Genomic DNA, 139,032 nt, shown 5'->3' on the forward strand with positions numbered 1-139,032 from the left:
CCCAATAATTAAAAGGAATGAACTATTGACACATGGAACAAATTGGATTAATGTCAAAGGCACCAGCCTGAGTGAACAAAGCCTGTTTCACAAGGTTACCTAATGTATAATTTCATTTATATGACATTCTCAAAAGATAAAACTATAATGATAAAGAACAGATCAGTAGTTGCCCAAGATTAGGGCTAGGAGGAGGAGTGGCTACAAAAGGAGTCCTTTGTACTAGGAAGTCCTTCAGAGTGATGTAACTCTTCTGTACTCCAACTATGGTGGTGATTCGTGTGAATCTATACATGCATTAAAACCCAGAACTGTACACCAGCCAAAAGAGTCAATATTTTTGTATGTTAATTTTTAAAATTGTTTTTTAAAAGTTATTATCTCTAAAATACAAAAACCGTACCTGGAAAATAGCAAGCTTTCAAAAAGTGTTTGCTACTTAAAAATAAAATAAGTCCCTGGATTGTCCAAGAGTCGAGGCACCACCCCCCTTCCCCATATAAGAAACATGAGAAACATCCACTACTTGAAGACCAGGAAAATCTCCAGCTTTGTTGGGGTCTGTGCCTTCTGTGGGGTCACATCCTAGTTGGTGTCCCCAAATTGTTCTGTGCAAGTGTAAGGGAGGCAACATGAAGAGTTGTGATCATCTTGCACACATGGCCCCCCAGGACGGGGGCAGGGGAGGTGGGAAGGGGTGGATTGTGAGAGTTCAGGCACACTTATGGAGCACAGGGTCCTGTAGGAGCTCGGGGTTCAGCTCCGCAGTCAGACTAATCCTGGTTCAAACCCTGCTTCTGCTGCTTACCCAGTCTCTGTAGCCAGAGCCAGTGTTTCATCTCTGAGCCTCGCCTTTGTCATCTGTAAAAAGTGGATCATAAAAGTGCCTTAAAGGGTCATGAAGATTTAATGATATGATGCCTGTAAGATGCTCGGCACCGTTGCCAGCTCATTGTAAATGCCCAATAAAATGTTACATTTTATTGCTACTGTTTGCAATAAAGAGATTGGCAGGATGCACCCTAAATGTGAACAGTGGGTTGTTACCTTTGGTTGTGGGATTTTTATCCCCAACATTATGAAAATTTTCAAAATGACAGCAAGTTGAAATGTTCAGTGAGAATTACTGTTAGTGAGATTTAGGATGATTTTCTTTCCTTTTGCTTATCTATGGTTCCTATTTTTCTACAGCAGACATATATTACTTGGGTAATAAAAAAAATAAACAGAGGAAGGGAAAAGGAAAACATATTAACCTGAACAGGACCAAGGACAGAGCCCCACTGTCCAAAGTCACTGCCTCCCACTGATAACCTCAGCTCAGCCGTCAACGTTAGAATCAGCCCCACCTGCTTAGGAATTCTGTCAGGCATTTTGCCATTTCCCCCACACATCACCCTTGTGCTCACAGGATGTCAGGAGAGATTTTGCAAAGCACCTTGCTGAAGTCCAGACATAAGGAGGCTGCAGGACCTCCACCCCTAATTAAGTAATTCCATTAATGGGGCAAATCAGATCAACCCAGAGTAATCTATTCTCTTTCCACTTACTTGTGAACAGGGTTAATGAAAAGGGCATGGATTCTGGAGTCAGACTGCTTTGGGTTTGAATTTCACTTGCAGTTCTCAGCTGTGTGACTTTGGGAAAGTTGTCTGACCTCTCTGAGCCTCATGGAAAAAGGGAATAATAAAACTGTGTCACAGGCTTCTTTTGACGACTAAAATAATGGATACATCTGTTTCCCTCTTCATCCAAACTGTCGTCTCCTCAAGGTCAAGGGCTGGGACTTCTATCTTTGCACTCCAGTGCCTGGTACTGAGGGGGACCCCTACTGCTGAATATCCCTTCTCTTCCTCTCTCCCAATCTCTGTCACCTGCATCTCCCCACCTCTCTCCACCATTCTCACCAACACCCTTTCTACATATTGTCCTCTCCTCCTTCACCCTGTACCTCCCCCTTCTCTCTCTCTGGCCCCCACCTCCCTTGCCCAGCTCAAGTGACAAGCTCCATCCCCCACCCCATTCCATGTCCCCAGTGTCCACGAGCCACAGTGCAGCCCGTGGCCTGCTCAGTGGCCCTCAGCAGAGAGGGCTGTGGGGTGGGGGGAGTGATAAAGTGCTGTCGACTCATTTACTCAATCACTTGTTAGCAGCTTCATTAGTTCTAAGGGCTCCATGGAAAGCCATTAGTTGTGACTCAGTCTGTGCCATCCATCAGACAGGGGTGTGTAGGTGACAGCAGAGAGAGGAGAAAACAAGAAACAGCTCACTTCCTGCCCTCCTGGCACCTCCCAGGGAGACTGCGACCAGGGGCCAGCTGCATGGAAACTAACGTTCCGGGGGGGCCTCGCCTTGACACCCCCTTGCACCAGGACTCTTCACCTCTTACAGGACGCAGGGGGTGCTGGCCCCAGCTGGAGGGCGCTGGCCTGAAGCCCATTCTGATGCCGACCCACCCCCAGCACAGGCACTTGGCACGAAGCATTCACAGCCCGCCTGGCCTCTATTGCCCCTCTACTTTCTTCTGCCTCCGCTCCGCCTGCTCTGCTCTGTCTCCTCTGCCAGCTCTGGGCTCCCTTGAGACTGTAGCTCAGCCTCAGAGCCCCTGCTACCTGGGCTTTGCTGCATCAAGTCCCAGCTCCAGAATTGGGACCACTCAGGAAAAGCTCTTGAAACTGCTATCCCAGAGCCTTCAAGCCACCCCTGGCCAAGATGGAGATTTTCTCTATGATGAGAGTTCTTAAGCAGTGTCCTCAAAGGGCTTCACGGGGCTGTGACCCTCTTGAAGTTGCATAGCAAAATTTGTGTTGAAGTACATCTTTCCAGAAAAGAGCTTCCATGGCTTCCATTGATACGTAAAGCCCCCGTCACCCTCTCCCCCAGATCACCTCTCCTGCTGCCAAGGCTCAGTGTCATTGGGAATTATACTCTGGATGCCCAGTTTGGGTCTGTGCCTCAGAGAGAAAAGACACAAACTTCTCTAGTATTTTGCTCCTTGTAAGCCACCTGCACATCGGGTATTTTATTTGCTCCTACAACAATCCTAAAAGGAGGAGGAAATGCTATTTGTAGAGGCCACCCCCACCCCCACTCCCTGGTTGGGTCAGAGCTCCTCCCTGTGCCCCCCCCCAGCATAGCCCTCTACACCCTGCACCAGAAGGTCACAGGTGTTTGTCCATCTGCCCCCTGGACTGTGGGCACCTCACATCCAATGCCCTTGACGCATTCCTCTTCATCCTGGGCCCCAGCCCATTGCCAGGCCAGGGAAGAGCCTCAATAAATGTATGTTGGATGAAGACATGAATGAGTCCCCATTTCACAAAGACATGAGACACGAAGAGCTAAGGTGGCTTGCCTTCTCTGAATATACTAGGTTGGTGCAAAAGTAATTGCAGCGGGCCGGCCCGGTGGCTCAGGCAGTTGGAGCTCCGTGCTCCTAGCTCTGAAAGCTGCTGGTTCAATTCCCACATGGGCCAGTGGGCTCTCAACCACAAGGTTGCCAGTTCAATTCCTCGAGTCCTGCAAGGGATGGTGGGCTCTGACCCCTGCAACTAAGATTGAACACGGCACCTTGAGCTGAGCTGCCACTTACCTCCCGGATGGCTCAGTTGGTTGGAGCGCGTCCTCTCAACCACAATGTTGCTGGTTCGACTCCCACAACGGATGGTGGGCTGCGCCCCCTGCAACTAGCAACGGCAACTGGACCTGGAGCTGAGCTGCGCCCTCCACAGCTAAGACTGAAAGGACAATAACTTGACTTGGAAAAAAAAAGTCCTGAAAGTACACACTGTTCCCCAATAAAGTCCTGTTCCCCTTCCCCAATATATAAATATACATATATATATAAAAATATATATATATCTTTAAAAAAAGTAATTGTGGCTTTTGCAATTATTTTTAACCTTTTAAAACCACAATTACTTTTGCACTAACCTAATAATTGCACAGCCTGAGCCGCCAGAAGCAGGCCAGCTTGGGGGAAATGAGAATCCAGATGACCACCAGGAATAGAAGAGCGGGAAGACGAGGAGAGGCAATAACGGGGAGTTTCATCAGTGACAAGAGCTTAAATTCATCCAAAGATAGCTCCATAAATATGTTTAAAACACGTTCAACTTTTTATTGGAGAATAGCACCCATACATTAATGGGCACAAATTTTAAGTGTTCAGCTTGATAGATTTTCAAAAACTAACCACACCAGTGTAACCAGCACCCAGCATAAGAAACAGCACGTGACCAGCCCCCGAAAAGTCCTCCTAGGGTCCCTCTTCCCCTCACTTCCCTGCCGAGGGTCATCACTCATCCTTACTTCTCACATCAGTGGAATCATATGGTAAGTGCTCTTGTATGTCCAGCTTCTATCACTCAACACGATGTTTGTGAGATTCATCCTTGTTGTGTGTAGTTATAGTTTGTTCATTCTCATCTCTATACAATATTCCATTTTGTGAATATGTCACAATATATTTATCTGTTCTACTGTTGGTGGGCATTTGGAGGTTTCAGCTTTGGGAATATTATGAATACGGAGGCTATGAACATTTTTGGAAGTGTCTTTGGGGGAATATATGTACACATTTCTATTGAGTATATATGCCTGGGAGTGGAATTGCTGGGTTATAAGGTGGGTATATGTTAAGCTTTAGTAGATATGGTCAAACAGCCTCTCAAAGTGGTTGGACCAATTTATACTCCCACCAGCACTGTCTGAGAGTTCTGGGTGTTTCGTTTCACATCCTTGGACACTGGTATTCTCTCTCTTTGCATTTTAGCCATTAGGTGGATGTATGGTGGTATCTCCTTGTGGTTTGAATTTTCATTTGCCTACTGACTAATAAAGCTGAGCATCTTTTCATGTACTCATGATCATTTGGATATCTTCTTTTGTGGATTTCCCATTCAAACCTTTTTCCCATTTTCCTATTGAACTGTATACCTTTTTCTTATTGATTTGTAAAAATTCTTTTTCTTTTTTGGATATAAGTCCTTTACAAATATCTTCTTCCCCTCTGTAGCTTGCCTTTCCACTCTTATTGGTATGATGAATACAGTCCAATGTATCAATTTCCAAAAATATTTTAAATGAGCAGCCAAAGAACATATATATTATTTTAGGACTTGGATGAAATTGTCACTGAATATACACACACCCAGTTCTGTCCATCTCTGCCTGGAAGAGCTCTCCAAAGCCCCAGAAGATGGCAGCCCTAGCCACACACAAACTTGGACCCACATTCTCACCCACACACATCACCTCGGAATCTGAATGCCAGTCAACATGAATTGGCAAGCACCCAAACTTCAGAGTGGATATGCTGGGTAGCACACCACAGAGGGGCAGGCTGGCAGGAAAAGCCAGCAGACTCAGCACTGCTTGGATGGGGTGAAACCACTTGCATGTGTGTAAGCCAGGGCATGTGTTTTCCCAAGCATTTGCATGGCCCTGGGTTCCTGTGTTGGATTTTGTAGGAAGATATCCCCTACTGATCCAGGACTTGATGGGGAGACCACCTCATTATATAAATTATATATATACACTACTTTATATACATAAATTATACATAAACATATAAACATAAATACATATATACATAATTGTATACATTATATATACATGCATATATTAATATATACACATACATATATACATAACTATATACATTATATATACATGTATATATTAACACATACATAAATTATATATATACTTTATTCTGCAATGTGAACAGTGCCCCTGAGATTCGTGCCTCTCGTGCAGTACACAACCTGAATACTATTAGGTTGGTGCAAAAGTAATTGTGGTTTTTGCAATTTTTTTAACCTTTAAACCACAATTACTGTTGCACCAACCTAGTAGTACTTGGCAGCCTCACTTTCAGGCAGGAATAAGGCAAAACCAGAGAAAGTTTAGCCAAGGTTGTGGCAGAAGCAGGAGTACTAAGGAGAAAAGCAGATTTGGCATGTGGCCGGAACAGGCATAACTGGACAGGACTGGATAGCTAGTCAAGCTAATGAGGTGTCACTAACGCTTCTGCTTGAAGCTGGGCAAAGTGGGTTCTGTGCTCAACTGGGAGTCCGGGCCTGATGCCTATGGCCAGTCTATGTTCGGCAGGCTTCCCTAATCTGAGGGCAGCTGCTCATTTTGTCCTAGGTGAGACGGTTTCTCCCTTGGACAACCTTGGGCAGAGGGTGTCCTAAGGAGAAGGAGGGTGGTAACCCCAAGTTTATAGCCTCCAGCAGCCTGCTGAGTTCCTGAAGGCAGCTGGCAGGGGAAGAGAGGGGGCCAATAAAGGATTTGGCAGCAGAGCTGACAGCCCTGGGATGAAGGAATGAGGGGGTGTGGGGGTTGCTTTCTGGGGGCTCTCCTGCCAGGAACCGTGCCTGATATAGCCCCCAACTCTGGGGCTTGCTCAGTGTCCCACAGATCTGGCCCTGCCAGGACACAGGCAGCCTGAGCCTCCCACTTCTGGGAACCCAGGGGTCTGGCTGCCTGTCCCCAAGGGGAAGAGGGTGAGGTCTACTAGGGAGCAGTGGACAGAGGTCCACTGTTAGGAACAGAGGGAGCAGGGCTGGCTGGTGGAAACACTGCAGGGCATGAGGTCTGTGTCCAGGGGGCGCACACACCACAGGCACAGTCCCTCAGACCCCACTAGTGCACCAGACTCCCACAAGCTCAGGCATCCAACTCTCACCCTCAGGGACTTAGAGGTCGCACAGTGACCCACGCTTCCACTCAGATCCACACGCGTGCATGTCCGTACACTCAGGGCGCTGACAACACCCACCAGCTCACTCAGCCCCATGCCCCCCACGCGCCCACTCCACACTCTCCCACCCTTCACCCCACACTGCGCGGCTCTGGCCGGTGACGGCCACTGTCACCCGCCCCACCCTCCCAGGGGTCCTCCCTCGCCAGGGGCTGGCTGGGCCCGAACGTCCCGAGGCGAGCGACAGGTGTTTGCGCAGCTAAGTGCAGTCTGTGTACAGAGCAGCGGAGCCGCTGCAGCGCTTATCTCCGCAAACACCGCGCCCGCGCGCCCAGCCGCAGCCTCCATTAGCCGCAGCCACCGGAACCCACGCCCCGACACGCTTATCCGGCCATTGCTGATAAGGAGCGGAGGGAGCGCAGAGGACCGCCACTCCCCGGTCCCTTACTCCGCCTCCGATTGCCACGCGGATCCGGAGAAATGATGGGGTCGCTGTTAGTGCCCCCCACCCCCAGAGGAGGCCGAGAGCCTTCCCAGCGCCTCACAGCTGCTGCCTGTCCTGCTCAGTCAGCCCCTATCCCGGGGAGAGACTGTGGCCACCAGCCCTGGATGCCCCTCATAGGCCTGTCTGTCCCACCTCCGCCCCTGTGGTCGTCTACACAGCCAGGGACCCACGTCTTGACCTGGATTGACAGCAGGTGGGAGCAGGAGGCTCCACAGGAATTCCTAAATATCACTACCACCACCCCTGATGCTGCTGCTACTACCACCACCACCACCTAATTTGACCCCGGCTTCATTGGGGTGCAGAGCTGCCTGAGAAGCGTTACTGTCATCTCATTTCATTTCCCAACAACTCAGTGACATGCGGCACTGTTATCATCCCATCTTACATAGGTGGACACTGCTTACTTGAAGGGGTTGAAAATCTTAGCACATGGATTTGAACCTGGTGCACTCTGAACCCAGGGCCTGCTCTGGCCTCCTCCGGAGACCAGCTGATTGGTTCAGCCTCCTCCGTTTGGAAACTGAGGCACAGCTGGGTGGCAGCTCCTAGGCGCTCCTCTGCGTTGCCACTTCTGTGCCCTGCCCACTGCATCTGGGTGTCCAGGCACAAGTGTGCTCTGAGGTTACTGCAATTGATTGTCTTAAGTCTAGACCAGCGCCTGGCAGGATCATGAAATTCTGATTGTGCTCCTACGTAATTAAATCCAGTCTGGTTGCATGAGATGGTGGTACAGGGAATGACATTGTTTCTCTTCCAGATTTGTAGAAAAAGGTTACACAACTTCTATAATGAAAAATAAAAGACCCTTCTAAATACAAAAACAAATGAAAGAAATATAAAGAAAATGTTTATAAATTGGACATTAAAATGTAATGCTTCTCTATATAATAAAAAAACTAAACTAAAAGGAAGAAAACATATTCACAACATATACAAGCAAAGAAGCATTAAGATCTGGAAGAGATGAAGAGTACCTACAGACCAATAAGAAAACTACAGAGACACCCCTTTTTAAAAAGTGAGCAAAGGGCCGGCCCGGTGGCTCAGGCGGTTAGAGCGCCATGCTCCTAACTCCGAAGGCTGCCGGTTCGATTCCCACATGGGCCAGTGGGTTCTCAACCACAAGGTTGGTGGGAGCTGCCGCTGAGCTCCCGGATGGCTCAGTTGGTTGGAGTATGGGCTCTCAACCACAAGGTTGCCAGTTCAATTCCTCGAGTCCCGCAAGGGATGGTGGGCAGCACCCCCTGCAACTAACAACGGCAACTGGACATGGAGCTGAGCTGCGCCCTCCACAACTAAGATTGAAAGGACAACAACTTGACTTGGAAAAAAAAGTGAGCAAAGACAATACACAAATGACTAATAAATGTGAAAAATATGTATACAGTCTCATTGTTAGTAAAAAATACAAATTAAAACAGATACTTTTTTCAAAAAACAAAATTGGCAATTATGTCCCCAGTGCTGCCCAGGCCATGGCAAGCCCCTTCGCAAACACTAAAGATAATACTGTGAGAGGCCTATCCAGAAGCTAGTTTAGAGTAACATGTATATACCCTCTAACCTGGGGTTTCCATTTCTGTGAGTATAAACAGTGGATATATTCAGAGATAAGCACAAAAATACCCATCTCAGTACCAATCAACAATAACACACACACAATAGAGGACACAACACAAATATTCAAAATGTCCAACAGGCAAATTATAGAATATCTGAAAGATGTACTATTTTAGTGGAGCCATTAAAAATCATGTTTTAGGGTAAAAACAGTGAAGGGATTAAGAAGTACAAATTGCCAGTTACAAAAACAGTCACGGGGATGTAAAGTACAGCACAGGGAATATAGTCAATAATATTATGATAACTAGTATGGTGTGTAAAGTACAGCGCAGAGAATATAGTCAATAACATTGTAAATAACTATATATGGTGTCAGATGGGTAATAGACTTTTCAAGGTGATCACTATAAGTTATATAAATGTCTAATCACTATGTTGTACACCTGAAATTAATATAATATTTTATGTCAACTGTAATTGAAAAGTTAGGAAACAATTTTAATAATTTAACCAAAGAAAAATCATGTTTTAGAAAAATGTTAAACAACATGAAAGATTTATGACATGCATGCTTACATGGGGAAAAAGTATAGTACAAAACAATAGTACATACAGAATGGTTCCATATATATATATATATATATACATACACACACACACACACACACACACACACACATATACATACATATATTTAGATATATAAATTCTGTAGGGATATTCTATACATAAAAATGTTAAGAGTGGTTATCTCTTGGGATAGGATTACAGGTGACTTTTTTCCCTTGTATTTTTCTGTAATTTTTATAGTTTACAAATAAGAAATGAGAATAGAAAATGTATAATCCATAAAGCATTGTTTCCTCCATCTTTTTAGCTCAGAACAGGGAACCATGTTTTTGAGGTTTGCTCAGGAATGGGAGACCCCACTTGCTTCTCCATGGGGTCCCCAGAGTCCTGAAAGGTGCCCTCAGGCTGACTCGGCCGCAGGGACCTCCACTCTGTGGGTGTCTTGTCTAAACTCCACCTGCTGTCATCCCCTTCTTTCCTGCCTTTCTTCTGTGAGGCAGGGATTTATTCTGTCCACCAGTTCCCTGTCCCCTCTTGCCACAGCTTGTCATAAGGCCCCAGGACTACAACTTAATGTCTTCCATCTCCCTGCCCCCGAGGCAAAGACCGGCTCTCTCTCCCCACACCGTCCAGCCTCTGGCCAGGAATGAGGGTCTGAGGAAGAACCAGAGCCAAGAGGGTCTGTGGTTTCAGCAAAGAAAGATCAGAAGCCAGGCCCAGGCCTGGGAGGAACAGATATAAGCTTCTCCAGCAATTCAAGATGGCGAAGTAGATAAACAACGTGCCTGCTTCCTTCCATGAACACATTAAAATTACAACTAAATTAGAGAACAATCAACCTGGAGTCTGGCTGAACAGAAGTTTTATAACTAAGGATATAAAGAAGCCATATTGAGAGTGGGAGGAAGGGCAGAGACGAGACCAAACCTAGACCCAAACCTACGTGTGGCGGTTGAAAATAGAGAGGGATACTTCAGCTGTGGAGGTTCCCTCCTGAAGAGGCGAAGGACCCCAGCCCCTCTTCAGGCTCCCCAGCCAGAGTATTGGTGCTGGGAAGAGGAACCCCCACAACATCTGGCTATGAAAAACAGTGGGGATTCCAACCATCCAGGTGGGACAGAAGGCTGCGGGAAACCCAAATGTTCTCTTAAACGGCCACGCACAGACTCACTTGCTCGCAGGCACTCACCTTGGGTTCTGGCAGAGGGACGGTGACTTAGGGGGCATCAGAAGCACATGGGGAGCAGACTGAGGTGTAGGTGTGTGGATTCAAGGCCAGGGCTGGAAGACAGGTTCTCCTCCTGTGCTCCCAGCCAGGCGGCCGCCATCTTTAACATGTTGAGCCCGCCCCCTGTGCTTATGGACAAATCTGAATCTGATTGGTCTGATTAGCTCTGAGGCTCTGCCCTGCTGACTCACTGAGACCCTGCTCCATCCCACTCCCCCAACGCTGGAGGCACTTTCTCTGTGAGCAGCCAGCCCCACCCACATTGCACTCTTTCTTGGAAAACTATCAGAGTCCATGGGCTCCAGGCAGGTGACGACTGGCCTCGCTGAGCTCTGAGACTTTTGCTGAGTAGCTTCAGGCTCAGCACTGGCACCAAACCAGAATCTGTATTAACCTGGTGAACATACCTCTTCCCATTCCAGTGACTCTCTGAGACCTGCCTCACCCAACTCCCATACTGCATGAGGCTTTATCAGTAGCTGAACTTTAAGGGATCTGGCAGGTGGCAGCAAGTCTCCTGGCTTTTTGTGAAGCTCCCCCAGGCCTGGTACTGGTGGCAGCATGGTCTCGGTTCACAGCATAGCCTCTCCCAGGTGCCTTCAGGTTTAGCACAGGCAGCGAACAACCACAGATCACTTTGTAGCTCCTACAAAGTCACAGCCACTCACTGGCTGGTCACAGGCAGTGGGTGACCTAGGCCTGTACTGGAGCCCCTCCTAAGAGGCCCCAGAACCAACATACCTGGAGGTTGGCTTCAGACCAGAGCAGAGCACCATCCAATTAGTCCCACAAGTGGTATATACAAAGGGTGGTCTCAACAGGCACCAGAGCCTGCTGGGGTGAACCCCACTTAGTAGGGTAAGTCCCCCACCTTCCACCCCCTGCACAGCAGCCCGTAAGCTGTGGACACAGCTAAACCCCATAGCCAATCAGCCTGAGGGTCAGTTTCACCCACCGATGTGCCAATAGCAATCAATGCTCAACTATAACAACCCACACAAGGGACACTCCTGGAGAACCTGGAACAGATGACCCGGGAGACTATGCCAGGGCCCCATAGTCCACCTGGCCAAGACTGGGAGACATAGCAGGTCTACCTCATACATAGAAACAAACACAGGAAGGCAGCCAAAATGAAGAAATAAAAAAATATGTCCCAAATTAAAGAAGAGGAGAAAACTCCAGAAAAAGAATGAACGGAAATGGAGGCAAGCAATCTATCAGAGACAGAGTTCAAAACAGTGGTTATAAGGATGCTCAAGGAACTCTGTGAGAACTTCAACAAAGAGACGGCAAGCATAAAAATGGACACAGAAACCACAAAAAAGAACCAGTCAGAAGTGAAGAATACAATAACTGAAATGAAGAATGCACTAAAAGGAATCACCAGCAGACTAGATGAAGCAGAGGACTGAATCAGTGATTTGGAAGATAAGGTAGCAGAAAACACCCAATCAGAACAGCAAGAATAAAAAAGAATAATTAAAAAAAAAAACAATGAGGATAGTTTAAGAGACCTGTGGGACAACCTAAAGCATAATAATATTCGCATCATAGGGGTACCAGAAGGAGAAGACAGAAAGCAAGGGATTGAGAACCTATTTGAAGAAATAATGAGTGAAAATTTTCCTAACCTGATGAAGGAGATAGACATATAAGCCCAGGAAGTGCAAAGAGTCCCAAACAAGATGAACCCAAACAGGCCCACACCAAGACACATTATAATTAAAATGGTAAAAGTCAAAGACAAAGAGAGGATCCTAAAAGCAGCAAGAGAAAGGCAACTAGTTATTTACAAGCGAGTCCCCATAAAATTGCCAGATGATTTCTCAACAGAAACTTTGCAGGCCAGAAGGGATTAGCACAAAATATTCAACATGATGAAAAGCAAAGACCTATAGCCAAGATTATTCTACCCAGCAAAGTTATTATTTAGCATCAAAGGATGGATAAAGAGCTTCTTAGACAAGAAAAAGCTAAAGGAAGTTCCTCACCACCAAACCAGTATTACAAGGAATGTTTGAGGGAATTCTTTAAAATGGAAAAAAAATTATCAAAATTATGAATAATAAAATAGCAATAGCTATATATCTATGAACAATTACTTTCAATGTAAATGGATTAAATGCTCCAATCAAAAGATATAGGAGGGCTGAATGGATAAGAAAACAAAACCCTTACATATGCTGCCTACAAGAGAATCACTTCAGATTGAAAGACACACATAGACTAAAAGTAAAGAGATGGAAAAAGATATTTCATGAAAATGGAAACAAACAAACAAATAGCTGAGGTAGCCATACTTATACCAGACAAAATAGACTTTAAACCAAAGGCTATAACAAAAGACAAAGAAAGACCCAGTAATTTCACTTCTGGGTATTTATCCTAAGAAACGCAAATGCTACTTCAAGGGGATGTGTGCATCCATATTTTCAGTGCAGCATTTTTTATAATGGCCATATAAGATGTGGAGGCAGTCTGGGCGTCCGTCGAAGAAAGAATGGATAAAGAAGAGTGATATATATATATATATATATATATATATATATATATATATATATACACACACACACACACACACACACACACACACACACACACACAATGGAATGTTGCTTAGCCCTGGAAGGGAATGGGTTCTTGTCATCTGTGGCGGCATGGATGGACCTGGAGAGTATTGTGCTGAGTGGAGTGCCAGACAGAGAAAGACAGATGCAATGTGATTTTGCTTATATGTGGACTCTAAAGAACAAAATAAACAAATCAGAAATGAACTCATAGATGCAGAGAACATTTTGATGGTTGCCAGATGGGAAGGGGTTGGGGGTGTGGGTGAAAAAAGGGGAAGGAATTAACAAGTACAAATTGCTTGTTACAAAGTAGTCATGGACATGTAGGATGTAAAGAATATAGTCAATAACACTGTAATAACTATGTATGGTGTCAGATGGGTACTAGATGGGAGGGTGTTGGGGGTTGGGGGCAGGGTGAAAAAGGTAAAGGGATTCCGCGAAGTACAAATTGGTAATTACAAAATAGTCATGGAAATGTAAATTATAGCATAGGGAATATAGTCAATGATATGGTAACTACTATGTATAGTGCCAGGTGAGTACTAGACTAGTCAGCGGGATCACTTTTAAATTATATAAACGTCTAACCACTATGCTGTACCTCTGAAATTAATTTAAAATAATATTGAATGTCAACTGTAATTGAAAATTAGAAAGGGTGAAGGGCAATAAGTGGTCCAAATTCCCAGGTATAAAATAAATAAGTCATGGGGATATAGTGTACAGCATGGAAAATATAGTCAATAATACTGCAATCGTGTGGTACAGTGTCAGATAGTTTTGGAGTTATTGTGGCGATCACTTCTTTAGATGTATAAATGTTGAACAACTATGGTGTATCCCTGAAACTCATGTAATATTGTATGTTAGCTATATTTTTAATAAAATTCTTCAAAAAAAAAAAGATTCTCCAGTATTCAGCAACAGGGTGGGGACACCCCGTTGGCCTATAAAGAGAGAGGTGAGTGTCCAGATCTTTCTCTCCCGAAGACCTGTACCCAGCTCTGAGTTCAGCAGGGATGGCATTTGAGGTGTCTGAGAAGGAGGCTAGGTGCCCATCACTCCCCATGGTTCACCCCAGGACTAGGTCACGTGATTTCTGTGGCTGGTACACCCAGACTTTCTGTAGCTTTGCAACCTGAAGGGAAAGGATCACTTGAGGACTGTGGCCCCAAATAGGCCTCAACTGGAACCCCAGCTCTACAGCCTGCTGATCTTCAGCAGGCCACTTTGCCCTCTGAGCCGCAGTTTCCTCATTTGTACGTGGGAATCAGAATAGTACCCTTGCACAGTCACTGTAAGGACTATAGGTAATGGAGAAAAAAAACCCAGAGTTGGTGTCCATTAAACCATACCCGAGGCTGTTATGCCTGCCCCAGGCCTCAGCGCCGCAGGCCACTGTCAGGGAAGCCCAAGTGTTCCTGCCCCTCCACTCAGTTGCCTGCTCTCCTGTGAATTCTCATGTCCAGCCACACAAACTGCTTTTTGAATCCCAGCTCTTTGTGTGTTTGCTGCACGCCAGGCACACCGCTAAGCATTTCACATTTAATCCCCATAGCAATCCTACAAGGTCTGTGCTATTAGCTCCATTCTACTAACAAGAAAACTGAGGCTCAGAGAGGTTAAGCAATCTGCCCCAGGTTCCACAGCAGGTAAATACCAGGGCTCAACGGCAGGCCAGTCTGGCTCTGGCCTGAGCTCTTTCCTCTGTCTCAGGCTGCCTCATGGAGCCAGAAACCAGCATATTCCTCCAGCCAGTGTGCACCCCTCCTTTGGTGGTCAGCATAGATGTGGGTGACTGGCCCTGAAGCCATGTCTCTATTATTGATAATCTCAGGCTGGGTAGCGCTCTCCCCTTCTCTGCCCTTATTAATTGCACCAGGATTCTCCTGAGAAAATCAGATCTCCCTCTTCCCCCACTCCTGCCGTTCTCTGGCTTAATTACTTCTCCTGGCTGTAATGAATGTCTCTGAGCCCCTGAGACAGGAAAATTAGGCACCAGCAGTGCCTCCATGACTCAGCCCCACCTCCCCCAACCCTGTCCCTTTGGGCCCAGACATAGGCCCAGGCCCTGCCGCTGTCTCCAGCCCAGCCCCAGCTGCAGCTATAGAGGACATCTGTGGGTGGGGGACTGCCAGTCTCTAAGTCCCCGATGGAATGCAGACCCAAAAGCCAGACTATGAGGGACCTGCTCCAGATTGGGGGTCCGGATCCTCAGCGCCTCATCCAGCAATCTGCCCACAGGCATTAGAGCAGACAGTTTAGAACGGAGTTCCCCCTGGCTCCCTACGTGCCCACACCCCTGCAGGGCAAGCATGAAGAGACCACTCTTTCTTTTCATTCATTCACCCAATATTCCTTGAGCACCTACTGTGTTCTAGTACCTTCTCCAAGTACTGGGAATCTGACAGGGAGCAGAGACAGACAGGCATGTGCCCTCTAGAGGCTCATGGTCTAGCAAGAACACAGCCCAAACAAGTGAACGGACAAATAAGTAAAATGATTTACAAGTTGGGGGAAGTGGTTAGCAGAGATAGAGAGCGATAGCTTGGGTAGCAGGGGATGAGCAGGGAGAGATGGCACATATACCTCCATCCCAGCCTGTTTAATTGCTGTGTTGGAAGTCCTTACAGCAGTCTGGTCTGCATCCCTCATGCTTCAAGACCAGCTTGGTCTTACGGGATCATGACCTCCCATCACCCAGGCTTCAGTCACACACACACCCCACCCATCACCTAAAACAGCCACAGGGAGGAGAGAGAATGAACATGGGAGCCCCATATAAGGAAGGAAGTTTTCCTGCAGCTGCCCAGTTCCCCTTCCTACCTCTCCACCCTTCCACCAGGGTCCCTTATTTCCCTCACCAATCACCAAAATAATTTCCTAGTAGAGTAAAGAGTTAAATATAAAAATAGATTGAACCATAGAAAACCAGGAAGAAATAGAATGATCAGACTTCCCGAGGGAAGAGATCTTATGAACATAAAAGCCCTGGGAGAAATCACAAAGAGAAAGGTCAACAGCCTGCCCACATAAGCATTAAACGTGTGTGCGCATCATAAACGCATAACTGAAATTACGAACTGGCCCACCTCTTTCTGCTAGGTTAACTCCTAATTTGTCCTACATTCAGCTCCATGAGGAACTCTCCCTGACCACCCTCACCCCTCGCTTCACCAGCTGTCGGTTGTCTGTTGCCCCTGAGTGCTTCCCGCACCCCCAATGTTTGACACTCTATCAAAGCATAGGTGAAATGGTGTCATGAATGTTGGTTTCTATTTCAATCCTTATGGTCCACGAGCACCTTGACATATTGTTTTTATATTCTCCATGCCCAGCACAGAGAGACTTTACACAGACTAGAACTCAATAACTTTTTTTCAGTAAATATGTTATATTTTCCAGTTATCCACCTTTTTAAAAATTGTAGTAAAATACACATAACATAAAATTTACCATCTTAATTTCTTGAGGAACTGCCATACTATTTCCATAGCTGTACCATTTTACATCCCCAACAACAGGGCATAAGAGTTCCAATTTCTCTTAATCTTTGCTAACCCTTGTTATTTTCTGGGGTTTTTGATAGCCATCCTGATGGGTGGAAGGTGACATCTCACTGTTGTTTAGATTTGCATTTCCCAATGACTACTTTTTTAAAATGAAAGAGTCAGCAAACTTTTGAAAACATCCATCTGGCATCTATGACAAAGGGTTAATATCTTTTACATGTAAAATGAACATACAAATCTCTAAGTAAAATATTAGGACCCAAAAGATAAACGGACATGAACAGATAACTCCAAAAGAGGAAAAACAGCGTAAGAACAAATAGTCAGCATCACTGGTAACCAAAAAAGACTAAACAGGATACCATGTATTACCTGGTAAGATTTCAAAACTTAAAACAAAAACCAAAAAAAAAAGATAAAACTCACTGCTAACAAGAATGATGGCAAATAAACACACTCGCTCATTCATGGCTGATGAGAATGTTCAACGCTTTTACAAACCAACTTTCAAAGACTCAAAAGCATTAAAATTATTCATCCACTTTAAACTTTTATTTATTTAAGTGTGTTTTTCCTGGACCCATCAGTTCCAAATCAAGTAGTTGGTTGTTTCAATCTAGTTGTGGAGGGCGCAGCTCACACTGGCCCATGTGGGGATCGAACTGGCAACCTTGTCGTTAAGAGCACCGCACTCTAACCAACTGAGCTAACCGGCCACCACGATTCATGCACTTTAACCCAGAAATTCAGTTTCTGGGCACTTAGTGAAATAAACTCAACTCAGAAACAAGCACAAAAATGTATACCACAGTTTATAGTAGTAAAAACTTGGAAGCATAATAAATATCTAATAGCATATATTCGATATTAAATTTTGAAATATTCCTACAGTACTTGTATAACATTATACAATCACCAAAAGATGATTATGAACTTTATGAGATGAGAAACTGTTTAGAATTTAATGTTAAGTGGGAAAAGCATGATACAAAATGTTACCTGCAATAAGATCTCAACCGGGAAATAAATAAGAGTAAGTAAATAAGTATATATAAAAATATAATACATGGCAGACTGGCGGAAGCAAACTCTGGCTAATGAGCTTGTAGGTAATTTTCTTTTCTTCATTTTGCCTCTCTGTGCTTCCTCTCTCCACACCACACCTCTCCCCAAACCCATAATATAATTACAACTTTTCATAAACTTTGATCAGATATTCTCTCTTCTGAATATTTATCCTAAAAAAAATCATTCAACAATATGAAGCAAATTTGTATGCATAAAGTGCTAACTACACTGTTATTTATAATCATATGTGAATTGGATGCAAATCAAGTGTTTGATAATTAAAAATTGATTAAGTAAGTGAAACTTTACCTTGTTGAAATCTTAGGCACAGTTAGGAAGTGTTATGGGTTGAATTATGTCCCTCAAAAAGATTTGTTGAATTCCTAACCTCCCAGGACCTCAGACTGTGACCTTATTTAGAAATAGAATCATTGCAGATGTAATTAGTTCAGATGAAGTCATACTAGAGTAGGATAGCCCTTAATCCAATATGACTGATGTCCTTAAAAGATGAGGGGATACACAGAGGGAGAAGATAACCATGGAACCAGAGATTGGAGTGGTACATCTACAGGCCAAGTAATGGCAAGGATTGCCAGCAAACACCAAAAGCAAGAAGAGACAAGTATTCTCTCTACAGGTTTCAGAGGGAGTGTGGCCCTGCTGACTTCTTGATCTTGGACTTCTAGCCTCCAAAACTGTAAGACAATAAAGTTCTGCTGTTTTAAGCCATCCAATGTGTAGTGCTTTATTAGGGCAACCCTAGGAAACTAATACAGGAAGTAATATGAAAAATGTTTATGATATTATTTTTCGTAAGTGAAAAATCAGGAAAATTAATTGTACGTACACAATAGCACAGCCATGTTTTAAAAATGTGTAATCTCCTAAAGTAGCATTCAGTAGTATCTATAAATAAAGCCATTTTATGGAGTATTTGAACATACTTGTTCTGTCACCCTGGGTTCATCTTGTGATTGTGAAACACATTGTGTCCAGGTCCTTCCCTCACTGGAGTCTCATAGTCTCCCTTCCCTCTCCGAAATCTCTCTCATAGTCAGAGTCTGACTATGAAACTCTTTAATATAACAACTGAATCAGCCCCTGTAGATAAGACATGCTTCCCAGAGTGAGATTTTTGAAATCCCCTTTTCACCCAGAACTATATTTATCCAGATATTTACTACTTGAATAGAGCAAAATTAGGAAGCTTGATAAGCACTAAGAATTTAATACTACAGAAAGGATTTACTTTCCCTATAGACCACAAATTAGTGATAAAACTCCTATTTTAATTGTTAACTGTGACATAACTTTGATGTCATACATTGTCAGTCTGATGTGACTCTTTCCTTTCTAAGTAACCTGTCACTGTCCTGATTATATACTGACTTAGCAATGTGGCCTTGGAATGCTACGCAAAACATGGGTGTACTGGTTGTAAATGTTTATAGATTGTACAGTACCTTGAGGTTCTGATTAGAGAAAGAGACCTGAAAATCACTTGTTATGTTTTATATAGATATTTAAAAAACTAAAACAAATTCATGGCCTGCATTTCTTCTAGTGTTAGGCTTATCTAATGCTGCTTTCTATTTGTGGAGCTAATTCTTATCATGGTCCGAGTCCTCAAATAGATTTTGTCCCTCCAAGTAACAAACACTGAGTCTTACAAGCAGGAAGACTCTTATAATGATGACTTTACCTGTAAAGCTATACTTTTATCTAAAATAAATAAATGGTATAAAAAGAGCTTGGAAGGAAATAGACCAAATGCAACAAACAGCAACTGTATTAGTAGGCTATGTAGGTATCGTTTATCCAATTTTCAGTAACTTTTCTGAATTACTTTTATAATGGAAAAAAAAGCTTTATTTATTTATTTTTTTTAAAGTATATCCTAACTGTAACCACAGCTCCTCTTTCCATTGCCACTGTCAGGACCCTGGCCTCTCGCCTGGGATCCATCACCCCCACCACTCCCACCCCATGACTGAATCCATTCCTTATCTTCCAAGAGCCCAGCTGGAATCAGGCCTCTCCCCTCCTCAAAATCCTGCAGTGGTTCCCCAGGTCGCCTTAACCCGCACCACACCACTGGTCTCAACCTCCTTTCTGCTCGGCCCTTCCCCTGCCCCCCCCCCCCCCACACCTACCAACAGGCAAGTCAGCGAAAGCTAGTACTTCCCCTGGGGTTTCTCAGTCTGAGCCGCAGCAACCGGTAAGGTAGCGAGGGAAGTTGAGCTTTCTCCCAGAAAAGAAGGACACGCAGGATCCCTACAGTGGGAGTAAAGTCTGCTCAGCCAGCCCGAGGCCAGTCTATGAGGCTTGGACTTGAACCCGCGTGTTCTGACCCTAAATCAAGGCAAGGGCCGCGCCCTATCCCCGGGCCCACTGGCACAACACCCTCCTCGGTACAGTGGACGCTCCATTAATGTGTCCCTACTGAGGATGCCTGAGCTCACTCTTCCCACCTTAGCCCCCCAAAAACCTCATACTCCTCCTAACGCCTTTGCCCCCGACTCTCCCCTTAGGCTTCACCCTCACTCCCCCACCTCCAGGCTAGGTTTTCACAGTAGGCTGAGGTATCGAGATCCGAGAGAGATGCGCGAAAGTGGGATGGCCCTGGGAGGGCGTTGGTTGAGAGTTAGGGACAGGCAGGGTTCAGGAATCGAGCCCCACCCTGCCTCCCAGGGCCGGTTCCCACTCTCCCCTTGGACCGATTGCTTTACTTCGCGGATCTTGGCACTGTAGCCGGATTCGGCGCGGCCAGTCGGGGACTCACCCGGGCATTGTACGAAGTGGCCGAGCCGGCATTGCCCCCTCCTGGAAATAATGTGTAATTACAACCTGCCGGCGCACAATGGAATCCGCATCCTTACTTGGGGGGGACGGGGAGCTGCGCTCTGAAATTTCCATTCGTTGACCTTTTTAATATGGAAAAACACACAAAAACATACAAAAGATACACAGGAACTCTGTCCCGCACCTCATCCTCACACACACAGAGACACGCAACACCTCCACACACTCCTCTTTCTTCTGGGGGGCACATAGATGGATACCTCTCAGGGAGCTTTCTGCCATGGGGCAGGAAGTACCACTTAGCACTACACTACCTTAAACGAAAGTCCCACACAGCACACATACACACACTCACCACAGCCCGAAACATTCACACACAACACCCCTCACTCCAGCTCCACGGCAGCGTCTTCACTTCTCCCACTCCACCTCCTCCCTGGCCTCAGACTCCCTAGGGACATTCCCATATTGAGCCACCTCTCTTGATCTCTAGGGCACAGCCCACATCTCTGCCACACAACGTTTTGGACTCTAATGCGCATAGAATCCCCTGGGGATCTCATTAAAACTCAGGTGCTCCTTCAGTAGGCTAAGGGTGGGCCACCGATTCTACATTTCTAACCAGCTCCCAGGTGGTACCACGGACCACACTTTAAGTAACCAGACTCTGCTTCTTTCGCAGCCACAATTTCCCCAGGAGTTTCATGCTATGGTTTCATCCCAGGCCCCTTCTCAACCCTCTGCCACCTGGCTTTCCCACTCTCCTCCCCACCACCCCAATGAAACAGAAGAGCTACTGATGAATAAAGCCGATGGCCTTTTCTCAGACCTTGAGGGGTCTATGCTATGGGTCTTCCTTCCTAAAACCTCTCATTCTGGGTGAGTCCTGGTGGGCCTCCTACTCGGCCCCTCCAACCTCTCCATTTCAGGTTCCTCTTTCTACAACTCCTCCCTGGTAGCTCATGTGCACACACTCAGGGACTTTGTCTAGCACCTCTCCAGCACCTCTCCAACCCTGACCTCTGGGCCCCTTTTCCAATTGTCTGCTAGGAAGCTCCACCTGTGCCCTAAAAGCAGCTTATCTCCACTTGTCTAAAACCAGCCTCTTAGGATCTCTGTAATAGTGATAACACCTACTTCATGGTATTATTGTGAGAGTTAAATAGATTAATACACGTCACATGCTTGGAACAGTACCTGAGGAAGAGTTTACTACTATTATCTTCAAGACCCCCGTCTTTCCTAAGTACCCCCAATCCTCAGAGATTGTAACGATTGTAACCTGAAGAAAGACGCTTCCTATCATAGGGTTGTGGACAAATTCTTTTTTCTCGCTCTCCATCTTCTAATCATCTCAGAGAGAAGACCTCTACCTACCCACCACATCTCTCTTACATTGCTGGTATTCTCTCTCTCTTTTTTAACTTGTTGTTAAGAGCAAGGCGCTCTAACCAACTGAGCTAACCGGTAATCTCTTCCTTTAACCCTCAGGGCAGCAGCCAGAAAGAGGCAGAGAGTAGGGAGCCCCCTGCTGGACAAGAGGCTCATGGCACACTTGGAACTGAACATCTTAAATCCAAGAATAAAGGGCTCCCTCCGCAACTTGGTGCTACATACTTGTGCAGTATTTAGTGTTTCACAGATTTATGTCTTGGAGGAAAACTATGACTGCAAGAAGCAAACTAACTTTTATTGAGTATTCACATTATGTCAGACGGGAATTTGCATATATGGGAATCCTTTGAATCTATTTTATTTTGAAGACGTCCAAGCATACATAAAACCGGAGAGGTAGCATAATGAATCCCCTGTACCCATCGTCTACCTTCAACAAGTGTCAACTGCTAACGCATGGCCAGCCTGTTGCATCTGTTCCCCCAGCCACTTTCTCCTCTCCAGGATTATTTTGAAGCAAATTCAAGGCATCGTACCGTTTCATCTATAAATATTCAGTACGCAGACTAAAAGATATGGAACATTTATAAAAACATAAAATCACACACTCATTATTACACCTAAAACATAATATCTCAATTATCCTTTGTGTTCAAATGTCTCTGATTGTCTAATTTTTTTATGGTTTGTTTACATCAAAGTTCAAATAAGAATTTAAAAAGACTTTAAAAATATATCTTTTAATCTATACATTCATCCTTCCCTCTCCTCTTTTTCTTGCAAATTATTTGTTGAAGAAACCAGGTCGTTTGTCCTAAAAAGTTCCCTACAGTCTAGATTTGTTGACTTTGCCCACAGCCAGCTTTTCATCTTCACCACAACGCAATGAGATTAACTTTTTCTCCCCAATTTTACAGGTGAGAAAACTAAGGTTCAGGGAAGTTAAATGCCTTGCCCAAACCTTTGCAGCCCTGGAAGTGGTAGAGCCCAGGCCTCCTGACTTCCAGCCAGGAAAAATGGGATTCCATCCTCAGAGCCCGTATGTAGTTCAGCACCTGGAACATAGTATGTGCTCAGAAAAACTGTGGCTGACCCAGAAGGCCTTTGTCACTCCCCCTTGTCACACCCTCCAGGTGCAGCTCTGAGACAGCACACACTGGGCTCCACCTCCTCACAAAAGAAAAGAGCCATCTTGGGGCTGCCTGGGCAGTCCTCAGGCCAACCCCACAAACACAGATTCCATTGATTCCACAAACCACAGAGCTAGACTTCCTTTTCCACAAGCTCGACTTCTTTCTCTCTATCCTTTCCTCATTCATTCATTCAAAAAATATTTACTAAACACCTATCACATGCCAGACACCACTCTGGTATGTGAATGAGTGTGGTCCTGTGCCTCTGTATGTGGGTAGATGGATATGGTCTCATCTGGATGGTACAGCTGGTTCTAACTCTGTGAGAAGCCAGGAGCCTGATTCTGGGCACAATGACAATAAGATCTGCTCCAGAGAACAAAACAAAACAACAGCCAGCTTCAGAACGGGAAAAAAGAAAATTGGAGTGGAACCACAGACCAACTATGACCCTGTAGGCCCTCAGTTCAGAGGAGTGGAGTCAGGTAGGGATGTTGACCCCATACACCCACATTCATCTCCTCCAGAAAGCAGGACCAGTTTCCCAACCGAAAGCTGGCCTTCTCCAGGGAGAGGCAGTGGGGACACAGTGGCCCCAGGGTCACTGGTTGGGCCTGGAGTTAATCATCTACTGGAGTATCCCTCCGCCCCATTGGCTGCCTGGGGCCACGGCCCTCTGGGCGAAAGCCCAAAGAAGCGGGAAACGGCTCCCCAGCCAGGATCTGCCCCACAGCCCAGGGGAAATGGGCTTATGCTGTTGGCTACTGAAACAGATGGGCCCTCAGAAAATCCCCAATCTGAAGGGAGAGGCACTCCTTGCCCTCACAGAGGCCCCAGGTTGGCAGGAGGCAGGATTCAGCCACAGCTAGGGGAAAGGACCTGGAAGGGGCATACATTTGGGTGGGAAAGAGTAAAGAGAAGCTGGGGCAGGTAGAGAGCAGGGGAGGGACCCAGGAGGAATCCTGAGTGCAGAGGGGTGGGGGCAGGTGGTGGGGGGGTTAGGTGCTCTGATGAGGGACTCACATAGAGAACCCTGGACGGGGTGGGGGGGCACATCTGAGGTTGGGGACTCTGAGGGCAGAGGGAAGGAAAACAATTGTGCCCCAGGGGTAAGACCACTTCCTGTGGTGGATTCTGGGAAATATGTGTTGGGGGGGAGGGCAACATTAAAGAGAAAGAAGGCCCTGAAGGTGGCCCCACAGGAAAGAGGATATAGACCCTCCATGCCGTTGCCTTACTCCCTGTTGGAACCCAAGATTTCTAAGTAGAAAAATAAAAAGGTTAATGGAGTAGGTCACAAAGGTCAGCTCCCCCTCCCCCTGCCAGGAGTCTCTTGCCTGGGACAGTGCATGCATGTCTGTGTATGTACATGTATATATGTGTTGGTGGGGAATCCCCAGAAGGGGTTGGTGCACTTACCCAGCATCCTCTGGGATACTGAGGAGAGAAGAAGCCTAGGCCACTGATCCCCATTCAGGCAGAGCCCCAGGAGTCCTGTCTCCCAGCATGGGGAGCACAGAGCTGCACATAAGGAATGAGCAGGGGGTGGAAACTTAGGATGCCTAGGGTCTGGCCATGACACTAAAGTTGTGTGACCTTGGCCAAGACACGGCCCCTCTACAGGTGCTGTTTCCTCCTCTACAACAACAGAGGGTGGGACTCCATCGATCAGCGTGTACCCAGTGTAGCACATGTACAACTGATAGTCATGGGGTGCTTTTAGGCAACACAGGGATACAGCAATGAGTAACAGTGAATCACATCCTGTGAAAGTTTGCAAATCCTTTATATTGTTTTTAATTTTTTTAGTTTAATTCCCTTTATTTAGGATAGTTAGGAAACAAATCCTTTTAAAATCTTGATTCAGAGTCTGGGTCGAACTGCTTTGCTTCAAAGACCAGTTCCACTGCTTATGAGCTGAGTGACTTTGGCCCTCTCAATACTTCTGTGCCTCAGTTTCCTCATTTGTAAAACAGGGATAATAATAATACCCATCCTGGAGTCATTGTTAGGATTAAATGAGTTACAATTTGTGAAGTGCTTTGGACAGTGGCTGGCATTCTACATACAAGGTATGATCACAAAATACGGTGAATGTTTAAATTTTAAAAAATGTTTTACAGTAAAAGATGCATTGCTATTAATCCCCCTCAAAATGCACCCCCTTGCTTCAAACACAGTTATCCCATGGTTCTTGCCACTTTCTGAAGCAGTTCTGGAAGTCCTCTTTCATGAGAGTCCTTAGTCGCATTGTGGTGGCTTCCTCAATGTACTGAATCATTTTGACTTTGGAAAAGAGCCAGAAGTCGCATGGTGCCAGATCCAGTGAATAAGGTGGATGAGGACACACTGTAATGTTTTTATTTGACAGAAATTGCTGTAATCAGAAGTGACGTGTGACACGGAGCCTTTCTGTTGAGATCAAAGAATATGGTGAATGCTGCTGTCCAGTGCCATCCAACGGAAAGGCAGGGACCTTCAATACAGAAAGCGGCATGTTGAACCTTAGTAACAGTGTGTGACAAGTTTCAACTTGTTCGGTGCAGTCAGTCAAGTGTGAGCTACGGGTGAGAGAAGGTGTGTTTTAGTGTGCAGTAAATCATCCTTCATCATGACAATGCTCTGTGTCACATTGCTTCTGATATGGCAATTTCTGTCAAATAAAAACATTACGGTGTGGCCTCACCCACGTTATTCACCAGATCTGGCACCGTGCAACTTCTGGCTCTTCTCCAAAGTCAGAATGATTCAGGACATCGAGGCAGCCACAACAACGCAACTAAAGACACTCACAGAAGAGGACTTCCAAAACTGCTTCAGAAAGTGGCAAGAATGATGGGATAAGTGTGTTCAAAGAAAGAGGGAATACTTTGAGAGGGATTAATGGCAATGTGTCTCTTACTGAAATATTTTTTAAATTTAAACATTTGCCATATTATTTGATCACACCTCCTAAGTCAGCTATTATCAGCTATTATTCTACTGGGAGAAAGCCTCCCAGGGTGCTAGAGTATCTTTAACATCTGGCACTTGCTAAACTGTGTTACCAAGAGAGCAGGTATCATTGTCCAGCTGGAATTTAATAACATTGTTTTGTTCTCACTTTATTCTTAAGGCCTCCTTCTATTTATGGTCAAATGATACTGGACTTCTAGTTACAGTACTGATATGGATAAATTTTAAGTTTAAAAAGTTTAAAGAAAAAATTTAATAAGAGGTGATTTTACTAATAAGCAGTGATTTGAGGATATGACCAAATTCTTCAAGGTGGTACCCAGCAGCTGACAAACCCTGGTAACCTCATGATTCCAATCTTCTTTGAGCTCAGACAACAGGACAGAGGCATGCACGCTCTGGTAGGGCTGGCACTCCTCCACCCTCCTTTCACCCTGCCCCCACCTCTCCTTCCTGTCCCATCCCTCAGTCCAGCGGTAACTGCCACCTGCTCTCTACTCTTGCCCTAGTCAGACTTCTCTTTAATCATCCAAGATCCCGCAAACCCCTGGGTCCGCTGAGATGAGGCCTTGGCAGCAGATTAAAGACATCCCGCCACCCTTTATTTCAGTCACATGATCCTTGCTAGTGGGTTCCGTCCCCCCAAGGGCGGGAAATCCTGTGGGCCCCGCCCTCTGACCCATGATCTGACCCTCTTCAAAAGCGCTCCCAGGCGATTCCGTGCCCCCTGCCGCGCTCCGCCCCAGCAGGTCCAGCCCCGCCCCGCGGCAGATTAAAAGACCCCCAGTGCCTGGAGCTCCCGACAGGCAGTCACTCCTGGGGGGTGGGGGGGCGACGAGCCGGTTTGGTTGTCATGGCGACGGCGCGTTTGGCCTGGGCCCTTCGGGCCACAGCTGCAGGCGGGATGCTGCGCTGCCCTCGGGGGAATGGGGGCGCCCGGAGGCTGAGCGACAGCACACGACGGCGGGCAGCGAGTGGGGCCAGCCCCGGCCGCCGGCTCAGCACTGCCTGGGCGCCCGCCCCACCTGCACTAGAAGAGGCCGTGGGCTCGGAGAATAACGTCAACTCGCCTGCAGCGGAGGAGCCGTCGTGGACGCCGCCCCCCGCACCCCAGCAAACCCCCGGATCCCCGGGCGGCCGCTCGCTGGTACAACGGGATATCCAGGCCTTCCTGAACCAGTGCGGGGCCAGCCCCGGGGAGGCGCGCCACTGGCTCACGCAGTTCCAGACCTGCCACCACTCCGCGGACAAGCCCTTCGCTGTCATCGAGGTGAACGGGGCCAGCTGTCGGTCGTGTCACAGCTAGGGGATGGGGGTTGTGTGGCATGTCGCGAGGGTTGTGTGGCAAGCCCGGACGAGTGCTCGGGACTGGAGGAGGTTACGAACTCCTCAAAAAGTCTCGCGCCCAGCCCGAGTGAGAAGCCTGGGGGCCCTAAACCACCAATAGTGATGCGCTGGAGAAGAGCTCCCACCATGGGCTGTTAGGGGTTCAGATGGCAATTGGGGAACCTGGACTGGGGCCGTCTGCGTCACCCCTCCCCCCAAGGTGTCCTAGAGTCCAAGGTCGCAGGGAGGAGCGGAGGGAGGAACACTAGTGTGAGATAAGGGGATGGCAAGACTCAATGGGGCAAAGGGCGGAACAGTTCTGTGCCGGTGGCCAGAAATGGGGCCTGACATGACAGCTCCTGGGCAGGGTGAGGACACTGAGAGGGCCCTGAAGCCAGGCAGTAGGAGCAAGCGGGTGCAGCAGGAGTCAGGGCCAGTGTCGCCCCTCCTGAACGCCCACTCCTCCACAGGTGGACGAGGACGTGCTCAAATGCAAGCGAGGTGTATCCAGCCTGGCCTTCGCCTTGGCCTTCCTGCAGCGCATGGATATGAAGCCTCTGGTGGTCCTGGGGCTGCCAGCTCCCACAACGCCCTCGGGCTGTCTTTCCTTCTGGGAGGCCAAGGCACAGCTGGCTCAGAGCTGCAAGGTGCTGGTGGACGCGCTGCGGCACAACGCCGCCACAGCTGTGCCATTTTTTGGTGGCGGATCGGTGCTGAGCGCGGCTGAGCCAGCCCCCCATGCCAGGTTAGTGCTGACCCAGACTGCCTGGGGGTGCTCAGATTGCGCGACTCTGCCCACCCTGCCCCGGCCCGGAGGGCCTGGAGGCGGCCCTCTTGAACACCACGTCTGACCCACAGCTATGGCGGCATCGTCTCTGTGGAGACTGACCTGCTCCAGTGGTGTCTGGAATCGGACAGCATTCCGATCCTGTGCCCCATCGGGGAGACGGCCGCGCGCCGCTCTGTGCTCCTTGATTCGCTGGAGGTGACCGCGGCGCTGGCGAAGGAGCTGCAGCCCACCAAAATCATCTTCCTCAATGCCACCGGGGGCCTGCGGGACGGCAGTCACAAGGTGTGTTCCCTTCGGTCAGACCCCACTACCGCGATCCCGGGCCTGGCTGAGGCCCTCTCTTGCGCTCCTTTCACGCCTCCCACACGGCCCCAGAGTCATTCTCAAGCTGGGTGGGCTGGGAATGGAATGTAAGGGAAGGGTTCCGCCCGTGGTGTTCAGATCTGAGCCCTCCCTGACCGAGGACTCCGGGAGGATCCAAGGGTAAAGGGGTCCGTGGGGCAGGGTGGTCCATGGCCGGCTGCAGGTCGGAAGCTCACCCCCTGGCCCCGCACGCAGGTCCTCAGCAACGTGAACCTGCCCGCTGATCTGGACCTGGTGACCAGCGCCGAGTGGGTGAGCACCAAAGAACGGCAGCAGATTCGGCTCATCGTGGACGTGCTCAGCCGCCTGCCCCACCATTCCTCGGCCGCCATCACCGCCGCCAGCACACTGCTCACTGAGCTCTTCAGCAGCAAGGGTGAGGGCCGCGGGCTGGGTCCCGGGAGTGAGCACCGGCCGCGCCGGGGTGGGGTGAGGAGAAGCGTCCTCCCCTCCAGTAAGGAGGCAGTAGAGGGGCGCCACGGCAAAGGCTTCCTGCTCTTGCGGAACTTGGCGGAGGTGAGCAAAGAGGTGGACAAGCTGGGCTGGAACTTGGGTGGAACTAGGCAGAAGGGCGTAGCTTGGGAAGGGATGAAGGAGCCATAGATGGGCTTGGGGCCAGAATGATGTGGAATGGAGGGGGCAAAAGAAGTAGGCGGGACCAAGGGCGGGAGGACAAGGTGTTTCGGGAGACTGGCGGGACTAGAAGTGCGTGGGACTACAGGAGATGGGCTGATGAACTTGAGGGACGAACTGCCTGGGAAATGCGTCTCCCTGAGTGAAAATCACATTCAATATTGACGCAGACCACAGAAAGCATTTCATTGGGGACATCTCCTAAAGAGGTAATTGTCCCACCAGCCCCCATCCTATCTGGAACCCCCACCAGGCCCAAACAGAGGAATGGATAGGACCTGGCTCCCAGGGACTCAACTAACCCCTCCTCCTCCGTCCCAACCCCAGGGGCCGGCACCCTGTTCAAGAATGCGGAGCGGATGCTGCGAGTGAGCAGCCTGGACGGCCTGGACCAGGGCCGCCTGGTGAACCTGGTTAACACCAGCTTCGGCAAGAAGCTCCGCGACGACTACTTGGCCTCGCTGCGCCCGCGGCTGCACTCTGTCTACGTCTCTGAGGGGTGAGCCTGCGGGCGCGAGGGCAGGGACCAAGGGACAGAGCCAGGCAGCTTCGGGCCAAGGAGAGGACCCAACCTGACTCACTCCTTCCCCCCCCCCCAAGGTACAACGCTGCCGCCATTCTGACCACGGAGCCCGTGCTGGGGGGCACCCCGTATCTGGACAAGTTTGTGGTGAGCTCCAGCCGTCAGGGCCAAGGCTCCGGCCAGATGCTGTGGGAGTGCCTGCGGCAGGACCTGCAGATGCTTTTCTGGCGCTCCAGAGTCACTAACCCCATCAATCCCTGGTAGGTCCAGTTCCTCCCAGCTCTTGGCTGGGCCCCGCCCTCCCTCTTTTCTCCATCCCTCACCAGCCACACCGCAAAGGTCCACCAGCCAGGAAGGCGGGGCGGGGTGTCTCTTTCTTTCACCAGCCTTCCTTCCCCAGGCAAAGGCCCTGCCCAGTGTGGCCCCACATTCTCCAGGGAACAGACCTTACATGAAGCCTGAGATTTTTCTCAGAGACAGACATTTAACCCAGCTCTGCCCAGTGACAGTGGATTCTTTGAAGCGAGTGACACCCCCCAACTCTTAGGGTCAGGAGAAATCTTGACCTTTCAGGGTCTATTCCAGGTCCAAGTGCCAACTCTGACCCCAGGCCCACTGCATCTCCCGTGGAAACCTTCCCCCTCCACCTTTGTTTCAGCAACTATCTCCTTACTCCCCACTACCCTGTGGGTACCAAGGGGTGAACAAGAACCCCTTCTCTAGCTGCACAGCCAAGGCAGTGTGCAGAGAGCAAGGGATGTCCTCATTCTAACCATAGCTGTGTGACTAGCAGTTACCTGACTTCTCTGAGCCTTTGTTGCTTCTTCCTGAAAGCGTAACACCACCAGGCTCTTGGATGCTGCTCTGAGGATAAAATCAGATAACAGACAACAGGTCCTAGCAGGGTGTCTAACATGTAGTAAGTCCTCAATAAATGAACCAGTGAGTAGTGAGCATTGGCCTTGCCCTAAAAGTTCCCCTCCCCCACACACACCAGGTACTTCAAGCACAGCGATGGCAGCTTCTCCAACAAGCAGTGGATCTTCTTCTGGTTTGGCTTGGCTGATATCCGAGACTCCTACGAGCTGGTCAACCATGCAAAGGGACTGCCAGACTCCTTCTGCAAGCCAGCTTCTGACCCAGGCAGCTGACCCTCACCACCAACCCTGCAGGCCCTGGGATAGCCAGGGTGGACCAAAACCCATGTCTGCTGGAGGTGACCCCAGGCAGCCACAGGTTTGTTGGCTGAGTGATCTGCAGAGGAGGAAGCAGCCCCTACTTCACTCTGCCCAGAGTGGGGGCTGAAGTGGGACAAGCACAGGAAGGAGAAGGGCCCGCCCAAGATCCCCACTGTTCCAAAGCCACAACCACATGGTGTTCCATTTTCAGTTCTAGGGATTTGGGGGAAGGGGAGTTGCCTTCGAGGGATCTACTCAAAACTAATCTTAAGAGTGGGTGTTTCTGTGGCCTCTGTGCTGATTTGAGGGCCCCTTGCCCAAAATATTACCCCCATCTGCCTGATATTCCACCACTCATTTTAATTCCTTTGGGTCTTGCAACTTTTCAGGAGGCCTTGATTAAAATGCAAATACTTGTCTGAGAGTCAGCTCACACTTCAAAGAAAATGAGCAGTGGCCCTCTAGGAGCAAGATCTTGAGGTTTGGGGAACCAAGGGATTCCTAAAGGGGAGAGGAGCTAAATGAGATGGAGGGCTCCCGGACTGAATGCTGCCACCATCTCCCTCAATGCAGCCCCCAGAGGGACTCCCCTACTCCTAAGAGAGGAAACATCCTCCATTCCACAGACCAGACCAACAGCGGCACCAGCTCCCCTCTCAGACAGGGCTCAGAACCAAGCCCAGACTTGGATCTTTTCCCCGAGGTCCCCTAGAGGTTGTGTCTCCATCTGTAGGAGCAGAACATCTCAGACAGGCAGGAATCCAAAGCTGGAGGTTTCATTCAACATTTTTGACCCCCACAACGTGCCAGACAACATACTAGCTGCTGGGACTACTTTCTGTCAGGAGGTGCATGGACTAGTAGGGAGAGGACAACTAAGTGGCCACCATGGCACACCTGGGGCTGTGAGAGAACCAAACCCCAAGAGCTGCCTCTGTCTTCCCTCAGGAGAGGGGTGGTGTCGAGTGCACATCTGGTCATGGGCATCAGACAGCCCTGACCTGGAATCCAGCTCTGGTTGATGGGCTCTGTGGCTTGAGCCAAGCCGCTTACCCTCTTTGAGCCTTCATTTCCTCATCTGTAAAATGGAAAATCCTCGGCCTCATGGTGGACACTTAATATTAGTTCTCTCCCCCTAGTTGCCCTCACCAAAGATTTCTTCAAAAACAGCTGGCACCACATGGGGAGGGGAAAAAAACGCTATAAGAAGGATTGAGGTGAGTGGTCAAAAGCATATACTAAAGGCAGGATTAGCAGTTTCTTAAGAAGAGCGCTAAAGGACTGTGGGAACGCTCAGAACAGCGGAAGGATCACGGGAGGACTAAGGTGGAGCTTAACTAGACATGGTGTTTCAAGAAACCCAGCATCAATCCCAGCCAATGGCAAAGTGCCCCGTGGGGAGGACAGAGAAGTAAAGCCAAATGTCTATATAAAATGTTTATTTTTGGAGGACTGTGTGGTCTGGTGTTTGGGAGAGACTCACCCCCACCAGACCAGCCATGGAGCTGAAAACAGAAGGCAGAAGGCAGGAAGTTGGCCGCTGCCTGCCCCACCCCTGCACACCTGAGTAGACTGGGGCCTGCTCTGCTCTCAAGGTGGGTGACAGCTAATGCTATTTCTGCCCCTGGCATACCCTGAGGACCCACGTGACTTCTGTGGAGCCCATTCCCTCTGCTCCTCCTGGGCTTGAGCCATATGTCAACATGCATACTCACTCTGTCTCTGAAAAGCACTAGAGAACTTAGCTGCATCTGCCAGGTTCAAAACTTTTTTCACTTTTGCTCACTTCCAGTTCTTGGTCTTCCTTCCTTCCTGTCTCCCACTCTCAGTACCCCTACCCTCGACCTGCCTTACTCCCTTCTCTGGGACAGGACACGCAGGGGAGCAGCTGGCCTCAGCACTCCTAACAAACAGGAAAGAAAACTTGTAAGGCATTGACATCAGGGCTCCCACCACCCTCAAGGGCTAAGCCCAGGAACTGAGGAACAGACCAGCCTCTTACCAACTCTCTCTCTCTCTCTCTCTCTCTCTCTCTCACACACACACACACACACACACACACACACACACACACACAGCAAAGGATCCATCAAACAGACCAAAAAGTATAAATAAACATAACTGGGCCAGGAAGGAGGAAGGTAAGGTGGCCCTCAGTGGCTCCCTGTACCCATCTCAGCCTCTCGTGCAATTCAGCCATCAGTGGCCAGTATAACAGCAGCCCCAAAGATGCCCACACTCTCTCCAAGGAGCTTCATCTGGTTCCAGAACTCAACGCGCCGCGTGTTGTGCCAGTAGGCAACATTGCCATCAATGAGCAGCATGACCGGGGGCAGCAGTACAGCCAGGATCTGGGCAGCCAGGGTCACGTAGTAGCCTGACAGGAAGGCCAGGGCCAGGACGCCATACAGCACGAAGAACAGCTGGATCATGAGCTCCCCTCCTGGGAGATGGTTCAGATATGCCAGCCGGTCCTCCTTGCTGTGCTGCAGTGAATAGGCCTAGAGACACACCATCCTGTCAGACTCTCCAACAGGCTGAGGAGCCTGTCAGGGGAAGGCCACCCCTGATATGGCACCTGCAAGTTAGCCTCTGCAAGGTGGGCTTCTGGCTTCTCTCTCAGACTTGGGACTCTCTAAAAGTACAGCCTGCATTTCCCCCGCAGACTAGAGAGCTCCACGAAGTTAGGGCCTAGGTCTCTCTTCACCCTGGGGGCTCAGAAGGGAGAAGGTGTGTCTCCACAGTCAAGACTGGGGCTCTCACGTCTCAATCTGGAGCTCTGCACAGGGGGTATGGTGCCCAATAACGAAGATGAGGCCAAGTAGCCTGGGGCTTGTCCACGTCCCTGTCCACACTGGCCTCCCCTAACGGCACTAGGGAGGACCGTAATTGGCTATCCTAGGCAGCCCCCATCAGCTCTAAGTGGCAGAGTCCCAGCTGGGGTCTGAACCCCACACCAAACCTCTCCCAGTCTTCTGAGAGCTGGAGCCAAGAGAGGACCAGTCCATCTTGTTCTCCTGGCTCTTAGGCTTGGGATTCAATGGCCAATCTAAACTTTTCTCTCTCTGGTGGCAATAATATTGGAAGAAGGGACTCTTGGCCAGATCTCAGGCACTTGGAGGGCCTCTGAGGCCCAGAAGCTGGCAGGGGCAATTCCCAGGGCCAGGCCATCAGGGACTACATACATGCAAGGCCTTATTCTGCCCACCTCCCTGGATTCTGCCAAGCATAGGCTCACATTTCACTCCCGCTCAAGCTCCTCCAGCCAACAGTCCCCAAACCTACCACGCAGATGAGGTAGATGCCCAGGAAGACCTGGCCAGTGGACTGGAGGGAACGGCTGCGGGGTTTCCGACGGTAGAGCTCTCCAGCGCCGCTGGCCAGCACAAGAAAGCCGCCAATGATGGCAACTGTGCGCGAGTACATACGAACCTAAGCCGAGGTGAGGGGACCCCAGTCAGCAACTGCAGCTGCCACATTTCTCCTAGCTGCCCAAAGCACAGAACTGCCCATGTCTACATATTTCTTTCCATCTGATGAACCCTCTTACCATTTCCAAGTGTGGTGGGCAGGTGCAGCAGAAATAGATAATTCTTTTTATCAGAAGTGGCCCCGAGGGGTTAATAAAATTGTCCAAGATCCTATAGAAAGTTAAGTGGCAGAACCCAGATAGCAAGTGTTGCCCCCTTCTCACCCTCAGGTCCACAGACTCAAATCCCATTGTTCTTTCTGCTATATAGTCTGTTCCATAAAAAACCCATTGATCTCACGGTCCTGTAGTTGCTCACACATCTGCCACCCCTACTGACAGACAGCCCATTCCTTGAGGGTTGTGCCTTTGTCTAGACTTATCTCCAAGCCTCCAATGCCTGGCACAAGTTCTGGCATTTACAAGCTTAAATGCTGCACTAGGATTAATCAAATTTCATAAAATCAGATCGTTGGACCAGGCGCTCAAAAGGTTCCTTTTGCCCTATGAGTCTGAGTATTAAACTAGTGGTTTAAAGGGTTCTGAGAACCAGGTGACCTGGGTTCTGGTCCCACCTGTAATGCTAACTGTGGTGTGACCTGGGGTAAGTCTGTTTCCATCTCTGGACTTCAGTTTCCACATTCTGAAAGGAAGGCTTGTGTGGTCTCTAAGGTCCTTGCATTGTTGCAATCTGCAACCGCCACTCTCCTGGAAATTGGGCCTTCTAGGCTCTGCACTGTGCATCTGGCTAGCACCACGCATTGCCCAACTTCCCTGAGCTGGCTTTGGGCTCCCCATCACCCTAGTGAAGTCCCGCCCAGGGCCAAGGCACTCACCTTCAGCCAGTCCCCGTAGTGGACGTAGCCCCCGATGTAGGCGGCGTAGGTGCTAATGGCCAGCTGGAGTGCAGCCCCCAGCGCGAACCAGCGCCGCTTCACTCCGAAGGACATGAAGCTAGCACACAGCACGGCCGCGCCCATGTCGAAGTACAGGTAGGGCACTGGGATGTCGGGCTTCCTGCAAGCAGGGACCGGGTAAGCGAGGACAGAATGAAGAGGGGAGAAGAGTCTTGAGACCCCTTGAGCTCCTGCCAGCTCCACTGCTCGCCTCTCACGGCCATGTCCCCCGCACTATGCTCGATGCCCACCTTGCTCCGGACCAGATCCCCTAACATGTCCGAGGTCCCAATTCCTCGTAGTCCAAGGGTCCCAACTTCTGAGCTTCAACTTCTTCCCCACCTCACCGCACCCCCGTTCCTGGGACGCGCCGTACTGCCCACCCCCCCGCCCCGCGATGGGCGACCGCGTGGGCCCGCTCACCGGCGCGCCTCGGCCCTCTCGGCGTACAGCATGAGCTGGCTGAAGCAGCCCCAGAAGGGGCAGCGTGTGAGCAACACTGAGCCCAACTGCATGAGCAGCTGCAGCATCCACCGTCGCGAACCCACCTTCGACGCCATCTTGGGGAAGGGCAGTCCGCTGCGGCCTCACCCCCGTCAGGGAAGCCGGCGCCGGGCTGCGCTGCGTAACTTCCGGCCTCGCAGGGGTTTTTCTGGTTGTTTTTTCCCCCCCTTCCGTCGGGAAACAAGGCTCTCGCTCTCTAGTTCTGGATCGAAGGTGTTCTAGCTGTGGACTTCAGCCTTTCCATCTGTCCATGGAGGTTTAAGAGCCCCTCCTTGTAGCTGCAAAATTGAAAACTAGACTAGAGGAAGGAACAGTGGGTTCAGGACATCGGGAGGCATGAGCCATAGATGTAATGAAACGAACTAGTTTTTGAATGCAGCTAGACCCGGGTGTCAATCCTAACTCCAACCCTGTGACTCTGGGCATATCGCCTACACTGTCCAAGATTCAACTGTGCAATGGAGATGACATCTACCTCACAGGGTTGTTATGAGGTTTAAATGTGACAATGTTGGTTCTCGCACATAGCAGGGCTTCAATAAATGGTGTATACACCCACCCCAGACGAAATCCCTCTGCTTCTGTTTAAGTTCAAAATAAGGTGTTCTCCTGGCTAACAGTCAGTCACCTTAGAGAAGTTTGATCTTGGTTTGTCTTTCTTCTGTCCCCTGAGAGAAGAGAGGAGTCTGATATGGTCATATGGGACATCTCACACCGGTCCATTTTCTCCAGCTCCAATATTCCCACTCTATCCCAAAGTACCATCTTTTGAGGGTTTAATTGCAGCAGGCTTCCAAACAGTCTCCCTCACTCCTCCTTTTGTTTCTTCATTTGTTCTGTTCCCCTACTTTGTTTTCATAACCATCAAGTACCCTTTCTTTGAATCACTTAGCACATTGGCAATTATATATTTGTGATCCTTTTGTTAATGACTAGATTAACACTAGATTGAGCTCCATGAGGTCAAGGACAGTGGCTGGTTTGTTTACTATTATATCCTCAGGGCATACTATACAGAATGTATTCAGGAAATATGTGCTTAATAGATAAATGAACAAAAGTTGTTGCCACGATGTCTTGTTTATAGTAGTTCCTTAGTAATTATTTGTTGAATAAATAAATGGGGAAAAGTTCTGGGCACTCTGAGATTGCCACCCCAAACTGCCCCCACCTATCTTCCTGCACCTCCCCTCTCCTACAACACAAAGTTATCTTTCAATATTGAAGTTAAAATTCTACAAGTACACCCACTAGGCCATTTAGTTCAGGTGTTTCTAGTTCCCTTGGGGAGAAAAGGGGGTTCACGTCCAAACACAATTTTTGACAATGTGAATTAAAAATTCCTAATCAACCAGTGAAAGCTGGACAACAAAACACTTTTTCACATCCAATTTTTACAGTCACTAGGATCAAGTCTAGGTATATCAGAAACGTGAGAGCGGGATATATCCATGCAAAAAACTAGAGAATGGAATTGTGTAGGTATATGCTGTGTGTGTGTGTGGTGGGGGAATCTCCAAGCAAGGGAAGATTTTGCCTACCTTCTCCACCCACCAGTGACAATCACAAAAGGTAAGTTTCCACCATAATACAGGCACATAGTATAAACTTTCCAATTGGTTTTATTTTTCCAATGTCCCCACCCGTCCCTGATTCAAATAGGACAAGATACACAGCCCTTGGGAAAGAGCTAAGGTTTTGAGGAGGATCGGAAATGGGGCCCTGTTTTGTCCATAACATAGTTCTAGGAGTCAGCCCAGGTTATGCCAGCAGTAACAGTACCCCTATCCCCAGCCTACCCCCATCATAACTTTAAAACCAGCTTCTGATCAAGTCCCCAACAACAGATTCCAGGGACATGTATGAGGAGAGGGAAGGAGAACAGGATTAACGAAGTTTTCCTTGGTACCCATCCCACCCCAATTCCCTCTGGTGTTGTCTCTACCTTTCACTGCCCTCTTCCCCAGAGGGATGTTGAGGACTAGGGGCCAAATCCCTCTGTCTAGGTCTGGGAAAGATGCTGGCATTGGGTTAGATCAGAGAGGATTAGGTGAGTGGTGGGGGTGGGGGGGAGTTCTAGGACCTGAGAGAGAAACACAGCCATTTGTCCTTCCACCCACCACCATTCCTCCCGCCCACCTGGACAGACAACTGAGCCCCAAAGACTTGAGGAACATCCCTTCTCCTCTCCTACAGCTCCATCTGTTCTCTCCACTCCAGCTGCTCCGACTTCCCTCTGCAGCACCTCAGACCTCTCCAGAGCTCCCCTGCTCCTCTGGGGCCCTGCCTGCACTTGTGCTTGGCCATGACCACAGCCACAGCCAAGGTGATTAGCATGGTACCCGTGATACTCAGCATAGTAGCCATCTTGGCCAGGCAGAGTTGGGTCTTCACATGGCTCAGCACTGGCCCCACCAGCCGCCCAGGTCAAGCACAAGTCAGGTTGCCAAGGGCAGCCACACGCAAGTACCATAGTCTAGCTTCCTGAAAGCCCGATGCAGGTGTCGCGTACCCAGAGGTTATTGTCCAGCAGCAGCCGCGTGCCCACTGTCCGAATGCCTGCCATTATTTTGAACTCGAGGTGCTGCAGCCAGTTGCCTAAAGAGAGGAAGCCCAATACCCGCAGGGCTGCAAAAGCCTTGGCCTCCAGCTTGCTGCTGCTGGTTCCCAGCCAGTGAGAGCCAGTGGAGGTGGAAGAGTCCCCTTAGCCTGGCTCTGCCCAGCTCAGCCAGCTGGTTGTGGCTCAGGTCGAGCTGGTCCAGGTTCCTCAGGCCCCACAGGCTACAGGGGCCCAGGGTGGCAAGCAGGTTGTGAGCGAGATCCAGGCAGAGCAGAGCGCCCAGGGTGGCTGATAAGTCTGGGGGCAGGTGAGCCAGCCGGCTGTGGCTGAGGTCCAGCTGCTCCAGGAAACCCAGGTCCCCCCAAGCCAGATCCTACAGGACATCATGAGAAAGCAGCAGCCCCCGCAGCCCCCACAGCACTGGAAGGAGCCACCTGGCAGGTGGAAGCCCGCACAGTTCACTGTGCTACCTGTGGCTGGGCAGGTACATGGTGCTGGACACACTGACACCAGATTCCCGTATAAGGCAGATGCTGCCATTGTGGCCATGGCCACCGTGAGGAAGGAGCGGCCACACCTACCCCGATCTTGCCCTAGGAGGGGCTGGTGTGAGGATGGCATCAGGCCAGCATCAGGCTAAGGGGTGCTGAGACCTTCATGCCTCACTCCGCCACCCAGGACCTGAGCATGATGATGTTAGGGAAGAAAAATAAAAGCAGACACCATTCAAGGGTCTTATCATTTGCTAGGTCCCCCATCCTGGTCTCGAGAAACTTTCCCTCCATGCCCCATGATTTTACCTGCTACCTAGGTTTCTGGAAAGAACTATCTAAGCCAGAGATACCAGCACCCTGATTCCCGACCCCAGCCACCTCTCCTTCCCTTATTCGTACTAGGATGAAAAGTGATCAGGGAAGATGGTCTTTTTAATCCTCTGGACCCCTCATTTACTCCCACTCTACACTGCACCTTACTTATTTCCCACACGGAGAAATTTGCCTTCTCCTGACTGCAGCATAGAGCCCCGAGATCCTGGCCTAATTTGGCCACTAAGGCCAAGGCCTCTGGCCACGGAAGCCAAGTGCACTCACCTATATTCCTGGGACCACGGGTTGCGTGCACCCCAGCCCAGGAATGGCAGTGGAAAGAATTCTCAACTCTAATATTTAGTTGCCCTCCTGGCCTCAGGCCACAGCCTCACCCCCAAAAGCAGTAGAGATCAGCTCTCAGGGAAGCCATGGCCATGAGGGTGGGGATGAGACAGGTTGAGGAAATCTCCAAGGCCTTGTGGAGATTATACCCAGGGAGCAGGACCCTGCCCTGCCTTTCTAAGAACAGGTTCCTCACCTTTCTCCCTTCCGGAACCCACCTGCTCGTATCAGATGGCAGCTTGAGACCCCTTAGAATCCACCCTCTAGTCAGGAAGGAGCCACGTCTCTCCTCTTTCTTTCTATATATGAGGTGTGATCAAACAATATGGTGAATGTTTAAATTTAAAAAAATGTATTACAGTAAGGCACATTGCCATTAATCCCCCTCAAAATACTCCCCCTCGCTTCAAACACTTATCCCATGGTTCTTGCCACTTTCTGAAGCAGCTCTGAAAGTCTTCTTTCGTGTCTTTAGTTGTGCGGTCGTGGCTGCCTTGATGTCCTGAATTGATTCAAAATATAAATATTTACCTTTCATGGTCATTTTGACTTTGGGGAAGAGCCAGAAGTCACACGGTGCCAGATCCAGTGAATAAGGTGGATGAGGACACACCATAATTTTTTTGACAGAAATTGCTGGACCAAAAGCGATGTGTGACACGGAAACTTTCCGTTGTGATCAAAGGATACGGTGAATGCTGCTGCCGAGTACCATCCAACAGAAAGGCAGGGATCTTCAATACAGAAGCAGTGTGTCGAACCTCAGTAACAGTGTGTGACAAGTTTCAACTTGTTCAGTGCAGTCAGGTGTGAGCTATGGTTGAGAGAAGGTGTTTTAGTGTGCCATAAATCATCCTCCGTCATGACAATGCTCCATGTCACACATGGCTTCTGGTATGGCAATTTCTGTCAAATAAAAACATCACAGTGTGTCCTCATCCATCTTATTCACTGGATCTGGCACCGTGCGACTTCTGGCTCTTCCCCAAAGACAAAATGATTCAGGACATAGAGGCAGCCATGACAGCGACTAAAGACACTCACAAAAGAGGACTTCCAGAATTGCTTCCAGAAGTGGCAAAACGATGGGATAAGTGTATCTGAAGTAAGGGGGAGTATTTTGAGGGGGATTAATGGCAATGTGTCTTTTACTGTAATAATTTATTTTTTTTAGATTTTTTTTATTATTATTGGGGAAGAACAGGACTTTATTGGGGAACAGTGTGTACTTCCAGGACTTTTTTTTCCCCAAGTCAAGTTGTTGTCCTTTCAATCTTAGTTCAGCTTCAAGTTGTTGTCCTTTCAGTCTTAGTTGTGGAGGGCGCAGCTCAGCTCCAGGTCCATTGCCGTTGCTAGTTGCAGAGGGCGTAGCCCACCATCCCTTGTGGGAGTCGAACCTGCAACCTTGTGGTTGAGAGGACATGCTCCAACCAACTGAGCCATCCGGGAGCTCAGTGGCAGCTCAGCGGCAGCTCAGCTCAAGGTGCCGTGTTCAATCTTAGTTGCAGGGGGCCGAGCCCACCATCCCTTGTGGGATTCAAGGAGTTGAACTGGCAACCTTGTGGTTGAGAGCCCACTGGCCCATGTGGGAATCGAACCGGCAGCCTTCAGAGTTAGGAGCACGGAGCTCCAACCTCCTGAGCCACCGGGCCGGCCCCTCATAATTCTTAAGAGAATAATAACGGCCATCTAGAAGAGATGGTTACTAAGGGCCAGGCATCTCATTAAAGGCTTCATTTCATCTTCAACTGAGACACTCATTTTACAGGAGAGGAAACTGTTGTTTGGCAAAGCTAGGTAAGTTGCCAAGTCATACTGCTAATTAGTGACAGAGGTGAAATCTGACACAACTCAGGCCTATCTGAATCCAGCCATGCTCCTAACCACTAAGCTACAGTGCCCCAAAGACTGGGCCTCTGTCCCCATGACAGCCAAACACCTCTCTAAGAAGTCAAGATCTACAGGTGAATAACAGATTATCCCCAAAATGGGAAGGGCAGCTGAGCCACCACCAACCCAGGATACGAATCTGAGCTTTCCGTTGATCAGACTGAGCCCCTTTGAATTACTTCAAGCGATCTGGTTAAAGAAAATTATACTGCAAAAACTTGGGGAATCACTGCCAATAATTTTTGACAAAACATTACAAATAGGTTGCCAGAGACTTGAGCTCAGCCAAAGTTCCAATTTTCAAGTCAGACAAGTAAGTGTGACAACAATTAACAAAATTCAAAAGGGGCTCATTGAACATGTTGTCTGACCAGTTACCTAAAACATAATGACCACTAGGGACCCACAGGAGTTCATTAAAAGTAAATTATACCCGGGCCGGCCCGGTGGCTCAGGCGGTTAGAGCTCCATGCTCCTAACTCCGAAGGTTGCTGGTTCGATTCCCACATGGGCCAGGGGGCTCTCAACCACAAGGTTGCCGGTTCAATTCCTCGAGTCCCACAAGGGATGGTGGGCTGTGTCCCCTGCAACTAAGATTGAACACGGCACCTTGAGCTGAGCTGCCGCTGAGCTCCCGGATGGCTCAGTTGGTTGGAGCGCGTCCTCTCAACCACAAGGTTGCTGGTTCGACTCCCGCAAGGGATGGTGGGCAGCACCCCCTGCAACGGCAACTGGACCTGGAGCTGTGCTGCGCCCTCCACAACTAAGACTGAAAGGACAACTTGAAGCTGAACGGCACCCTCCACAACTTAGATAGAAAGGACAAAAACTTGACTTGGAAAAAAGTCTTGGAAGTACACACTGTTCCCCAATAGCGTCCTGTTCCCCTTCCCCAATAAAATCTTAAAAATAAATAAATGAATAAATAATACTCAAACTTGATTTCCTTTTTTGACAGGGTTACTAGATATCTCTCGGAGACACACATCTGGATCTTATTGAAGTTTCTCATGATATCCCTTTGCATAAGATGAAAAGTTTATAAAAATTGGAACACAACATTGGGAAGATAACTAGCATATTCCAGAATCAAGATTTTTAAACAGCTCTTAGTAAGTTGGAATAGTTGGCTAAAAATAAGCCATTTCACTGAAGACAAGACAGCCACCAGTTACATCTGCCAGTTTAGCAACTCCTGTACTGCGTGCCGCTCACCCAGGGCTGCCAGGAAAAGGAAACATCCTAAAGAGCAAGTACTGGCAAGTAGGAGACCTGAGCTGAGCCGAGCCTCAGTTCTAGAAATGAGCAGCTGCTTGGAGGACAAAGCAGTAAGTTCCCCATCAACCAAAGTGCTCCAGGAACAGACTGTGGAGGATGCTATAGAGATGATAAACTGGGTGCTGGGCTATTCCACAGGAGCTCCAAGACCCCTGGCATTTCTAAGTGCTGGGATATTTCTGCTGAGTTTCTGAAACCACCCCTGGGCCAGCCCTGGCACTGGAAGCATCCGTATGTTTTGCACTGTTCACACTGACTTTCTGGATTTACACAGCTGCATGTCCTTCCTAGAGCCGGTACACGGGGGATGACAGCAAGGCACCTTCAGATTTTGTTCAGATTTTGCTAATCTGAACAAAAACCGTGTATCTGATGACAGCATCCATCTGCAGGGGTGAAGGTTCCATCACTATCATCACTGCCTTGCAAATATCCCCAGCTGAACCCCCTTTTCCCTCCATACAGACCTGAGGAACACCCTGGTTGTACCCACTCTCCACCTTCTGTGTCTGCACCCAAGTCACTCAACACACACAATCACACAATGAGCACCTGGCTACATACACCCTAAATGCCTGAGCACACACCTCTGAAGGGCAGTCAGCAATCTTCCAGTATCTCCCCCGCGTGTTTACTGAGCCCTCCCTCACTCTCCCCTCCCTACCATATCTATAAACTCCCCTGCCTCTGTACTATCTTCTCCTTCCGTCCCCTTTACAATGAAGGAAGGGCCCCTTCTATCAGAGGCCAAAACATCTACTGTGGCCATGGATCCCACCCCCCGAACCCCCCGCCCCATCTTCTTGGAGTTCACGACAAGGTAACAACTCCTAAATGTCTAGCTCCAGCCCAAACCTCTCCTCTAAACTCCAGGCTCGCTCTCCAGCTGCGCATTGGCTCTTCAGTATTCCAGGGACAAGACAAAATGAAAATGGCAAAACAGAACTCCTGATTTTCCACAAACCTCTTCCTCCCCCATTGTTCATCATCCACCCAAGTCATCCTTAGTTCCTCTTTCCCTCCCCTCCTTGCCCTCACATCCAATCCATCAGCCAGTCCTAAAATCACTCATCACCACCACCTCTTGCCTAGACTTCTGCAACAGCCACTTAACGCCAGCAGTCTTTCTGCTTCCACTGTTGCCTCCTAACATCGGACTAAGTCCCTTGACAGCTTAAAACCCTCTGATAGCTCCCCAGCTCCCCACTGTGCCAACAACAGATTCCAGTGCATACAATGGCTACTGCATGATCTGGCTGCTGCCTACTTCTCCATCCTGCTGACTAGGCTTCAGCCACCCACCTGCTAGCACTTCCTAAACATCCCAAGCTCTTGTCAACTTCAACTTGAGCATTTACTGTTCCCTCTATCCAAGTACTCTTTGCTGGCACCTTGTTCTTCAAATTTCAGGTTAAATCACATCTCAGAGGCCAGCCCAGAATATTCTTCCGAGCACTACATGTACCTACCTACAGTGAGCATAAGCCAGGAGAAGACCAGAATAGAGGGAGCCAGATTAGAAAAAGACACCACCGCTTGTTAGTCCCTCCACGGAAGACTACCTGCTGGAATCAGCATCAGAAGGTTGGGGGAAAGAGAGGCTAGCTGAGAAGTCACTAGAAACATGCCTTATCCTCACCTCATCTTGCCAGTTCAGGAAGAAACTTAGTTCCACTTTACTTTTAAACAAAACGGATAATTTAAAAAAAGGGACAGGGAGGCCACAATCTGATCAGCGTTGGCCCCAGCTGCCAGTCTGCTCTGGAGAAAGCGGGGGCAAGCTCTGCTGCTTCTCAAGCTGGAACCTGGTACACCTTTCTCCCCATTTCCTCCCATGTCCTTTACTGCTTGGTCCCTTGTCCTCTTTCCAAACTTGACTTCAAGCCTTCCTCAGAACCCAATCGGTCCTCATCATTTTCCACCTTGGCTCAGGCAATTCAATCAGTTACTGAACTGCTCACTTTCAAAATGCTACCTTCCGTCTCATCTCAATGGCTGAGTATTTGGAATAGTGCAAAAACATGTAAATCATAATCCTTGCCTTGGAGTCTCAAAATTCCCTATTAGGCCACTAAAGATTCATCTAAACAAATAACTAATGCGAGTCATACATGCCATATGACATGATATAAACAAATTATAGGAATCACTTTCCATTTTAATTGTCAAGGATGGCTTGCTTCACTGGTGGCTTTCAAGGAAGGCCTTTTAGGATAAAACAAAGACAGAACTGATGACTGAGGTTGAAAGCAATCTTAGCGATTACCTAGTCTTATACCTTTTATATATAACAAGTCTAAGATGCTAACAGGTTAGAGTGCAATTTGTGAACCAGGGATGAGGAAATGAGTTGGCAAGTTTCTTCTGACATTGTGAAGTGCACTGCATTTTCAGAAATCACTGCATTTTCAGAAATGCAAAGGGCAGGGAGAAACATCTGAGAATCTAGAGAATATAAAAGAGGTTAACATTGTCTTGGGAGGTGGTAGATGGAAAACGTTTGCCTTATTTTCTAGCAATAAGCCATGTTTAAGGCTTTTCTAACATAAAAAATTCATTTTGAAACTTTGGAAGCCCAATAGCATCCCTTTTTCATCTGTAATGAACTTCGTGGTGTTATGTTAAAACCCTGAAGTTTAGGCAGTACATGCTGATTATTTCAAGTTTCTTAAAAGAGAATTTTCTGGCACCCACAGCCTCCAGCAGTGATAGGAAAGCAAATCTACCATGTAAACAATGACCATCTTCCAACTGAGATGACCAGTCCAGGTTCTGAAACTATTACCTCGACCACTTCCCTACTACATGGCAGCTTCTAGCATTATACATTATACATTACACAGCATCCTCCCTGCCAGTACGACAGCAGATGATATTTCTGTGTATGCCTGAAAACCCTCTACTTCTTCCTTAACCAGCACGTCTTATGACACATATTCTTGGCTTCAAAAAGCTCAAGGAACATTTTACCCTGCACCAGTGGTTCCCAGACTGGAGCCCCTGAATAGTGAAGTGCTTGAGCAATTTTCAAATTTTCAGAACACTAAACAGAAATCAGTAATGAGCTGCTCAGACTTAACCAGCAGATTCAGTATCAACTCAGTGTGCAAGGCTGTTTATACCATACAGATGGGACACTCTAAATACTGTGTTTCCCCAAAAACAGGACCAGGTCTTATATTAATTTTTGCTCCAAAAGACACATTAGGGTTTATGTTCAGGGGATGTCATTCTGAAAAATCATGCTAGGGCTTATTTTCTGGTGAGGTCTTATTTTTGGGGAAACACAGTAACAATAAACCCAAAAGCATGTGCGGCAGTGGAGAGGTAACAGGTGCTGGGGTACAGATGTGTGTATTTGGAGAGGAAGGAGAATGTCTCAAAGCTAAGGAGACACTGCAGAACTATTGTACGTGTTTCATCATACACACAAGACTTTTGCACCACACTCTTCAGCAGTTCAACGTTTTTTCAATCTAGGAGGCAATTTCTGCCATTCATCTGTCTCTTCTGTGTTCCATCCTGAACCTGGCAAACAAACATGAGCAGTACACATGCCAACAGTCTGGAAAGTCACAGAGCAGTATTAAGAGCCCATGAGCGGATAAAGCCTGGGGCTTTGTTCCAGCTCTGCCACCATGGGCAGCAGTAGTATTCTCAACAGGTCACTCAGCCCCAGTAGAACTCTCTCCTTCTTTCTGTAAAATGAGTGGTTTTCAAATTATAATCAAACTCCTCAGGGACTACAGAGAAGGGGTGGGGTGAGATTTGTTAGCAGCTGAGAGGGCAGGGACCTCAGACCCTTAACCCTGCCCGAATGTTTTACATATCAGCCTCACATAAAATGCCATCTAAATAAAGATTTCTAAAACAAAGTTGGAGCCTCTGGAAATCTTCTAATCCAATCCCATCTCCAGATTTAACCATACCAGGACCAAGCTAACCTCATAACATTTACAGAGAACCTTCTAAGTATTGGGCATTTTAAATATCTTATTTCTAGGAGATGGGTATTAATTCCATGTTTATAGTTCAGAAAACTAAGGCTCAGACAGGTGAAATGACTTATCCGGTCACAAAGTAAGGAAACGAAGTATAATTTGAACCCAACTATTTGTCTCCAAAGCCCCTCTTCTTCTACACCTCACTGGCTGTCTTTCCCACAATAGTAACTCCACCTCCATCTGTTTAAAGATCCCCCACATCACTTCCTCATAAACTAAACCTGAAGAGTCAAAAGTGCTTCCTCCAGAAACGGTTGGTACCCACTGTCTCCCACTCACAAACCTAGAAACGAATGGGGAGGAAATGACGAGGGACACAGAGCTTCCTCCTGGGCTTGCTATTTCCCACTAATCATCTTCACTCCTTTAATTGCACCTCTTAGGTTTTCTAGATCTTGCCCGGTCTCCTTTCCCTCCTACTTTCTCCAGAAGACAACATTTCCATGTAGACTAAATCAAAGGCTTGGTACTTTAAATCAAGTTCTGGCTGACGGCAGTTTACTTCTCAGTGTTCTCTCAGTTTCCTCTAAACAGTTCTGAAACTACTGTAACTATGGTCTTATACCTGTACCCAGCCCCTTTATTCTTCTACTCCACTTACACACAACTCCCAACCCTGGATGCCCTTAAGTTACACACTTTGTACCATATTTCTGGGGGAGTTCTGAGGGTAGAAAGGAAGAGGATAAAGATTGGGAAATAAAGAATCTAACGGGAAAGGTCAAACCAAAGATACATACTCTTGAGACCTCCTCCTCCAAGGCCTCTAAAGCACGCACAAACCCGAGACATGAGTGATGGTTAAAAAAATTTGGGTTTTTATTGTTTTTGCTAAACAATACTAAAAAAAAAAAAAAATTTCATTTTGAAGGCAGGGCTTGAATTATTTAATTTTGATCCATTTATTTAATTAAAAAAAAAAAAAGGAAGAGGAAAGAGATCATGGCCAAAAAAATAGTAGTTAGCCCCCCACCCCACCCCCAAAGCTCGAGCCAGTCACATGAGCATCACCCACATCCCACTCGGGGCCCGGTATTCAGATGGCACCACACTCTGCCCCACTGGGCCACCCTGAAGGCACAAGGCAATGGGTGCCAGTTTTAGCTTTCAGCAGGTTATTCAAATCAGACAAACCGGTGGGCTAAAGTCCAGAAATTCTTTCCAGGTTTTCTGCCCATCGGCTGAGCACATACAAACTGTCATAAGTTTGTAAAACTTAAGGGGGGTGGGGAAGGGCGTAAGAGAAGGAAGTTGACAGAAGAGAAACTGTAGGTCACCCAAGCTTTCTCCTGGGCTGGTAATTCTGGACACAGACTTAAAGAGAGGTCAGGATTGGTGGACTCCAGGTTTCTGATGAAAGAAAATCACCCCTTGAGGAGGAGCTGAGATGTGCCATGCAAAACAGTTCTTCCTGCAGAGGGCACAGGGGAAAGGGCAGCTGACTCCCCCATCTAGGAGACAGCACAGTGCTGCGGAGCTTCTTCTAGTACCGTGAAGTGAGACAAAAGGCAGAGGGAGAATCCTGAGGTTTCGGCCCCATGTGAGACTGATCACACATACAAAGATTAAAGAGCCATCAGGACCCCTCAAAGCCAACTCCCATCTGCATACACTGGCTCTACAAAGCGCTGCAGGAGACTCTTGCTGTGAACTAAGTCAGGTTAGTTGCCTGGCTACGGTGGTGGGGAGGGCAATACATTTTTATTTTTGGAGGGATGAGGTGGGAAGAGTGGCCATGATCTAGTAAAAAGAGACCTGCAAGAAGCAGAAAATATTTAGAGAAACATTTTAATATATATTTTCATATATATATTTAAAGTTAAGAAAAATAAAACTAATTCAAGCCATGCCCTGTGCAAAAAAAAGAAAAAAAAAAGAAAAAAAAGAAAAAAAAAAGAAAAATTTAAAGTGAGACCTCTGTCTGCTGCTCTAGTCTCAACTTAAGTATCACAGTCAGCTTGTTACTTTTATTTTGGAAGAGAAGGTGTAAAAGTTTCTTTCAATCACTCAGAAGGCAAGTGTAGCCACTTATAAAAACAGAATGGCAGGGGACAGACTAGGAAAGGAAAGTCAGAGGTGAAAGGGTAGAGCCGGAAAGAAATTTTCAAAAATAAAATTAACAAGGTGACTGTTCCAGAAGTGGGCTGTGAAAAGGACATGGTGGACTGAAGTCTGTTAGTCAAGTAATGATTCAACTTTTAAATTATGCTCTTGTTCTTTTTTGTTGGGTGTTTTGTTCAAGTCTAAGATTTGGAAATGCTGACCCTTTGTTATCAAGAGCCAACAGGAAATACAGGATCCCTTCCCTCCCCCGGCCTGCCTCTGCTGAAGCCACCACCACTGCCTCCTCGGCTGGATGCTGGAAGAGTCCGCCGTGTGTGTGGACTCAGGACGACAGGGCGGCCTCCTTCTGTGGTTGCTGGGCTTGTGAACGTTGCAGTATCTTTTGGCTTTCCACGTCTCTAAAATGTTTTTCAACCTGAAAGAGACCAGTCAGCCTCGGTCAGAAAATGAGATGGGCACCCAAGGCCTCTCAAACAGTCCACTCCAGGCTTTGACAGCCCCATCCTGGCCCATCAGCCCACAGACTATTTAGGCCCTTGCTATCTGTTGGCATTTCCAATGAGGAAGATGGGCACTTCTTTTTTGCAGTTTCAGCTAAGACTGGTTAAAACTAAAACAGAAATTCAAGCTAGATTATCATGACCCAAATTCCCTCCCCCTCTTCACACAAGCGCGGAATGGAAAGCTGGTGGGGAATCCCAGTCTTCAACTTTTTATATCCACAATGCTGGTCTTGCAGTGCTCAGTTGGTTTGTAAATGCTGCAAATCTAAAAAGTCAGAAGACATATGCAGGGTCAGAGGTGCCAATGGCAACTGATTCATACCAGTCAGCCCTTCCTGAGAATTACCCAGCCTGGGACGAGAGGAGCTGCTCCAGCCCAATGCCATGGAACGGTCTGGCTGTGGAGCACCACACCGCGGCTGCCCACTCGCTTTATTCCACACCACCCAGCAGTCCCACCCCGCAGGTCCAGGCCACAGCTGCACAGTGCCACACTGCAGGGAGACACTGTGTCAGAGGAGGGAGAGATTGCAGCACACTGTCCTGCCTGACGCTGGGCGGTGAAGGCCGAGGAAGCATTCTCTCCCTAAAGTTTCATGGCTCCTGTACTTACTATTTTGCGTACATGGCTCAGTGCACTCCCCTCTTTGCCTTTACAGTTTTCCACTTGATATGGGGGTGTAATAACAACTTCTTCCATGACTACGATGTTTTTTTCTTGCCATTTACAGTCTTTAATGCTGGAAGGAGAAGAGAGCAGGTAAAAGTTACCACTTGCGGGCATCCCACACCTCCTGCTAACCCCAAGTTCCCAGCTCACCGCTCAGCCAACAACTAGTTGCCAGCAGACCACAGAGAGGAAGAGCCAAGAAACATTTCCTGGGCACCACTGGCTAGGAAAAGCAATGAAACTGATGCACATTTACTCTGAGGAGAGCCCAGAAGAGTTACTCTTAAGTATTAGGGCCCTGGAAACCATAGAAAACTTGGTGCCCAGAAGTCCCAACCAAATTGAGTTATAAATAAACGGCTAGGCTCAGGCCACTAGATTCAACTTAAGTAGCAGCCAAGGGCAGAAGTTGGCAAACTTTATGTAAAATGGGTCAGATAGCAAATCTTTTAAGCTATGCAGGCCATACAATGTCTGTCACCACTACTGAACTCTGCTGCTGTACCACCAAAGAAGCCACAGACAATATAAAAAACAAACAAGCAGCTCTGGCCCACTGGCTATAGTTTGCCAATCTTTGGCTTAGGGGGGAATGTCACCTTTAGAAAGACAGGAGAATAAATTGCCCATCTTATTGTGATCTGTACTCTGCCCACCACCTGAAATAGAAACTGCTCCTCAAACTGGCCCCTCTCAATTATCAGACAGCTGGGCACTTGCCAGACTGGGAATACCCATTCCGGTTCACACTGGGGGAAACTCAGGGCCACTGATACTAGCAAGAGAGTTCCTATCACATACCTGTAAATGTTCAGATACTCACACCATGGCCTCAAACAGCCCTGATGCCGGTTGCCATCTGTGCACCAGACCCAGGTGGTTAAATAGGGTAACAGAAGGCAGTGAGGGGAGTAGCGGAGGTGGGGACGACTGTCAAATGCTTCAGTTTTTTCAGCAACTAGGGAGAGTCAAATGACTTCTTCTGCGACAAAATGTCTTCTAGGAGGTGGTAATAAGGTGGCCTTCTGCTCTCCCTAACTCCCTATGTTCATTCCAATGTACAATTGGGAAGAGTGAAATAGATTTATCGTTCTTTAATAAAACTGCATAAGTTTTTAGTGAAAGGTACAAGATCAAACTAATAAAAGACAAAGAAATCACTGGTTCTAAATTATGGCATACGAGGTCTGGAAGGAGCCCTTAGAGGTAAATCTAGTCCAAAACTACGTCTTACAGATGCAGAAACTGAGAAACTGAAGCCCCAAGAAGACAGCTTGCCCACAATTACACTCTTCTGTACAGAAAGGCTCAGGTACCCACACCCCTAGATGCCGAGGTATTATCCACACACTACCCAGCTTCCCTGGTGACTTTCAGGAACAAACTACCCGAGAGTTGGCCACTAGACAGCACAGCCAGGCAGCATCACCCCCAGGACAAGGAACCCTATGCTCCCCCAACTCACGTCTTGTGAATGGTCTGGAAGAGCTGCTGGCCCTCTAGGGAGACACCAGCGCTGATTGCATAGGCCTGGCTCAGCTTCTCCTCCTTCTCTGTCCGTGCTTTGCTGGCAAGCTAGGGTGGGGGAGAGGAAAGAGACTCAGAAAAGCATTGACCTTCATTCTTCCCAACAGTCAGGACCTAAGTTGAGGAAAGGAGGCCAGAAAAGGCTGGTTTGGGTAGATTCAGTTTCTCAGAGATCAAAGTGAAACAAATACACACAATATACCTGAATAGTCACTGCTATTCCTGGCAAACATTCCTTCCTTCCAATATTTACTGAACGCCTACCATGTGCCAGACATTCACTGAGCTAAGCTAGAGATACAGCACTGAAGGAGGGAGGGGAGATAGACTACAAACAAAAACATAAACAAGGTAACTTTACACAGTGGTAAGTGCTAGGAAGAAAACAGAGCAGGGCAATGTGATAGAGTGTGACTGGGGAGCTACTTGATGGGAGAGTGATGGTCAGAGATAAAAGGTAATACAAACATTTCTATGACAGGAGAGAAATAAGAATCTTTATCAGCTACTATACTATAGCCTCAGGTTTAGAAATTAACGTTTACACCCCTTCAAAAACCGTAATTTGAGGCTCTGAAAACTACCTTTCTATTATCTGTGCTCACACAGGGAGCCAAGATGCAAGTAAACCTAACCATGGATATTGTCCACCTTCAACGCGAGCTGAAGAGCTATCCTGCTCTCAGAGAAAAGGGATGGTCTGCATTCTACCTCGTGTCTGGTCCTTAACTGCCCTCTAGTGGAACAGTCACAAATTGATCAAAAGAAATTCTGTTAATACTAACATTTAGGAAATCCCTCCCAACAGGGTAGGACCCTGTTAATAATCCCTATTGTCCTAATACATTTTTGATTCCAACTCCATACAATTTGCTAGAAACTTCAGAAGTACAAATCTGTTTGAGTATAAGACAAAACAAATAGGTTAAAACAAACAAAAGGCAGATAATGCGTCTGAAAGTCAAGGAGACCCATGAACAGGAACAGCTTAGTACACTGATGCTGCAGCACACTAAAGACATGTGCACAAACACACACAGAATGTGTCCCCAATCACCAGCTCCTCACATACAAAGAGAGATCATATCTCCAGCACATTCCCAAAGCACCTAGATGCTGGGAATTCTTAAACATTTCTATTCTGCTTTAACAGTGACCTTTCAAACCATAACCAAATTCTACAGGGGGAAAATCAACAAAGTATCTAAATTGTTTGCTGGTAAAAATAAAGCACTTTAGTAAGGTATGGGTTTGACTATGAAGATGAGAAAAGTACATATCCGTTGGGTTAAGGGGAACTGGGGAGTCTCATCCCTACTTCTGGGTTTCAACAGACTGAGGGAGGAGAAGATCTGAGCATAGGCGAACTAGCTCACACACGCTTTCATTTCAGTCTCCCTAGGTCAAAGGCCAAGACTGTAGGGATCTGAAGTCAGAGTTCCTTTTTTCACATGTCCCCAGGACACGGAGAGAGACACTGAGACAGTTAGCCGCAGTAAATAAATGATCTTTCAAGCCTGGTCCTGCCATTTAGCCTCACCAGGCCACAACTTCAGAGAAATAAATGCCGGGCTGACAGCATTCCCCCAGCACCTGCAACCCCAACTACAGCAAGAAAGAAAGCCTTGTGGCTTGAAAGCATTCAGTATCTATGGAAAGAGACCTTCTGGTGGTCGATTTTAAGTGGCAACAAGCAAAGCTTGCTCAGTCACCAAGAAAACTCTGATAACAAGGTGTTTTCTTGAGTCTCACTTTCCAAACAACCCTGTAGAAAATCCGAAATCTCCAAGGAAAGAAGGAAAAACTGGAGGGTAGCAGAGCCCCCCTGGATTAACCGAGCTCCTGCAGAGCGCCTGGAAGTGGCTGTTGGTCAGGCAGAAGTTTACCCCATGAGATTCCAGGAGGGTCTCACTTTGAGGTCTTTTTAAAAATGTTTATCCCTGGGGCCTGCCCGGTGGCTCAGGCGGTTGGAGCTCCATGCTCCTAATTCCAAAGGCTGCCGGTTCGATTCCCACATGGACCAGTGGGCTCTCAACCACAAGGTTGCCAGTTCGACTCTTCGATTCCCACAAGGGATGGTGGGCAGTGACCCCAGCAACTAAGATTGAACACGGCACCTTGAGCTGAGCTGCCGCTGAGCCCCTGGATGGCTCAATTGGTTGGAGCGCGTCCTCTCAACCACAAGGTTGCTGGTTCGATTCCTGCAAGGGATGGTGGGCTGCGCCCCCTGCAACTACGATTGAAAGGATAACAACTTGACTTGAAGTACACCCTGTTCCCCAATGAAGTCCTGTTCCCCTTCCCCAATAAAATCTTTAAAAAATATATTTATCCCTGAAAACAAAAAACATCTCCCAATGTTGGGTCAGACAAAGCTGTGTTGACTAGACAGTCTGGATACTCAAAGTATCTGCATCACCTACATAGTAGGTTAAAAATATAGCATCACCCATTCAGTAAGAGACAAGAGTTGGTACAGGGAAACCAGGCATCTATGCAGAACGTTTAAGAATGAAACTCACAAATTAAGCTGGGTGGCGGGGAAGGCTGGGAGAGGAGCAACTTGGGAGTTTTTGCCAGAGATAAAATAAAATGGATCTAAATCTCAGCCAAAAGTGACTAGTTAGGATTTGGGCAGCCTGAATAACAGCAGCACAACAGTTATAGAACAATGATTTCAAAATATACCCTGAGCCCCCCTAAAAATACCAGTTGTACAATCTCTTCTAAAGGCTCTGAAAGCAAAGGAGAATAGACGATTCTCCATTTCAACTCATAGTGCAAACAGATCCCAAATGCTAAACGATATAAGGGAGAGCCTTGGAAAAGTCAGCAGGTATCAGTGTAAGTTGACTATATTTCAATTTACCCCAATATCCTGAACTATACTCTACCTGTGCCTGCAGTTGGGTTTGGGGGTCTGGACTCATTACAAACCCTAAAACCTCCAGTTGTCAGTTTACAGATTGTATTTTCATAGCAATCTGAAAAACGTTTAAATCTAATATTCAGCAACAGATCTGCTTTCACCAGAAGTTATACAAATGGAGTAAACGTCTCCCACAGAGGACCCCATCAATTAGGAATGAGGAAGATTACCCTCACAAAAAGAATTTAAAACTGTTTCTTCTCCTCAAAATTGGAGGTGAGGGGAGGCCTGTTAGCTCAGTTGGTTAGAGCGCAGTGCTCATAACACCACGGTCGCCAGTTCAAGTCCTACATGGGCCAGTGAGCTGCGCCCTCCACAACTAGATTGAAAACAATGACCTGACTTGGAGCCGATGGGTCCTGGAAAAACACATTGTTCCCCAGTTATTCCCCAACAACAACAAAAATAAAAAAATAAAAACTGGGGGTGAGAAGGGAAGATTACCTTGTTCTTTTTAGGCATGTTCCTGGAAACGGAGGAAAAATATGGATAAGCCTCCTTTTGTAAAGCAAGTGACTAGCACTCTACCTTCAAGTTAGCTGTTATCCAGATCTAAATTTCCCTACATCATATTTTTGTAAACTAATTCATATCTGAAACTGGTCCAGTTATTCCAAGTTAATAAGTTTATGATAACTGTCAAACCAATAAAAGCTGCCTTAGTAGAGAAGGTGTAGGATGTGCCTTTTAAGTTTGGGAGGGCCATCAGGACTGCACTTTTTAAAATTCAATGACTATCACCATACTACATCCACTTTCAATGCAAACATGGGAGCTGCTGGTCTCTCCCAATCAAAACTGAGGCACTAACTCGTTAGAATATTAAAGGCACAACTTTAAGAGCACACTGGATTCAGCAAACCAAGAAGCACAAACAAATGTTTGTTACTAATGTGCATGTGGCTTAATTGAAACGACTGCACAAGACAACGTGCACTTACCTGCCTTTCCTTTTGTATGTTGCCCAGTGAAAACAGTTATTCCTAGTCTTCTAACCTGCGCTTCCTCCTGTGGCCATTTTATATATAGCACCTTGATGTGGGCAACGGAGAAACGTGCATGAACTTGATACGAAAGCACATCAATATTAAAAAGCTTCTTAGTCATGCCTGCTGCTGGCTACCCCAGTGAATAAATTAATAAACACCAATAGCACACGTCTCTTCCCACACTCAGTGACATGGAAAAGAGGAAGCAGCCATAACAAACTCCAAATAATATGCACTGCCTCTTGTTATTTAGTCACCAGCGAGGCCATCTTATTTCCAGACCAGGAAAGCACAGGTGCTATGGGGAATCCACAGGGCTTCCTACCGCAAATATTCAGCAGGCATGACAGCTGATACAACAAGGGAAGCAGAGCCCAGAGAGGAACCTGCAGGATGTGACCTACTGACTCTAATGAGCCACTCTCAGTCTGTCTTCTCTGTGTTTCAGCCTCGCCACCAGCTGCCCTCACAGAGGGGTTAGGAAGCACTGCAGCTGCTGCTCTGGAACAGCCAGTGCTGCCTGCATGGACTGCTGGAGGCTGCGGGATGGCAGACCACAGCAGCCAAGAACAGCTGTCATCCTCAGGGCCCATGAGGATGGGCTCGCTCCTGCTGTTTCAATTCTGGGGTGAACTCTTGAAAAGCCCTCATTCTTACCGTGTTTCCCTGAAAATAAGACCTAGCCTGGAAAATAAGACCTGGACAATCAGCTCTAATGCATCTTTTGGAGCAAAAATTAATAAAAGACCCATTATAACATTATATTATATTAGTTATATTATATATCATATCATATATTATACCCGGTCTTATAAAATAAGACCGGGTCTTATATTAATTTTTGCTCCAGAAGACACATTAGAGTTGATTGTCCAGCTAGGTCTTATTTTCGGGGAAATGCAGTAGCACTAGGAATCTCTCAAAAATATTTCTTCCAACTGTCAATATCCCCAACTCTTCCTGTTCCGTAGCTGAAAGCTCCTGCCTGAAAGTTTCTAATAGAATACTGTTCTTTACAACCTTAGATAATTGGGAACTGGAAACAGAGTACCCCACTTAAAGTTGTGCCCTAGAATACATAACAATGAAATCAAATCATTGAATCAAACACTGGAATGGTTGCGCCAAAGAGGCCTGAACACTAAAATTCTAAGAGCAAAACTTGTTGAACAAAAGAGTTTATCCACACTAGGCACCAAGCTACACACTTTACATGTATTAAACATTTAATCTGCACAACAGTCCTATGAAATAGGGGAAAAAATTGCTCCTACTTAATAGATAAACTACGGCACAGCTGTTAAGAAACTTGCCCAACTTTACCAAGCCACAAATGGGAGAGTCTGGATTTGAACCCAGACAGCCTGATTCCAGAGCCTGTGTTCTCAAACCTGTATTATACTCAAACAGTTCCACCTAAGAGAAATAAGCCTAAATTATTGTTGAAAATATAGTTATAAATTTGAATGCAAAAGAAAATATTTTTCAAAAGGGAAAATATTCTAAGACTCAGCTGCCATCTTCTCTCTTTATCAGTGAATTCTGGCATTTCCATCAATGTCCCCAGTATAGAACACAACAGTCTTTCAGTGAAGGGCCTCTCTTTTCTAAAAAGGGCCCCAGTCTCACCCTAAACCTCAAGGACATCCTTCATTTCTTTTGTTAAAGGTAATTCACAAGAATGCTTTCAAGAGAACAGATCCTGTGTGAGCAAGTATTTCAGGTCAATAATGATAGGTATTCTCTGGACACATCATTTTCTGATGTGCCAATACTAGAGAAGGTAAGTCAAGCAACTCCCCTACACTTGATGGTAAGGTGTGTTGAACGCTTTGAGCTATGACGAAAAACACCGTGCAAAACCAGAAGCCACAGCACCACCTCAAGCTCTTGACTTTGACACAAAACTTGTCAAACCATCATATTGTTGCCGTACAATACAGACCAGCCTCTAGACTCAGTCAGTACACGCTACAGGCCAAGTTTTATCTTTCACATGCTTTAAAACAAAAACTAGCTGTCAGTAAAGTCAATAGTTTTCATCATTTGTAATTACATCACCAAATGTATTCATAGCTGTAACAGACGACTAAACCTCGACACCAAGAGAGTAACTGCCTCGTCTTGAGATCCGGAACCCAGCACTGCTGTGTAACCTCCACATGGCTCTGTCAGGGAGAAAACTGACTGGATGGAAACCGAAATTTGACCTTAACAACCCGCCTCTGAGAGTGTATGCTCAAATCAGCCATCTCACACAGGGCTGTGAGGATTAAGGGAGGTATTGTGGGTGAAAGCACCAGGGGGGCTGTAAAGCACTGTATTATTATACCATCATTATTATTAGCACAGAGAAGGTGGCTTGTGGGTCATTTCAGAAAAATCCATATAATCCAACCTTCCTTTAGCCAATGAGCTCACTGCTCTCCCTTTTAGTTTCTGTAAGGGCTGCTAGACAGGCTATAAGTCCTACACAAAACATCATCTAAAATGTAACTGGAATAAGTTGGAAAATGCCTTTAACTTTGTGCTAAAATGGGGGCTCCACTTTCGGAATAAAGAGTTGATTTTTATTCAATGCTAGTAAAAGAGCCACGAGCTGTTGTTCCCTTGGCTCTGAAGCAAACAGAGAAAGTAAAATAGAAGAGCCATCCCCTTACCCCGCAAAAACAGATTCCAGCTCAAATCCCTGCCTGCCACTCACTAGCTGCATGAACTTCAGCAAGACGTGAAACCTCTCCTGAGCCTCAGTCCAGGCATCTGGGGCCTGTCCTGAAGGGTGATTTCTGGAGTTCAGTAAGATATAAACTTGACCCTTGAACAACACGAGTTTGAACGCTCGGTCCACTTATATGCAGATTTTTTTCAATTGACCTTTGTTGTTCAAGGGTCCACTCTGCAGCTGGGAATCCACATATGTGGAGGACCTCTGTAGGTATATGTGGATATTCAACTACATAGGAGGTCGGTGCCCCTAACCACCATATTCTTCAAGGGGCAGCTATACATATAAAGGCCCTGACACCAATACTGGCACTTACCTAGTCCTTTCCCTCCATTTTTTGAACTAAAAACCTCCAGTTTAGCGCACTGCTAGAACAGCAAAAGTTTCTATACTGCTGAGATGGACAAATCGAGCACCTTCCCAATCAGCTTGATTCCATTTAACTTCCCTCCCTTTGTCTAGTTACCACTTATTCTTCAAGACCCTATTCCACTGCTACATCTGAGAAACCTTCCCTAAAATGTCACTACTTTGTGCCAATGGTTGGCAAACTACAGCCTGTGAGTTAGTTCAGTTTCACTGGAACCAGCAGGCCCATTTATTTACATACGATATCTACTATGGCTATTTTGCTACACAGGCCCAGTTGAGTAGTTGTGACAGGATGTATAGCCCAGAAAGTGTAAAGTATTTACTATGGGGACCTTTACAGCAAGTTTGCTGCCCCGTCCCTGCTGTCACAGCACCGCTCACAGCTCTTTAACACTGATCCTGCCAGACTGTTGTTACCACTGAGATACAGGCCGCTGCCCCCCCCCACCACTCCCAACATGAGATGCTTGCTGGCAAAGGTAGTGTCTCAACCATCCTGACATTCCTAGCACCTGGAAGGGAGGGGAAGAGAGAGGGAAGGTGGATAAAAGGAAAAGAAACCTTGACTATTAGTCGTTCATACAACAGTTCCCACAGGTTAAGTGACTACCACAAGGTCATACAATTCATTAGCAGCCCAGCTGTAAAAAGTACCCAGTTCTTCAAACTCCCCACATTCTACCACACTGTTAGTTTCTGGTGTAGTACGTAGATACTTTATTTCTAGTTCAGGTAAAATTTGCTCCACTCTCCATAGTATCTGGCATTTATCTAGGCTAGTCTCACAATTCCAATGCTAGAACGTCTGCACCATTCCCCCCCACACACCTGTTCTCTGCCAGGAAAATTAAACCATTTAGAATGCTCCTTTCTTAACACTGGAAGAGATACCATCACCGACCCACCAGCAAAGTCCCTATTTTGAATCATCTCCATCGAAGAGGGAGAGGGCAGAGGAGGTGACGGCAACAACACACCGATGACACCACTAATGCTGCCAGAGGACTCGGGCTCAGCAATTTGTCTTTCAGCTGGACAGCGATTCTCCCCAGACCCCCATGATGTCAAGAAAGCCCCCTTCGGAACCAAACCCTTGACCTACGGAGGGCTCCAATGCACCAGCCGGCTGCCATGCACTGCAGCCTGAACTGAGTCATGAGCCCCAGCTCATGCAGTGAGCACGGCACCCCCACTGTGGCTGTCAGGTTGCCCCCCCTGCCAAAGTTTGAATTCCACTGAATGTGACCTCCTTCAAAAGGCTAGTGATTTTTAAAATGGCAATCACTGTACCGTTCTGACTTTATCTGACACCCCCACTGCTTAACATGACCCGTCACTCAGCAGTGATGGGCTCTTCCTCTTCACCCCACTTGTATCTCAACACTTCTGAGGAACAGCTGTCTGCTCAGAGCCAGGTGCAAAACTTACTAGTGGACTCTTAACCTGGGACTGTGGCCTTGACAAGATATTCTAATCAAGCGAGCCAATTCGTTATATATAGCTTCTAGAAGCCAGAAAAGGTCTGACAAAAAAATCTTGCTTTCCCTTGACTAGCAACTATTTCCCTTCTCACATTTACCCATAATGAACACCTCCTACCAATATATGTATACGTAAACATAGGGTGGCCAGGTCATCTGATTTTACTTGGTGGTAACTCCATACTTCAACACGCTAAGGTCAAGACATGGTCAAGGGCTCGGCTAACAGGATAATTCCATGAACATAGGCCACAATGCAGTGGCTAGTAACCACCCCAGGAATTTACTCATACTTGAGGATTAACCATCAAATCACCAAAGTCGTAACGTTATACTAAATCTTAGCTTTGAAACTGGTGGAAATCAAAACAAAAACCAAGTCAACTCTTCCCTCAGTGATATCATACCATAAAGCACTGGAAGTTTCTTTTAAAAGTGAACTTTGTGACTCTTCCACTTCTTCAGCCTTCGCAGGCCCCTACACCCCACTGATCAATCCCAAAGACCATTTTTATCCAAAGGCAGCCAACTCATTCTTCATTACCAGGAACTGATGATCAACTCTTTGACTCTCTTCCTGGTTCCATTTGATCATTCACTGCTTAGCAGTAAGATATAAATGGATAATAAATGGATAAAAGAGGCTGATAAATCTGTCAGTAGTTTGGAGGGAAGTGGACGGCTTAACGGTAGATTTCAATTTTCGATGCTTTGTCCCTTTTCCTGCCTCCTCCCACAACACACAAATATCTCTACCAAAGTCCCCACCAGCTGAGCAAAGCAGTAAGACTTACATCTCCTTCAATGCACTGGATGCATTTACCTAAACAAATGAATCACACACTTGCCGTGGCTGTGCCACTGATTTCTTTCCTAAGAGGCTCCGAGGTTGAAAGCACAGCCTCCTAGGTTCTGTGAGTGCTCACGCTAACCTCCACTACTCAGGCAAGTGTTCACTTAACTGTGCCACCTGATAACATTGTCCTGTAAATTCCAGTTAATTCTGGATATCTTCAAAATGTCTTTTAGTTGTAAGATTACACACTAATGGTGTCCAATACAACTTTGATTTTCCCTACTCTTGGGTCGGCAAGGTCCAATTATCTGAACGAATGTCAGATCCAATGCCAGGAAAGACTGACGTAGTAAGAGCATCAATGTTCTTTGGCTGCCTTTCCTTTTGCATACTGTCCCCCCCCCCCCCATCTTGCCCCTTATCCCGTAATTCAAGGAGTATCAGTTGGCTACACATAGCTGATGCAGGAGACTAAGAACTAACATCTGCCAAGTCTAGTCAACTTGACCTAATCTTCGTAACAAGTCTATGATATGGATACTAACATCCCATTTTTACAGTGAGGAAACTGATGGTCGTTGAGGTTAAGTAGCAGAGAAGTGACTATAAAGACTTATCTGCTTGGTTTCTATGTTCTCTCTACTAAACCACACTGCTCCTGACCACATAACACAGATGTTTCTCTTTACTTAGAAACATTACTTAGGATTATAGATACTTGGGTACTTGTTTCATTTCACCAAACTACTCTAGAAGCTCCTTGGGCAAAGCACAAGGAAGTAGGAAAAACATGGGTCTTTGCCATCAAAATATCAGACCCGAGTTCAAATGCCAGCTCTATCTCTTACTAGTTACATGACCTTAAGCTAGTGACTCATCCTCTTGGAGCCTCAGTTTACTCCTCTGTAAGATGGTGATGGGTACCTATTATGTAAGAACTATATATAAGAACTACTGTTAGGATTAAACGAGATGTCTACCAATTGCTAGTTCAGAGGGTGGCATGTGAAAATATTAGTTCCCACACTACTACCCACATAACCTAGAACAAGTCACTTAAACAGGTTAAGACTGTTTTCTCATCTGTTAAACTAAAAGGAAATGAATACACTCTATAAAGATTACACAGTATGGTTGTGAGAATGAAATGAGATGTGTTAGAGCTCTTCAGAAACTGTGAAGCATTAAAAAAATGTAAGGTATGGTCCCCAGCAGAGCTTATCACAATGCCTTGCACAAAATCGATTTTCAGTAAATGTTTGATAAATGCTACATAAAAGAGAACCTTGTTAATGTTGACATGTCCCAAATCATGTCCTCAGAGCACTACTACCCCATGGGCAATGTTCATCCCTAAAGAACAAGATGTGGAGTCAATTCAAAGGACCTTATTCAGAAACACCTGACTTCACCCTACCATGCAGACCCTCGGGCTCTCCCCCTCACGCAGTATTGAAGCTTTCCTCATGACAGAGCAAACTAGCAAGCCACGTGGTGAACAAACTGAACCTCACTTACGATTGGCTTCGGTGTACTTTTGGACTTTTATTTAAATATTTCTGTCTTCTAGTCAGGAAATTCAGAACACTTTAGGAGGGTACAATGTTACAGTGGAGAAGATAAAACGATATTCAAAACTTCCACCTTCTGCAACTCCTCTGTCCTCTTCCATGCTTCCTCTTACATCCCACTGCTGTGGACTGACACAGTGACACAGGACTTCTTAGCCTGCAGTGAACTGCCAATAGAAAGCAAAATGGGCTCATCTCCAATCGCTAGTTCATACCTTCTCTAGTTGGGCTGGAATTTAGTATTTCCTTTAAAAGGCCTTCTCTTCCATTTCCTGCTGGGTTGGAGTAAACAAATACACAGTTTATATCAACAGGTTTAATTAAACAGAGCACTTACTACGTCAGCAAGATGAGCCAACATGTGATATATCTTCCACTGGAAGTGGAGGTCCCCTAGACTGAGAGCCTCAACAATTTTCTTTCCGGGATCTCAGGGCACTTTAGTTCCCTTCTAACATGGTTAAACAATCCTCCATCTTAAAAACACCCAAGTCCATGCTCTTAAATGAGATGACTTTTTCATGTCATTTAAGCAACATGTAAACAGCTGCCTGGATTAGCTGTTTTCAGCAACAGCCCAACAGTCTCTTCTGATTCTAACTGAATCCAAGGAGGAATCACAGAGCATCATCAAAGGTTGGTTTCAAGGGAAAGCCAATACAGCTTACTCATAAACAGCTCTACAAATGGAAGAATTAGAAAGAAATCCAAGGAGAGACCTCCAACCTAATTTTAGTTTTTAGTTTCTGACTCTTCTTCCCAGCAAATTTTTCAACATTTGGCAAGCAGGCCACCAAGTAAGAAAAGTAAAGATTTCTGGTATTCCCCAACCTATTACTTCCACTGCTTTCTTGGACAAGTAGGTAAAACTACTAGTTTACAACAATGCTAGTAAACAACTGAAACTGACCAGCAGAAAGCAAAACCCTAAAGGCAAAGATAATCTGCAAACTAAATAACCAACGATTTCTATTTGAGGTCAAATATAAGAGAACTGCTTCTTAACAATCACACCCATACCACTCCAAGCCCTATCAGATGAATGGTGGTACTTGTTGGTCACAAGAGCAGAAATTAGTATCTTTTAAATTTGAGAAAATCATCTCTTTCAGGTAATCTTTTCTCCACTACTCACTAAAGGTCCAGTTATTTAGTGACAGATTTCTCACACCCATAAACACCAAAGAATAACTTAGAGCCTATGTCTCTCAACATACTAGGAATCAACTATTTCACTTGAATCTTTTAAAATATCTTCAGCTAATGGAAGACCACCCAAAGAGTTCCTATACTCTAGTAGGAGATACCTGACTAAAACAGGGTTTCAAACATCGTTATGTTTCTAAGAATGGGGTGTTCTGTATGCAACAGCTTTTAATATGAAACCCAACACCCCTTCCAAATCTGTATTCAGCCATCACTGAAAAACATGTGGTATTTCCCTGGAATCTGGAAAGAAGGGAGCTCCAGATCTGGGGTAACTACATTCTACTAGCCTCAGTTACCCTCTATTGTTTCAGATGCTTGAGTGTTTCCTTGTTTTGCTCAATTGTAGCAAACACACCACATTCCCAGGAGAGGTAAGAGAATATAATTACAAGACTCCTCCAGAGGGAAAAACTTCCATCACACTAATTCAAGAGATTTAAGAAGAGGCAGCTGCTGCTACTAAAATCCAAGGCCTAACATTCACTCAACAAATATTTATTAAACACCTAATCTGTGCAAGGCTCTGTATATTCAGTGATAAACAAAACAGGTATGGTTTCCATCTTCACAAAACAAAGTTTGGTGAGATAGAAAAGTAAATTATACACAATTATAATTACAAAAGGCTATGAATAGGGTAATCTTAGGCCCCAATGTACCCAGGACACACCAATCTATACTTGCCCAGTATAAAACAAAAGTAATCCCCTTTAATCTCAGAAATGTTCCAGATCAGACTATAAAACGATATGTCACCTTAGCTCGAAGGATAAGGTTCTGTAAGAGAGAATAACGGGGGTAAATTACTTTAGTCTGGGTAATCAAAGAAGACTTCTTGGAAGAGGTGCCATTTAAGTAAGTCCCGATGGATAAGGCTCCAGTCATTTTGGAAGAAAGAGTGTTAAAAGTACAGAGGACAGCAAAGTCTACAATAAGGCTTAGGGTATTCTTATTATTATTGATCAACACGAACTTTGATAGAACTGAAGAGTCAAAAAAGTGATTTGGGGGTTCCCAGAGATCAATTTGTACATCCAAAATTAAAATATCCTAAATCCCTATTTTTGCTAGACCTAAAAATTCAAACATAAAGACCAAAACGAAGCTCTAAGGCAGTAGTTTTCAAATTTGTGTACGTTATGAATCCCTGAGAATCTGAAAAACACTCTGCATCTTTACCCAGGAGAAACATATATTCATGTATGCACACATACACAATTTCAGGTTTACAGGCAACACCCCTACCCAATCCCACCAACTAGAAGTTCACGCATGGACTCCAGGTTTAAAAAAAAAAAAAAACCCTCTTTCACCAAGGACAAAAGCAAGCTCTCAACTCTATTTCTCTATTTGGGCATTAAGATGTTTCTTAAAATCTTCTGAAAATACCCAGGAATAAAACTAAACTGGTATGTTTTTAAAAAGATATCAGAACAAGCAATTGTAATTCAATGAAAAAATGGAAAACAAACAACGGACAATGTACGTATCACCAAGAGTCAATGAGACTCAATTTTCCCACCATTTTGGAGAGCCAGAACTGCCCTCAAATCCTTACCTTACTAACATTGAGTGAAGCTAGGGGAGGAGGGGTTTCTGTTCGGTCATTAATTATTTCCACTTCTGAAACATATTGTAAGTTTATGAGCAAGATGTCTGCATGGTTGGGCTTTCCACTGGAAGAGGGACATTCTGGTAAGAAAATCAAGTTAAGGAAAATAGGGGCAGGCAGAGAACTGACACATCCCAAACCAGGCATGGAAAACACAATTCACACAAAGCTTGTGTAAAAGGTACGCCAGGAACAAGAGTGGGGAGCCTCAAAAGAATCATAGCTCTCCTCAGGAAATCTCTGCCTGTCACTGTCCTCCCGCTCAACCCCATAACCAAAAGATCTCAAGCTTTTCAAAGCCATATAATGATCCAAAATTGGAAGCCTCAAAGGATTTCTGTCACCTTCTCTCTACCGGTTTTACAGAGCGACATAATGCAGTTTTAATGCTTTATGTACACTGTTTGTCTTGAACCTAACAGACCACTCAGCAGAGGCAGTGCTTTCTGCTCTTGGAGTAATACTCCCTTTATCCATACAGTGCTCTTTTCACTTTTTCAGCTCTGAGATTTCCTATTTTGCAGAGGAGAAAACTACAACACTGAAAAAGAAGCCCATTCAAGGTGACACAGCTAGTTAACCCATTTATTCATTCATTCATTCTGCCACCATTTATTAAGAGTATACTGTATGCCAATTAAAAGCAGAGTAATTCCTCATTCCCAAACCCTTCCAACTAAACTACTAATATTAAAGGTCTTATTTGGTCCAGGTATGAATTCTTGTATTAAAAAAAAAAGCAATTGTTCTTGCTGTAATTATTTCAGAAGACATCTTCCTAAGTTAGAAATCTACAACTATTGGTTAAATAGATTAAAATATTTGCCACACTCAATTGTAGCAGACTCAGTAGGAAATTTCCTTTTGAAAGATGCCATAAAGGGTTACTCAAAAAAAAAAACAACCCAAAACATCCAAATAAACCCACCTGTGGCTCAAATAAAAGGTGAAGGGGTGGCACATTTATTACAACCAGGAAGTATTTTGTTTCCAAGACTGAGTTTCCTGAAGTAATTCAGAAATCACTTCCACCCCAAAGAAGCAGGCCACCTTTTCCATTCTGTTTAATACTGACTTTCAAAAGGGGAGGCTATGTCTATGGAAAAGTCCGGGCTCCATGTGCTGGGCTGAGCAAGAGAAGATAACTTACTCTTTCACCTGTAACCCACACATCCCTACCTAAGTCCTGAAAAACGTGGTCCTCTCTCTGGACCAATGCAACATCCCCCAAACAGCAATTTTCTAATGACTAGGAAACCTAAAATTCCGCACTCGCCGCCCCCAATGGCACCAGGCATACACGCGAACAAGCAAAAGCCCCTATCCCCAGTTCAAATATAAACTCTACCCTGCAGTTACTCTTCCCCCAAACAGGCGAGGCCCATTTGGTCATGAGCCCACTGCCCTTCCTTGGACCAAATCCCATCAGTAGACACCCCCTCCTAAACTCCATACCCTTGCCCTACTAGCAGTGCCTTACTCTACACACCCCCTCCCCACATTTTATCCGCCCCTTTTCCATCCAGGCTCCGATCCCCCAACCCCCTCCCACGACCACCTCCTCTCCTGATCACTGTGCCCCCTCTCACAGCGTTAACCCCGAAAACCCATCCGCGTGTCAAGCCACCCACCGACCCTCGCTCGGGTCCCAGCTCCAACAAGGGATGGAAGACAGGGTCCCCAAAGCAGACCGAAGGACCCACGAGAGGGGGAGGGGAAGCTCAGGGCCGTGCGCATGCGCTCCAGGCGCCGCGGTAGCCGGTCGCCCCTAGGCCCGGAGAGGGCCCCAGCCGCCGCCGTCGTCCCCCACCCCCCCACCACTGCACACACACGCCAGCCCGGCCTCGGGCTCCACGCAAGGAAGGATACTTAAAGCCAGCATTTTGGACTGGTAGTCGAAGGCTACCACCTCGCCCTGCAGCCGCTGCTCCTGGCACGTCCGGCACGACACCTGGCTCCCAACGCTGAAGTACTCGCCCGGAGGAGCCGCCATCTTGGGAGAGCAGCCGCGGCCGGCGGCGGCGGCGGCAGCAGCGGGCGAAAGCCGGGCCCCCAGTGAGCGCCGCGACGCGACGCACGGGACGTGCTGACGTCACACGTCCGGGCGTGGCCTGGCTCTGGGTGGGGCGGGAGCCTTAGGTAGAAGAGGAAATAAAGGGGAATCTGAATAATTATGTTCATACAGTTGCGCCTTCTTGGTCAAGTTCTTGCAGGGTACGTTTTAGAAGTTAAAGATAAATGACTACGTGGAATGAAAAGGGGGAGGAGGAGGGAGCTGCAATCTCCATTATGTGCGCACCTTGACAAAAGAGTTGAATGAATTAACTCTGTATTGTCCACATGAGGAACCCGAGGCCCAGAAGACTTAACGCGAAACTTAACCAAAATGATTATAGGTACCAAGTTACAAAGTGGTAGTGGAAAGTACATTGGCTATAGAATTAGCCAAACTGGAATCGGAATCCCAGGTCTGCCACTTACCATGTTACATGACCTTGAGCAAATTACTAAACCTGATCAAATTTCTTTATACCTTCTGTATGAACACTTATTGAGCACCCAACAGCACTTTGAGGTAAGAATCAATATCCTCGTTTTACAGATGAAGAAACTAAACTTGGCCAGGGTCGCACAACTAGCAAAGATTTGGTTTACCTGTTTCCCAAAACAGTGCTATTTACTGTGATACTACCCATATGAGATAATGCCTTATAAAGTAGTTAGGAAATTAAAGGAGATAAAGTGTGTAAATGCATGGTATGTAGTAGATAAATGGGACTTCCTCCATGATCACCCATCACCCTTAGACCTCAAGATTCTTCACCATCTCCTGTCTTGCCCTCTAGAAAACCAAGAGTGGGAGTGAGGAGCAGTGGTAGTGACAAAGGGTGCCTTGGGGCAGGAGTTTGGGGGCCCACCTATAGTACCTGTAAGTACTATGCAGATGAATTTTCAAGCTCTATCATCACCAATAGACATCCCTAACCTACCTACCTCCCCTCTCCCAATATAGATATTCTGAAGCCTCATGTCTGAGTAACAACAGGTTGACCTTTCTCTAGTCCAGAGGGAAGCAATGGGACAGCCCTGGTACGTACTACTTAATCTGAACAAAGTTCAAAAGTGTTTCCTTGCCCTGCAAGAAACATCAACTTTCTAATGTTGGGCATGCATTAGTACAATCACATAATAGGAATAAACATACTGTTCCCTCATACTTGTGCTTTTTCAGAGAACTTTTCATGCCTGGCCCCCATAACAAGTCATATGTAACTGCCACTCCCCTTTTTATATGGCATTGTGATTATAGATTTTCATATATAACTGCCAGGCACTGTTGGGAAAGCCTTCCTGGAGGAAGTGAAAAATCTGAGACCCGAAGGACAAGTAGGGAAAAAGAGTGGCCATGTTCTAGGCAGAGGAAATAGCATGTGCCAGGACACATGAGGAGAGAACTTGGTGATTTCAAGGAACATAAAGTAGCTCTGAAATATTATGAAATGGAGTGGAGGGGTAGGCTGGTGAAGGATGGCTAGAGCCGGGGCAAACTTTCAGACTTAGAAAATTTAGGCTTTCTCCTTGGGGCAATTGAAAACATTTAGCAAGGGAGTGAAATGAGATTTATATCCAGTTTCCTTTTCCCACGCCTTTTTAATTCATGAAATTAATCTCTTTCCAAGAACCCAGATTTACATTCTTGTTTTTCATCCACCCATCAGAAAACTCTCCAAAACAAAAGTTGGTTGAGGTAGGAACTGAGGAGCCACTTCAACAGTCTCCTCCCCTTTCCCCATCTCTGCCTCTAGGCAGGGCTTCCCTTAGAATAGCTGAGATTTCTATGTTCTGTATGTGTTCCTTCATAAGATTATCCCAAATTTTGTCGCAGGTGTGTGCCCCTCCTCTTCCCATACCAACCCATTTACTATCTCATGGTTTATCTGCCCCGCAGGGTTTTGGAAGGCTAGAGGATGCAATGTGGGGTTGGGAGGTGGGGGCAAGGCATGCTTAGAACTGGAAGTATGCATGACTTAGACTGTCCTATATGGAAGAATCCGAAAGTCTCAAAATCAGGAGGCTTATCTGTCAGCCTCCAAATCAATAGTGGATGAATTCGGGCGGGAGAGTCTTGGGCTTGGGGAGGAAGGCACGGATTAGGGGTGTGTGCAAATTTAGGATCCCGCTTCAACGCCGACCAGGACTGCCTGGCTCCCCGGACAAGGGGGTGTCTGTAGCCTTCTCTCTAAGAGATCTCAGAATATCTTTGGAGGGTAGCGGTACTGGAGAAGAGGGTCCGGTTTGTAAGGAATCCCAGCCTTGAAGAGTACACCTCCGTCTTCGCAGCAACAAAGCCGGGACCCTGGGTGCGCCACTGATCCTCAGGTTAGTCGGTGCCTTGACCCGGAACAGCAGCGGGAGACGCCGCTACGTAAGACCAAAGTCCACGTGCTGGCAACAGCGGCCACGTGGGGGCTCTGCGGAAACGCCTTTGCAGAGTTTTGTCCCCTGTGCTGCCCAGTAGAGAGGAAGGCAGGAGAAGAGCGCCGGAGGAAACGGCACCGGCAAGGGACCAGCTCGCGGGAGCCTGAGACTGCCAGAGGCGGGGCAGGGGCGGGGCTTGCGCCGGCCGCTTTAGACAAAGGCGGGGCCTGGGTCTCGCAAGGGTGGGCTTTGGAGGGCAGTGGGTAACCGTTTATTTGTGGCCGGTACTCCTCGGCTTCCGCTCTAGAGCAATCCCTGACCGTGCTGGCTCCTGAGGCGCCATGGAGTCCACACTGGGCGCGGGCATCGCGATGGCCGAGGCGCTGCAGAACCAGCTGCCCTGGCTGGAGAAATTTTGGCTCTGGGTCACCTTTCTAGGAGATCCCAGGAGCCTCTTTCTGTTCTACTTCCCCGCGACCTACTACGCCTCTCGCCGCGTGGGCGTCTCAGTGCTCTGGATCAGTCTCATCACCGAGTGGCTCAACCTCGTCTCCAAGTGGTGAGATAGCGAAGCCCTCCGGCATCCAGTTCCCCCACCCCCAAGGGCCCTGAGTCCTGTACAAGCCCTGATCTTTCAGCAGGTGCCTCAGAGGCTTGGATCTCGCCCCACCCTCACCACCACCAGTGAAACCGAGGCCTTAAGATCTTCCGTTCCTACCCCATGCCCCTGACTTTTCCCCTTTGAGCATCTGTGCATCTTGTATTGAGACCTTAGAGCCCCCATCCTACTCATTAGACCAGTGTTTCTCAAAAGGGCCTTATCAGAAGTCGCCTAAGGGGCACGTTTAAAATGCAAATACGCCATCTCACCTCAGACATTCTGATTTAGAAACTCCAAGGGAAGTCCTGGGAATCTGTATTTTAACAAGCATCTATGGTGAGTTAAGGAGCCGAAAATCCTGCTTCTCAACTCACTTTCATTCATCTATTCATTCATTTATTTGACATAGTTTTTAAGAAACATGCTTTGTGCCAAGCTTCGCACTAGCTACTAAAGACAGAGAAGACTTGCAAATTAAGAGGGTGGTCCCTGGAACATGACCAACAGCATAGGAAGCATTTGAAAACTTAGGCTAGAAACATAGAATCTCGGGCTCTGGCCCAGAGCTACTGTATCATAAGCTGCATTTTAACAAGGACCCCAGGTGATTCTGTGTACAGTAAAGCCTGAAAAGCAGAGCTAAAGCATTGCCTTCCATGGAATACTTTCTCTTCTTCCTCTTTCCCTTCATTCACTAGTAGTAGGCTCTTCACACAGACTTCAAAGCTGGGAATCCCAGGCAAGTGGGTGGGGCCCTCGGGCCTTGTCTCTTTGTGCCACCTGTTCTCTCTTGGGTGCAGAAGGGAGCTCTGCCTCCCACTGGGGATGTAGCTGCACCTCTCCTCACTTCAGCCTCTTGCCAGCCTGGGGGAGGAAAGAGGGAGGCTGATAGGAGACACTTGAATGGACTGGAATGACTTGCTGAAAAATGGAATAGGAATTACCTTCCCTTCCACTCTCCCGCAAGGCCTTCACCCCTACTGCACACGGAAAAGCAGTTGCCTAATAATTTTCGTCTTGCCTAATTGCCTTTTGCTTTGAGTTCTCTTCGCTCTCAGAGTCTGTATAAGCCTCCCTCTCTAGTCCTGTTCTCCTGAGTCAGACCACCTCCACTGGGTAGATACTCTTAATGCCCGCCCCCCCCCCCCCCAACAAAACCCTCGTTCATCGGCTAAGTATGTATTGAACGCCTCGTGTGTGCACAAGGTTCAGGTTTTGGTAGAGGCAGTCTCTTCTGTACCTACCTCCCCAGCTCTTGGCTTCCTACCAGCATCTCTTCTGCGGTCCCACCTCATCTGTTTCTGGCCACAGCAGCCTCCTCAGTGTATGGTTTCCCAGGGTCCAGCCAAGCACCTGCTAGGCCAGGGGATTTTGAATTTTTTTGCCCTCCTTATTCTTCCTCAGCCCTCTCTGACCATTCTCCACTCCTATTTTCAGACAAGAGGCTTACTTAAGTAGTTCAGGTGTAGGTAATTCAGGCCAGATATTGGGAAATGGAGAAAGGAGGAAGCAGAAGAGTCAGTGAGGGTCTGGGAGGGAAGGAAGGAGAAAGAGAGCCAGGTCTTGGGCTCTCTGTGGATGAGAAGAGCAGAGCTGGCCCTGCAGTGGGAGGGGTAAGAGTAGGACTTCTGAGCATCTCAGAGAGTGTGAGCACCGTGCGCGCGCGCACGCCCCCCACAATCTCTTACCTTCTTATCACTTTTTTAAAAAGAGCGTGCTTTCTCCTGTTCCAAGGTAAAACACCATGGCAATGTAATGGCCCAGAATTGGACTCCCTTTCTGACTTCACCACGCAGGCCCTCCAGAGTACTCTCAGTGTCCGTCTGCCCCTCTCCTGTCCCGCGGCTCTGTGCGCACATAACATCATCTTCTATCTGTTCTCTTCTAGGCTCCTGTTTGGAGACAGGCCCTTTTGGTGGGTCCATGAGTCTGGGTATTACAGCCAGGCCCCAGCCCAGGTTCACCAGTTCCCTCCTTCTTGTGAAACTGGTCCAGGTAAGAAGTCTCAAACCTCCCTTTCTCTGTGCTTAGGGTTCGGGTGTTTCAGAGTACTTTTCAGCAGGGTGGCCCGACCAGAGGCCCAGCCTCTCAGTTACTGGCCCAGAGAACAAAGACACCCCAAGAAGACCACATTGAATTCTGGGAGGAGAGCAGCCATGCCAATGGGCTAGCTGTCCACCTTGTTTAGAGTAGAGCAAGAGCCACAGGTCAAAGCAGAAACTTGAGAGCAGTGACCTCAGGGAGGGGTGAGGAAGGCTTCGGGGTGGAGGGAGGTATGGACCAGTACTGGGGGAAGCCTCTCTTCCCAGCCAGGGAGAGGTAGCTGTGTTGAACTATCACCAGCGGCACCTGGGTTCCGCCCCAACCCTCTCACAAGCTTCTGGATCCCCCACAGGCAGCCCTTCTGGACATTGTATGATCACAGGAGCAGCCCTCTGGCCTATAATGACAGCCATCTCTTCCCAGGTGGCCACTCGTTCCCACAGGTACACCTGGGCATTGCCCACTAGTGGGGGCAGGGGTGACGGTACCCTGGACCCAAAAGACCGAGCAGCAGGGCAGCTTGGAGCTGGAGTTCTGAGGATCCTGGGCATTTGTGCTGCGGGAAGCCGAGCTGTGTCCGGACACCCCCTGGACCATTTGCTTTTCTTTTTAGCCGCTGGGTGAGAGTGATGCCGAGTCTGGCTTACTGCACCTTCCTGCTGGCTGTTGGCCTGTCCCGGATCTTCCTCTTAGCACATTTCCCTCACCAGGTGTTGGTTGGCCTTATAACTGGTGAGCAACTGAGACAACAGGATGGGCCCAGAGGGTGCTGTTAGCCATGGGAGGACCAGTCTAGGATCTTCCCATTGTACAGCCAACTCCAAGTCCTCCCTTTTGTCTGCTATTTTGCCAAGCTGCATTGTAGCTCGGGGGGGGTCATATCCCTGAACTCCTTGAAGCTGCTGTCACCCCACTCCTCCAGGTGCTGTTCTGGGCTGGCTGATGGCCCCCCAGGTGCCCATGGAGCGGGAGCTAAGCTTCTACGGGCTGACTTCACTAGCGCTCTTGCTGGGTGCCAGCCTCATCTATTGGACCCTCTTTACACTGGGCCTGGATCTTTCATGGTAAGTCCTGCTTTGAAGCTTGGGCAGACTGGGCCTGTCGTGCCTCACTTGTACCTAGCCTGGTGGGTCTCTGGTTCACTGTAGCTAAAAAAGGACACATTACCCACTCACAAGCATAGACTGTCCTGGGGTCTCAGCAGAACATGGGGGTAGGCCCCAAAGGGGTGAGAGCCATCAGCCCTATAGGTTCCAGGAGAATGTCTCTCCTGGCAGACTTTCCCTCCCCACAGGTCCATCAGCTTAGCCTCCAAGTGGTGTGAGCGGCCCGAGTGGGTGCACTTGGACAGCCGGCCCTTTGCCTCCCTGAGCCGTGACTCAGGGGCCGCGCTGGGTTTGGGCATTGCTCTGCACTCCCCCTGCTATGCCCAGGTACGGCGGGCATACCTGGGAAATGGCCAGAAGATAGTCTGCCTTGTACTGGCCATGGGGCTTCTAGGCCCCCTAGATTGGCTGGACCAGCCGCCTCAGATCAGCCTTTTCTACATCTTCAATTTCCTTAAATATACCCTCTGGCCATGCGTGGTTCTAGCCCTCGTGCCCTGGGTGGTGCTCTCATTCAGTGCCCAGGAAGCACCACCCATCCGCTCTTCCTAACTTCAGGTACCCCCCACAAAGCCAATACTCCATGACCTCCACACTCCAGAAGGCAGCCCCATCCCCTGCCAGCCCCCCAGCAGGCCCTGCTCATCTGGAATTTCCCACTTTTCCCACCACCTGATCTTAGCCCCAAAGAAGGACCATCTCTCCCCAAATAGCTGGTCCTCTGCCTGCCTTTCCTCCCATGTCCCCAAAAAGTAAAGGCAACAGCAAGACCAGTGGATTCCTACAGCACTGTGAGGGGCTCAGAGTGGCCCCAATAAAGCCCTTGAACACGTCTGCGCTCTCATGCCTATGTGCCACTGAATTTGCCTGCGTGTGTGCAAGTGGAACCCTGGCCAGGCCACCTGTGCTCCACCCCCTCCAACCGTGTTTCCACAGAAGAGAGTCAAAAGGAAGGTGGAGGGCTGTCAACTCAGTGGAGACCTTCAGCCTTCGGCACATCACCACCGAGGCCACACCAGAGTTCCCATAAAGCACTGTGGCTACTTTCAGTGAAACCTTATCTTTAACCTACTGGATAGCGATCCCACCCCAGTCTCCTGTTTCCTAAATTGGCTAGTCCAGGGGCTGGAGAGGAAAAGAGCAGTTTTTGTGACTAGGAGGTGGAATAAGAACGTCTACTCCATTTGGGAGCCCAGAGAACAGAGACACTGGCCCCAGAATGCACTGCCAGAAACAAGTTTATTTATACAAGGACACACAGTGTAATGGGTTACAAAATACTTAACTGAAAACCATATCCAGGGAGACAAAGCAAGGAGTGGGTTTACATGAGAACCAGACTAGCCATGGGGAGCGGGAGGGTAAGAGGTCCAGAGCTTGGGCTCAGCATGGGGAGGCCTGGCACATTGAGCCCAGCCCCAGCCCCACCCCCCAGGAGGATCTAGAACACGCTAACAACACACAAGACACAAGCACACAATGAACTGATGGTGGTGGGACTCCTGCCCCTCCCCTGGCTCCCTCAACCCTGTTCAGGCCCCCATTAGGATAATAAATATGTAAACAGATTGGTGGGGCCCTGGGGATTGGAGGAAAGAAAGTGTATGTGGTATTGGAGGAGGGAGGAAGACTCAGCCCCCTAGGAGCCACTTCCCATCTTTGGTTTCCTGCAGGCTACACAGCATTCCCTACAAGCCTTGTGGGCCCCCAGCCCTGAAAACAGCGCTAGTCTGGGCTCCTGGGAAAGAGAAAGGGTGGCACCTCCTCCTGGTCTTAGATCCCTTGGGCTGGTGGTGGCCAGCAAAGGAAGCCCAGGAGGAAGGGAAGCTCCAGCTGAGGGCAGACTCCTGGGTTGCTAGGTTCTGACTCTGCCCCTTCTGGAGCCCCCAACTCTCACCATCCCCAGGCTTCAAAGCGAAAGTCCCCAGGAGGGAGGGTGGGCCACTGACCCTTCTACCTGCAGCATGCTGGATGACTGGAGAAATCTGGTCCTGAACAGCAGAGGGGCTCTCACCAGCCTGGAGTGCCCCGACAGGGACCACCTTCTCCCCATCCCAAGGCTGTGCTAGCAGAGGGGCAGGGAGGCCAACAGAGTAAGGTAGACAGCAGGCCTGAATTTACAGCTTCTCTAGGCCCGACAGAACCCAAGAGTCAGGCCCCATCCCTCTCCACCCTCTCCAGCCCATGGAAGGGGAAACAGGCCCTGAAGAGTGTAAAGCAAGACGGCCCTGCCCACAGACCTCAGGCCCACATCCTAGGGTACAGCCTTCCCCTTGGTGCTGAGGCCAGGAGAAAGGAGAAAAGGTCTGTGCAGAGACGGTGAGGACAAGAGGGGAAAAAGGGTGGGGGATCACCGGGCAGGAGCCCACCTCCCCTCCACTCTACATCTTAGACTACAGAGGGACCCTCCAGAACCTCCTGAGGCTAGAGAGGGGAGGAGGGTGAAATTAAGGCATTTCCCCCCAAGTCAGCTGAAGCCAAGGCACCGAACTTCCTGTTCCCTCCTCACTCAGGGAGACTCCAGAACCAGAAAGTATGATCTGGGCCCCCATGCTCACCCTGAGCTAGCCCAGGCTCCAAAGGGGAAAAGGACAGAATGTGGGAAAGTGGGTGTGAAACACAACATGAGGGAGGGGCTGGGAAGGGCACCCCCAAGCCCTACAGAGGGAGCCAACTTCTAGAGCTGAGATAATGGGCCACAGGGGAGGGGGCCTGAGGCAGCTTAGAGGAGCAGGAGGGGCGAGGCTGAGAGACCCACACGGCACACGTTGTTGAATGTGTGACTTTTTGTTTTTAATAGAAAAAATAAACAAAATCACAATGATGGAGCCCAGGGGATGGGGGCCGGGGCGTCACAGGGCAGGCTCCTGCTCCATGGGCTCCTCTGGCGGCCTGTGGGACAAGCACAGGAAGGGACACTGAGTGGGGGGGCACCAACTTGGACAAGGGCGGAGAGGTGGGGGAACCTCACCTGGGGCTGTGTTCCCGGGCGGCAGCAGCCGGGGCCTGTCCGGCCCCCACCGACAGCAAGGCCATGGCACTCACAGTCTCGGCCTCCTCCGTCTCACCTGCCTGGGCCTCGCGCAGGGAACGGCCCAGCCCAGCGGCAAACCTCTGCACACAGCTCCAGTGTTTGCCTATGGGTGAGATGAGCGGTGAGGAGGGGGTGAGGCAAGGCCCAAACCCCCATATACACATCCCCAGCCCTGGCACACCCATAAGCTCTGCTCCCTTAGCAAGATCTGAGCCCCTCTTGTCCCCACGCACTCTGGATTTCGATGACTTTCTCTAGCGTGGCCACTGCGTTGATGTTGGGCTTTTGCTGTAAGACTGTCTCGTCCAAGGGCTGTAGCTGGCAGGGGAAAGAAGAGAAGGCTTAGCGGGGGGATTGGGTGGTGGTGTCTGCCACTCTAACCACCCCCCTTCAACATCAGCCATTGCTCACGCCAGGAGGAACCCCTACTCAGAAAGCCCTCTCTGGCCACCAGCTGTCCCTGGGACTCAGGAAAACCTTCCCAAGGGCCTTTGGTGTTGCTTGAGCCAGGAAGACCTCCCTCCCAGCCCTTCAGCCCCTGGCCTACAGGTTCCCATCTCCCAGCCCCTCCCCGCACCCCTCACCTCCACGCTGAGCAGAGCCGAGACACAGGCCTCAGAGGCATCACAGATGGCGGTCAAGTCGTGGCCTCCCTCCAGGGCCAGCACCACCCGGCCCCCTGCCAGTGTCATCAGCTGCCTGGTTAAGTGACCAAAACCTTTAGGGATAAGTGAAGGGAGATGAAATGGTTAAAAACAAAAAATTCCAGAGAAAGCAAGGAGAGAAAAAAACGAGAGAGGACAAACAGCACAAAATAAGATGGCAGATTTAAACCCAAATATATATCTGTAATAAAATTTAATGTCAATGCCCATTAAAGACAAAACATAACAGACTGGCTTAAAAAATCCAATTACGTCTTATAAGGAGCACCACCGAAATAGGAGGGATCAATAAGCTCTGTCCCTAGGCCTCCAGGAGGAGATGCACCCTCTGCTAGGCCCACCCTCACCCCACCTCCCCACTTACCCCTCAAAACAGGGTTGGCAGAGCGAGCCTGACGGGGCACTGCCAGGTGATTCCCAGTCTTACCCCTGCCCCAGCTCTCCTCCCAGCTCTGCAGTATCAGCTTATTCCTGCTCCATGCCCCTCTCAACCCCATTCGCACTGTCCAGCCTCCCTGAATCCCGCAGCAGGCTCACATCTGGCGGTAACAGAGTAGCCACCCAGTGGAGATAGGTGTCCCTCAACAGCATCAAACCCGGCGGAGACTAGGACCACGTCAGGTGAGAACTCGTGGGCAATGGGCATCACCACTGTCCTGCAAAAGGAGGGCCCAAGCTGACCCTGGCAGGAGGCTGGGCCAAGCCTCACCCCACTCTCGTGTCTGTCCCCCCAAGTCAGCCCCCTCCACCCACACCAAACTGTGCCTCTACCCCCACCCCACGGCAGGGCCTGGCGGGGGTCCCCACCCTTCCCTTGGCCCTTCTCAGTCCCCACCTGAAGGCCGTGAGGTACTCCACATCTCCGATGGGGGGGTCCACACCTCCCGTCCATGCCACGTTCACATTGTACCCCACGCCTGGCCCTCCACCAACCTGGCAGCATGGTGGGGGAGGGGTTACTCTCACTGCTTGGGGATCCCAGACATTGCCCCCACCCTCAGCCCTGCCTGCAGCCATCACTCCACTGACCTCTGTTCTGCATGATGGGGCAGTTGGTCGGCATGGTCCTCCTACTAGGAACCCAGATGCCCCAGGTACCACCACGGGCCTCTAGGATGTCAGGTCCCATCCCACTACCTCCCCGAGGGGCCCTGAGGGGGAGCCCAGGAGCTATACCTCTTCAGGAGCCCCGGAGCCTGGAAAGAAGTTCCCATTGTCATAGCGATGCAGGGAGATGTAGAGCACAGAGGGGTCAGTGTAAAACGCTTGCTGGGTTCCATTGCCGTGGTGAATGTCCTAGTGGGGGGGGGAGGGGTGGAAGCATCAGGAAAATGGTACCGGCTCTGGCCCAAAGGTCAAAATCCACTCCTTCTGTGGTGAACCATGAGGGTGCAGCCCGCCACTAGCTACAGGGCACCTGCATTCTGTTCAAAACAGTGATAACCCCACACTTCCCTAACCAGGGTTTGTGGGTCGGGACGTGGTGCCATGCAGGGGAGATACAAAGCCATGGTCAGGATGTGGTGATATGTCCCCAGAGCCCATTCTACACGCAACAGTGTGGAGGGCAACGTTAAGGCTTGTAAGGAATTGAAAACTGATACATTCTGAAGAAAAATCCCACATTAAAATGAATTTTTAAGCCAAAATTGGATTTCAAAGAGATTTCATCCTTGATCAGGACTGTTCCTGGCTCCTTCCCCAGCCTACAGGGAGTAGTGGATGCCTTTCCTGCTGCCATGAGGCAAGATTTTGAGAAGCATTGCACAGGAGCAAGCGCTGAAGTGCTGGGGCCAAAAGGCCCGATCTGGAACCCAGTGCCAAGGTTCCAAGCTAAGCGACCTTCGTTGGGTAAGTCGCCCAACAGCTCAGTGTCTCCATCTATAGAAAGACATCCTAATTCTTATTCTGCAAGATGGCCATGAGTAGCACCGTGTCCTGACACTCGGTCGGCCCCCAGTCGAGAGTGGTTCTAGCAATGGCGGTAGCTGTCTCTACCCACCCTTCAAGGTAGGAAGTCCCCTCAGTTGCTTGAGGCTGCAAGGTGCAGCCAAGATGGGCCAGGGGCTAAAACCACTTTTGAGCTTCTCCCAGTGAGGAGGGAGTGCCATGGGAATGGAGGGCTGGGCTAACGCTCCAGCAGGAGGACGTAAGGCAAGCCATCAGGCCCAGCTCCAGCTCGGGCACCTGAGGAAGTGGGGGCAGGGTAGGTGGGGGCTTCCTGAAGGCTAACCCTGGCCCCAGAGCCCAATGTTTACCCAGTCCACGATGAGAACCTTGCCCACGTTCAGCTTCTGCTGCAGGAGTTTGGTTGTGATGGCTACAGAGTTGAAGAAGCAGAATCCCCTGGGGAGAGGGGGAAGAAAAAGGCAGCGAGGTCAGCCTTAGCAGAGGTTTGCTCCATGAGCAAAAGATAACATGCATTACCTCGCTGAGAGGGAGTAGGGGTGAGGGCAGCTGTTCCAGTGCAGGGCTGGAGTGGCACTCACATGGCTGTGGATTCCTCGGCGTGGTGTCCTGGGGGCCGGATGATGGCAAATCCATTCTAAAGAGGTGCAGACACAGGGACAGATGAGAGACAGACCAGCAAGCAAGGTGTCCACGAATGGGTGGACACAGAAAAAGAGAGGCATAAACCAGGCAGGGAAGAAAACACAGATCAGAAATAGACATCCTACACACACCTATAGGAATGCCAACTATGGGCCACACGGGCAGGCAGGCCGACCCATCCTGGCCCTGCAATACCCATGGGTGCACCAGATACTAGTGCCGCCTTGTCAGTCCCTCTTTAGCCCTCATCACCCAGCTGGCCCAGGAACAGTCACCTCCCCACTCTGGCACCTGAGAGCTGAGGTTGCCAAGGACTATGCCTTACTGAAAGGAAAGCCCAGGCCGCCCCATCCTCTGCTCCTGAAGATTCAGGACCAAAGCAAGCAGTGCTGCAGCGCCCCTACACACACTCACCTTGAGTTCTCCAGCCGCCACCTTGAAAGCCAGCTCTACCAGGCAGCCCACCGCCATGCGAACGGCACTGGAGGAGTGCATCTCATTCCATACAGTGTCACTGTCCACCTGCAGGGGCAGGAGAGCAGGCTTCAGCGTGCCCCCTGCAGGGGGAGGGCAAGAATGGGGATGGGCACCTGGACAGTGGGCCAGCAGCCGTGGTGGGCAGGAAGGGAGGGGCCAGAGCTGGGAGACACCCTCCCATCCCCACTGGCAGGTGCCCAACTCACCCCAATGCCCCCACAAGGCAGCATGGCGTACATCTTCTGGCTGATGGGGCCTGCAGGGAAGAGAAACAGCTACTCTGGAAACTGCCTCAACTGCCAGGGCTGCAGAAGGCAGTGAGCTCAGTCACAAAAAGAGGCCAGAACCAAGTATAGCACAGGCCTCTGCAGCCCACGCCAGTTGGAAGATACCTGTCCCCTGTTCTGGGGGGACATCCTACTTCTGGGGCAGATGGCAGGGAGAAAGGAGCATGATCAGTTAGGGAGGAGGGAGAGCACGCCCCCATCATGAAGCCTGACCCCATCTTAAATCCTGCGACGCATCCCACCCGCATGCTCTGATCATGTCATATTCTACCTGAAAGGCGCCCCATGGAGGTGTGCAATGTGGCAGCGTGTCACCTCTGCCAAGGGGATGACCTGTGCTCATGGGGACCCACGTGCCTACCCTGGCCGGTGGTCTTCCTGGCAGCCCCCCATCCTACCCACGCCTGGGCCACACCCTGCCCATCAGCCTGCTGGCTCACCAAGCAATTTCTTGCTGTCCAGCTTCTGTCGGTTGAGGGGGCTGGTCCCATAGAGCAGAGTGTGGTATTCGGAGTGCACTGTCTGAATCTCATCTAGCGTGGCTTTGCGACCCCGGATCCGCTGGCAGGAGACAGCAGGAGGAGAGGAGTGGCACTGAAGGCCAAGCTCTCCCTGATGCCCAGACCCTGTCTGCACCACAGCCTGGGGCCCACGGAGCCACTTCTGCTTTCAGGAGAGCCAGAATACCCTGGTCCCCCAGGGATCCCAGTCCAGGACCCTCCCCCATTCAACTGGGGACCATGGGGGAAAGCTGGTTGCAAGAGATGGAACTGCGAGGCAGCTGTGGGGACTGGCCCTGAGGTCAGGGGTTGAACAGAAAATGAAGAGAAACGGAGAGAGGCTTCACCAACAGGGGAGCCATAAAGGACTTCACAGAGCTTGAGTTGGGGGCTCCCTTACCTCACACTTGCTAAGCAGGCCCGTCTCCTGCAGCCGGGACCAGATGCTCTGGATCCGGCCAGCATGCTCAGGGTGCACGTGTGTGTTCCCGCACATGCACTGGTGCTTCAGCATGAAGGTGTCGTACACCACACCTGGGCCAGAGACAGCCGTCAGCCAGCACTGCTCTGGGCCGTGTCACAGCCTGGCCACTGCAATCCCCAGCAGAGCTCACTGAGCTCTCCCAAGCCCATCACGGCCCAAGTACCTCCTCGTGGCCACCCAGGCACCTGCCGCACACCTGCCCCTCCTCTCTCCTCCTGAAACTCCTTTCCTCCATTACTACCTGCCCAAAGCCCCCCTGTTCCTTAAGCCTCAACCAAGCTGCCCTTGACGCCCCCACTGGTTTTGATCTCTGCTTACCGTGCCCCAAATACTGTAGCCCCTCATGGCACATCCTCCTTTCCCTGCTCCTGGCACAGCCCCTGTGTGCTGTTCCCCCCACCCCCTCACCCCACTGGTGAGACGGGACCATCCTCAGACATCTATGCCCTCTCAGAGCCCAGCCCAGGGCTGCTTCATGGGGAAGAGCTTTCTGGAATGGACAGAGGCCTCACTCTGGACCTCATAGGGAGAAGGAGGGTAGAAGCTAGAAGGACAGGACCCAACGGAGACAGTGGGCTTTCTCCACCCACTGGAGGGCTTGTGCAGTGAAAGCACAAAATCAGGTGGTCCCTCAGCAGTGGTGGGTGTGGGGCATGAGAAACGCTGCCGCAGAGGGTCGGGAAAGGGCACTCACCACCCTCCCAGCAGGGCAGAGGCTGCCACTACCACCACACGTGGCTACGTGCACAGGGAGAGAACAAAAGCCTGTTTGCCCTCCCTCAGGGCGTTCTGAGAGGCTCTAGCAATCCCTTCAGGGCAGGAGCTGTATCTCTTCATGATGCCCACCATGCTGGATGCCACGCACAGGCCCCTGGCACATGGCAGAAGGCTAGCCGGCAGTGGTGGGGCTCACCTGTGGTGAAGAGGTGCTTGGTGGGCTGGTCTGGGGGGCTCTTCATGCCCCCAGGAGCAGCAGGTGAGGACTGGGTTCGGCCCAGGGCCTGGTGGGGCACAGTGGACAGGCTGAGGGGTGCCTGGTACACCTGCAGTGGCTGCAGCTGCTGGGGATCTGAGAACACCTGGGAAGGAGGAGGGTGGGAGGGAGCCTAGGTGAGGCTGAGCCTGAAATGGCAGAGAGGACAGGTGCCCTGGGGCCTCCAGGGGGGCCCCAATCCTCCTTCCCCCACCTCCTGCCTCCAGGGACAGGAGACACTCCAGCCCTCGCTGTCTCCATCTCTGAGGAGATGGGGAGGGCTGGGGGGACAGTGATGAGTCACGCCAGAGTAGCACTGAGGTAAGAGGGACGGGGGTGTGGGAGGGGGCGGAATGAGTCAGGCCCAGAGGGCTCGGCTGTGTCCGCAATGAATGGAGTATGTGCTAGGCGCAGGGCAGACGGTAGTAACAGCAGGGGCGTGTGTGTACACACACACATATGCACGCACAGAGACCGACACACAACCGGCCCTAATGCAGGCAAAGATGCAGATACACACACACAGCCACATACACGTACACACACACAAGCAGAGAGGCGGGGGCAGTCACAGATGCGGGAGGGGTTGGCAGACAGCACTGAGACCCACAAGCAGCTCCACCCTTTCCCCAGCCCCTCGTCTCTTTCCTATTCCCTTCTGCTCTCTTCAGAAAGCTGCCCTGCGCTTCCTGGAAACTGCAGACTGGGATGAGGGCAAGGCAAGGGTGGCCAGGGGCGGGGAGTACAGAGGGGTGGTGGCCGGGGCTGGGAGCGGCACCTTTTTGTAGCTGGCACTGGACTCCTCCACGTCGGGGCCCTCCTCAGCGCCACTCTCGCCCTCCTCGTCCCTGACCTGGATGCAATCCTCCTCCTCCTCCTCTTCTTCCTCCTCCTCCCCTTCTTCCTCCTCCAGGTCTTCCTGCGTGCTCTCACTCTCTGTGGAGCCTTCTCTGGGGATGGTCAGGGCTCCCTCCCCCAGCAAGGCCTCCTGCTGCTCTGTCAGCTCCTCTTCGGTCTCCTCGGGGTGGGTGGTGGGCTGTCGTGGCAGCTCCCCAGTCTTGGTGAGGATCTGGGAGCAGAGCAGAGGGGGCGCAACAGCTGGGAGGGGGAGCAGCCGTGCAGCCTGTGGCCCAGGAGGGTCAGCTCTTCCCTCCCCTCTCCCAGGCAGCCAGCCAGCCCATAAAGAGCGTCTGTGTGAATTAGGAAAAGGCAAGGTAGCTCCTCAGAGCAGACGCGGCCCTGGGACTGGCCTGGAATGTCAGCTCCACTCCCTTTCTGCCAGCCTGGTCCTGCCGCCAGCACAGCCCAGCACATTCGTTTCTCCCAGCTCACCTTGCCCAGCTGGAGCTGCTGCTGCTTCTGCTTCTCCAGGAACTGCTGGTGCTGTTGCTGCATGACCAGCTGCTGCAGGGCCTGGGGGCTCTGGGGTAGCGGGGAGGACTGAGTGCGGCTAAGGGGCCGGTGCCTCGGGAGCTTGCCCACTGTCCGCATGCTGGTGGCCACTCGTTCACCTGTCACCAGTGGGGACTGCCCATGGAGTGGCACTGTAGGGTGGGGGGAGGGGAGTAACCTTCATATGTCATGGCACCACATAACCCCTCCCCCCTCAGAGACTCTCCACCTCCTAAACACTGCCACCTACGAACTCAGGAAAAACCTTGGAGGGGCCTGGAGCACCCTGCCCCCAAACCTGAGCCCCATTCTTTCTCCTCCCCACCGCTGAACAGTCTCACAGCTCAGAGCCAGCACCTCCAGCAAGCCTTTCTAGATGGTCCATTCTCTCCCTTCGATGCACTTATGATTGTACATGGTCTCAGGCCCTCCATGTGAGTGAACAATGATACCCCAACTACAACAAGACCTGCCTGACCATGGACATGGATCCCACCAGGGTGGGAGCCTGGTGGCCAGGATCCGTGTCTTTTAAGCAGAATCTCTTCTGATGCCATTGGCTACTAAAGGGCTGACCGTCCAAAGCTGTGCTGTCCAATCGCATGGCTGCCAGCCATACGTGACTACTAAGCACTTGAAATGTGGCCTAAATTGAGACGTGCTCTCTGTGTGAAATACACACTGGATTTCAAAGACAGGATGATACACAAAGCAAAATATCTCACTGACAACTCTTGATATTGATTATATATTGAAATGATACTACTCTAGATATACTGAGTTAAATGTTATTAAAATTAATTTCGTCTGTTGCCTTTTTACATTTTTTAATGTGGCTACTAGATGACTTTAAACTACACATGCAGCATGTGTTATAGTTCTACTGGACAGCGCAGTGCTGGAATACAAGCTCCATTGCGGCAGCAGATGTTATCAAGAATAGTGCCTGGCAAGTTGTAGGTACTCAGCATGTCTGGAGATTGTGGAATAAATCAATGATGCCACTGAGGAGAGCTGTGACAGGGCTGCTTCTCGCTGACAGCAGAAGCGGGGCCTGACCCTGAGCCCCAGAAGCGGGGCCTGACCCTCACTTCCTGGCCCAACTGCCCGGCCACTCACCAGCGATGAGGGTGCTCTGCTGCCGGGCCTGCTCCAGCAGCAGCACGTGCTGAAGCAGAGAGGCGTGTCCGTGGGGACTCGTATCGCCCTCCAGCGCCACGCCCAGCAGGCATCCGGGGATGGACGATGTGCTCATGAACTTGCCCGTCAGTGCGCCACCCTGCCGCAGGGATTGGAGGGCCTGCCTCTCGGCCTCCTGCTGCGTCGACAGCTTCGGGGAGGCCTGTGGATGGGGAGGGCAGACCGAGGTGAGGGCGGGGCTTATACTGACTGCCCCAAGTCCTGCCAACTTTGGACCAGCATCCCCTCCCTACCCCCCACTCTAGGAAGGGCCATCTGATCTCCCTCAGGGCCTTGGGAGGACAAAAGCCCCAGCTGGGGGCTTCCAGGACCAAAGTCGTCCACACCAGAGAAAGAACAGGGTATGCGGCTGGACTTACGGTGAGGTGTGAGTTGGTGACAGTGACCGTGGCCTGTAGCCCTAGGGAGATGTTGGGCAGAGAGGGAGACGTGTAGAGGCTGAACTGGTTGGGGGAGCTGTCCAGAGGGAGGGCCCGGTGCTGGGGGAGCATCTGGGGAGCAGTCGGGAGAGACAGGCATGAGCACAGGCAAAGGGGGGCCACCTGAGGCTGAGGCCAAGGGCTCTAAATCGTGCCCTGCTCCCCACAGCCCTTCAGGGGCCCAGGGGGCATATCCCATTTGGTGGCCACATGTCCCTGTAGCCTGTCCACTCAGGCAGAGAGGTCCCTGCTGGGCACTGTCAGTGAGACAGCCTGGAAGGAGCTGCCTTCTTTCTTCCAAGGGAAGAGGAGCAGCTCTGGCCCGCCCGCCCCACCCTGGCAGGCCGGTACCTCTGTGGGGATGTTGGGGACCGAGCCAGTAAAGCCGTTCTCAGCGATGGTGCTGTGGGAGCTGTTGGGAGAGCTGGGGCCGGAGCCTGGCGCGCTGTTACACACTGACGACACTACAGGAGAAGTGGCTGTCACCTGGGCCTGCTTGGAGCCACCCCTACTCCCAGATCCTCAGAACAGGGACAGGAGAAGAGCCCTTACCCCCAGGCCCGGCCCCTGTGATCTCAACAGCTCTCTTCTTAAAGGTGCTAATGACGGTCCCATCCTTGCGACGCAGAAGGGGACTGCTTCTCCGCTCAGCCACCTTCTGCTTTAGCCTTGAACGCACTTTCAAGTTGGGTTCAGAGGCTGGGGAGAAGGAAGCTGAGGCTCAGACATGTTCACACAAAGAGGCACACACCTACAGCCCAGCCCTTCTCCATTCCCACCTCTGTCTCCCAGGAGCCACATTCTGGGAGGCCAGGCTGGGACTCACTCACCAGTTTTGCGGAGGGGGAAGTCATCGCGGCTGTCATAGGGCCCAAGCAAAGGCAGTTTGTAGGAGGGAGGTGTCCCAGGGGGGCCACTCTGGGGAGGGGAACTCTGGTCCAAAGAAGCATGGTGGGCTCCCCTGGGGGTGTGGAGGGAGGATAGAAGTCAGATCTAGGTTATCAACCAGAAAGCTGGATCTGCCACCTAGTAATCTTCAATTACAAAATATCCACTGAATGTAGGGATAGGAAAGGAATCCTGGGAAAGGAAGCAAGGAGAGAAACCAGGGGTGGGAGTCTCCTCTCCAAGGAGAGGTTGCAGGGCCTGTATACGGCTGCAGACCAGGACTCCTTGGCAGCCTGTAGCCAGACAGCCCCTGAGCAAAGAACCTCTGTGACCCACGCCAGCCAGAGCTATTACCAGCATTTGGGATGCTGTGGGAGGGAATGGTTGAGGCCGCCTGGCGTGGGCTCCTTTGACTTTGACAGGAGGAATTCCTGGAGCCTCAGCTTCACCTCAGTGCTGGCGATGGCACCTGCGGGAGAGGGCACAGCTGACCTGGTGCTTGGGGCCAGGACTCCACAGCTGGGGGTGGCGGGGGCAGGAGTGCTGGCTGGCCCTAGGCAGCCCCAGGCCTTACTCTCTTTGCTCTTCTCCTTGTTCCGCAGGATAAGCAGCTGCTGCTCCAGCCGCTGCTTCTCCAGCTCCTCCTGCCGCTGCTGCTCCCGCTGCCGCTGCTGCTCCAGCTCCTGCTGCCTCTTGGCTGCCAGCATCTCTTGCTGCTGCTGCAGAGACGTGAGGGGGGAGAGGGTGAGCCAGGTCCGGGCGGGGGTCGGAGGTCTGGGTGGCACCCCCCACGCCCCCCTCGCTCACCTTGAGGTGCTTCTGCAGCTGGACCTCATGCTGCCGTGTCAGGTGGTCATGCTGTTTCTGGAACTCGGCAAACAGGAGCTGCTTCTGCAGCTGCTGCTGCTGCTTGAGTGCCAGGAGCTCCTGCTGCAGTTGCTGCTCCCGCAGCGCGGGGTCCACAGGGCCTGCCAGAGCACCCCGCAGCTCCACAGGGCTGGGGCTGCCTCCACCCCCGCCCCCCATGGAGCTGGGCATGGCTCCTGGCAGCACCGGCTTCACCTCCACTGCCGGAAGAAAAGACAGGAAGGGGTCAGGGGGCCCAATCCCAGACCCCACTAGGCCCTGGCAGCCATACTGGAGCCACCAGACCAGGCTACTAGACAAAAGAACAGAGGGTGGGGGACATCAAATCCCTCTGCTCTGAGGATACAGCCTTCTGCCTTAATTAAATGAGGTCAAAGCCATGAACTTCAATAAGAAAAGACGCATAAGCATGAAGCGTAGGACCTGGAAGATTCTGAGCGCTCAGCGCATACTACTGTCATTGACAGTTACCACTGGATGTGTTATACGAATTACTTTACTGTTGAAGAAACAGGTTGGGAGAGATTTAGGTAACATGCCCACAGACACAGTGCCCGGTGACCGATGAACCAAGATGGGAATCCAAATGCTATGCTTCTAACCGCTGTCCTCCCTGTACCTCCTCCCCTGCCTCGCAACACCACACACTCCCCGCCAAGAAGCCTGTATTAGAAGGGAAATTGAGGCACAGAGCTCGGTTCTAGAACTGATGGGGATGGCAGCCAGAGCCCTCAGTAAACCCAGGAGAGGCCTTTGGGGACCCTCTGGACATCCCCACCCCCTCCCCTTTTCTCTGCCCCACAACCTGCTGGGGCAGATGAGGGCCAGAAGGAGAGGTTATGGGAATGGGGGGGAGGGGGAAGCAGGAGGCCTCAGGGAAAGGGAGTGCAGAGCTGCACCAAACCAGGGAGGGGGGGGGGGGCTGGGAGTCAGACTCGCTTCCTTTGCTGGATTATCTCCTTTCAACAGTTTTATTGTAATTACCCTGAAAATGCCGCTATATATAGAGTGAGCCAAACAGCAGCTGTGCCTAGGGGGAGGGGGGAATAAGCGAATGGAGGGCAGGCACAGAGAGGAGGTGGGAGGAGGAGACAGGAAAGGAAAGGGAATCAGACAGGAAGAAGGGTAATAGCAAGGGGGGCTGGAGCTGAGCAGAGATCTCAGAACTCCAGTCCCAGGGACAACCCGCCGGGAAGGGGAACGGGGCCAAGGGGCTTGCTGGCTCCCAAGACATTGGGTCCAGGCCCGCATGTGGACAATGGGCTGAGGGGCCCAGGGAGTGGCAAAAGGTTCCAATGGGAAGGATGGGTCTCCACCTCTTGATCCCTGTACACGGTCCTCTGGTCACTGAATGTCACTTCCCACCAATGCCCTGTGGTTGCCAAGGCAACTAGGCAAACACCACGCTAAGCAAGGAGCCCCAAACCCAACCCACACCCCACAAAGCCTCCTGACGCCAGCAGGAAGGGGAAGGCAGGCTACCCACTGCCTGGGAAGGAGGAAGTGAGAGAGGCAGGGGTAATCCATCTTGTTTCTTTTCCATTTCTTTCTCCAAAGAAAGCCCTCACTTGCCTCACTCCAGCCCAAGGAGGTCACAGGGAGCTGGGAAGACTTTCCTATGGCAAGGTGGCCCACTCCAGCCTGGGCCTAGAGAGGAAAGGACCCCAACATCGGATGGTTGCCAGTGTCTCCTGCCCTTGTAAGCAGGCCTCTGCTGAGGCCTCCGCTCCCCCCCCCCAATCAGGAGTAGAGAGGGCGCAGAGAAGGGGCGAAGGGCTGAGCTAAGAGAGGTTCCCACACCCTGTGCAGTGTGGGCATGGATCTCTCCAGAGAGGCTGCACTGAAAGAATGTAACCAAGGCAGGGGCTAGGCACGCTGAAGGCCAAGGCTGTGCTACCCTTGTGCGTGAATATGGCCTCTGGGACCCACTGGAGGTGGGGGTGGGGAGGTAAAGCCCGAGCAGAATGTCTCTCTCAGTCCCCACCAGCCCCTTCTCCCCCCAGAGCTGCTCGGCACATTCCTCTGTGGTTTGTCGGCCAGCCACACTGACGACTCTGCGGCCAGGAGGCCAGAGCCACATCTGCAGGAGTGGCCAGATGTGGCCTAGAGGGTGGGGCTACACACACACACACACACACACACACACACACACACACACTCTCACCCACCTACCCACCCACTTTTCTTCCCAACCCATGTCCTGTCCCAGCAGCAGGAGGACAGACCCTTGGAAACCACCAAAGGCCTTTAGGGAGGTGACTGGCACCGTCTAGGGTACAAAGCAGGGAGGCACCAAGGAGCCAGCAGCCAGCCAGAGGTCTCCCCGGCCCAGGAAATGCTCAGCAAGGCCCCAAGCTGCTGGGAGAGTTCTCTCTTCCTAGGCAAGGCTGGCTTGGCCCAGGGCACTCAGATCTCTCAGCCAAGAGGTGGACAGGCTTCAACCTGCTGCTCCCAGCAGTGCCGGGGCTGTAGGAACCAGATGCCAGCCCGTCCGCCCGCCCGCCCAGGGAAGGGCAGGGGTCCAAGCACTCCTGGCTCCCAGCAGATAATCCTGCTCCGGATGGAAGTGCCACCAGTAGTGCTGGCTTCCCTTGCAGGAGCCCTGCAGAGAGGGCATGGGCTCGGCTGAGGGGAATCTCCCACCAGGCTTTCCGCACAGCTGCCGCATCTCCCTGTGCTGCAGTGAGAGCTGCAGCCCCATTGGTATGCAGGTGGCGGGGCAGCCAGCGGGCTCTGCCTCACAGCATGTTCCCACGCAAGCAGGAAGCACGGGCGACTGGAGAATATTAATCTGCAGGTCCTGTGGGGCCTGGACAGGATGCAGCACCCCACGGGTCTGCCAGGTAGTAACCTGGCTCCATCCGAGATGGAAGGGGGCAAAGCTGGGCAGCTGGAGTCAGGGAAAGGGGAGGGGAGATGTCCAGAGCCCCTGAATATAGTCTGCTGGGCACAAAACCTAGAGTCTGGCTGGCCTTGCACCCCCTCGAGGATCTGTGCCCTCTGCCAGCTTGGCCTGAGCAGAGCAGGTGGCAGTGACTGCCATTAGAATCAAACACCTAGAAGGGGAAATGGGTGTTTAATGAGAGGAGGCTCTCAATCTAGGTGGACCTAGAAAGGTGGGAGGACCTCTAGAAAGGGAAGAGAGTGGGAAGAGGGACACTGTTCCCTTAGAGAACAGGCTGTCAACTCGCTAGCCAAGAGCCCACTGAAAGGCCAGGGGAGTGGTCACGCGGAGGTGCAAGGCCCTGGGTCCTCCCCTGACCCCCACGCCTCATGATACGGAGCTGTAGGTAACAGAGAGTAAGCCAGACAGCCAATACAGCGATCCCCTGCAGGGGGAAGACAGAAGTGCTGTCTACCCTGCTCCAGACGCTGCTAGACCCTGGGGACTCGGACCCTTCCTCCTGGGAGTGGTGGCCTTAGGAACAAGCGGAATACCATCCTGCCCCTGGCCTTCTGCAGGTCTGACCAACACTGCCTAAGAAGCCCGGCCCAGGCAGCGGGTGGGCAGGGCCGAGCACTTCTAGCCATCACAGTGACCACACACATACCAGGCTCTGGCTCAGAAGAAGCCAGCTTATGGGCACCACTGGGTAGAGGTGGTGACATCTTAGTGACACTTCCCATCCAGCTGGGCCTCCTGCCACTCCATGAACCCCTCAGCCCAGCAGGGGCTCCCACAGCAGATTCTCTGGGCAGCACAAGCAGGGATAGCCTGGCTTCTTGGAGGGAGAGGATGCGGGCGCTTAGGGGGCAACCTCTGGGACAAATACCAGCACAGCCTTAGACTAAAAGGAGTGTCCAGGCAAAGGGATACTGCCCTCCAGCACATAAGCGGCTCTGGGACAAGAGAAGCAGGTTTTAGCAGCACTTTTGGGAATAAGGGTTCAAAATAAAAAACAGATCTAGCTGCCCAAGAGCAAGACCAAGCCTTCCTGCTCTGAACGCACTGCAAGCCATGCCCCAGCTCCCAGCCTTTTCTTAGAGAAGTCACCAACTCCAGAATCCCTGTGACCTAAACACTGGCAACAGGGAAATGGTAGCTTTAGTTCCCCTTGGAAAAGCCCTGGAGGGAAGGGGGCGGCACAGTGTGTGGACCTGCCCAGCAGACCTAAAAAGCTTAACACTTGGTTCTAAAAAGATCCTGCTCCCAGGAGCTACCAGCCAGACGGCTGGGAAGGAGGAGGACCGAGGGTACTTACAAGTATGAGGGAGGGGTGCAGTAAGCTGTTTGGAATGCCAAGGACAAAAATGAGGCCTCTGAAAGTAAGCCCTAGATCTGAGGAGCCACCCTAACAAAAGAGGGGTGAGGGTGAAAGGGGCCTTTGAGATCATGTTTTAGCCCCCGTTACACAGACGAGGAATCACAGATGACCCCACCAGCTAAGTAGCAGAGACTTAGAGCCAGGCGTCCTGACTCCCAGCTCGAGCAGGCTGCCTCTGAATACTCGCCTGTGCAGCCTGGCTCCAACACGGGCATCCCCGGTGCTCACTGCACCAGAATCGGACAACTGGCCCATCTGGAGAGCAACCAGCCAGCAACCCACCCTGGAGGGCAGTGCCTTCTACCAGCACCCATGACCTCAGGAGCTCCCTCAATAGTCAGCACCTTCCTTAAGTACCTAATGACCTTGTTCTGTCCCTCTGGAGAATGGGAAAGGGCTCTTGTCCCTTTCTTGGCCTTGAGGGATTTTGGAAGGAGGCGGGGAGCAGCATTTCACACTCCTCCCCATGACGCTAATGACCCCTCCCCACCAAGGACGGTTTCCCATGATCTATTTCTGTGCTCTTACGTGATTAATGAGGCCAATTTAGGCTCAACAGGTTCTACCACAATTCAGATGGTATTTCTACATGTGCAAGCTGGGGATGACTCTCACCTAGCAATTTTCACAACGCCTCATGTAACACAAGCGAACACACATCTCATCATAGTTAAGAGCAAGGGCTCTGGAGTAAGAGAATGCCGGGGTTCAGGTCAGGCTCCCCCACTTCCTAGGGCAAGGCACTGAGCACCTCCCTGTGTTCCGTGCAGGCATCTGTGAAATGGGCGTAAGAACAGCACCTACCTCCCAGAGCTGTCGAGCTCAGGAGAGTAACACATGCAGAACAGCTTGGCACAGGGTCTGAGCTCTCAGGAGGCGCTAGTCAGGCTATTATGAATGGCTCCTGACATTTGTGTCCTGGACCCCTTTGGCAATCTAGTGAAGCCTATGCACCACTTCTCAGAATGTTTCTAAAGTGCACAAAATAAAACACTTAGAATTACGTGGAGCCAAGTTCATAGACTGCCTGAACACTCTGAACACTAAGGAAGCAGGCTCAGGCCTCTGCCAGAGTAAGGCCTTAGCTCTTTCATGTCAGACTGCCCCAGTGTCACTCTGTGGTCCTGTCCCAATCAAAGCCCTTCCTGTGGGCCCCACACAGCACAAGCTGGAGTGGCCAGTGGCTTGATCCCAGGGCTGCAGAAGGAATCTCTGGGAACAGCCTCCTCCCAACAGCGACTCTCTTGCCTCGCTACCTCCAAGAAAGGCCACTCTGTCCTCTGTGGCTCAGCCCACAGAGGCGGAATCCCTCCTGTCCCTCAAAAGCATTACTTAGCACAGACAAGCGTGAATTCTGGTCCCTGCTCTCGGGGGCCCAAGCTCCGAGCAGTCAGAAAGTTTTCCCGGGTATCTAACTTTACTGTGCCCGCTGCGGGTGACACTTCTCTCCCCAATACTGTTCCCACTTCTTCCTGGGCCCCTCTTCTCACAAGGCAGAAGGAACACGAAACTGACTTCAGAGACTCTTAAATGTCAGTGCAGGAAGGGCCTGCAAATCAGCAACTCAATTTCCCCAGTTGACGAGGAGGACAGTGAGGCCAGACACGGAAGAGATTGTCCAGCACCACCTGGAAATGAGGCGCAGGAGCCAGGGCTTGGCACCAGCTCTTCTGGTTCTCTCTGCTTCCCACTGAAAAACAGGAGAGACCTTGAGGGCTGCTCCCGAATTTAACGAGAGATGGAGCAAGAAGCCAAACTCTGGATTAAGGATCCAGGGATCTCAGGGCCCCCAGAACACCAGAGGCCAGCAGCCCAAGGGAGAGGGGGGCCAAGTGAACAGAATCCCCAGAAACCTTGAGGTACACCATGCCTCTGAAGGACCTTAGCCGCAGAGGGGCAGAGCCCTAGTGGAAGGCACAAAGCATCTCTCACTGGTGAAGATGGAATTTGTCATTGACTTGGGGCTACTATGTGGGGAAGAAGTAGCATCACTTCTCTCAGCCCAGCCATCCAGGAAACACTTGGGCACCACGCTAAGCATTCAAAGTCTGCAGCTGTTGCTGGGACTGTTCACTCCACACCTGGGGTGGACGGCAGGGGCCCCAGGGCACAACCCAGACCTGAACGTCCAGCAGAGTGGCCTGCCCACCTGCCCAGCTGGCCTCTTGCCATAACCCCCACCCCAGCTGGGGTTTAGCCACCTGTTCCCTAGCGTCTGAAGACATCCTCCCTCTTTAGACTGCCAGGCTGCTAGGAGCTGGATTTGACTCTCACTGGGGTGACAGCCTCCCTCCCTCCCAAGAGTCCCAAAGCCACCGAGGCCTTGCAGGGATGCCAGTGACACCCACTGGTGTCAGGCTTCCAGGCCTCAGGACCCCTGTCCAAATAGCCATTACTCTAAGCATGGTCTGCGTCTACTCCCATCAGAATCACCTGAGCTGTGTTAAAATGCTGGTTCCTGGACAGCCCTACAGAATCCAAACCGGGGCTGGGGAGACAAGGCTTGGGAACCTGCATTTTAATATATTCCCTTGGTAATTCTGACGCAACTGAAACTTTTGAGAACTACTTTCTCACAGTGTCCCGGGCTGTCTGCACTCACGTCTGCCGCCAACCTGACAGCTGTTACAGCTGTGTGTGTGGACACAGTTAATCTGATTTCCTGTCTGGCAGCTGTGCAGCAGCGAAGGGACAGCTGAGGGTCTCAAAAATAAGAAGAGGGTATGAGGTAGGAGGAGATGGTGCCAAGGGAGGCCGTCTGAATGGGACAGGGTGTGCAACTCTGTTCCTGCAGGAAGGAAAACAGCTGACCAAGGGGTCCCCAGTATTTATAGAAAACAGTCTCCTCTCAGAATCCTCAGGAGCATCCCCAAGGCCAGACTGGTCTCTATTCTCTAGACACACAAACTTTGGAGGCACAAAGACACGTCTACCACGTAAGGTTGTGCAGGTTGTGTACTGCTCAAGGGCACCTGACTAAAGGGGCAAGTTGGGGACTGAAATCCAGCCCATGCTCCAATTGCTAAGCCATGCACTCTGGCATGAGGATATATCCACCCGGAAGAAGGGCCACCTTTTAATAATTTGCACAAAGGGGCTCTTATGTGGGTTGGCAGTGGCCCTACACAGAGATCTGAGGCCAAATCCCAGCTGTCACTTACTCTGTGACCTTGGGCAAGTTCCTTAACCTCTCTGATCCTTCTCAATTATAAAACATGGCTATTAATACCGTCCTAGAAGAACTAAAGTAAGGAAAGCACTTGATACCCTGGCACTTAGTACACTACAATATTGGTTCTCTTCCCACCATAGTCTCACCCTTCCTACCCTCCCCACACCCTACACCTACACCCCCACACCCCCAGCCAAGCTGGGAATGGTCTGAAGAACGTGAATAAGAACATCCAGGGGAAACCCCAATTCCAAACTCCAACCCAATAGCACTCCCCAATATCCAGAGTATCCCTTCCTGGCACAAGCAGGATTCACAACCTCCCTCACTGGGGAAGAGACTCCTCCTCCACGCCTGCTTATAACGCCCTGCACATTGCCCAAGCCTCAGCTCGGCCTAATCCAGGCCAGAGGGGAATCCAGGCCCACAGAAGGGAGGCAGGAAATCCCCCAGCACTGCATCCTGGGGAATCCCACACCAGAGTCCAAGCTCCCGGGCTCCCCAAGCCAGGACCAGGCCTGGATGAGGGAGTCCCCACTGTGTGCTGGGCCGTTATGGGGGAGCCATCAAGGAAGACCTAGGATGGCCCTAGTGGAAGCTGTGATCTGTCCCCTGCCTCAAGCAGGAACAGCAGAGTGACCCGCAACCCTCATGGGCTCCGTCTGCCACGGCTCTGGCTTACCCGCTGGGGCAACTCACCATATGTATTCACCCAGAATAGAACCCAGGCCCTGGATGCCAGCCCCTCTAGCATGGTTTACTCACCCATATGCCAGGCACTGTGCTAATGCTGGGGAATGGCCATGAACAAGTTAGCCCAGAGAGCAAAGGACACCCCGAAAACGGGGTTCCAAACACTTGCTGCTGGATGCAGTAGACAGTCCATCCTGGAAAGCCCCTGCTCCCTAAGCACTCACACGCAGAGCCTGGTGGCACATACCGCTCAAGAAGCGTCCCTGGACACCTGTTTTTATAGCCACAGGCTTTAGCATCCTGTCTGGAGACTGATCAAGAAAAGGGGGGGGGGGCGGGGGAACCAGGCTGCCTGGGCCCTCATGGCCGTGTTTATCCAGGGTAGATTTTTTTTTAACCCAAAGGTTAAAGTGTTTCTATTTGAAACATCTATTTACATTCCAGAGTCCAAAAAAAAAAAAACAAGGCAGCCAAGCTCAGGCCTATATCTGTCCCCAGCCACGTCACAGACACAGCATCAGAGTTGCGCAGGGGGGAACATTCTTAGCCCTCTCCCCGAGCCGCTGAGGTGACTCACGCCTCCCTCCTGCCAGCATGGACCACGCTACCACTCAGAAAGCTAGGCAGTGTGTGTGTGTTGGGGGGTGGGGGGGGACGACGGGACAGGGACCAGGCAGCCTTAGGGAAGGGATGGGGGTAGCGGGGTTCCATCCTGCAAGAATCCTGGAGCCTAACTTGAAGGAAGATGAGAGAACATGCTGAGGAAGAAACTTCAGGCCAACTGCCAGGGGCTGCTGGGAGGCAAGGGACAGCAGGAACAAGGCAGGGTGGGTGGGCTGATAGGGCATCTGCCAAATGGGGCAGAGCTGCCCCCAAGCAGATGCTCTGCACAGTCAGTCCTTTGCTTTCCAAGAGACGACCTTGACTCCTAGAGGCTTTGGAGCAGGGACCAGCAGGCAGGGTCTTTAGCTAGAGCTGCAGACTCAACTAGACGAGGGCTAGACCAGCTCCAGATGTTTACATCCCTTCCCAGGGGACTGGGTAGGGATTCTGTAGGGCTGGTCCCCAGGGTTATACCCCTACCCTAGGAGACTACACGGGCATCCTTGCCCAGGCAGATGGCAGGCCTTGTTCCAAAGGTTTTCCAAATCTTCCGAAAACATTCATCCTCTGACACATCCCACTCCAGCTGCAACCTTATCCCTGGATGGTTTAAAGCCAAATCACAGCTCCCACCTTCCAGTTCAAAGCTTGGGACCCACACCCACGTATCCAGAGGCAAAGATTTCCCATACACATACACATACACACATCCACACCCAGGTGCCAAGCCACTGCCAGGAGGGGCCAAGTGGGCATGAATCCAATAGGCCCCTCCCTCGAGGAAGCATCTTGTGGTGCCGGCCTGGTGGGGAGGCTGTGCCAGAAAGGCCTCATGCTGCCAACAGGTTCCTGGGAGGGAAGGAGGGAAGGAGTGGCCCAGCTCTGGGGGACCCCACCCCCAGCCAAGAGCCAAAAAAGTCCCTGCTGAGAAGGTGGCAGGGTTAAGAGGGTCCACATGCCCATATGAAGACACCTCTTTGCCCTGATGACATGGGAATAAACCAAGGCCTGGGGGAAGGAGACATATGGGGGTGCTAAGAGCTAAGGCAGCAAAGGTCCCTGACAGCTCAGCTGCTAGCCTCTGCCTAACTCTACCACAACTGCACAAGCCTCCTTGCCAGATATCTGATTCCCGGGGGACTCCAGACTGGGGACTTGCAGAAATCACTGCACGGGACACTCTGCCCCTCAGAACCCAGCCAGAGGAGGTGGGGTAGTCTTTACTCTTGAGGACACTTAGCTATGGCTTCTTCCCTTGCCCAGACCTGGGGGGCGGGCAGCCTGGAGACAGGTCACTGACCCACTTCCTCCCCTCTGACCACAGTGCCAACTACGCCAGGATTCTCTAGCCATCCACAGCCCCCAGCAGCTGATGTGGATCCTGCCGGAGGCCAAAGGGACTTGAAGCGATGTAGCCGAGTGCTGCTGGAGGAAAGGCAGGAAAACCCACCTCGGTGAGCGCGGCTCCACTGACTACCATATTCTCAACACAAAGCCCCCCAGAGAGATCTAAGCAGGACCCCATCTGGGCAAGGCTCAGAGCCAAATGCTCAAGCCCTGGGTGCCCAATGGCAGACGGCAGGCAGGGACACTGAGGTACTTACCTGCCACAGGGATGCCGTGTAGAGGGGTCCGAGGAAGGATTTCCAAGGATGGTTCCCGGGCTGACATCCCATCTGCTGAGAAACAGGATTCTGTCTCATAGATGGTCTGCAGCATCTCCACGAGCCCCTGAGCTTTGGGCACCAGCAGCATGCCAGGGAGGGGGCCGCCAGAGGCGGGAGTCGGCCAAAGGGAAAGTGGTGGGGCGGGCGGGGCCGTCACTGCTCAGGGGCTCCCTCAGGCCCCTGCTGCTGGGACCTGTGCTGTGGGGAGGTGCCTCATCCGGCCTGGGCACTCCTGGCAGCAGGAGGAGCCAGAAGGCCCACGAGCTACAGGCCCCCCTCTCTCCTAGAAGGGCATCCCACCACCAGCCTGTCCCCAGCTCCCAGGAGCTGCGGTATGGCTGAGCACTTGGGGGACAGGAAGGGGAGCTCAGCAGGCAGGCGGGCTCTGTGTTCCCTCCCTCCCAGCGCTGGGTGACAGCTCTGGGCCTGGCTCCCTGCTCCTCCTTCCCGAATGAGCCTCCGGCAGCTGGCAGGAGACTGAAATAGCAGTTGGGGGAGGGCCCTGTCTATAAATAGGTGGAGCGGGCTGCCAGGAGCCCAGGCCTGGCGGAGGCCCCATGGGGGGAGGCGAGCTCCACCCCAGGAGGAAGCGCCAGGCAGGGGGATGGGAACAGGGGAGGGCCTGCACTCAGGGCCAAGGCCACAGAGCCCATGGCCAGCGGCTGGGATGTGGAAGGGCACAGCCAGAGTCCCCATGCATCTGGGAGCAGCACCAGAGCTGGAGAGGGGCTGGAAACCAAAAAACCAGATTCCATCCTCTATCTTCTCTCTTGCCATCCAGGGCAGGTAAAGGAACCCGAAGGGTCTGCGAGAGAGTGGCAGACAGGGCCACCTGGCCCTAACCTTGCATTTTCCTTGGAGTCCTTCTAGCAGCCAAATGGGTTTATTTAACTTCTGCCCTCCCTGAGCTGGGAGGTGCCTCCCCACCCCCTCAACCCGCAGGGAGACCCCTGAGCAGCAGCTAAATGGCGGTCACCTCCAGAGGCTGCTCCGCTTCCCTCCAGGGGGCAGGAGACTCTTCCGGGACAGGCTTCACCCCCCCCCCCAAGGGAACCAGGGAGCACCTGGCCATTCTCAGAGCACAGGGAGCTCTGCCCTGGTAGTGTGCCAGGTGTCATGCTAACAGCAGCATATACATTTAGTCTGCATGATGAGCTCACGAGACAGGTGCAGACAAGGAAACTGAGGCATAGAGAGATGAAGTCACTAACCCTAGATCGTACAGCTACTTAAATGGTGGGACAGGGATGTCTGAGCTCTATCACCACAGCCCACTGCCTCCTGCACATGGGAGTACATGAAACTGCCCCAACATTTCCGTTAACAGGTACAATGACCCCCAGTACCCAGGTAGGAACAGACCTGAGATTGGAACCCCTCTAAGAACAGTCAAGAGGCTGACAACATTCAGCTCTTCCCCACCAGCCACAGGCCTAGCAGAGGAACCCCTGCTCCTGGGGCCCTGCGAGGACCTAGGGCCGGTGCCCCATGAGGACTGGTGACACCCACCTACCCGGCCCACTGCTGGCCCGTCCCTTCTCAGGCTGTGCCTCCCACTGATACAGAGATCCCACTTGGCCCCTTGACCTCACTGGAGCCTTTTAATAGCCTGGTTATTCCTGGGTCTGCATCCCCCTCCCCCTTCCTGATGTCACAGTTGCTATTTTGGAGCCCCCTCCTGGCCCCTTCTTGCCCCCAACTGCAGGCATGGAGCCAGGGACACCTGTCCTCTCCCTGGACTGGATGACCTCACCCTCTTGTCAGGAGCCTGGGAGGAGCTGGCCAACCAAGGACACAGTGGCGGTGGCTCCTGAAGCCCATCTTCCCAGCCGACTTCTGCCAGCCAGGGATGACAAAGGTGCCTCCTGCCCTCAGGTGGGAGAACTTATGGATGGGGGAGGTGGCAGAGGTGGGCTTTCCCAGGCTGTAGACTGGCTGGCAAGATGTATATTTGGGGATAGGGTGTGGGGGAACAGGACCTAAATAAAGATCTGGAGCCTCAGCTTCTCAGCCAGGGCAAACTCTAGAAAAATGGTGATGAAGCAGGCCGCTCACAGGGGTCTGGATGGGTGGACACTTCAGGATAGGTCTGGGAACCTCGTTCACCATTCCTAGCCCCAACCTCCTGGCCAACCAGGCTCTCTGAAGGGGAGGGGAAGGGAAGGCCAAGGTCTTCTCAGTGGGGTGATAGGCAGCAGATTCAAGGGAGCCCAGAAAGCTGGGGCCAGCAGCCCCTCCCAGCTCAGTACTCCACCCACCCAAGCTAGGAGCAACCGGAAGGGCTGGCTAGCCCTGTCCTGGTTCTCTCTGTCTGCCCCAGGCACAAGCGAGTAAGGTAGGGGAGCCCTGTTCTGGAGGAGAGGAAGTCACCTGTTACAATGACTCGAAGCAGAACCTGGAGCGTCCAGAAACCTAAAGAAAGATAACTCTCTGCTTAGGGAAGATGGGAGCACCCAGGAGACTGACAGCCAGAGGTGGCCAAAGCCAGGGGCTTGGGGCAGTAACCAGCACTGTTACAATTTCCAGTAACAGCGTGATATGGGAAGCAAAGTATCGGACAGCCAGACAATCCTCAGTGCAGTTCCCCAAATCCTCCAGGGGAATAAGAGAGGACGCCTGGGGTAGGGACAAGTGTCTTTACTTCTGAGATTCAGCTGATGCAACGAGATCTCCTAATGTCTAATCTCAATCCTTCCTGCTTTCTAGCCCCTCTCGCCTTGTAGTTCACGTCTCTTCTCCATCCTCAGCCATCCAACACCCCCACGTGTCATCCCACAAACCTTACAGAGCACCCACCACGCATGGGGCACACGAGCCTCATTCGCAGCCGGCACCATCCCCTCCGACCCACAGTGACCTTGCTCCTTCCTGCGGAGGCTGGGCTCAGGTCTCCTAATCCCCTATATCTGGAAGAGGGGAACCCCATGCTGGCTCCTGGGGCTCCTCCAGGTTCCCATTTCCTGGGCCCAAAAGGCTGGGATGGGGCCTGACCAAAAGGAAGAAAGCAAAGTCTGCCCTGTGCACAGTATGAATACAAAGGGCTGGCCCAGGAGCATCCCGGATGGAGCGTGGGGTGCTAGCTTCTCTGGGGCCCCGGAGACATCAGCCTGCCTGCCCTTCAGTTCTCTCCTGCGCTTTGAGCCCAGTCATGCTGGAGCCCGTCGGCATGGCCTGGGAGCTGCCATGTGCCAGGTCCCATGCTAGGTGCTGGCTGAACCCTCTCATTTGAAACCAAGTCCAGGAAAAACGTAAACACCTACTTTGGCATCTTCCACATTCTCTCAGGGTTGACCCTGCCTCCTCCCACCATCCCATTCTAAGCCTTCAATCCCTTTGGAATGATGGAGCAGGGAAGAGGAGGTGGAGCAGAGCCCAAGCTGGAGTGAGCACAGAAATGCACCAAGTGGCACCTAAGTGGAGAAGGGACACCAGCAGTCCACTTCCTGGACCCCCGGCCCACGATGGCACTGACCCACTTTCTCCTCCTCAGGGCTGGCTGCCCGCCTTCCCCAGGGGCTCAGAGGCAGAGCCTGAGCCCAAGGCTGGGAGGCAGGACGCCGAGGTTCCTGGCTCCACCCCATGCCCATGCCCCAGTTTCTCTGGTCACCCAGAAAGGAGGGGGCAGCTGCCCTCCCTCCCTCCCTCCTGGGAAAGGGAAGGAGAGAAAGTGTGGAGTGTGCTGGGAGGTGCTGGGCAGGCGGGTGTTGTCATGAAGCTTGTCTCCCTCCCACGCTGGGGATGAGGAACGTGGCCGCCTCCTCCTGGAGCCCTGTCGCCATCCAGACTGGCCTCACTCGTGCCCTCTCTTCTGGGCAGTGGCATAGAGGACAGAGCCGTGGCCAGAGCAGGCCTAGGTCCCAGGTCCCAGGGCAGCTCCTCCAACCGGGTCGGGCCAAACCCAGGCAGGAGACATTCTCCGCCAGTCCTTCAATCCCACTGAGGGGAGCAGAGGTGATCAGCTCCAGAAAAATAAAAAAAGCCTAACTCCTTAATCCCCCTTTTGCCAGACACCCGCGAGTGGCGTCCTCAGGGAAGCAGGCAGTCCCATCAATGGCCTCTGCCTGTACCCAGGACTGCAAAAGAGGCAAATCAGGTCAAATGCTGGCGTTTGGCCCAGCCCAGAGGTAAGTGGATCAGCTCCCTCTCCCTGGGAAGGAGGGGGAAGCCCCAGAAGTAAATTGCTCTGAGTCTCCACCTGCTGCCCCTCACCCAGCACACCCTCTCTTACTAACCTGTTTGCTTATGAGGGCAGGGATGGACCACCTTCTAGTGTTCTTCCGTTTCCCCACAGACCAAGCTAAGATTCTCTCGCATGTTGGGGATACTCAGCAAGAAGTTAACAAACAGGAAAGCTCCTGTTCTGAGAAATTGAAGGGAACCCGGGAACAGGGCTATTCTGTGCCTTCAGGAAAAAGGATCTCCCAGGGATTAGGGAGAGGGTGGGAGGTGCTCAGGGGCCAGGACACCCAGGCCCTGGGGACTGACCATTCTCATCGTTCCCATCTCTGTCCCCAGCCCCGGGACCCATGCTCTTCCTGGTCCTCTCTGCTGGGTGTCCACGGGAGAAGTGGACACCCGCATACTCCACCTACAATTCATGGTTTCATTTTACTTCCGTGGAATCCAAAGGCACATGGTATCCAGGCTTCTGCCTGGCGCCGGGTACCCACATCCCCAGCCCAGATGCCACCCTGAGCTCTGGGAATGGCAGATGTTGGGCACCTTGAAGAGGATGAGATGTGGAGGCAGCTGTCCCCGAGCTGCTCTAACTCCACAAATGGGAGAGCCAGTCCCAGCGCCCCAAGAAAACTCGGTAGGAAGGGCCTCAGGGGACTGCTCCAAGCAACGTCCCCAGTTCTGAGGTCTCGCCACCTTCCTAAAACGAGGTCCCCAGTGTCTGACCCCCTCTTTCTCTCCCTCCTTCCCAAATACTAAAAGACAGCATCTCCCCCTACTGGGGGGAGTTGGAAAGCTGGCCAGGAGGCGCAGCCAGTTCTGTTGACCCCAATCAGGAGGCCTCCCCGGCCAGGCTCAGCAGCTGCTCCAAGGCTGCCTGCCTCCTGCGCTGGTGGACGCCTCCAGCTACTACAACACTCCCGGCAGAAGTGGCTGCAAGGGGTCCTGGGACCACCAGCATGTGGACAGGCAACCCAGTGACTTCATCTGTCCGAGGTTGATTATTCTAGCCTTTCTCTTAAGGGAATAAAATCCCAAAGCTGCCAACGGATGTCTCGGGGCAGCTTCTGTTCCCTTGGCCCTGGGTTAGACCCCAGGCCTGATGTGACTGGAGGTGGCTCCTGGACAGGTCAGTGTAGTAGCTCAAAGGAAAGGAGCAGTTGGCACTACTGCTGGGCCTAGCTGACCCTGCTAGGGGCAGTGTCCAACTGAGATGGGCAAGGGACTGATGAGAACCCAGCAGGCCTCTTCTCTCCCTTCACCAGCCCAACCTCAGAGGAGGAGGCAAAAAGTCAGAGCTCGCCAGCCCACCCTCCAGCACTGGACTCACAAAGACCTCTCCCTGTCTAACACCTGGCACAGCCCCTACAGGTTGAATGAAGGCAAGGCAGAGGCAGGAGATCTGAGAGAGAAGCACAACCCCTGCAGGAGGGGGCTCATAAGGCCGAGCTGACTCGGTAAGTCTCAGGAGCCCAGCCTTCTCCCACTGGCACTCTACTCTGCCCGCAGCCTGTGCCCTGGGCCTGTCATGCTGGAAAGGGAAAGGGGAGGGGGCACACCCTTGACCAAAATGAATGGCGCAAACTAAACAACCCCACTAGCTTCCAGCTTCTCTGAGTCTGCTGGACCCCCAAAACCCTGGTCAGGGCACCTTCCACATGTTGCCAGCACCGGGACCCCACAACAGAAGCATCACGTCCAGCAAACTGATGAGGCAGAAGGAGATGGCAGGGGGCTGGATGCCGCCCTGATGCTGCTTCTGTTCTCCTACAAATGGTTTTTTACCTCTAGGCCCTAGTTTCTCTATCTCTAAAAGAAGGAAAACTATCCCTCCACCCCTACAGAAAAAGATGTGAGGGACAGGATAGGCTGTGGGGGGTTAAAGTTGAGCAAGATGGACTCTGACCCTTTAAGACTGTGCAGAAGCAGCGACAAGGAGAGAAGGCAGTTATTACTCTGACCACACTGACCCATGACCCTCCTGTGACAGTCCTGAGGGTCCAGCTCAGGCCATTTGGACACATCCTCATGGGCAGACACCCAGACCCACCCACACATAAAGCTGCCTGGAGTCCCACCCAGGGACTATTTCTAGCAACACGAGGCAGGCTCCTAGGAGCAGAGAATAGAAAATCTTAGAGTCAAAGACCCCAAATTAGGAATCCACCATGTCCAGAGCCTAAGAGGAGGAGTATTATACCTGACTCAAAGGAGATAGCCAAGACTCTTCTACTGACATGTCACACCTGCACCTAAATACCACACATCCCCAACACAGGCCGAGGCCCAAGGCCCTACAAACCTCCACTTAGAAAAGTGTATGGAACACAGAGAAACACTCTACCAGGAAGAGAACCACCACCACAAAAAGGAAACTAGGCATTCAGCTATTGTAGGGAACTTCTTCCAACAATCTCCCTGGACCGCCCAGAGACTCAGGGATCCACACCCCCTTCACCTCAGGACTGTCTGTCCTGGCGAACAGGGCAAGGCAGAGCTGGAACTGAGGGCCCGTGAGTTGAGAGGACAGGCGTGGGGACAGAGCTGGACTCATGTCCTCCAGGACCAGGCCAGACTGTCGACCATCAATTCCCAGGTGGACCCTACGATCAATAACTTCAAGTACACCTGTCCCTTTGTTCTCCTGACCCCATTGTTCCCTTACAGTTCAGACCCTGAAGGTCTCCACACAGCCCACTGTAGCCAAAGCCACCCCACAGTGCCCTTCTCTGGCCTCCCAGCTCTTACCCGACTCGGTGGGCGAGTTCATGCCGGCTCTGGGCCTGCAGGAAGCTGGCGTTGGGGGCTGGGACGGGAGGGGATGGAGCTGCGGTGGTGTCAAGAGAGACAGACGATAACAGACAGAGGACGGGACAGGAGCCCGGGGCCGCTGTGCCTCTAATGCCCATCCGAGGCCATCCTTCGGGGCGAGGCAGTCAGGCACTCAGAACGGCATTCCTGGGGAGAGATGGAGCAGGGTTAGAGGCCCCCAACTAAGGCATCTGCAAGATGAAGGAGCCCTCAGAGCTTGTCAGTTTATACCTGGGGAAGAGGAGTGACACCTGCCCAGGGGCACAGAGGGAATCGGCAGCACTGGACCCAACTCTGGTTTCTTCTCTAACTGGGGAGGCTGCCAGCACTCAAGGGAAGGGAAAAGGCTATAGTAGTCACACCCAAACAAACTCCTGCTCAGGCAACGGTGCCCACTGCCAGGGGGCAGACCTTACAGACTCCCGAAGGTGCCCGATGTGGGACTGGCTGTGCGCAAAGGAGAAAGTGCAGGGAGGCTTCTGAGCTCTGTCCGAGGCAGTGGGGAGATGCAGGGCTGACCGGGAGTCCCTGGCGACCCAGCCCCAGCGGCCGGAGCTGGGGCTCTCAGATGAGTGGCATCTCCTCCCTACTCTCTGATCCTGTGCCACCGACTCTCAAAATGTAATGTGCTTCTGTTTTGCTCTCCATTTAACAACGGGTCAGGGCAAGAGGGTAATCACCCCTCTTCTATCCATAACCCATGCTGTTTCCAGGAATTTGGAAAGGCAGAGACATTCACCCTACCTGCAGTGCCCCCCAGACTGGGGTCCAGGGCCCAAGCCCAGGGCTTTGTGTATATATTGTACAGATTGTGCCCTGTGCAAGCTCTGAAATCCAACCTGTCCTCTGCCTACCAAGCTATGGGTCACCCAGGCTGAGTCCACCCAGAATAAGGGACACCTTCTTCCAGTTTGTACAAAGGCATCAAAAGGCCTAGCGGGGGGACATGGAAGATGTCCCACTATTAAATGACCATGAGTTTGCCAACCTGTGCCCACTCCTCCAGCCCCAGAGCTAGTCCTCAAGCCTCAGACACTACGCATGCACCCACCTGGGCCCATCCCTAAACAGTCCACGATCCTCCCCAGACATGATCTCATTCATTTTCTTCCAAAGGAAGGCAAGCCCTCCAATACCCAGTGAAAGCAAGGTACCAGGAAGCTTTCAGATGAGGCTGAGAGGAGCTGGATGTTTAAGCCCTAACTCTGCTCCCCCATCCAGGAAACGGCAATAAGCTCTGCCCCCTGGACAGCCCCACCTCCTGGCAGGATAATTCTTAGTAAGCCTTGCATTTCTCATCAAGGATTCCCAGGGGTGGGGTCCATACACAGCTGAGTCGCCTTGGAGTCAGCCATGGCAGGGACACAAGAATACACACACACACACACACACACACACACCATGCATGCACACACACGGACACACACTAGGAAAACTTCAAGTCTTCCTAGGCCTACTTGCCCCTTGTTCTCACCCACAGGGTCTGGACTCTGTGGCTGGATAAAGGTGCACTCAGATGGGGGAGGTGGGAGGAGGCAGCGAAGGGGCTGAATGACTCCCCACAGGCACAGGCACAGGTGTGGGGCAAGGACAAAAGAGGCTGTGCAGGGCTGGGGCCAAGTTCAGGAATGCAGCAGGTGGGGCTGTTGGTGCCCTGGCAGGGCGCGCGTGGGCAGGCAGCTCAGCCCAGACCCAGTCCGTGCCCACCCGGGGCTGGCGCCCAGTCCCGCTCACACCCTTTTCCGTGGGCTGGGGAACACAGCTTCAGAAATTCCCACGATTCCCAGCAGCCCAAACGGCCCAGCCCATCTCCCTACCGTGTTTCCCCGAAAATAAGACCTAACCGGAAAATAAGCCCTAGCATGGTTTTTCAGGCGGACATCCCCTGAACATAAGCCCTTATGCGTCTTTTGGAGCAAACCTTAACATAAGACCTGGTCTTAACTTCAGGGAAACACGGTAGTAAAAGGCATCTCCACAGCAGGGAACTCCGAAGGGGCCGAGCAGAGCCTCGATAGCACAAAAACTAAGTCAAGATCAGCTGTGAGCCGCCATCATCCTCACCCTCTGGGAAGAAGAAGGGAGGGGCTCCTGGCTCCTAGAACTCCCATGGGCTCAGGACTCCTCCCCACCCTGCAGGACGCAGCAGGACCCCTGGGCCCTGTCCACCTGCAGAGTGTCTGCCAACACCCCCAGCTAGCCTCCCATCAACAGGGGCTTCTCTGGGAAACAAAGCGTTTGATCAAGACAGACGTAGATTCTTGTCTAGGGTGGGGCATGAAGGGGAAAAAGACAGCATGATGGTTAAAACCTGAGCTATTTGGTCCCTCCTCCACCAGAGAAACTCACTGCTGACTACTGTTATACGAGGGTCTTGGTGGGAAGTTGGGGACCAAGTGCTATGTGACTCCTGAATGACTAAACACTTGGATGGCAAACCAGTGAAGAGCCTGACTTTCTTGACCTCATAAGTAGGCAGACCGCAGGGTCCTGGCCTACCCCGTCAACTCTCTCTTCCAGTCAGACCCCTATCCCACTCTAGGATCCAAACCCACCTCCTACCTCCAGCCAGGATGACAGGGCGAGGAATGAGGGAAGCATCTCATCCTATAAGCTCATGGCTAAGCCGGGGGAGGTAGGGCAAAAACCCTAGGGGGACACCCCCTACCCCATTCATGAGCAACTTGGCAGAGGGTGGGAAGAGAAGGTAAGACAAGCAACTGGAGACATGGAGCAATGCAATGCCCCAAAGGCCACAAGTTTACAGCAGGGATCTCTCAAATAGCTCCCTCGGAATTCCTGTGGAGTCAGGTGTCCCTTTGAGGGCCGCTCTGGAACCTGGACTCCAGCACCACCTGGCAGCTTCTCCAAACACACCAGCTCTGGCCCTGCTGGAGGTAGGCCCAAGTCCTGAGCACTGTGGCCGGGGTCCCCTCCCCAGGTTACAGGCAGCTAGGTGAGCTGTCTGAACAAAATCCAATGAACCTGAGGTTGCCCATAATCTGAGGTCTGCCCCCAAAGACATCAGCAGAAAGCTAGAGCCCAAATATCCTACCCCAAGGCGCAAAGGACCTGTCTTTTTGATCCCTCTCGACTGTGGCCGTGGGACTGTGACCACTGTCCCCAGCCTCCAAGTGCTTCCTTCACCTTCCCCAAGCTGGGCCACCAGAAGCCCAAGATTACCAGAGCCATGAGGGGTAGCTGACTTGGATGTCCCGGCCTCAGACTAAGAGAAGGGGGAGGGTAACGGGAGGAAAAAGGCACCAGGCTGACAAATTCATTTTTGCGATCGGCCCATTTCTGTTTGTCTGCTCAGACGCAGCTCCAGGCATCTGCACAAGCCAGATGGAGGAGGCTGCTATTTCTAGAAAAAAAAAGGGGAGGGGTGAGAGGGGAGGGAGGGAGGAGGCGGAGGCAGAGGGCAGAAGACTGGGTCTGTTTGCCCTGAAACCTCAGGCAGAACGATACCCCCTCCCCAGCACTACCAGACAGGGTCCCCATTCAAGAAAGGGCTGGGGCCAGGGCTGGGGTGAGGTGGGGTGGGGGAGAAGAAAGGCAGAGAAAGTTTAATTAGCTCAAGTCAGCTCCAGGCTACAATAGGCCCCCTCACGGGCTGCATCAGGTTTTCATTCATGAGCAAATGACAGTGTTCCAAAAATGCCAAGAACTGCTTCCCCCCACTTGCAGTCTCTCCCCCCCACCCCCCAACAAGAGTGCATCCTCTAGCAGGCTGGCTGAGCCTGATACTGTGTTCCAGACATCCCTCCTCAAAGGGATGTGAGTAGGAAGAATTCATTATTAAAGAGCAGCTGGTACTTCAGCACCAACTGTACTCCCCCCAGCTCCTATAGCTGGTCCCCCTCCCCCTTGATGCAGAAACACAAACTCCCCCCCCACCCTAGGCCCCATTTCTAAACACACAGCTAAGATGCCACCCCTAGGGAAGGGAAAGCAAACCTTTGTCTCTGCATGTCATGCTGCTGCCCCCCACTCCCTCCAAATTACGGGATCCAGCCACAGAGGATATGCTGGGAAGGAAGGGAAGGCTGGCACGGGCTACCATGCCCTCCATCCTTGCTCCCAAGTAACTTGCACCTGGCATCTGTCTCTCTGGCCCTTGGCGAACGTATGGATGGACGGAGGGACAGAAGAGGTGGAGATACTGGAGGCCCACCCCCCTAACTCAGAGAGACCCCTGCCTGTCTTGTCAAGACGCAGCCCAGATCCAAGTCCAAGGGGGCATGCAAGCAGAGAGAGGATTCAAGAGAAGGGGCAGGAGGCAAACCAAGATCTCCCCAAGCTCTGTGTTTAAGAGGGAGACGAAGGAGGGAAGACTGGAATGAAGAAGCAGGCAGCCCCCAACGTGGCTCAGCCACCATCCCCAGCCTGGCCCAGCCCAGCATCTCAACAGCCAGCACAAAAGCTCAGGGGCCCTAGTGCCTGGAACTCTGATTGAGGACCCACCCTGCCTACATCCTCTGACCCTGAAGAGGCCCAGGGCAAGGCCCAGCCCCAGCTCCAGTCCTGCAAGGCAGTCTGGTCAAGAGTCCTTCTATCCAAGTCTCCTGGATTTCCCATCCTCTGGCTCCTTTTGTTCCTACGATCTGGCTCCATCCTCCCATCCCAGCTGGACCGTGAACCCACTCACCATTACTCCAACAGCCAAAGCTAATTGCAGGCCCCAGAACAGTGGTCACTGTCAGAGTGGTGGGTCTCTTGAGCAACCCCCCCAAAAGCAAACGCAGCTGCTCCTCTTCCTCTTTAGGGACACACCTCATCTCAGAAGGCCAACAGTGGGGGTATCAGGTGGTCACCTCCTCTCCCAAATGGAGCATCTCTACCTTCCCCTCTTCTCCCCCCACCAACCAGATTGCCAGATTAATTACTTATCACCCAACCAGTTTTCATCTCCCCCAGGGCCCCAGAGAAGGGTGGGGTAGGGAAGCAGCCTCCCCCAACTTAAAACAGTGTCCAGGCCTCCATGAACTAGAGACCCAGGATGAAAAATGGGGGGCATCCACCCCAGACAAGAAGCGGGGAGCTTGCATCTCCTAGCTGTCTCTCTGGCACCAGGGTGTCAGACAGAAGGGGGGGGAACAAACGCAGTAACGCCTCAAGGGGGAGAGGGTGAAATGGGAGAGAGTAGTAAGGTGGGCCCAGAGGCCCCCTCCTCATGCGCGGAAATCAAGGACACAAAATCAAGAATGCGTTCTGAGGTCTGGGTAGAAGCGCTGTGGGGTGGGCAGCGCCCCTCACCTCAGAGTACCAAGAAAGGAGTATCCAGCGAAGAGGGGTCTGCATAGAATCCAGGTGCAGGACTCAAATCGCTCTGCAACGCGACATGCGCCACCCGGGAGGGGGCAAATCAGAAAGCCCCGGCCGGTGTCCGAGCCATTTGGGGGTGCGGGTCGCAGGAAGGCGGGCCACTCCCTTACCTGCAGGAAGGCGCCCCTGTATGGGAGGAGCGGGGAGGGGCGCGCGCAGTAACCCCGAGGCCCGGCTCCCGGGCTGGCGATGCTACCGCGGGGCGCCGGCCGGCACCAGGAGCCGGGAGGAAGGAAGGGGGGCGCGGAGCGCGGCGCGCGCGCGGGGCGCCCGCGGACAGCGACGGCAGGAGGGTGCGCCGCCTCGCGTCCGGGGGGCCCGGGGGAGGTGGGATCCAGGATGGTGCGGTGCTCTCACCCCCTGCGGCTTGAGCTCCGGCTTCGCGGGCGGCGGCGGCAGCAGCGGCGGCGGCAGCAGCGGCAGCGCCTCCTCGACGGCTCCTCCATCTTTGCGGCGGCTCCTCCGGCTCCGCTCGCCGCCGCCACCAACAACAACATTCGGAGACGTCACTCCCGTCACGTGACCCGACCCGGAGCTAAAAATAGACCCGCCCCCCCTTCAGCCATCTCCAACCCCTCCCCTCCCTCTAGGCCCTCCCCGCGGGGCGGGGCCAGCAGCGCCACCGTGACAGCTTCTTAAAGGGCCGGTACTCAGCTAGGGCCTGGACTGAGGAGGGGGTGGAAAGCAGGGGATCCGAGCTCAGCGAATAGTTCTGAAGGAGCGCTGCAGGCGGCCAGATCTAGCTGCTGGGGCTCAGCCTTTGGGACGCTCGATTTTCCTCCCCGCGCTTTCTCGACTTCCTTTTCAAACCGTGGATGGTGCAATCGTTGCCTGCCTAAGCTTCTCCCTAACACGCCCTCCCGCGGTGGGGGAGGGGAACTGGGGAACGGATTCCTAGGGGCTGGGAGGGCCGCGGAGGCCCCAGCCAGGGTTCCAGGCTGCGGGTGGATGGCTGGAACAGGTCTCGAGCTCGGACTGCACATACTGCATCCGTGCCAGGGAAAAAACAGACTGGGAAAAGCCAGGGTATGATTGTAACAGTCCAAGGCCTTCAAAAGGAAGACTTCCGGTCCGACTTTGGGATCATCCTCCTCTACAACTAACTCCCCTTAGATACGATATGAGTATGTGTGATTAAACTTAAACAGTTTTCAATAACCCAGTAATTCCACTAACAAAAAATTTATTCTAAGAAAACAAACATTTACATGTTCAAAAATGAGTATAGAAGGAAAAGAGATTGTTTATAATGATGTGAAAAGTTGGAAACAACCTAAATATCCATCAGTAGAGGATTGGCAAACAAACTAGGGTACATCTGCTCAGTGGAATGCCATCCAGATATTAAAAAATTATATAAGTCTATATTGACCTGAAAAGATGTTTAAGATACATTGTTTTCTCAAAACTCATTAATCAAACAAGTACTACAGAATTGCTCCATTATTTCAAACAACAAACTAGATCCATATGTTTGAGTATGTATGTATAGAAAAAATCCTGGAATACATACCAAAATATTTACCTTTGCTTTCTTCTTTACTTTTTCGTTTATGTCTGAAGTTTTGCAACTATCATGTATTACTTGTCTAATCAGAAAAAGTAAATGACAGGGCAGACGGGTGGCTCAGTTGGTTAGAGGACGAGCTCTGGGCAACAGGGCTGCTGGTTCGATTCCCACATGGGCCAGCGAGCTGCGCCCTCTGCAACTCAAATGAAGTCAATGAGCTGCCGCTCAGCTCCCGGGTGGCCAGATGGCTCAGATGGTTGGAGCATGAACTCTCAACCACAAGGTTGCCAGTTGGACTCCTCGACTCCTGCAAGAGATGGTGAGCTGCGCCCCTTGCAACTAACAACCGCAACTGGACCTGGAGCTGAGCTGCGCCCTCCACAACTAAAATTGAAAGGACAGCAACTTGACTTGGAAAAAATCCCGGAAGTACACACTGTTCACCAATAAAGTACTGTTCCCCTTCCCCAATAAAATCTTAAAAAAAAAAAAAAAAAGAAAAAGTAAATGACATACATAAATATTTCTGGAATAAATGATAAAGGTTCTTCCTACAAAGTATCTCATGAATCAGTTTCCTCTGACACCTCTCTAGCCCCACCCCTTGTTCTAAGCCAAATCACCCCTCACCTCAGATACTACATCTGCCACCCCAATTAGTCTACTACCTGCATCCATCCCAGCTTTCTCCCAAAACAAAGTGACCTTTTTTAGAACACAAATCTAATCAAAAGGGGGCCTAAAACCTCTTCAATTTGGTCACCGAAATCTGTATCTGGCCCAGAAAAGTGCTTTCCAAACTTTAGGGTTCCTACAAATTACCTGAAATTTGTTCAAAATGCTAATTCCTGAACCCCACCTCTAGAGCTTACTTTATATATGGTTTGATTGACCTTGATAACAATTCGTAAACATACGTCTATTTATGGCATTATTGGTTCAGTGTCCATCTCTGTAAGCTTCTCAAGTACAGAAACCACACAGTCCACCCAGCGCAGTGCCTGGAACAAAAAGAGACTTAATGAATATTTATTAAATGAAACGAATGAGCATTAAAAGATTAAACCAAGGTGACCACTTTTTAACTGGACAATGGATTATGAGCAGAAAGGCTATCCCCACAAAGTTATCCTATGTCACTCCAAGACAAGAGTCCTTCTGCCTCTGTCCTGTAATGATGGTACCACCCATTTGCTATTACAACAACCTTATGTTGTCTCTTGTCAGCGGTTGGGTTGGAATCTTGCTTTCTCAGTGCTTATGTTTTGCCTCCCCAAGCTGAGTATGAGCCACTTGAGAAAAAGAGATAAGATCATATTTCTTGTTGCCTTTCCAGCACCTAGCACATCACTTCACACATAGCAGGTACTCAGTAAAGGCATGGGAACACTGAAGATTCTGAAACTTCTTTTCTCAAGATCTCAGCACATGAGGAAACAATCTCCCCATCTGGCATGACATATGTCAATAACTGTCACGTGGAACACCTCCACTAGGCACTTCCCATTCCATAGATGAAGGAACTAAGCCTCAGAGAAGCTAAATAATTTGCCCAAAGTCACTGAATTAATGCATGCAAGAACTGGATTCAAACCCATGTTTCTCTGTCCCCAAAACACAAGAAACAGGACCTGAGGGAGCTGGGCTCCCAAGCCCAGCACTCTAGCCCTCTTCTCTGGAGGTCCCTGAGATTATCACCTTGGTCCCCCAGTACCCAATTGCCCTAGAAGTTACAAGAATTCACCATATGGTGACTTGATGAGCCCTCAGATTTCCCTTTCTCAGGTAAGTGGGGGTTAAATAATTCCACATTCATTCTACACATGTTTCTTGAGTACCTGTAGTAAGTGCTAGGGATGTAGAAATGAAATCTGCCTTTAAGGAACTGAAGAGTTCCTCACAGAAAATAAAACTGTCTTTTGTTATGAGTCCCTTTCGTAATGGTCCTTGCCAGGACCATTCACCATGGAAACAAGGGTCATGGCATTGTCTTGTTAACCATTGCCTCCGTTTTCCAATGTAGAGTGAACCTACTAAAGATGGGAACTTCTGTCCCTGAGACCCAGTGGTGAATTTGGTAGAAGGAAATCAATCTTGGAAGAGAACCAGGCATTTAACCAGCCTGACAGGTTGGCACCACTATTGGACTTTGAAAAAGAGGCATCAGGCCTGGGGAGGGGAATGAGGAATGGTGAACAACACTGCTAAGGGCTCTGGGAATCGCTGCTCTTACCTGGAATAATGAGAAGTGAACTGGTCAGTACTTAGAGCAGGAGAGAAAGAACCTTCCCCTCCCTGTTCAGTGGACACTGCTGTACTGACAGCTAGTAACCATCTATCTCCTCCACACCCCCTCTCCCTCACCCAGAGTCTATGCCCACCAAAGTTAGCATTGCCTGGGGAACAGACAGGGCACCCAGTTCCCGTGTGCCCTCCCTCACTTCCAAACTCTCACCCAGAATTTCTCCTGGAGTGGAAATCGTCAGATCCACAGGCAGGATTCCAGAGGCTCTGGGAGGCTCTGGCCAGAGTGGGCTAGCACAGTTCAAGTCTCTGGTGGTGCAATAGTTGTGTGGCCCTTCTGGCCTCCAAAGAGTGTCTGGGGTGGAAACAGTCTAGTTCTGCCTAAATATAGCCGCGGGCAGAAAATAATATAGAACAAGGAAGAACTGAGCTGATAAACCCAAGCGATAAGCATTTACTAGATATCTATCAAAAGAAATATGCATTCTTTAAAGGTTTTATGATTATCAAGGGCAACTTATACATAAAGCACCTTGTTCCTAGTCCATTCAGCAAGAATTTATTGAGCATACTAAAAAGTTATGAGGCCAGCACAATGCTAGGTACTGTGGGGACTGCAAACAATAAGCAAACAGGACAGGAGGTGATAAAACCTGGGTCCTAGGATCAGTTCCATCCCCATGTGCTGTTGGATGAGTCATTTCCCCTCTGGACCTTGGTGTGCTCATCTGGGAAACAGTACTCGGACTTCTGTTCCCTGATGTCCCTTTCAGTTGTGACACTCTGTGAATTCCAAATTAGATGTGATGGCAGATGTGACAGCATCCAGAATAGTACTGGGCTTCAAAGGTTAGGCTGGACCTTCATTCCTTCAAGATGCTTTAAGGTCCAGTCCTGCCCTTAAGCTTTTTAAAAATATGCTCAAGATCCCAAAGAGAGTTTATTTCAGGGAGAACAATTTAGATGTTCAAGGCACAAAGCAAAAGCCCGTCATTGAGGACTGAGTTATGCAGAGTATAATAAAAGTTACTCCCAAGATGCCTGAGTTTGGCCCAGGCCTCCCTGGATGACGCTGGACAAATCCCTTCCTCTCTCTGGACTCTTTCTTTACCTAAAGGATGAGATTTCCTTCCTTCCAGCTGGAGACAGTTCTGGATGGTCCCACAAAGTGAAGTTGAGAAGGAAGGGTGGAAAAAGTGTTCCTCCTCCCTCCCCTTCCCTCCTTCTCCCTTCTCCTCTAGACTTAGGGCTGAAGGAAACTGGTTCCAGGCCGATATCCAGCACAGAGTCATGCTTGACTGTTTGAGAAGTTTGGGGGAAGAGCAACAGACAGGTGTCTGGACAAGCCCTCAGCCTTCTGGACTTTCATTTTCTTCATATGTAAAGTAGTATGATTGGATGGATGACTTCTGAGGATTGTTTTCTAGCTCTGCGAGCTAACAGTTCTAGAGTTGTAGCTCAAAACAGCAACAACAACAACAAAAATACAAGGAGGGCCTAACTGGAGGCGAGGGCCTTAGTCATTCCTCACTTTAGAGCTTGACACCTTCTGCTCCCTTCCCAGGTTTCCCAGCTCCTGCCTTCCTGGACCAGAGATTGGGAGCAGGCCACTGTGTCTACACTCAGCAGTGGCCAAGCCTGGGGAAAGCCAGCATTGTGGCTCCTAGAACAAGCTGTGAATTTGCTTAAAAATGAAGACTGTTCTGGGTGCAGCTACCTCCATGTATCATTGTGCCTTAAAACACACACACACACACACACACACCGGGAGTGCCAAAAAATGTATGCAAGTGAACACTTTGGTCAACGTTGCTCAAGCAGTAGTTTGCAGTAATAATCAGAAGTGTCTAGACGCTGATGGTAACCACTTTGAGGACCTCTTATTATTGCAGAAGTCAAACGTGACTTGTATTCATCTTTTGTTATTGGTATGTATTATTACAATTTTAATACAGTTTTCCTTTCTTAGAATGTGTATACTTTTTTTGGCACCATATATATATATATATAGATATAGATATAGATATAGATATAGATATATAGATATAGATATATATGGAGAGAGAGAGAGAGGGAGAAGGGAAAAGCTGCCAGTCCCCTGGTCTGCAGTCCCACACCAACCAAGAGCTTCCCACAGCAGCCAGCTACCTGCTAAAGGACAGCAGGCGACCACAAGGCCTGGGACAGAGGTGGGACCCTAGGATAAGGCTTCTTAGCCCAGCCCTTCCCAAAGATCTGGAGTGGCCCACATGGAGCCTTCTTAGCCCTCAAGCAGCAAGTAGAGCAGGACGTACAGGGAGATGACTGAAAAGGAAACCTGTCCTCTCCCCCACCTCTCTGCTGAGACCTGGAACTGAAGCCCAGGATTTCCTGGCCTGTATGAGGTTCCTGCCTGCCTGCTGAGGAGGCAAGGCCACACGAACTCAATCAACAGTGCAAGGACAGTATGGCCAGTCACGTCCCACATGTCTGCAGTTTCCTCCAGAGCGCCTTCTCTGAGCACGGCATGCACGTTGGGGAGGGGACAGAGGGTGCAAATGTGCCTGCCCTCTGGGAGCTTACGATCCTGTGGAAACAACAGAACCCCAAGAAGCAGGGTGAAGCAGTGGGGAAGGATGAAGCCTGGGAGACATAGGCCAGCTCTGCCTAGAGAAGCTCAGGCAAATCATTTGCTCTTTCTGAGCCTCAGTTTCCCCTCTGTGATTGGAGATTTGGATTGTGTGATTCTAGAAGGCCTTCTTGGCCCTCAGGTCATGGGCAAATAGAGAACAAGATGCAGTGTATTTACCTGGTATATGAAGGACATAGACTATAGCCACACAACAACTGACACAATTGCCTTCCCTCCAGCAAATAGTCTTCAGTTGACACACATTTTGCTCCCCTTTCTTCATAAACATGTATTGAGCAACTTCCTTTTGAACGGCCCTGTCACATATATCATCATTCTCACGACTCTAAAGTAGATATTATGTACTCCATCTTATAGATAAGGAGCTGGAGGCCCAGAAGGTTAAGCAACCCATAATTGGTAGGGCCAGGGCAGAACCCAGGCTCTTTGGGTGCAGCACCAGATGAGGCCTCCATAGGTTTGAGGGGTCTCTCCCAAACAGGCAAAGACAGCCATGTCCTCTTTCTCCTGGGAATTCCTTGAGGACCCAGGACATCCTGACAAGAAGTCCTTTATTGACGGTCTGGAAGGCATACTCCACCATCCTTAAGCAGTAGGGTCTCCGGCATATCCATGAGGACACATCCTGCCCAGCAGACAGAGAAGCAGAAAACCGACTTTATCTGCACCATTTCATTTCATCCTCCCAACCCCACAAGGTGCGTGCTGTTACTATTATTATTATCTCCGCTTTTAAGATGAAGGACCTAAGATTCAGGAGAATTAAGGAACTTGCCAAAAGCCAGAAACTTAGTAAATGAAAATGCAAGGATCTGACCCCAGGTAATAGGAGCCCAGAGCCAGCTCAGTTTAATCACTGAATCCCACCCCAATGAGAGGGTATAGACCTTACCACTTACCAACTGTGAATTTGGAAATTTACTTACTCTCTTAGAATCTGTTTCAGCACCTATAAAAATGGACAGTGATATCTTCCTCACTGGGTTGCTGGGACATGACATGGTGTACCTGTGTGAAGGCCTAGCTCGGGCATGGCAAAGGACAAGCCCCACCCTCACCTCCAGCCTTGCTGTTACCACTCCCTGGTTCTGGACCAGCTGAAATGCTATTGGCCATTTCCAGACCAAGCAAGGTACTCAACCTTCCACACCGGAAATGACCTCTGCCCCCACCCTTTCTCACATTCTCACATTGCTGTTTCCAGCTCCTAGGCTCCAAATCCCACTCTCCTAAACTCTGAATTGCCCTGGTGGGGCATGGGGGTGGGGGGTGGGAGGCAGGGTTGCAAGCCCAGATAGCCATCCCTAAGTCTGTTTCCCTGCCAAGAATCTTACAGGAATACTCCAGACTAGGGTTGCCAGAATTAGCAAATAAAAATACAGGATGCCCAGTTAAATTTGAATTTCAGATAAACATGGAATAATTTTATACAGTACTTATATTAAGAGTTCATGACTGTTTAAACTTATGTTATTTATTTTTATACTTATATTTAAAAATTATTCCTTATCTGAAATTCAAATTTAAATGAGTATCTGTATTTTGTCTGGCATTCCTACCTCCTACCCCCAGACCGCAAGATCAGGTTAGAGATTGACCTTAATGGCAGACAGCCCAGCAAGTGGCTTTTCTTAAAAGTTTTTAGATAACTTTAAATATAATTTACATAATATAAAATTTACCCATTTTGAGTGTACAATTCAACATTTTTTATTAAATTTACCAAGTTATACAACCATCACAAAATCCAGTTTTAAAACATTTCATCACCCCAATAAAATGCCCATTTACAGTTAATTACCGTTACCTCCCCTACACATGGCTTTTAAAACATTTAACAAATTAATTACTTTTTCTGCTGTAAAAAGTCAAACTTTTTTTTTTTTATTAAAATTTATTTGGGGCAGCCAGATGGCTCAGCTGGTTAGAGCATGAACTCTAAACAACAGGGTTACTGGTTCGATTCCCACATGGGCCCTGAGCTGCTCCCTCCATAACTAGATTGAAGGACAACGACTTGGAGCTGATGGGCCCTGGAGAAACACACTGTTCTCCAATATTCCCCAATTTAAAAAAAAATAAAAATGTTTTTTTAATTTATTGGGGTGACAATGGTCAACAAAACTACATAGGTTTCAAGTGTACAATTCTATAATACATAATCTATATGTTTCATTATGTGTTCACCACCCAGAGTCAGCTCTCTAGAGTCAGTTCTCCTTCCATCACCATACAAAAAGGTCACACTCTTGGGCCAGCCTGGTGGCTCAGGCGGTTGGAGCTCCGTGCTCCTGACTCCGAAGTCTGCCGGTTCCATTCCCACATGGGCCAGTGGGCTCTCAACCACAAGGTTGCCGGTTCAACTCCTCGAGTCCCGCAAGGAATGGTGGGCTCTGCCCCCTGCAACTAAGATTGAACACGGCACCTTGAGCTGAGCTGCCTCCCAGATGGCTCAGTTGGTTGGAGCGCAGGCTCTCAACCACAAGGTTGCCAGTTCGATTCCTCAAAACCCGCAAGGGATGGTGGACAGCGCCCCCTGCAACTAGCAATGGAAACTGGACCTGGAGGTGAGCTGCGCCCTCCACAACTAAGATTGAGGGGACAACAACTTGACTTGGAAAAAAGTCCTGGAGGTACACACTGTTCCCCAATAAAGTCCTGTTCCCTTTCCCCAATAAAATCTTAAAAAAAAAAAAAAAGTCACAGTCTTAATGTAGAAATTCTAGGGGGGGAATCAGAAAAGTACAAAGAAGTAAATAAAAGCACTCCTAAATCCATAATCCAAGAACAATTATTAATAATTGAGCAAATACTTTTCTAATATTTTTTCCATGCTCATATTTTTTCAAGAAAAAACTGTACACAATATCTTACAATTTGATTTTTCACAAAAATATTCCCATGGTATCAAATCTTCTTTCACATCATTTTCAGTGATTGCATAGTCTGCCATTGTGCTGTTTTACTACAGTTTCTTTATTCAATCCCCTTTTGATGGACATTTGGGTTGCTTCCTATTTTTCACCATTTTAAATAATGTTGTGACGCACATTCTTGCAGCTAAACCTTTGCACACATCAATGATTATTTTCTTAGGATAAATCCTTACTACTGGAGCTGTTTTGTCAAAGGGTTCACACATTTTTAAGGCTTTTGATGATATTTTCTGACCCAGTAAGGGACACCACCATGGGACACAGTTGTCCAAGTCAGAATGCTCAAGTAAGGTTCAATCCAAGAGGAGAAGGCTAATTGATGGAGAGTAGTGGGGAACAGGTAGCTGAGCACAGGTGAAGGAGTACAGAGGAGAGAAGATACCAGGCTCTGAAGATTGTCAGGTACTGGGGACACACTGTGTGGGACTTCCCTGGAAAGCAGAGGAATACTCTTGCCCCCTCCCCACCCCCTCCTCACCACCAGCCATAGGTGCTCCAGGCAGCAGCTTCAGCAACTCCTTTCCCGCAGCCCCCATGTTTGTCTTCATGCTCCTCCCAGCAAGCTGGAAGCCCTTTGCCGAGATCCAGCCAGCTGCAGCCACCCCTGAGTCCCGCCCACCAAGAGAAACGACTGGGTCAGCCTCACTTCCAAAGGCAGACCCTGGCACCCCACCAGGGGTCCAGCCTCCCTGCCCCCACCCCCCAGCCTAGGAGGAAGACCAACTCCGAGAGCCTTGGGCGGTGGGGGTTGGATTTGGGGGCATAGATCTTAAGGTGACTCACATGCCACCGGAGGGGAGAAAGGCTGAGGGGATGAATGGATTGCAAACCAGAGGGAGGGGCTAAGAAGAAGAGCTTTGGTGCCTTGATTCGCCCGCATCAGTTTCTTCCACATCTGCAATGCGTGGGGTTGAACGATCCCACTGGGGGGTTGGAGGGGAGGGCTGGGCGGCTGGCTGACGTTTGCTTCCCGCCTGCTGGGTCGGCCCCAGCAGTTCATGAATGACTCACCTCATTGTCAGGCTGATTCACTGCTCGCCTGGGGACTTAGGGGGTGGGGAGGCGGCAGCAGCCCCCTCTTTACGTCTCACACGCGCGCACACACGCGCATACACGTGCGCACAAACACGTGCGCGTGGGGCTCTAGCGGGTCCATTTATCTGCTGGGGTCAGGATGCCTTAGTCGGATTTCCCTGTTAAGAAGGAGAGGGATGCACGCCACTGGTCAATGAAGAACAAGTCTGAGATTTCCGTGCATAGTCTACCTGTGGCTATCTACGTTCAAATTATTAAAATTCCATCCCTCAGTCTCACTAGCCACATTTCAAGTGCTCAATAGTCACATGTGGCTAGTGGCTGCTCTATTGGACAGTGCAGACAGAAAATATTTCCATCTACACAGAAAGTTTTATCCCACAGTGCTGGTCTACACAGCCTTCATACACACAAAGCCACAGAGACCTCACCTCCCAGAAACACATACCACAATCCTCTAATGCAGCACAAAACACACATTTCATTCCACATACTCACTCAACATGCAACACCCACCCACCAACACAACCACGTAAGATTCTCTGTGTGTACACACTTGCAGTGTATGCCACTGTCCAGACCAAGGCAAATGTCATAGAAGCACATAAACACACGCATCAGTACACCAATTTGCATACAACTATTCATATGATAAAAATACAAATTAGGGCAAAATGCATTTGCAAATATGCTGAAATGAATACAAACTGAAGCCATGTGATTCCCATAACAAATCTCAGCACGTTTGCAAACGCAAGTAGGGGGTAAAGGAACCCACATTGTTGAGCCCCTGCCAACATGCCAAGGCATTGTCCATTTCAATGCATTAATTCATTTACTCTCACAGCAACCCTGTGAAGAAGATGTATTATTCTATTATGATAGATGAGACAACTAAGGTTCAGAGAGGTAAAGTAACTTACCCAAGGTCACACAGCCAGTTAGCAGCAGGGTCAAATATGAACCAAGATTTGTCTAGCCAATGCAGCATGCTATCTCCAAATACACACACACACACACACACACACACACACACACTCCAAGTGTGCTCTCCTTTGTACCTAAGAAAATGAGGCTCCTTATCCAGCAACTGCCTGTACTTGCAGAAGTGAGCATATAGTCGCCCAGTCTCATTTGCACTCCCTCCTGACAAATGGCATTAAGTCATTTCAACAAACGCTTGCTGAGTGTCTTCCATGTGCCAGGTCCCATGCCAAGTGCTGGTTCACAAAAGTAAAAAGCCATAGTTGTTGCCCTGAAGGAGTTAAAAGTCCAGCAGGGAGGTGTGAGGGAAACTTGAAGACAATACAGGGCATACAAGAGACCCAAGCTATCATAGAGGTAGGCCCTAAATGCAGGGCACCGAGGAGAAAGAAACCTGGATCTGTCTGGGACAGTTAAGGAAGGCTTCTTAGAGGAGGCAGCCTGTGACCTGAGGCATGAAGAACGAGTGGAATGGAGAGGAATTCGTATTAACTGAGAGGTTGGTTGAGGATGAGAGGGTGGAAAGCAGATGCCAGGGCATCGCGGGCCCTGGGAATCTTAGATGTCATCCTCTGGTGCCTGGGAAGGATTGAAGAATTATTACAGCAGAAAAATAGATCCCATTTACATGTAGAAAGAATGGACAGAGGGAGGAGATCTTGGACTAGGGAGACCATGCAGGAGGCTACTGCAATAGTCGGGGTAGGAGACAGTAAGGCCTGATGTAGAGTGTAAGGCATCTGGACAAAATGAGGGATGGGGTGGGAATGGAGGGTTAAGGTGTATCCTGGTCCTGAGAAAAGCAAGGCAACAGACTTGTGACCCATGAAAATGTGATAAAAGCCATGGATTCTCTCTCAAAGCAAGGCACATGTGCATAGGCACATGATGTTTTGCATATAATTATAAGGGACTTATATTTCCTGAAGCCCCAGGTTAAAACCCAGTTCCTTGAAATTGGCCTCCATTTGGACATATGGCAGGTAAACTGGTCCACATGAAGCTATGATGGAAGCCATAGGCTGCCCAGGGGTGAACCCAGGCCAAGCCATCTTGGGGAAGAGCTAGGGCTGGCTCAGATCAGATGGTTAAGAACTCGAGTCAGAGACCTTCCTCCTCCCTTTTGAGTGCTTGAAACTATGCAGCCCTAGCTGTCATTCTGACTAGCCCTGTAGTGACAAGCAAAAAGTGAAACTGAGTTAGGACTAAGGGTCATTAACCAGAACCAGCTTTAGTGACAAACACTGGCATTCACTAGGCCCCTCCCTATCTTTCTACACAACTCTCCTGGACTCTATCTTTTGATCTGTGTCTCCCTGACTTGTTTGTGAACTTGAGGGCACAAGGAGTCATTCATTTCTCTATCCCCAGTGTCAATCACAGTGCGTGATACAAGGTAGCTGTTGTGTTATTCAATAAGCTCTATTGTGCATTGTGCTAAGTGCTCGGGATACAAGGTTGAACAAGCTAGACAAGGTCCCTGCCTTCAGGGAGCTCAGATTCTAGTTAGAAAGGCACACAATAAAGATGTAAACCACGACAATTATAAATTATGAAAAGTGAGAAGAAAATAGTTGTGATGGGGGAGGCATGTTACTTGAGAGAATGGGTGACAGGGAAGATCTGAGATCTAACCTGAAACATGAAGGATGAAGAGCCAGACCGATAACATCTTTGCTTAATAAATATGTTGCAAGGATAGATGGATGGATTGATGGATAGATGGACAGACAAACCAACGGGATGGATTATGGTGTGAATGAGAGTCACGTTCAAGTACCTAATCCCTAGTGTATTTAACACAACAGAGGAGGATGGGCATCGTTGGGCCTAATGAGCCCAAGTTTGCCAACCTTGGTCTCACCGGAACGCGTGTTGAACCATCTCGACCCGGGCCAAGGGGCCGCTGGGGGGCGACCGAGAGCCCATCCGTTTCCCTTTAAGGCCGGGGCGGAAGACTGGAGGATGAAGGGCCTTTGGGTCGGCGGGATAGAAATGGGCCCGCCCCTTTAAGAGGGCGGAGAAACTGGAGTGGCGGCGACTTCGAATGCGGCCTAGGGCACCGGCCCTCGGCTTCTCGGCGACCCTCCCTGGGCCTCCGCCCGGCTCGCAGAGACCTCTTCGACCTCGCCCCAGAGACAACGTCTCCCGGACTCCGACCCTCCCGCTCCAGGCCAAGTCCGAGGCCCCGGCGACCCCTTAAGTTGGGGCTTGACCGGCTAACCCTTTGGCTGGAGCCCACCAGCCATCGCCATGGTAATGCCGCGCCCACGGCCGCCGGGCCTTCAGGCCCCGGGGTCGGCTAACTGCCTTCCGGGTTCCAGCCCCTCACCCGTGCGAGTTGCAGGGCCGGGTCAATGTTTAAATGAGAGGTCGGTGAGATAGGAGACCTGGGCTCGAGTCAGGGCTTGGCATGGACGCACCCGGAGACCTGGGAAGGCTTTCTGCACTCACCGCCTTCGGGGCCTGTTTTCTTCCTGTTACCTTCCATCTCTTCTCGGAGAACTCCTGTTCATCCTATCAGGGGCGGGCGGCTCAAACGTCACGCCCCTGAGCCCTCCCCCTGCCCCCCAACCCGTCCACTCTGATCCTTGGACACTTAGGCGTAGGTATCCTAACTGTAGCTCTTGCTGCTCTGGCATCTGGGGTTAGGCACAGCCCTTGGCTCTGAGTTTGATGCACATGTAAGAGCTGGCCACAGCAGCCCTGCTGCTTAGAAAGAAGGAACCATGGATTGGGGCATCCCACCTTCCTGGGACCCTAGCCTTTGGGCATGTCATTAGATAGAAGAAAACTACTGGCTTGGCTTTAGAAACAAGCCCATTGTGCTGGGCATGCTTGGATTTATGGTCCTGTCTTATGTCTGACAAAGGTTCCTCAGGCCAGACCTTTGGATGTTGCAAAATCCCTAGGCCCATGTGCACAGCGCTGAGTTTGAAGAATAACTCATGCTCCCTTTGGCAGCCTTCCCTTTGCCTCCTACCCCCTCTTCCAAGATTAATACAGGCAGATCTCAGTGGATTTCAATCATCTAAGTCTTTAAGTAAATCCCATCTCTTCTCTCATCCCTTATTCCTCCCCCAACACTAGCAAAACAAACAAACCAAAAACAGTACACCTGATGGTCTTGTTAGAATTGGGAAGAAGCAGAGTGAGCACAGAATGTACTTTCAAACAGTAAGTATTTCTCCTCCAACCTAGATTGCTTTGTTTTCCTTTCAGGCGTGCAGTTTGCAGAAGCTATTTGCTGTGGAAGAGGAGTTTGAAGATGAGGTAAGGAAGTGTTGCTGATCAGAGGAGGTCTTAAGATGTAAATACCCAGGCCAGGAACATTGCGGAGCAGTCGGCGCATCTCCTTTTACTTGATATGTACTTTTTTTGTTTTGTCTGTGAGAGGCTGAGAAGTGATGAGAAATGTAAACAACCTACTTAACTGTCTTAGAAACAAATACAAAGCCAGGGAGACGAGCTGCCTGATTGTCATACCTTTAAATTATAAGGGCCCTTGCCTGGAAGCTGTGTAGTGTGGATGATTTGAATCACCTTCTTGATGACACACTTGAGGTGGGAAGAAAGTTTATGGAGAGCCAGAGACAGCACAGTAATTGGATGGCAAGAGGCCTGGGGTCACCAACTGGTTACGTGAGCCAGGGCAAATGATTTCATTCTCTGGCCTTCCATTTTTATCTTCTGCAATATGAGGGGCGTTCTTCTGCCTCAAATGCTCTTCCCTTCTCTTTCCTCAGAAAATGAGGGATTAGATTAGATCTGAAGCTGGTACATTAGAATCACTCCTGTTGAGGTCCTACCACACACCAATTAAATCACAATTTCTGGTGATGGGCCCAGGCAAGGGTATTTCTAACCTCTGGGGGCAGCCGGAGGCCACTGAACTAGAGATCTCCACAGTTCTCTTAGATCCAATAGATATAGTTTCATCTGGGAGGTCCCGGATTGTGACCTCAAATCCTTTTCAGAAAGAGGTAGGATTTAGGTGTATAAAGCCCAAAAAGGTAAATTAACCTGCTTAAGACTATCACCAACATACAGGATGAGGTCTTGGCCCCCTGACACCAATCTAACATACATGGCAACTACTAAACTACATTTATAGAATAAAATTGCTCTATTTTATTAATGACAAGCCATTCAAATCAACCTTCTTTTTCTCTCCCAGTGCTTGGCTGTAAATATCACATTTTAAAGTTTGTCCAGATGCCCAATTGGTGCCGAGTATGAATGCTGCATTAGAGACCCATCTGGCAGCCCCAGCCCCAGACTCCTTTCCCTTGAGGCTTTTGGAACCTGAGGTTTGAAGGGGGGAAATGGCCTTCCTCAGACGTCTCAAAAGTCAGTCTCTGGCTTGTCTCATTCATTGAGGCCCTAGGTCATAGTGACAAGGGCACATATGGGTTCTAGTCCTGGTTCTGTGAAGTTACTTAAGCTCTTTGAGTCTTGGTTTCTGCATTCATAAGACAGGAATAATAACACTACTTATTCATAGGGCTATTGCGAGAATTCATTGAGAGAATTCTGGTAAAATGTTTACGTGGCATCTGGCACCCAGTGAGGTTTCAAATGTTAGATGTTTTTTTATCACTTGGAGATTTGATTGTCATTTTTACAAATAATTCAAAACTGCCAGCTTTGTCAAAGAGATGTGTCTTTGTCTTTCAGCTTTGGAGATGTGTGATTACAGTCTGAAAAAGTGACTGTTCAGTGACCCTCTTGGGTCTTACCAGGTGATGGTAGGACTGCTAGGCTGGTAATGAAATTAAGAGTAAAGGAGTCTGACAGCTCAAGTTTCTGTTCCATGACCAGTTCCTTTCCCCCTTCCCAGGGCAGATGACATCATGTCTGAGAGTGAGCTCTTCCTGAGAAAAGGAATCCATCACCTCCCAGGGTCATCAGGATTTTATGCTGCAGTAATTCTGATACTATTATTATCATTGTCATTATCATTACTGTATTCTAATGTAGTTATGCTGGAATATGCTATTCTCCTGATAATACGCAAAGCAGGAAAAAACCTTTCTCTAACCCAGACAATCCAGTACGGCAGCAGGAGGTGCAGGGGGGAGGGGACCTTCCTGTCAGTTAAATCAGCGGTTCTAACTCAAAATCATCCTCAGAACAGGTCTGTTGCTCTTGAAGGTGTCAGTTTCACTTTGCTTCCCAACTGGAATCCATACTTAATTTAACTTGCCTGAAAAGCTATATTTAAGTTTTGCCTACTAGGCCTCTCTGGCTTACTGAAGGCCACACGCACGCGTGCGTGCATGCATGTGAGTGTGTGTGTGCCGGGGGTGAGGAGTGGGCTGGGGACAAGCAGCGTGACCTGCTGGACAGATCCCTAGTGCACAGGCTGGATACCAGAAAGATAGTTTTCTTGTGACCTTAGATGATTTGTTTGACTCCCTGGTGTGTCTTGGTCCATTTGCTTCTCCTGCTGTTTCCCCCATTACCACCACTGCCCACCCCCACCACACACACCTGAGATTGAAGAAAGAGAGAGAAGCTACCTGAAGACTTAACCTGTGAATGTTTCTGGTAGAAGCCTGGGTGGGCTCATGGGCATGGTCAAAGGTGATGAGAAATTCCACCATTGCCTTTCATGCCTTGGTTTCTTGCTTGTGTGTATCTGCACATAAATACACACCACATGCCTGAAACAATAAAAGCGGTGTATTTCTTGATTTCCAGGTGCCATGACGCACGGTCTCTGCTTCTTTATAGGATTTCTTGTCTGCTGTGGAGGACGCAGAGAACCAGTTTGCAGGCTCACGGCCTATGAATGCTGGATGCCTCAGGCCTGTGTCTTCTAGGCCACAAGAGACCGTGCAGGCACAATCTTCCAGGCATCTGCCATCAAGCCCCACTGCTCCTTCAGAGGCTTCGGGCCTACCAGCCCTGGGACTCCGCCTTCCTACCTCCAGCATGCTCAGGGCTGTCAGGTGTCCACCTTCCCCAGGAACCACCTCCCTAAAGCCTATCTCGACCTCCAGCAGAAGAGTGATGCTGACAGAGGTGCTCAGAGAGCCAGCAAGACCCCTGTCCTCCCACCCACTGCTTACCTTCGAGAGCCAACAGCAGGTGATTGGTGGCTTTGAGGGACCTGAACAAGATGAATTTGATAAGGTCCTGGCAAGCATGGAGCTGGAAGGGCCTGGCATGGAGCTGGAACTTGGAGTTGGCAGTGAAGCCACAGGAATCCTGCCCACCTTACAGCGGAAAGACTCAATATTGGCTAAAAAGGCTCGGGTAGCTGATCTGAGCAGATCTTGCCAAAAGGGGCCCATGCCTGCCCCCCACATAACTAGTATCACGTCAGTTCCTGAACAGAATCAGCCTCCAGATTCTATTGGCCACTGTAGGACTCCACAGCACCATTTGAGACCTGGTGCCACGGGTAACCTTCCTATTCCAACTGCCTCAGCAGTTCCCGCTCAACAACCCCAATGGGAAGTCTCTCCCAAAGGTCCCCCTCTTCAAGCACTCCAGCCTTTCCAAGCTACTGGCAGGCCTATTCAGAGAACTCAAAATCACGGCCCCAGTCAGCCATTCCAATCTCCAAATGCCTGCTTGAGTGGCAAATCTCATTTCCACGGACCACGAACTCCCAACTCAAACTGTTCTACTCCTTCAAGGACTGTCTCTGGCTTTTTCCCTCGGGGGCCTTTACAGCCCCGAGCTCCAATGTCTTCTGTCAAGTCGCCTATCATCACCCCAAAGGGCCCCCATTCCTGTCTGCTTCCCCAAGCAGCTCTGCAGACACCCATAGTCACCAACCACCTGGTGCAGCTCGTCACTGCTGCCAACCGGACACCACAGCGGCCCCCTCGAACTGCCACCCAAGCCAAAACACGCCGCTTCCCTGGCCCCGCAGGGATCCTTCCTCACCAGGTGAGTGACAGCTTCTCTCTGGAAGCAGCCAGAGCCATCCAGGACATTGAGGGGCGAAGGAGAGAAACAGAGTTGCAGCACTGTCCAGTCCCAGAATATCTTCACTCTTGGGGGGAGGAAAGGAAGGAAGTGCAGAAGGGGAGGGTCTTCAAAGCTATGGAAGAATCAGAAGAAGTGGGAAGGAAGAATTGCAGGCTCGGAAAACCACACGTGAGAGGGTGCTTAAGGCTCTGAGAACTGCACAGTTTTCATGTTTGTTGAGCACCTACTGTTTGCTAGCACGGATTGGAAGATTCACTCACTTATATTTGCTAAGGACTTACATGTGTTGGGCAATTTGCTTGGAACTGAGAACATAGAGATTAAAATAGAAATAGTTCCTGTCCTAAGGAGCTTACAGTGTAATAGAAGCAGCAGATGTGAACAAACAATTATACATAAAATGCACAGTGTGAGCAGAGGTCATTCCGTGGGCGCTGGGAGACACTGGGCTCCTTGGGCTTGCTGCGTGGGCTTTGAATGGCTGAGTAGGAGTTGACAGGTGTGTGTGTTGGAAGGCTGGGTTCTGAAGGACATTTCAGCAGTAGGGAGACGGAAGAGTGTGTGCAGGGCACAGAGGTATAAAAGCAGGATGCTCCCGGAGAGCCACAGCACAGTTCACTGTGGCTAATGTGTGGGTCACGTGGGGAAGCTGGGGCTGTGCTGAGAGTTCGGATTTCAGCAGTGGTGGAAGGACAGGATCTATCAAACTAGTCTTGGATCAGATCCCAGATCACTGGACTTTGAGGATCTGGTCTGGTTTTGGTAGGTTCACCCCATCCTCTCATTTTAAAGGTGTTTGAAGCAGTTTCTGCCTGTTAGTTGCTCTTCCCTAGGACTTGAACAGAAATCCGGGGAGGCCATCTGCATTCCACCAGGGCTGGATCTCTATAGGGAAGGGTTAGGGCCCTGAGAAAGGACTTGTGGAAAGCTGTCCCTTCTCATATCGCAGGCCTCTCTATTCAGGTCATTGCCCCTTCAGGAAGCCCTGGGTTTTGCTCCTGGGCCATCTCCAGTTTCCTCACATTCCCAAAGTGTCTTTTTTGAGCTGCCAACGAGGCTCCTGAGATTTCGTTAGGAGAGATGTAATATGTGTTAATTGTTCTGATAGTTTCCTAACTCATTATGTAACCCATACAAGAAGCTGCACTTGTACATAACAGCTGCTGAGCTTGCTCTCGCCTTCTCCTTCTCTCTCCCTCTCCCTTTGTAGCACAGTGGGAAAAATCTGGAGGAGATCATGGTTTCCACGCCCCAGACTCCGACTCATGGTGCTCTGGCGAAATTCCAGACAGAGGTAACTAATTCTGAGCAAATGTTATCTTCCTGGGCATCATTTAAGAGTGAGAGACATCCCTGCGTGTTTTAGGAGTTGAGAATCGGAGTTGAGAACCAGAGTTGAGAACCAGAGTTGATGCTGCTAGGTCTGTTCCCTGGGGTCACTCACCAAAGGGTATTTGGGTAAGGCAGTTTGGGGAGGTGGCAATTTTACTGGTGTAAAGGGAAGGCTATTCTGATGCCAACTGGGCGTTAACCAATGCCATGGGTCCAGCCTTCTTTCCCATCTAAGAAAGAAAGGCCCAGCTAACTCCATCTTTCCTCAGGAGGAGAGTGGAATAAGTATTAGGAAATTGTATCTCAGGAACCCTTCCTCTCAGATTTCTGGGAATTAAGCTGGGAAGGATCTGCCTTCAACTTGCCTCCAGTGGGTTCCCTTTCGGTGGGTGAGACCCAACCCCCTCTTTCCTGGCACTCTGGTTCACCTGCTCTGCCCTGAGATCCCTTTTTACTTTTAATTCTCTCTAGCAGTTTTTCTCTTTGCTGCAGCTCCACAGATCCACCAGTCCATTTGAGATCAAAGCAGTAAATACTCGTCTGGATCAGAGCATTTTCTAATATAAGACGGTTAATGGTTAAAGCCAGGGGCATCTCAGATAAAATGACTAGTTTCAAAATGGCTCAGGCACTCTGGAAGCCTATCAATGTATGTGGGGGCACCCTAGCCTCAAAACTTTTTTTCTCCCCTTTTTCTGCCTCCCCCCCCCCCACCCGCCTGTCTGGTTCAAGCTGTTGTTTCTCAGTCTAGTTGTGTAGGACACAGCTGCTTGGCACATGCGGTATTATGAGGCTTGCGCTACCCCCAGCTGAGGCAGTTGGTTGGCCGCTCTCAGCAGCTCATGGCAGCTCTTGCAGGCTGCCGGCAGCACACGGTAGCCCACGGCAGCCCAGCTCTAAGGAGAGCCATTGTTCACAATCTTAACTGTAGAGGGCACAGCTCACTGACCCATGTGGGAATCGAACCAGTGACCTCGGCATAGGGAACTTGGTGCTCCAACCACCTGAGCCACCAGGTTGGCCCCCAAAACTTGTCAAGTCTAATACAAGAGATAAGCATGGATTGCCTTTTGCTTCAATATAATTAAAGTCAGGACCTGATTTAAAATACAAGAAAATAAAGAGTACCTTTGCTATTGCTGCTAAGTGAAAGATGTGATATGTGACCAGATTTCACATACCGTTTTCTGTCCTTGGAGATAAATGAAAGGAGAAACTGGCAACCGTGCTATAGGAAACTTGCCCTTTCTCTCCCACCTCTCCATCCTGTCTCAGTTGAGGTCTGTAGCAAGGTGGACCCATTAATACAGGCTCCCCCTCTGCTTTGTGGTGCCAGATTGTTACAAGTTCCCAAGCATCGGTGGAGGAGGATTTTGGGCGAGGCCCTTGGCTGACCATGAAATCTGCTCTGGGCCTGGATGAGAGAGACCCCACCTGCTTCCTCTCTACCTACAGCATTGTCATGGTGCTGCGGAAGGTAAGGGTCCTGGATGCTGAGACCCAAAGGGAAGAGCATTATCCCTTTCACTAACCTACTGCCCCCCTTAGGAAAGGGGCTTCTGTTTGCTCCCTCTTACCCCAGGCCTGTTCTGAGCAGCAGTATGAAGTCCCTTTTGTTGTATCTTCCACTCACCTACCTTTTCACTACCATCCACAGCGTTGGGCACAGGCAGAAGGAGAGAGTGGGTTACAGGCATGTCTCTGCACATCCAGGCCTGGATGGGGTGGGGTAAGCACCCTGCTACCTGTCGAGTTCCCCAGAGGTCAAGGGTTGATTGCAGACACGTGTTAGTACATGTTAGCACATATCCCTGCCCGTGGCCTGCCACGATGGAGCGCTATGTAAATACATAGAAAAGAAAGGAGACGGGGAGAGAAATGAAGGATTGCCAGAGGGAGATGGGATGAGCCCTTTAAACTGCCTCTTTGCTCTCCACAAAGGAAGGTCATCACCACACCTGTACTCTGCCCACCCTCCCACCGTCCGTCCCCCCTGATTTGCCCTGGCACACTTGGGAACCTTACAGGCCGGACGTGGCTGGCTCAGCAAATGCCTCTCCTTGTAAGCAGGCAGCCCTGAAGCAGCTGCCCAGGAACAAGGTCCCCAACATGGCAGTGATGATCAAGTCCCTGACTCGGAGCGCAATGGACGCCAGTGTGGTTTTCAAGGATCCCACGGGTGAGGAATTAAGTCCTGGGAGTATCTGATGAGTGGCCTTCATTCAGGTCAGGAGGTGAGGAGGCGTCACGCTCTCCATTTGCAGATGGAAAAATTGAGGCAGTGAGCAGCCCATTTCCCTTGGTCCCAGCCAGGGCCCAAACCAGTCGCTGTGCTGCCCTTGACCCTGAGACTGATGGGCCATGTGGTATTTGCAGGAGAGATGCAGGGCACGGTGCATAGGTTGCTGCTCGAGACGCGCCAGAACGAGCTGAAGCCTGGCTCAGTGCTGCTGCTAAAGCAGGTATGGGGAGCTTCTCTCTACCCTCCTGCCCTGGAGGAGGCCCCCCTGAGTTGTCTGTGTTGCTCCCTTCCCTCCCAGTGCCCTGGCAAAGAGTGGCTGGGCTGGTGCTGGAGCCCGGCTTACTGGAGCTGGGTAAAGGCCTGACTCCCAGTCTTTGGGAGTGGATGGCTATGGGGTGTTGTGCTGTGCTGGGAGGAGGGAAGGGTAAGTGGTTCTGCTCCGGCGCCAGGGCTGGGGCAGGAGTGATTTGTGTGACCCTGGTACAGAGGCCACCAATGGAGAGGCAGGCAGGGGCCAGGTGGCCATCTGACAGCACCTAGTGCTCCATCAGTGCACTGACCTTCCCCTTCCTCGACTCTAGATTGGAGTGTTTTCTCCTTCACTCCGAAACCACTACCTCAACGTGACGCCCAACAACCTGGTCCATATTTACAGCCCAGATTCTGGGGACGGGAATGTCCTCAAGCCGTGTCAGCCCTTCCCCAAGGTAAGAGGAGCAGGATGGAATGGGGACTGGTAGGGCCACTTGCTGCCTGAATCTTCTGGTTTCTTCCCTTCCCCCACCCGAGGAGCAGAGGTATAAAAGGGGCAGTTGACCTGAGCTGAAGAGATGCCTTTGGGGGCAGGGCCGCCTCCTCCTGTCCCTGGTCCAGCCACCTGCCAGATGGCACAGTAATAGGACCTAGAGGAACAGCTGGCTTCTTGATAAGCCCTGAGTGTCTGATGGCAGGCTTGAACATCGGAGAGGGTAGGAGTCACTTGAGAACTAACCAAGTTGAGGGTCCACGGGGGCGGGGGTGTCCTCAGTAAGTGACTGAGGGTCAGATCTGCTACAGGTGGTCGTGCAGAGAACAGGTGAGCTACAAAAGGCCTGTCAGGTGAGCCAGCTCTGTGTCTTCCCTCCTGGCCTCCAGCTCTGCTAGGGGAGGGGGAACCCCCACAGAACTCTGGTGAGGACACCCACTTTGGAAACTGAGGCAGACTGGGCTTCCAGGCAGCTCTACTCCAGGGTGAGAGAGCAGAGCCTGGCCTTGACTTGGCACACAGCGTCCCTTCTGTGGCCACCCCCACCCTTCCTGGGATCCTGCACTGTTGTCATGGTCTGACCCGGGGGTCAGGAGACCTTGGTAATTTGTAATGTGACTTTGGACAAGTCCAGTCTCCTCCCCTGATGTTGCTTCATCTGTAAAATGAGTGGGTTAGACTCAATAACTTCTAGTAAAATTACACCTTTAGCTCTAACTTACTACTTCCATTTCCCCCATCTTTCCCCTTAACCATCCATATTCTCTCAAAAGCACTCCACTTCAAAAATATCATCTTTACATTTTTCTTTTAAATTTCAAGTCATCCATACTCACTGAAAAAAACTGAAATGGTGCAGAATAAAGCAAAACATGAAACTTACTTCTCTACTCCCATTCCCTAGGGTTAACCATGGTTAATGGTTTAGTTACTAATTTTAATTACCTCTTCCCGTTAGTTAGTTTGAGGATTGGTAACAGTTAATTTTTAATCCCAAGCTAACTCCTCAACGTGTTTCGGAATGGCCTCTTCTCTCTGCTCCAGTTATATTGATTCCCTAAAACATCACATACCCACAGAAACAGAAAAGAAAGTCAGCCACAAAGGTTATTTTGTTTCTGTTTCGTGTTTCTAATTATCTGCTGTTCTGGGTGCCTGGCCTTTCAGCTCCCTCCCCTCAGCGTGGGCCTGGGTGACTGGCCCCCACCACACTCCTCCGTCGTATCTTTTCTGGGCCTCCATCTATTCCTTTGTGGTTGTCTGGGTGGTGATAGTACTGTCCAGAGGGGTTTCAGGGGCACAAGCATCGGTAACTGGATCCTCTGTCTCCAGGATCCAGGAAGCTTCCATGGCAGCCTGCAGCATGAGACTGGGAAGCCTGAGAAAGGCCTCAGAACAGCACAGAACCCAGAGGCAGGAGCCTCCCCTGAGGAAGAACTCCCAGAAGCAGGTACGGCAGTTAGCCCACACAGGAGCAGGAGAGGTTCTAGGTTCTCCTGTTTCCTTTTGAATAGCTTAGCCAGATTCTTCTGGCTGCATCTTCTTCCTCCTTCTGTGAATCTTTGGCTCTTATGGAATCACAGAAATCAGATGTGGTGTCTTCTCTGGCAAGGCTGCAGGCCACAGACTAATTCACAGTGTGATAGGGGCCACATGAAGCAAATAGAGCACGATTCACTGGTCTCCGCCATTGCCAGGCCATGTGCTTTAGCCACAAGGAGGAGGTGGGCTGGCACCATCCTTGTGCCACACCATGAGTCTCCTGTGGGCTGATGTCCAGACCACAGAGGCAGATTTCCCCACCCTGACTGAGCTTGGAGGCCCTCCAGGCAGAACTGAGGCATCAAACATCCATGTGGTTAGGATGGGACCACGATACAGACCTGAGAGTCCCAAATACAGACCTCTTAGGGGGAGGCCAAGTTGTCACTCAGAAGACAGCGTCACCCAGGTGAAGTCAACAGTCCACGTCTGGTCCTTGGCTTTCTCATTCCACAAATTCAACCCTGTCCACATGAATCAAATTCACAGTAGACCAAGGCTGAAAAACAAAACCCATTTATTTATATCCTATGAAAAAGTATCTCCCCCTTATGCTGAAATCTTCTCTGGAGCCTTGCACTCTTTCCTTGTAAGTAAGCTTGATGACAAGGTGGCTGGCAGTCACAGAACAAGAGTGAGGAGAGGCCTGTAGACGACTGTGGCTGGTGTCATGTCTCCACTGTAGGGCTACATCTGCCACGCAGGCAGCTGCTCGTGGTGGCTAGACAGGGCTTAGAGACACAAATACTAATTCTTACCCTGAGTCCCAGTTTCCCGATTGCTCGTTTCCCTTCATTTAACATAATGTCTCTCCAAATAGTCACAGCGCAGCTAGTGAGGGGCAACTTTTTTTCGTTATAATCAAATTCCAGTCCTACTTCCCTGGAACAGTGCTGGTCAGCTAATTAAATGTTGAGTCCCCCCAAACTAACCGCTTTCCTTCCAGCAGCAGTGTTTATTGAGTGTTCTTTGCCAGACTGGGAGCGAGGCTCTGCAGGTGTGCTTTCCAGCCTGACTTACTCCTGTGGCTGGCTGCCTGGTCCCATCCATTAAGTGGGAGTTTTCTAGTTGGAATCTGGCATCGGACGGAGCCTGAGGATGGTCACCCTGGCCAAGTGGTTTGACCTCTTTAAACTCTGTTCTTTCGGGGTAAAGTGGGGATTGTAACCGGAACTCCCACGACATGCTCTATGAAGGGGCTCTGAGATGTAAAGGAAGTGATGAGTGTACCGTGTGTGGCCCTGTGCCTGGCACCGAGCAAGCACTCAGTAAGTGTTAGCTGCTGCTGTTAACAGGAATCGGAGCAACAGGGATTACTGAGGTCAGCCTGGTTTCCAAATGCTCAGACATAAGCACCCATCTGAGAACCATAGTCAGGAGCAGTTACCTTCCTTCCCTACACCCACGGAGGCACTTTGGGGGAAAGGATGATGTTTTCTCCCCCTCTTCAGATGAGAAATCAGATTAATGCACTGTGTGATTGTGAACGCATCTAACGGCTTTCCCCAGCCTATTTCTCCCACTGTCCAATGAGAGGGTTGCCCCAGGGGACCCCTGCAGCCTTTCTGCTCAGGCACCGTGCCTCTGGATGGAAGGAGAAGGACCACTGAGGCCCAAGGGGAGCCTCTCTCAGCGGAACGGCCCGGGCATTCTGCCCCTACCTTTTGTGTGTGGATATGTGGGGAGCAGAGGGAAGGTAGAGGTCAGGCCCCCTGGCCCGGGCACTACTGCCCAGGGAGAGCCACCTCCTGACTGTGCAGCCGGGACCAGGCCCTCCGAAAGGGCAGGAGCCTTGGACTGGAGTCATGTGGAGCCCTGATGTTGTCACTCAATCTACTCACCCTCTCTGTTCTCCCCTGCAGATGACCTGGATGGACTCCTGAGTGAGCTCCCTGAGGACTTCTTCTGCGGGATCAGTAGCTGGGACTGCCCCAAGGCAGGGCACCCGCCATGAGCAGGCAGCCTCTGAGCCCCCAAGTGAGGTCTGGTTGTGTGTGATCGTGCCCAAGGGAGAGAGGAAGACCCACATGACTGGGGAATAGGCAAAGCTCTGGCCTGCTGTGGCTGCCTGCGCCCTGGACGCTTTCCTTGAGAGCAGCCTGTCCCTCGTAATCTGCACTGCCGTCACTTTGGATCATGGTTGGTACACCGGAATTCAGCCCAGGACTGGCTCTCCTGCCCTGCTGTCGTCTAAGCCCCGGGGTGCATTGTTCCTTCTGTGACAGGGAAGGTGTGTCACTCTCTCATCTCAGCTTGACTTTAGAGGATGTTGGGCCTGGTTCCTTTCCTCCCTAGTTCCTGGACAGCTGAGGGTCCTAGAGGAGCTGCACCACAGCGGTGGTAACCTGTGCCCCTCCACAGGGAAGGGACACACGCAGACTTGCCCCTGCTTTGTCTCCTGAGGCCTGTAGCTGCCCAGCTCGGCTGTATCCAAGGTTCCCAAGTGCAGGGGCAGAGGAGTGGCTGTGGCACTTTGTTCTGAAATAAGGCAGCCACTTGCTTCACTGCCTCCCCCCCTTTCACCCTCACTGCTGCTTATCCTGCTCGCCCTGCCAGTGGTGCTTTGACCCGGGCAGAGCCAAGCTACTCATTCTCATTCATTCATTCTCTGTCTCTCTCTCCCTCCCCACTTCCCCTTTCTCTTTCAACTTTTCCTTTTAGACAGTTTTAGATTTACAGAATTATTACGAAGCTGTTACAGAGAGTTCCCATGATACCCCACATTCGGCTTTCGCTATTCTTACCATCTTACGTCAGTATGATGTCACAATTAGAGAATCAGTACTGATATATGAATATTAACTGAACACCATACTTTATTCAGATTTACTGTTTTCCCCCGATGTCCTTTCTCTGTTCCAGGATCCCATGTTCCATTTAGTCATCGTGTCTCTTTAGGCTCCTCTTGGCTGTCACCATGTGTCAGACTTTCCTTGTATTTTATGACCTTGGCAACTTTGAGGAGTATGGCTGAGGCATGTTGTAGGATGCCCCTCTATTGGAATTTGTCTGATGTTTCTCATGATTATGTGTTTTGGGAGGAAGGCCACAGAGATAAGGTGCTATCGACATGACATTGATGACCTTGATCACCTGGCTGAGGTCAGGTTTGTCAGGTTCTTCCGCTGTAAAGTTACTCTTTATTCCCCTCCCTTTCCCTACTGTCCTCTTTGTACGGAAGTCACTGTGTGTAGCCCACACGTAAGGCATGAGGAGCTATGTTCCACCTCCTGAAGGGCAGAATATCCACATAGATTATTTGGAATTCTTCTGCACGGGAGATTGGTCTGCTCTCCCTCGTTTTTTTAAATTCAGTTATTCATTTATGTCAGTATGGACTCATGGGTATTTATTTTATGCTTTGGGTTCTAATCCAATACTACTTTATTTATTTTGATGCCAAGTGACAACTGTTGCTTCTCTGTACCACCTTTCAAACCACAGTTGGACAAGGGGCATGGGTGAGGTGTAAAAGGTTTAATTACACCAAGTTGGCAACTTTGTTTTTCTTCTCTGGAACTGGTGGGAAGAAAGGAAGTTTCTCCCAACTCATGGATGAGGGGTATGTGGGTTAACGACCCCAGTTTGACCACCAGCCTCCCCTGCCTCAGCCTGTCTTCAATAAGCAGCTGCGTCGGGGCCTCCTACGGGCTTCGTACTCGCGGAAGCGTTCATCTCCCTTTTCCCAAAGAGGATGGCCCATGGATCCCAGTCTCAAGGCTGAAGTGAGCAAGTGCTTGCAGAACTCCATGCTCAGCTGGCTGCTGGTTGCAGTGGGGCCCTGTTCTAGAAGGCTTCTGTGTTCCAAGCCCAGGAGCAAGAAAGGGCTAATTCATCAACACCCTTGCCGCTTCACGTTCCCATTTGGTCTTCCGACCTGAGCAGACCATGCACTTCTTTCTCTTCTACCCACTGCTGACTCCCCCACTCTGCCTGGGCCATGCCGTCTTCCTATACATAAACCACCCCATGTCCCTGGCCTGCAGTGCCCTTTCCCCCTCAACACCCTGGAGACCTGGTTGCTGCTGCTCACGGTCCTGACCAATACCCTGGGTTCTTGTGTACTTCATTGCTGCACAGGTTCTGAGCTCCAAGAAGGCAGGCTGGGTGTCCACTCACCTGGCACTGCTCCTGCCAGTAGACCTGGGCTCCCTGTGGGATCGTGTGGGTTGAAGTAAAGGCCTCAGGAAGTTAATGCTAAGGACAGTTTTCTGCCCTCAGGAAGTTAAGGCTAAGGACAGGAAACAGAACACATGGTCTCTCTGGGGCTGAGCTGTAGTCAGAGCACCTTTAGGCCTGCGTGACAAGAAGGCTGCAGAGAGGCTGGGCCCACGGGCCATGACTATTATGTGCCTCGGAGGTGGGGGACGCCTACCTTGTCTTGGCCCCTACTGGGCCTTGCCAGCTCCTAACCCTGGGAACCCAGCTGTGGGTGCTCAGCCAAGCCGTTGGCGGGGCAATTAAAGCACTGAATGGGTTCCAACAGGGTTAATCACAGCTGCGTTTATAGAGGCGCCTTTCTCTGAGGATCTCCAAGCCCTCGTTGTGCATGATCTCATTCCTCCTCTGGGATCCCCCACCCTGGAATACCACCAAGAAGCTGGGGCCGCAGTGGGTGAACAGCAGGGGAAGGGCAGTGCCGGAAACAGCCCAGGCTGCTGCCACCCACTTGGTCAAACCGAGTGTTTGCTCTGGCAGAGGACAGGGGCCCTCAGTCAATGCACTACACATAAGAGGCCAGCCTACTAGGCGCCAAGTGCTCCTAAACACCATGTCAAGACCTACTATGTGCCAGAAACCCAACTGCACAAATTGAGAGCCTCCTCGGAGCCCACATCCGCACAGCCAACTGTCGGATCCAGTGCACTGGGAGAGGTGCTTTACAAAGGGCACGGATTGGGTGTGGCTGGCACTGGACAGAGGGGGACCTGGGCTGCTGCAGGGATGTCTCCCAGAGCAGGTGACCTTTGGGGTGGACTTTGAGGAATGAGTCAGAAGGGAATGGCGGGGAAGTGTGAGGACCCATGATGAGAATGCTGTGTGACATGAGGCCAAGCCAAGGAACGGGGGTTTAGTTGGAGAAGGCAGGTGTCAGAGTCAGCAGAAGTTTTCAAGCTATCGTGTCTCCCCGAAAATAAGACTTACCCGGAAAAGAAGCCCTAGCATGATTTTTCAGGAGTACATCCGCTGAACACAAGCCCTAATGCATCTTTTGGAGCAAAAATTAATA

At 50.4% G+C, this 139,032-nt stretch overlaps 6 protein-coding genes and 1 long non-coding RNA gene across 15 annotated transcripts; 3 read left to right on the plus strand and 4 right to left on the minus strand.

The window, feature by feature from the left end:
- Nucleotides 1–26,778: 26,778 nt before the first annotated feature.
- Nucleotides 26,779–31,259, plus strand: NAGS (N-acetylglutamate synthase). The gene is made up of 7 exons (XM_019752319.2): nucleotides 26,779–27,292; nucleotides 27,819–28,093; nucleotides 28,207–28,420; nucleotides 28,697–28,877; nucleotides 29,462–29,633; nucleotides 29,735–29,917; nucleotides 30,655–31,259. Exons 1-7 carry the CDS (start codon nucleotides 26,876–26,878, stop codon nucleotides 30,806–30,808), a joined length of 1,596 nt encoding a protein of 531 aa, XP_019607878.2. The 5' UTR covers nucleotides 26,779–26,875; the 3' UTR covers nucleotides 30,809–31,259.
- A 998-nt stretch (nucleotides 31,260–32,257) lies between these two features.
- On the minus strand, nucleotides 32,258–35,884 carry TMEM101 (transmembrane protein 101). 2 transcript variants are annotated; one of them, XM_019752322.2, is made up of 4 exons: nucleotides 35,749–35,884; nucleotides 35,141–35,321; nucleotides 34,121–34,267; nucleotides 32,258–33,336 (listed from the first exon to the last, which is right to left on the minus strand). In XM_019752322.2, exons 2-4 carry the CDS (start codon nucleotides 35,282–35,284, stop codon nucleotides 33,028–33,030), a joined length of 600 nt encoding a protein of 199 aa, XP_019607881.1. In that variant the 5' UTR covers nucleotides 35,285–35,321; nucleotides 35,749–35,884; the 3' UTR covers nucleotides 32,258–33,027. The 2 variants fall into 2 exon arrangements, with proteins under 2 accessions (XP_019607881.1, XP_019607880.1); XM_019752321.2 differs by having other exon boundaries at nucleotides 35,624–35,883.
- An 11,498-nt stretch (nucleotides 35,885–47,382) lies between these two features.
- Nucleotides 47,383–67,120, minus strand: LSM12 (LSM12 homolog). 2 transcript variants are annotated; one of them, XM_019752316.2, is made up of 5 exons: nucleotides 66,905–67,116; nucleotides 64,982–65,115; nucleotides 51,290–51,399; nucleotides 49,768–49,894; nucleotides 47,383–49,066 (listed from the first exon to the last, which is right to left on the minus strand). In XM_019752316.2, exons 1-5 carry the CDS (start codon nucleotides 67,026–67,028, stop codon nucleotides 48,974–48,976), a joined length of 588 nt encoding a protein of 195 aa, XP_019607875.1. In that variant the 5' UTR covers nucleotides 67,029–67,116; the 3' UTR covers nucleotides 47,383–48,973. The 2 variants fall into 2 exon arrangements, with proteins under 2 accessions (XP_019607875.1, XP_019607876.1); XM_019752317.2 differs by lacking the exon at nucleotides 47,383–49,066 and adding an exon at nucleotides 49,074–49,419 and having other exon boundaries at nucleotides 66,905–67,120.
- Nucleotides 67,121–69,628: 2,508 nt separating this feature from the next.
- G6PC3 (glucose-6-phosphatase catalytic subunit 3) lies at nucleotides 69,629–74,038 on the plus strand. 2 transcript variants are annotated; one of them, XM_019752257.2, is made up of 6 exons: nucleotides 69,629–70,013; nucleotides 71,944–72,050; nucleotides 72,451–72,541; nucleotides 72,712–72,830; nucleotides 73,021–73,162; nucleotides 73,393–74,038. In XM_019752257.2, exons 1-6 carry the CDS (start codon nucleotides 69,796–69,798, stop codon nucleotides 73,754–73,756), a joined length of 1,041 nt encoding a protein of 346 aa, XP_019607816.1. In that variant the 5' UTR covers nucleotides 69,629–69,795; the 3' UTR covers nucleotides 73,757–74,038. The 2 variants fall into 2 exon arrangements, with proteins under 2 accessions (XP_019607816.1, XP_019607817.2); XM_019752258.2 differs by lacking the exon at nucleotides 72,712–72,830 and having other exon boundaries at nucleotides 69,664–70,013; nucleotides 73,393–73,556.
- A 1,934-nt stretch (nucleotides 74,039–75,972) lies between these two features.
- On the minus strand, nucleotides 75,973–110,167 carry HDAC5 (histone deacetylase 5). 5 transcript variants are annotated; one of them, XM_019752255.2, is made up of 27 exons: nucleotides 110,013–110,160; nucleotides 104,268–104,477; nucleotides 97,281–97,352; nucleotides 86,884–87,143; nucleotides 86,651–86,795; nucleotides 86,431–86,545; nucleotides 86,019–86,149; nucleotides 85,741–85,887; nucleotides 85,540–85,652; nucleotides 85,129–85,260; nucleotides 84,689–84,911; nucleotides 83,510–83,721; nucleotides 82,956–83,246; nucleotides 82,118–82,283; nucleotides 81,121–81,254; nucleotides 80,661–80,781; nucleotides 80,140–80,189; nucleotides 79,871–79,978; nucleotides 79,393–79,448; nucleotides 79,162–79,249; nucleotides 78,080–78,199; nucleotides 77,739–77,836; nucleotides 77,441–77,559; nucleotides 76,823–76,956; nucleotides 76,472–76,556; nucleotides 76,176–76,341; nucleotides 75,973–76,096 (listed from the first exon to the last, which is right to left on the minus strand). In XM_019752255.2, the coding sequence occupies exons 2-27, from the start codon at nucleotides 104,287–104,289 to the stop codon at nucleotides 76,057–76,059; spliced, it is 3,348 nt and encodes a 1,115-aa protein (XP_019607814.2). In that variant the 5' UTR covers nucleotides 104,290–104,477; nucleotides 110,013–110,160; the 3' UTR covers nucleotides 75,973–76,056. The 5 variants fall into 5 exon arrangements, with proteins under 5 accessions (XP_019607814.2, XP_019607810.2, XP_074176740.1 ...); XM_019752251.2 differs by having other exon boundaries at nucleotides 97,281–97,355; nucleotides 110,013–110,151; XM_074320639.1 differs by having other exon boundaries at nucleotides 109,766–110,147.
- A 7,662-nt stretch (nucleotides 110,168–117,829) lies between these two features.
- LOC141568986 (uncharacterized) lies at nucleotides 117,830–123,526 on the minus strand. Its single transcript, XR_012492339.1, has 3 exons — nucleotides 123,451–123,526; nucleotides 119,989–120,170; nucleotides 117,830–118,447 (listed from the first exon to the last, which is right to left on the minus strand). It is a non-coding gene; the product is annotated as an uncharacterized LOC141568986 (long non-coding RNA).
- Nucleotides 122,881–137,526, plus strand: HROB (homologous recombination factor with OB-fold). 2 transcript variants are annotated; one of them, XM_019752327.2, is made up of 10 exons: nucleotides 122,888–123,252; nucleotides 124,219–124,269; nucleotides 126,733–127,899; nucleotides 129,152–129,235; nucleotides 130,610–130,750; nucleotides 131,344–131,452; nucleotides 131,650–131,735; nucleotides 132,097–132,222; nucleotides 133,593–133,710; nucleotides 135,665–137,526. In XM_019752327.2, exons 1-10 carry the CDS (start codon nucleotides 123,250–123,252, stop codon nucleotides 135,754–135,756), a joined length of 1,977 nt encoding a protein of 658 aa, XP_019607886.2. In that variant the 5' UTR covers nucleotides 122,888–123,249; the 3' UTR covers nucleotides 135,757–137,526. The 2 variants fall into 2 exon arrangements, with proteins under 2 accessions (XP_074176660.1, XP_019607886.2); XM_074320559.1 differs by lacking the exon at nucleotides 135,665–137,526 and having other exon boundaries at nucleotides 122,881–123,252; nucleotides 133,593–134,279.
- Nucleotides 137,527–139,032: the final 1,506 nt, after the last annotated feature.

Source organism: Rhinolophus sinicus, linkage group LG15 (assembly GCF_036562045.2).
Source record: "Rhinolophus sinicus isolate RSC01 linkage group LG15, ASM3656204v1, whole genome shotgun sequence".
Classification (NCBI taxonomy): Eukaryota; Metazoa; Chordata; class Mammalia; order Chiroptera; family Rhinolophidae; genus Rhinolophus; species Rhinolophus sinicus.

Excerpts from the sequence above, each read along its gene's own strand:
- TMEM101 (XM_019752321.2), bottom strand. The coding sequence starts at position 35,760 with ATGGCGTCGAAGGTGGGTTCGCGACGGTGGATGCTGCAGCTGCTCATG. Across the intron at positions 35,322-35,623 it reads GAGAGGGCCGAGGCGCGCCG|GAAGCCCGACATCCCAGTGC; the intron begins GTGAGCGGGCCC and ends CCCTGCTTGCAG. Across the intron at positions 33,337-34,120 it reads GCATCTACCTCATCTGCGTG|GCCTATTCACTGCAGCACAG; the intron begins GTAGGTTTGGGG and ends GTGTGTCTCTAG.
- HDAC5 (XM_019752250.2), bottom strand. The coding sequence starts at position 97,431 with ATGCTGCTGGTGCCCAAAGCTCAGGGGCTCGTGGAGATGCTGCAGACC. Across the intron at positions 76,557-76,822 it reads CGGCTCTGCTCAGCGTGGAG|CTACAGCCCTTGGACGAGAC; the intron begins GTGAGGGGTGCG and ends TTCCCCTGCCAG. Across the intron at positions 76,342-76,471 it reads GAAAGTCATCGAAATCCAGA|GCAAACACTGGAGCTGTGTG; the intron begins GTGCGTGGGGAC and ends TCTCACCCATAG.
- G6PC3 (XM_019752257.2), top strand. The coding sequence starts at position 69,796 with ATGGAGTCCACACTGGGCGCGGGCATCGCGATGGCCGAGGCGCTGCAG. Across the intron at positions 72,051-72,450 it reads TTCTTGTGAAACTGGTCCAG|GCAGCCCTTCTGGACATTGT; the intron begins GTAAGAAGTCTC and ends GATCCCCCACAG. Across the intron at positions 72,542-72,711 it reads GTGGCCACTCGTTCCCACAG|CCGCTGGGTGAGAGTGATGC; the intron begins GTACACCTGGGC and ends TTTTCTTTTTAG.
- NAGS (XM_019752319.2), top strand. The coding sequence starts at position 26,876 with ATGGCGACGGCGCGTTTGGCCTGGGCCCTTCGGGCCACAGCTGCAGGC. Across the intron at positions 28,094-28,206 it reads GAGCCAGCCCCCCATGCCAG|CTATGGCGGCATCGTCTCTG; the intron begins GTTAGTGCTGAC and ends TCTGACCCACAG. Across the intron at positions 29,634-29,734 it reads TCTGTCTACGTCTCTGAGGG|GTACAACGCTGCCGCCATTC; the intron begins GTGAGCCTGCGG and ends CCCCCCCCCAAG.
- HROB (XM_074320559.1), top strand. Across the intron at positions 124,270-126,732 it reads AAGAGGAGTTTGAAGATGAG|GATTTCTTGTCTGCTGTGGA; the intron begins GTAAGGAAGTGT and ends GCTTCTTTATAG. Across the intron at positions 130,751-131,343 it reads TTGTCATGGTGCTGCGGAAG|GCAGCCCTGAAGCAGCTGCC; the intron begins GTAAGGGTCCTG and ends CCTTGTAAGCAG.
- LSM12 (XM_019752316.2), bottom strand. The coding sequence starts at position 67,028 with ATGGCGGCTCCTCCGGGCGAGTACTTCAGCGTTGGGAGCCAGGTGTCG. Across the intron at positions 51,400-64,981 it reads CTTCACTCAATGTTAGTAAG|CTTGCCAGCAAAGCACGGAC; the intron begins GTAAGGATTTGA and ends CCCCCACCCTAG. Across the intron at positions 49,067-49,767 it reads TGAGCCATGTACGCAAAATA|GTTGAAAAACATTTTAGAGA; the intron begins GTAAGTACAGGA and ends GGTCTCTTTCAG.